The 136213-nt window shown below is 48.9% G+C and overlaps 1 protein-coding gene, 1 long non-coding RNA gene and 1 pseudogene across 4 annotated transcripts; 2 read left to right on the forward strand and 1 right to left on the reverse strand.

The window, feature by feature from the left end:
- The first annotated feature begins 23575 nt into the window (after positions 1-23575).
- LOC106596063 (uncharacterized protein C11orf98) lies at positions 23576-27875 on the forward strand. 3 transcript variants are annotated; one of them, XM_045711891.1, is made up of 5 exons: positions 23576-23703; positions 24157-24281; positions 25585-25682; positions 27367-27392; positions 27426-27875. In XM_045711891.1, exons 1-5 carry the CDS (start codon positions 23656-23658, stop codon positions 27510-27512), a joined length of 384 nt encoding a protein of 127 aa, XP_045567847.1. In that variant the 5' UTR covers positions 23576-23655; the 3' UTR covers positions 27513-27875. The 3 variants fall into 3 exon arrangements, with proteins under 3 accessions (XP_045567847.1, XP_045567848.1, XP_045567846.1); XM_045711892.1 differs by having other exon boundaries at positions 27441-27875; XM_045711890.1 differs by having other exon boundaries at positions 27367-27386; positions 27420-27875.
- A 35108-nt stretch (positions 27876-62983) lies between these two features.
- LOC106598402 (low-density lipoprotein receptor-related protein 6-like) lies at positions 62984-121684 on the forward strand (annotated as a pseudogene).
- On the reverse strand, positions 88893-89337 carry LOC123732631 (uncharacterized). Its single transcript, XR_006763313.1, has 3 exons — positions 89229-89337; positions 89080-89124; positions 88893-89014 (listed from the first exon to the last, which is right to left on the reverse strand). It is a non-coding gene; the product is annotated as an uncharacterized lncRNA (long non-coding RNA).
- Positions 121685-136213: the final 14529 nt, after the last annotated feature.

Genomic DNA, 136213 nt, shown 5'->3' on the forward strand with positions numbered 1-136213 from the left:
CCTTATCTTCCCTTATATTACCTCATTTGCACACATTGTATATAGACTTATTTTTCTACTGTATTATTGACTGTATGTTTGTTTTACTCCATGTGTAACTCTGTGTTGTTGTTTGTGTCGCGCTGCTTTGCTTTATCTTGGCCAGGTCGCAGTTGTAAATGAGAACTTGTTCTCTACTAGCCTACCTGGTTAAATAAAGGTGAAATAAAACACAGGCTGCAAAGGCAGATTATTTATTTGAGTAACGTAACATTTCATAAATTATGTTTCTCTTCTTGATGTGGACCTACAGGATTCCTGCTGCCACCGCAGCCCTCAGCATAACACATTCTATAGAACTCACACCATTCTGTAGAACTCACACCATTCTGTAGAACTCACACCATTCTGTAGAACTCACACCATTCTATAGAACTCACACCATTCTATAGAACTCACACTATTCTGTAGAACTCACACCATTCTGTAGAACTCACACCATTCTATAGAACTCACACTATTCTGTAGAACTCACACCATTCTGTAGAACTCACACCATTCTATAGAACTCACACTATTCTGTAGAACTCACACCATTCTGTAGAACTCACAACATTCTATAGAACTCACACCATTCTGTAGAACTCACACTATTCTGTAGAACTCACACCATTCTATAAAACTCACACCATTCTATAGAACTCACACTATTCTGTAGAACTCACACCATTCTATAGAACTCACACCATTCTATAGAACTCACACCATTCTATAGAACTCACACCATTCTGTAGAACTCACACTATTCTGTAGAACTAACACCATTCTGTAGAACTCACAACATTCTATAGAACTCACAATATTCTGTAGAACTCACACCATTCTGTAGAACTCACACCATTCTATAGAACTCACACCATTCTATAGAACTCACACCATTCTGTAGAACTCACACCATTCTATAGAACTCACACCATTCTGTAGAACTCACACAATTCTGTAGAACTCACACCATTCTATAGAACTCACACCATTCTATAGAACTCACACCATTCTATAGAACTCACACCATTCTGTAGAACTCACACCATTCTGTAGAACTCACACCATTCTATAGAACTCACACTATTTTGTAGAACTCACACCATTCTATAAAACTCACACCATTCTATAGAACTCACACTATTCTGTAGAACTCACACTATTCTGTAGAACTCACACTATTCTGTAGAACTCACACCATTCTATAGAACTCACACCATTCTGTAGAACTCATACCATTCTGTAGAACTCACACCATTCTATAGAACTCACACTATTCTGTAGAACTCACACCATTCTGTAGAACTCACAACATTCTATAGAACTCACACCATTCTGTAGAACTCACACCATTCTATAGAACTCACACCATTTTGTAGAACTCACACCATTCTATAGAACTCACACCATTCTGTAGAACTCACACAATTCTGTAGAACTCACACCATTCTATAGAACTCACACCATTCTATAGAACTCACACCATTCTATAGAACTCACACCATTCTATAGAACTCACACCATTCTGTAGAACTCACACCATTCTGTAGAACTCACACCATTCTATAGAACTCACACCATTCTATAGAACTCACACTATTTTGTAGAACTCACACCATTCTATAAAACTCACACCATTCTATAGAACTCACACTATTCTGTAGAACTCACACTATTCTGTAGAACTCACACTATTCTGTAGAACTCACACCATTCTATAGAACTCACACCATTCTATAGAACTCACACTATTATGTAGAACTCACACCATTCTGTAGAACTCACAACATTCTATAGAACTCACACTATTCTGTAGAACTCACACCATTCTGTAGAACTCACACTATTCTGTAGAACTCACACCATTCTATAGAACTCACACTATTCTGTAGAACTCACACTATTCTGTAGAACTCACACCATTCTATAGAACTCACACCATTCTGTAGAACTCACACCATTCTGTAGAACTCACAACATTCTATAGAACTCACACCATTCTGTAGAACTCACACTATTCTGTAGAACTCACACCATTCTGTAGAACTCACACCATTCTATAGAACTCACACCATAACGTAGAACTCACACCATTCTGTAGAACTCACACAATTCTGTAGAACTCACACCATTCTATAGAACTCACACCATTCTGTAGAACTCAAACCATTCTGTAGAACTCACACCATTCTATAGAACTCACACCATTCTATAGAACTCACACTATTTTGTAGAACTCACACCATTCTATAAAACTCACACCATTCTATAGAACTCACACTATTCTGTAGAACTCACACTATTCTGTAGAACTCACACTATTCTGTAGAACTCACACCATTCTATAGAACTCACACCATTCTATAGAACTCACACTATTCTGTAGAACTCACACCATTCTGTAGAACTCACACCATTCTATAGAACTCACACTATTCTGTAGAACTCACACCATTCTGTAGAACTCACAACATTCTATAGAACTCACACCATTCTGTAGAACTCACACTATTCTGTAGAACTCACACCATTCTATAAAACTCACACCATTCTATAGAACTCACACTATTCTGTAGAACTCACACCATTCTATAGAACTCACACTATTATGTAGAACTCACACCATTCTGTAGAACTCACAACATTCTATAGAACTCACACCATTCTGTAGAACTCACACCATTCTGTAGAACTCACACCATTCTATAGAACTCACACCATTCTATAGAACTCACACTATTTTGTAGAACTCACACCATTCTATAAAACTCACACCATTCTATAGAACTCACACTATTCTGTAGAACTCACACTATTCTGTAGAACTCACACTATTCTGTAGAACTCACACCATTCTATAGAACTCACACCATTCTATAGAACTCACACTATTCTGTAGAACTCACACCATTCTGTAGAACTCACACCATTCTATAGAACTCACACTATTCTGTAGAACTCACACCATTCTGTAGAACTCACAACATTCTATAGAACTCACACCATTCTGTAGAACTCACACTATTCTGTAGAACTCACACCATTCTATAAAACTCACACCATTCTATAGAACTCACACTATTCTGTAGAACTCACACCATTCTATAGAACTCACACTATTATGTAGAACTCACACCATTCTGTAGAACTCACACCATTCTATAGAACTCACACCATTCTATAGAACTTACACCATTCTGTAGAACTCACACTATTCTGTAGAACTAACACCATTCTGTAGAACTCACAACATTCTATAGAACTCACACTATTCTGTAGAACTCACACCATTCTGTAGAACTCACACCATTCTATAGAACTCACACCATTCTATAGAACTCACACCATTTTGTAGAACTCACACCATTCTATATAACTCACACCATTCTGTAGAACTCACACAATTCTGTAGAACTCACACCATTCTATAGAACTCACACCATTCTATAGAACTCACACCATTCTATAAAACTCACACCATTCTATAGAACTCACACTATTCTGTGGAACTCACACTATTCTGTAGAACTCACACTATTCTGTAGAACTCACACCATTCTATAGAACTCACACCATTCTGTAGAACTCATACCATTCTGTAGAACTCACACCATTCTATAGAACTCACACTATTCTGTAGAACTCACACCATTCTGTAGAACTCACAACATTCTATAGAACTCACACCATTCTGTAGAACTCACACCATTCTATAGAACTCACACCATTTTGTAGAACTCACACCATTCTATAGAACTCACACCATTCTGTAGAACTCACACAATTCTGTAGAACTCACACCATTCTATAGAACTCACACCATTCTATAGAACTCACACCATTCTATAGAACTCACACCATTCTATAGAACTCACACCATTCTGTAGAACTCACACCATTCTGTAGAACTCACACCATTCTATAGAACTCACACCATTCTATAGAACTCACACTATTTTGTAGAACTCACACCATTCTATAAAACTCACACCATTCTATAGAACTCACACTATTCTGTAGAACTCACACTATTCTGTAGAACTCACACTATTCTGTAGAACTCACACCATTCTATAGAACTCACACCATTCTATAGAACTCACACTATTATGTAGAACTCACACCATTCTGTAGAACTCACAACATTCTATAGAACTCACACTATTCTGTAGAACTCACACCATTCTGTAGAACTCACACTATTCTGTAGAACTCACACCATTCTATAGAACTCACACTATTCTGTAGAACTCACACTATTCTGTAGAACTCACACCATTCTATAGAACTCACACCATTCTGTAGAACTCACACCATTCTGTAGAACTCACAACATTCTATAGAACTCACACCATTCTGTAGAACTCACACTATTCTGTAGAACTCACACCATTCTGTAGAACTCACACCATTCTATAGAACTCACACCATAACGTAGAACTCACACCATTCTGTAGAACTCACACAATTCTGTAGAACTCACACCATTCTATAGAACTCACACCATTCTGTAGAACTCAAACCATTCTGTAGAACTCACACCATTCTATAGAACTCACACCATTCTATAGAACTCACACTATTTTGTAGAACTCACACCATTCTATAAAACTCACACCATTCTATAGAACTCACACTATTCTGTAGAACTCACACTATTCTGTAGAACTCACACTATTCTGTAGAACTCACACCATTCTATAGAACTCACACCATTCTATAGAACTCACACTATTCTGTAGAACTCACACCATTCTGTAGAACTCACACCATTCTATAGAACTCACACTATTCTGTAGAACTCACACCATTCTGTAGAACTCACAACATTCTATAGAACTCACACCATTCTGTAGAACTCACACCATTCTGTAGAACTCACACCATTCTGTAGAACTCAAACCATTCTGTAGAACTCACACCATTCTATAGAACTCACACCATTCTATAGAACTCACACTATTTTGTAGAACTCACACCATTCTATAAAACTCACACCATTCTATAGAACTCACACTATTCTGTAGAACTCACACTATTCTGTAGAACTCACACTATTCTGTAGAACTCACACCATTCTATAGAACTCACACCATTCTATAGAACTCACACTATTCTGTAGAACTCACACCATTCTGTAGAACTCACACCATTCTATAGAACTCACACTATTCTGTAGAACTCACACCATTCTGTAGAACTCACAACATTCTATAGAACTCACACCATTCTGTAGAACTCACACTATTCTGTAGAACTCACACCATTCTATAAAACTCACACCATTCTATAGAACTCACACTATTCTGTAGAACTCACACCATTCTATAGAACTCACACTATTATGTAGAACTCACACCATTCTGTAGAACTCACAACATTCTATAGAACTCACACCATTCTGTAGAACTCACACCATTCTGTAGAACTCACACCATTCTATAGAACTCACACCATTCTATAGAACTCACACTATTTTGTAGAACTCACACCATTCTATAAAACTCACACCATTCTATAGAACTCACACTATTCTGTAGAACTCACACTATTCTGTAGAACTCACACTATTCTGTAGAACTCACACCATTCTATAGAACTCACACCATTCTATAGAACTCACACTATTCTGTAGAACTCACACCATTCTGTAGAACTCACACCATTCTATAGAACTCACACTATTCTGTAGAACTCACACCATTCTGTAGAACTCACAACATTCTATAGAACTCACACCATTCTGTAGAACTCACACTATTCTGTAGAACTCACACCATTCTATAAAACTCACACCATTCTATAGAACTCACACTATTCTGTAGAACTCACACCATTCTATAGAACTCACACTATTATGTAGAACTCACACCATTCTGTAGAACTCACACCATTCTATAGAACTCACACCATTCTATAGAACTTACACCATTCTGTAGAACTCACACTATTCTGTAGAACTAACACCATTCTGTAGAACTCACAACATTCTATAGAACTCACACTATTCTGTAGAACTCACACCATTCTATAGAACTCACACCATTCTATAGAACTCACACCATTCTATAAAACTCACACCATTCTATAGAACTCACACTATTCTGTAGAACTCACACTATTCTGTAGAACTCACACTATTCTGTAGAACTCACACCATTCTATAGAACTCACACCATTCTGTAGAACTCATACCATTCTGTAGAACTCACACCATTCTATAGAACTCACACTATTCTGTAGAACTCACACCATTCTGTAGAACTCACAACATTCTATAGAACTCACACCATTCTGTAGAACTCACACCATTCTATAGAACTCACACCATTTTGTAGAACTCACACCATTCTATAGAACTCACACCATTCTGTAGAACTCACACAATTCTGTAGAACTCACACCATTCTATAGAACTCACACCATTCTATAGAACTCACACCATTCTATAGAACTCACACCATTCTATAGAACTCACACCATTCTGTAGAACTCACACCATTCTGTAGAACTCACACCATTCTATAGAACTCACACCATTCTATAGAACTCACACTATTTTGTAGAACTCACACCATTCTATAAAACTCACACCATTCTATAGAACTCACACTATTCTGTAGAACTCACACTATTCTGTAGAACTCACACTATTCTGTAGAACTCACACCATTCTATAGAACTCACACCATTCTATAGAACTCACACTATTATGTAGAACTCACACCATTCTGTAGAACTCACAACATTCTATAGAACTCACACTATTCTGTAGAACTCACACCATTCTGTAGAACTCACACTATTCTGTAGAACTCACACCATTCTATAGAACTCACACTATTCTGTAGAACTCACACTATTCTGTAGAACTCACACCATTCTATAGAACTCACACCATTCTGTAGAACTCACACCATTCTGTAGAACTCACAACATTCTATAGAACTCACACCATTCTGTAGAACTCACACTATTCTGTAGAACTCACACCATTCTGTAGAACTCACACCATTCTATAGAACTCACACCATAACGTAGAACTCACACCATTCTGTAGAACTCACACAATTCTGTAGAACTCACACCATTCTATAGAACTCACACCATTCTGTAGAACTCAAACCATTCTGTAGAACTCACACCATTCTATAGAACTCACACCATTCTATAGAACTCACACTATTTTGTAGAACTCACACCATTCTATAAAACTCACACCATTCTATAGAACTCACACTATTCTGTAGAACTCACACTATTCTGTAGAACTCACACTATTCTGTAGAACTCACACCATTCTATAGAACTCACACCATTCTATAGAACTCACACTATTCTGTAGAACTCACACCATTCTGTAGAACTCACACCATTCTATAGAACTCACACTATTCTGTAGAACTCACACCATTCTGTAGAACTCACAACATTCTATAGAACTCACACCATTCTGTAGAACTCACACTATTCTGTAGAACTCACACCATTCTATAAAACTCACACCATTCTATAGAACTCACACTATTCTGTAGAACTCACACCATTCTATAGAACTCACACTATTATGTAGAACTCACACCATTCTGTAGAACTCACAACATTCTATAGAACTCACACCATTCTGTAGAACTCACACCATTCTGTAGAACTCACACCATTCTATAGAACTCACACCATTCTATAGAACTCACACTATTTTGTAGAACTCACACCATTCTATAAAACTCACACCGTTCTATAGAACTCACACTATTCTGTAGAACTCACACTATTCTGTAGAACTCACACTATTCTGTAGAACTCACACCATTCTATAGAACTCACACCATTCTATAGAACTCACACTATTCTGTAGAACTCACACCATTCTGTAGAACTCACACCATTCTATAGAACTCACACTATTCTGTAGAACTCACACCATTCTGTAGAACTCACAACATTCTATAGAACTCACACCATTCTGTAGAACTCACACTATTCTGTAGAACTCACACCATTCTATAAAACTCACACCATTCTATAGAACTCACACTATTCTGTAGAACTCACACCATTCTATAGAACTCACACTATTATGTAGAACTCACACCATTCTGTAGAACTCACACCATTCTATAGAACTCACACCATTCTATAGAACTTACACCATTCTTTAGAACTCACACTATTCTGTAGAACTAACACCATTCTGTAGAACTCACAACATTCTATAGAACTCACACTATTCTGTAGAACTCACACCATTCTGTAGAACTCACACCATTCTATAGAACTCACACCATTCTATAGAACTCACACCATTTTGTAGAACTCACACCATTCTATATAACTCACACCATTCTGTAGAACTCACACAATTCTGTAGAACTCACACCATTCTATAGAACTCACACCATTCTATAGAACTCACACCATTCTATAGAACTCACACCATTCTATAGAACTCACACCATTCTGTAGAACTCACACCATTCTGTAGAACTCACACCATTCTATAGAACTCACACCAATCTATAGAACTCACACTATTTTGTAGAACTCACACCATTCTATAAAACTCACACCATTCTATAGAACTCACACTATTCTGTAGAACTCACACTATTCTGTAGAACTCACACTATTCTGTAGAACTCACACCATTCTATAGAACTCACACCATTCTATAGAACTCACACTATTATGTAGAACTCACACCATTCTGTAGAACTCACAACATTCTATAGAACTCACACTATTCTGTAGAACTCACACCATTCTGTAGAACTCACACTATTCTGTAGAACTCACACCATTCTATAGAACTCACACTATTCTGTAGAACTCACACTATTCTGTAGAACTCACACCATTCTATAGAACTCACACCATTCTGTAGAACTCACACCATTCTGTAGAACTCACAACATTCTATAGAACTCACACCATTCTGTAGAACTCACACTATTCTGTAGAACTCACACCATTCTGTAGAACTCACACCATTCTATAGAACTCACACCATAACGTAGAACTCACACCATTCTGTAGAACTCACACAATTCTGTAGAACTCACACCATTCTATAGAACTCACACCATTCTGTAGAACTCACACCATTCTGTAGAACTCACACCATTCTATAGAACTCACACCATTCTATAGAACTCACACTATTTTGTAGAACTCACACCATTCTATAAAACTCACACCATTCTATAGAACTCACACTATTCTGTAGAACTCACACTATTCTGTAGAACTCACACTATTCTGTAGAACTCACACCATTCTATAGAACTCACACCATTCTATAGAACTCACACTATTCTGTAGAACTCACACCATTCTGTAGAACTCACACTATTCTGTAGAACTCACACCATTCTGTAGAACTCACAACATTCTATAGAACTCACACCATTCTGTAGAACTCACACTATTCTGTAGAACTCACACCATTCTATAAAACTCACACCATTCTATAGAACTCACACTATTCTGTAGAACTCACACCATTCTATAGAACTCACACTATTATGTAGAACTCACACCATTCTGTAGAACTCACACCATTCTATAGAACTCACACCATTCTATAGAACTTACACCATTCTGTAGAACTCACACTATTCTGTAGAACTAACACCATTCTGTAGAACTCACAACATTCTATAGAACTCACACTATTCTGTAGAACTCACACCATTCTGTAGAACTCACACCATTCTATAGAACTCACACCATTCTATAGAACTCACACCATTTTGTAGAACTCACACCATTCTATAGAACTCACACCATTCTGTAGAACTCACACAATTCTGTAGAACTCACACCATTCTATAGAACTCACACCATTCTATAGAACTCACACCATTCTATAGAACTCACACCATTCTATAGAACTCACACCATTCTGTAGAACTCACACCATTCTGTAGAACTCACACCATTCTATAGAACTCACACCATTCTATAGAACTCACACTATTTTGTAGAACTCACACCATTCTATAAAACTCACACCATTCTATAGAACTCACACTATTCTGTAGAACTCACACTATTCTGTAGAACTCACACTATTCTGTAGAACTCACACCATTCTATAGAACTCACACCATTCTATAGAACTCACACTATTATGTAGAACTCACACCATTCTGTAGAACTCACAACATTCTATAGAACTCACACCATTCTGTAGAACTCACACTATTCTGTAGAACTCACACCATTCTGTAGAACTCACACCATTCTATAGAACTCACACCATAACGTAGAACTCACACCATTCTATAGAACTCACACCATTCTGTAGAACTCACACCATTCTGTAGAACTAACACCATTCTGTAGAACTCACACCATTCTATAGAACTCACACCATCCTATAGAACTCACACCATTCTATAGAACTCACACCATTCTGTAGAACTCATACCATTCTGTAGAACTCATACCATTCTGTAGAACTCACACCATTCTATAGAACTCACACCATTCTATAGAACTCACACCATTCTGTAGAACTCACACCATTCTGTAGAACTCACACCATTCTGTAGAACTCACACCATTCTATAGAACTCACACCATTCTATAGAACTCACACCATTCTGTAGAACTCACACCATTCTGTAGAATTCACACCATTCTATAGAACTCACACCATTCTGTAGAACTCACACCATTCTGTAGAACTCACACCATTCTATAGAACTCACACCATTCTGTAGAACTCACACCATTCTGTAGAACTCATACCATTCTGTAGAACTCACACCATTCTGTAGAACTCACACCATTCTGTAGAACTCACACCATTCTGTAGAACTCACACCATTCTATAGAACTCACACCATTCTGTTTGGTCTTTCATTAGAATATGTTCCGCTACATTCTATATGACTGAAATTGGGAGTCTATAAATTGTGCATTAAAAGTAATACATGTATGTTAATTTAATACTGACAATTTCAGTAAAAATTGAAATCAATTTTTTTTAATGTTATTGAGGTCTTAATCAGTACATTTTTAGTTAATAAAACAACTATTAAACCACCATCCCAAAAAATAGGGCTTTTGTTAGGAAACACTGCCATCATGTGGTGGGTATTGTGAATTACTACATGTATATCAGAGGAGAGGAGCACAGACAAGAGCTCTGGACGTTAGCGGTGAAACCAATGACTGTATGAGAGGGACTGGCTGTTGGCCGATAAAATCCGACGCGCACACGTCCAGCAGGCAAGAAACAGACGGGGTTGGCTTACAACCAAAGGATTATTCACAACATGTTCGCTATATTTCCTATTCAAAATGTTAAACCTGGAAACATGAATACAATTTGCACAATAAAGCATTTTGCTTGTCTTTCAAATACATTTTACAATTATTGGTTAGCTAGCTATAGATATAAAATCTAATCAAATTGTATTGTCTCATACACATATTTTGCAGATGTTATTACAGATGCAGATAAACGCATAAGTTTCTAGTTTCAACCGTTTCCGGCTCTCTTCCTGCCCCTGCGTCATCCCACTCCCTCGTCTGATTGGTCGTTTCCACACAGACCGTAAACCGGCGTACTGCGTCATCCCACTCCCTCGTCTGATTGGTCGTTTCCACACAGACCGTAAACCGGCGTACTGCGTCATCCCACTCCCTCGTCTGATTGGTCGTTTCCACACAGACCGTAAACCGGCGTACTGCGTCATCACACTCCCTCATCTGATTGGTCGAGTAGGCGGGACTTCTGACTTTGTGGATGTGGTAACTAGAGACAATCCTAGTTTAGCTCAGGAACAGGATATAGCTGGGTGCACATGCGCACTAGGCTAATTCAGGAGACAAATAAATAGTTTTTATGCCCTGATATGACTGAAACAAATACATTAGATTAAGAGAGCGAATCAATATACAATCTCAAAATCAGCTGTAACAGTCAATATTAAAACAAAGCTTAAAACGATGTTTGAGTGAACTTGAACTTTAAGGTGCATTACCACCACCAACTGGATTGGAGTGTCGACCAGACAACAGGGAAGGTCTGAATCCTACCCATCAGTCTGTTATATATGGTGTAATTCTCCTGTCTTATCTGGTGTCCTGTGTGAATTTATGCTCCCTCTAATTCTCTCTCTCTCTCTCTCCCCTCCCGGAGGACCTGAGCCCTAGGACCATGCCTCAGGACTACCTGGCATGATGACTCCTGGCTGTCCCCAGTCCACCTGGTCGTGCTGCTGCTCCAGTTTCAACTGTTCTGCCTGCGGCTAGGGAACCCTGATCTGTTCACACTTCCTGGGGGGAGGGTACCATTATCTACCTCATTATCTACCTCATATCTACCTCATTATCTACCTCATTATCTACCTCATATCTACCTCATATCAACCTCATTATCTACCTCATATCTACCTCATTATCTACCTCATATCTACCTCATATCTACCTCATATCTACCTCATATCTACCTCATCATCTACCTCATATCTACCTCATTATCTACCTCATATCTTCCTCATATTTACCTCATTTTCTACCATATTATCTACCTCAGTATCTACCTCAGTATCTACCTCATTATCTACCTCATTATCTACCTCATATTTACCTCATTTTCTACCATATTATCTACCTCAGTATCTACCTCAGTATCTACCTCAGTATCTACCTCATTATCTACCTCATTATCTACCTCATATTTACCTCATTTTCTACCATATTATCTACCTCAGTATCTACCTCATTATCTACCTCATATCTACCTCATATCTACCTCATATCTACCTCATATCTACCTCATTATCTACCTCATATCTACCTCATTATCTACCTCATATCTTCCTCATATTTACCTCATTTTCTACCATATTATCTACCTCAGTATCTACCTCAGTATCTACCTCATTATCTACCTCAGTATCTACCTCATATCTACCTCATATCTTCCTCATTATCTACCTCTTTCTGACATAGTGCTCCCCACCCTCACTTGTATTGATCCCCCAAAAAGAAAGTCCTTTATCCAGTTAAAAAGCCCTACCACGGGAGACCAGTACGGAGAACAAAATGTATGAAATGTATGCATTCACTACTGTAAGTCGCTCTGGATAAAGAGCGTCTGCTAAAACGACTAAAATGTAAAGGCCATAGGCCTTCTCTACATCGAAGAAAGCTGCTACCACTACTTCCTCATGTCAACGCTATCTGCCTATAGGCTGAGGGATTAGGAGCGTCTTTCTCTAGTCTCCTTATCGGCACCGCTACTTCCTGCTTCCAACTGTCAGGCAGCTTCCCTTCCTGCCGCAACTCCTTCTCACCACTCTATCTATATCCTGTTCCTGTTCACCCATCTATATCCTGTTCCTGTGCACCCATCTATATCCTGTTCCTGTTCACCCAGCTATATCCTGTTCCTGTGCACCCAGCTATATCCTGTTCCTGTTCACCCAGCTATATCCTGTTCCTGTGCACCCAGCTATATCCTGTTCCTGTTCACCCAGCTATATCCTGTTCCTGTTCACCCAGCTATATCCTGTTCCTGTTCACCCAGCTATATCCTGTTCCTGTTCACCCAGCTATATCCTGTTCCTGTTCACCCAGCTATATCCTGTTCCTGTTCACCCAGCTATATCCTGTTCCTGTTCACCCAGCTATATCCTGTTCCTGTTCACCCAGCTATATCCTGTTCCTGTTCACCCAGCTATATCCTGTTCCTGTTCACCCAGCTATATCCTGTTCCTGTTCACCCAGCTATATCCTGTTCCTGTTCACCCAGCTATATCCTGTTCCTGTTCACCCAGCTATATCCTGTTCCTGTTCACCCAGCTATATCCTGTTCCTGTTCACCCAGCTATATCCTGTTCCTGTTCACCCAGCTATATCCTGTTCCTGTTCACCCAGCTATATCCTGTTCCTGTTCACCCAGCTATATCCTGTTCCTGTTCACCCAGCTATATCCTGTTCCTGTTCACCCAGCTATATCCTGTTCCTGTGCACCCATCTATATCCTGTTCCTGTGCACCCATCTATATCCTGTTCCTGTTCACCCAGCTATATCCTGTTCCTGTGCACCCAGCTATATCCTGTTCCTGTTCACCCAGCTATATCCTGTTCCTGTTCACCCAGCTATATCCTGTTCCTGTTCACCCAGCTATATCCTGTTCCTGTGCACCCAGCTATATCCTGTTCCTGTTCACCCAGCTATATCCTGTTCCTGTTCACCCAGCTATATCCTGTTCCTGTTCACCCAGCTATATCCTGTTCCTGTTCACCCAGCTATATCCTGTTCCTGTTCACCCAGCTATATCCTGTTCCTGTTCACCCAGCTATATCCTGTTCCTGTTCACCCAGCTATATCCTGTTCCTGTTCACCCAGCTATATCCTGTTCCTGTTCACCCAGCTATATCCTGTTCCTGTTCACCCAGCTATATCCTGTTCCTGTTCACCCAGCTATATCCTGTTCCTGTGCACCCAGCTATATCCTGTTCCTGTGCACCCATCTATATCCTGTTCCTGTTCACCCAGCTATATCCTGTTCCTGTGCACCCAGCTATATCCTGTTCCTGTTCACCCAGCTATATCCTGTTCCTGTTCACCCAGCTATATCCTGTTCCTGTTCACCCAGCTATATCCTGTTCCTGTTCACCCAGCTATATCCTGTTCCTGTTCACCCAGCTATATCCTGTTCCTGTTCACCCAGCTATATCCTGTTCCTGTGCACCCAGCGCATTGATAAGGCAAATTAAGTCTTCTTCTTCTGTGGTGTTTTAGGGGGCGGACTACACCAGAAACGGTGTATTGGTCCTACGGAGACTGTGCCAGCAGGTTAAATGGCGTCCCTTCACAAGGCAAAGAACCAAGATGTACGTCAGGATGAGTCTGTGACAGTAGGAGGGGAAGTTTTGGGGGAAAAAGTGGACCTTTTGCCCATTTTTGGCTGATCCATTTGAGGTTTCATGGTGGGTGAAAACAGAGTCGGGGGTGCTGTGGAATCGGTGAGGGGAACCAGAAGTGGTCTTGTGATAATTGTTTGGGTTTTTCTGCTGGTCAGAGGGAGAAGGCGTTAAACGAATGGGGGACAAGAGATGGGAATTGTTTTGCTCTCAAGAAAAGGGCTCCACTGAAAGGAGTGATTACTGGGGGTAGAGGAGTGATTACTGGGGGTAGAGGAGGGAATACTGGGGGTAGAGGAGTGATTACTGGGGGTAGAGGAGTGATTACTGGGGGTAGAGGAGTGATTACTGGGGGTAGAGGAGGGATTACTGGGGGTAGAGGAGGGATTACTGGGGGTAGAGGAGGGATTACTGGGGGTAGAGGAGGGAATACTGGGGGTAGAGGAGTGATTACTGGGGGTAGAGGAGGGAATACTGGGGGTAGAGGAGTGATTACTGGGGGTAGAGGAGGGAATACTGGGGGTAGAGGAGTGATTACTGGGGGTAGAGGAGGGATTACTGGGGTAGAGGAGTGATTACTGGGGGTAGAGGAGGGAATACTGGGGGTAGAGGAGGGATTACTGGGGGTAGAGGAGGGATTACTGGGGGTAGAGGAGGGATTACTGGGGGTAGAGGAGTGATTACTGGGGGTAGAGGAGGGATTACTGGGGGTAGAGGAGGGATTACTGGGGGTAGAGGAGTGATTACTGGGGGTAGAGGAGTGATTACTGGGGGTAGAGGAGGGATTACTGGGGGTAGAGGAGGGATTACTGGGGGTAGAGGAGGGATTACTGGGGGTAGAGGAGTGATTACTGGGGGTAGAGGAGGGAATACTGGGGGTAGAGGAGTGATTACTGGGGGTAGAGGAGGGATTACTGGGGGTAGAGGAGTGATTACTGGGGGTAGAGGAGGGATTACTGGGGGTAGAGGAGTGATTACTGGGGGTAGAGGAGGGAATACTGGGGGTAGAGGAGGGATTACTGGGGGTAGAGGAGGGAATACTGGGGGTAGAGGAGGGATTACTGGGGGTAGAGGAGGGATTACTGGGGGTAGAGGAGGGATTACTGGGGGTAGAGGAGTGATTACTGGGGGTAGAGGAGGGATTACTGGGGGTAGAGGAGTGATTACTGGGGGTAGAGGAGGGATTACTGGGGGTAGAGGAGGGATTACTGGGGGTAGAGGAGTGATTACTGGGGGTAGAGGAGGGAATACTGGGGGTAGAGGAGGGATTACTGGGGGTAGAGGAGGGATTACTGGGGGTAGAGGAGGGATTACTGGGGGTAGAGGAGTGATTACTGGGGGTAGAGGAGGGATTACTGGGGGTAGAGGAGGGATTACTGGGGGTAGAGGAGTGATTACTGGGGGTAGAGGAGTGATTACTGGGGGTAGAGGAGGGATTACTGGGGGTAGAGGAGGGATTACTGGGGGTAGAGGAGTGATTACTGGGGGTAGAGGAGGGAATACTGGGGGTAGAGGAGTGATTACTGGGGGTAGAGGAGGGATTACTGGGGGTAGAGGAGTGATTACTGGGGGTAGAGGAGGGATTACTGGGGGTAGAGGAGTGATTACTGGGGGTAGAGGAGGGAATACTGGGGGTAGAGGAGGGATTACTGGGGGTAGAGGAGGGAATACTGGGGGTAGAGGAGGGATTACTGGGGGTAGAGGAGGGATTACTGGGGGTAGAGGAGGGATTACTGGGGGTAGAGGAGGGATTACTGGGGGTAGAGGAGTGATTACTGGGGGTAGAGGAGGGATTACTGGGGGTAGAGGAGTGATTACTGGGGGTAGAGGAGGGATTACTGGGGGTAGAGGAGTGATTACTGGGGGTAGAGGAGGGATTACTGGGGGTAGAGGAGGGATTACTGGGGGTAGAGGAGTGATTACTGGGGGTAGAGGAGTGATTACTGGGGGTAGAGGCGTGATTACTGGGGGTAGAGGAGTGATTACTGGGGGTAGAGGAGTGATTACTGGGGGTAGAGGAGGGATTACTGGGGGTAGAGGAGTGATTACTGATGGTAGAGGAGGGATTACTGGGGGTAGAGGAGGGATTACTGGGGGTAGAGGAGGGATTACTGGGGGTAGAGGAGTGATTACTGGGGGTAGAGGAGGGATTACTGGGGGTAGAGGAGTGATTACTGGGGGTAGAGGAGGGATTACTGGGGGTAGAGGAGGGATTACTGGGGGTAGAGGAGTGATTACTGGGGGTAGAGGAGGGAATACTGGGGGTAGAGGAGTGATTACTGGGGGTAGAGGAGGGATTACTGGGGGTAGAGGTAAATGTGAAAGGAGTGGATACTGGGGGTAGAGGTAAATGTGAAAGGAGTGATTACTGGGGGTAGAGGTAAATGTGAAAGGAGTGGATACTGAGGGTAGAGGTAAATGTGAAAGGAGTGGATACTGGGGGTAGAGGTAAATGTGAAAGGAGTGGATACTGGGGGTAGAGGTAAATGTGAAAGGAGTGGATACTGGGGGTAGAGGTAAATGTGAAAGGAGTGGATACTGAGGGTAGAGGTAAATGTGAAAGGAGTGGATACTGGGGGTAGAGGTAAATGTGAAAGGAGTGGATACTGGGGGTAGAGGTAAATGTTAAAGGAGTGGATACTGGGGGTAGAGGTAAATGTGAAAGGAGTGGATACTGGGGTAGAGGTAAATGTGAAAGGAGTGGATACTGGGGGTAGAGGTAAATGTGAAAGGAGTGGATACTGAGGGTAGAGGTAAATGTGAAAGGAGTGAATACTGGGGGTAGAGGTAAATGTGAAAGGAGTGGATACTGGGGGTAGAGGTAAATGTGAAAGGAGTGGATACTGGGGGTAGAGGTAAATGTGAAAGGAGTGGATACTGGGGGTAGAGGTAAATGTGAAAGGAGTGGATACTGGGGGTAGAGGTAAATGTGAAAGGAGTGGATACTGGGGGTAGAGGTAAATGTGAAAGCTGATCAACTGAAGGGGAAGATTCCCTGGTGTTTGTGATGCTCGTCGTTTGGTGCGACGCGGACACGGTGGCGTGACGCAGACACGGTGGCGAGACTCAGACACGGTGGCGTGACTCAGAGACGGTGGCGTGACTCAGACACGGTGACGTGACTCAGACACGGTGGCGTGACTCAGACACGGTGGCGTGACTCAGACACGGTGGCGTGACTCAGACACGGTGGCGTGATTGGAGAAACAGAAGGGTCATTGTCTGTGATGTTAGGATATAGGAGTTATCCTGTACGAGCTTTTGTGCCGAATACATTACATTGTTCCAGGTGTCAAGCTGATGGGCAGCAGTGAGGAGGAGGAAGGTACCTATGTAGCGGCAGTGAGGATGAAGAAGGTTCCTATGTAGCAGCAGTGAGGAGGAGGAGGAAGGTTCCTATGTAGCAGCAGTGAGGAGGAGGAAGGTTCCTATGTAGCAGCAGTGAGGAGGAGGAGGAAGGTCCCTATGTAGCAGCAGTGAGGAGGAGGAAGGTCCCTATGTAACAGCAGTGTGGAGGAGGAGGAAGGTTCCTATGTAGCAGCAGTGAGGAGGAGGAAGGTCCCTATGTAGCAGCAGTGAGGAGGAGGAAGGTTCCTATGTAGCAGCAGTGTGGAGGAGGAGGAAGGTCCCTATGTAGCAGCAGTGAGGAGGAGGAAGGTCCCTATGTAGCAGCAGTGAGGAGGAGGAAGGTTCCTATGTAACAGCAGTGAGGAGGAGGAAGGTTCCTATGTAGCAGCAGTGAGGAGGAGGAAGGTTCCTATGTAGCAGCAGTGAGGAGGAGGAAGGTTCCTATGTAGCAGCAGTGTGGAGGAGGAAGGTTCCTATGTAGCAGCAGTGAGGAGGAGGAAGGTTCCTATGTAGCAGCAGTGAGGAGGAGGAGGAAGGTTCCTATGTAGCAGCAGTGAGGAGGAGGAAGGTTCCTATGTAGCAGCAGTGAGGAGGAGGAGGAAGGTCCCTATGTAGCAGCAGTGAGGAGGAGGAGGAAGGTTCCTATGTAACAGCAGTGAGGAGGAGGAGGAAGGTCCCTATGTAGCAGCAGTGAGGAGGAGGAAGGTTCCTATGTAGCAGCAGTGAGGAGGAGGAAGGTCCCTATGTAGCAGCAGTGAGGAGGAGGAAGGTTCCTATGTAGCAGCAGTGAGGAGGAGGAGGAAGGTTCCTATGTAGCAGCAGTGAGGAGGAGGAGGAAGGTCCCTATGTAGCAGCAGTGAGGAGGAGGAAGGTTCCTATGTAGCAGCAGTGTGTAAGAGGAAGGTCCCTAGATGTGAGAAGTGTGCAGAGAAGGGAACGAGATAAAGGAAAGTGTAGCATTGGGGAAAGTAGTGGTATGTGTTAATTATAGGGGTTCCCATGGGGCCTGGAGATATGAAATGTCCCGTGGGAGAGAGAGGCAGGTTGAGGTTTCCAGGGTTAGACTGGTGCAGAAGATGTTTATATGCAGAGGCAGTGAAGAAAGTAGAGGGAGATGGGTTAATATGGAGGGGGATCCTGAGAGGACTGGTGTAGTAGTAGATCTGGACCAGAACAGAGAGGAGTGGTGTAGTAGTAGATCTGGACCAGAACAGAGAGGAGTGGTGTAGTAGTAGATCTGGACCAGAACAGAGAGGAGTGGTGTAGTAGTAGATCTGGACCAGAACAGAGAGGAGTGGTGTAGTAGTAGATCTGGACCAGAACAGAGAGGAGTGGTGTAGTAGTAGATCTGGACCAGAACAGAGAGGAGTGGTGTAGTAGTAGATCTGGACCAGAACAGAGAGGAGTGGTGTAGTAGTAGATCTGGACCAGAACAGAGAGGAGTGGTGTAGTAGTAGATCTGGACCAGAACAGAGAGGAGTGGTGTAGTAGTAGATCTGGACCAGAACAGAGAGGAGTGGTGTAGTAGTAGATCTGGACCAGAACAGAGAGGAGTGGTGTAGTAGTAGATCTGGACCAGAACAGAGAGGAGTGGTGTAGTAGTAGATCTGGACCAGAACAGAGAGGAGTGGTGTAGTAGTAGATCTGGACCAGAACAGAGAGGAGTGGTGTAGTAGTAGATCTGGACCAGAACAGAGAGGAGTGGTGTAGTAGTAGATCTGGACCAGAACAGAGAGGAGTGGTGTAGTAGTAGATCTGGACCAGAACAGAGAGGAGTGGTGTAGTAGTAGATCTGTACCAGAACAGAGAGGAGTGGTGTAGTAGTAGATCTGGACCAGAACAGAGAGGAGTGGTGTAGTAGTAGATCTGGACCAGAACAGAGAGGAGTGGTGTAGTAGTAGATCTGGACCAGAACAGAGAGGAGCGGTGTAGTAGTAGATCTGTACCAGAACAGAGAGGAGTGGTGTAGTAGTAGATCTGGACCAGAACAGAGAGGAGTGGTGTAGTAGTAGATCTGGACCAGAACAGAGAGGAGTGGTGTAGTAGTAGATCTGGACCAGAACAGAGAGGAGTGGTGTAGTAGTAGATCTGGACCAGAACAGAGAGGAGTGGTGTAGTAGTAGATCTGTACCAGAACAGAGAGGAGTGGTGTAGTAGTAGATCTGGACCAGAACAGAGAGGAGTGGTGTAGTAGTAGATCTGGACCAGAACAGAGAGGAGTGGTGTAGTAGTAGATCTGGACCAGAACAGAGAGGAGTGGTGTAGTAGTAGATCTGGACCAGAACAGAGAGGAGTGGTGTAGTAGTAGATCTGGACCAGAACAGAGAGGAGTGGTGTAGTAGTAGATCTGGACCAGAACAGAGAGGAGTGGTGTAGTAGTAGATCTGGACCAGAACAGAGAGGAGTGGTGTAGTAGTAGATCTGGACCAGAACAGAGAGGAGTGGTGTAGTAGTAGATCTGGACCAGAACAGAGAGGAGTGGTGTAGTAGTAGATCTGGACCAGAACAGAGAGGAGTGATCCTGAGAGGAGTGGTGTAGTAGTAGATCTGGACCAGAACAGAGAGGAGTTGTGTAGTAGTAGATCTGGACCAGAACAGAGAGGAGTGGTGTAGTAGTAGATCTGGACCAGAACAGAGAGGAGTGGTGTAGTAGTAGATCTGGACCAGAACAGAGAGGAGTGGTGTAGTAGTAGATCTGGACCAGAACAGAGAGGAGTGGTGTAGTAGTAGATCTGTACCAGAACAGAGAGGAGTGGTGTAGTAGTAGATCTGGACCAGAACAGAGAGGAGTGGTGTAGTAGTAGATCTGGACCAGAACAGAGAGGAGTGGTGTAGTAGTAGATCTGTACCAGAACTGAGAGGAGTGGTGTAGTAGTAGATCTGTACCAGAACAGAGAGGAGTGGTGTAGTAGTAGATCTGGACCAGAACAGAGAGGAGTGGTGTAGTAGTAGATCTGTACCAGAACAGAGAGGAGTGGTGTAGTAGTAGATCTGGACCAGAACAGAGAGGAGTGGTGTAGTAGTAGATCTGGACCAGAACAGAGAGGAGTGATCCTGAGAGGAGTGGTGTAGTAGTAGATCTGGACCAGAACAGAGAGGAGTGGTGTAGTAGTAGATCTGGACCAGAACAGAGAGGAGTGGTGTAGTAGTAGATCTGGACCAGAACAGAGAGGAGTGGTGTAGTAGTAGATCTGGACCAGAACAGAGAGGAGTGGTGTAGTAGTAGATCTGGACCAGAACAGAGAGGAGTGGTGTAGTAGTAGATCTGGACCAGAACAGAGAGGAGTGGTGTAGTAGTAGATCTGGACCAGAACAGAGAGGAGTGGTGTAGTAGTAGATCTGGACCAGAACAGAGAGGAGTGGTGTAGTAGTAGATCTGGACCAGAACAGAGAGGAGTGGTGTAGTAGTAGATCTGGACCAGAACAGAGAGGAGTGGTGTAGTAGTAGATCTGTACCAGAACAGAGAGGAGTGGTGTAGTAGTAGATCTGGACCAGAACAGAGAGGAGTGGTGTAGTAGTAGATCTGGACCAGAACAGAGAGGAGTGGTGTAGTAGTAGATCTGGACCAGAACAGAGAGGAGTGGTGTAGTAGTAGATCTGGACCAGAACAGAGAGGAGTGGTGTAGTAGTAGATCTGGACCAGAACAGAGAGGAGTGATCCTGAGAGGAGTGGTGTAGTAGTACATCTGGACCAGAACAGAGAGGAGTGGTGTAGTAGTAGATCTGGACCAGAACAGAGAGGAGTGGTGTAGTAGTAGATCTGGACCAGAACAGAGAGGAGTGATCCTGAGAGGAGTGGTGTAGTAGTAGATCTGGACCAGAACAGAGAGGAGTGGTGTAGTAGTAGATCTGGACCAGAACAGAGAGGAGTGGTGTAGTAGTAGATCTGTACCAGAACAGAGAGGAGTGGTGTAGTAGTAGATCTGGACCAGAACAGAGAGGATTGGTGTAGTAGTAGATCTGGACCAGAAAAGAGAGGAGTGGTGTAGTAGTAGATCTGGACCAGAACAGAGAGGAGTGGTGTAGTAGTAGATCTGGACCAGAACAGAGAGGAGTGGTGTAGTAGTAGATCTGGACCAGAACAGAGAGGAGTGGTGTAGTAGTAGATCTGGACCAGAACAGAGAGGAGTGGTGTAGTAGTAGATCTGGACCAGAACAGAGAGGAGTGGTGTAGTAGTAGATCTGGACCAGAACAGAGAGGAGTGGTGTAGTAGTAGATCTGGACCAGAACAGAGAGGAGTGGTGTAGTAGTAGATCTGGACCAGAACAGAGAGGAGTGGTGTAGTAGTAGATCTGGACCAGAACAGAGAGGAGTGGTGTAGTAGTAGATCTGGACCAGAACAGAGAGGAGTGGTGTAGTAGTAGATCTGGACCAGAACAGAGAGGAGTGGTGTAGTAGTAGATCTGGACCAGAACAGAGAGGAGTGGTGTAGTAGTAGATCTGGACCAGAACAGAGAGGAGTGGTGTAGTAGTAGATCTGGACCAGAACAGAGAGGAGTGGTGTAGTAGTAGATCTGGACCAGAACAGAGAGGAGTGGTGTAGTAGTAGATCTGGACCAGAACAGAGAGGAGTGGTGTAGTAGTAGATCTGGACCAGAACAGAGAGGAGTGGTGTAGTAGTAGATCTGGACCAGAACAGAGAGGAGTGGTGTAGTAGTAGATCTGGACCAGAACAGAGAGGAGTGGTGTAGTAGTAGATCTGGACCAGAACAGAGAGGAGTGGTGTAGTAGTAGATCTGTACCAGAACTGAGAGGAGTGGTGTAGTAGTAGATCTGGACCAGATCTAAAACCAACAAATGACATATGTTTCAGTGAGATAGGATTTTTTCTTTTTACATTAATAGTAATCCAATCATACCATAACAACTGTACTGCAGGGATGGAAGGTAAAGTCTCAGAATGTAGAGGCGGCGTCGGCAGCTGCAGAGAGGTATTTGATGTGTGTGTGTGTGTGTGTGAGACTTGACGTCTGAAGAGTTACAAGGTGTGTTAAAGTGGTGGCGTCCCGTCCTTTCAGGTCGTTGGCCTGAGGTAAGACTAGATAGGTTTAATTAAATAGTATAGTATTTATTCCTACTTGTTGTGAGTGTAGTGTTAGATGGTAGGGTATTTACTGTATTCTTTGTTGTTAATGTTGATTTTTTTGATTTTACAAATATACAAAAATATATTAAGCAAAGTATAAGGGAGTTATACTCCAGCCTAGTACGTGGCAGTAATGAGACGTTTATTGGATGCCAACCCGCCGTTAAACCTCATCGAAGAAGAAGAACTGTTCCAGCCAATGAAAATGGGAGAAAGCGGTCCCTTCCAGCCAATGAGAAGGTAACCCGGAAGTCTCCCAACGCCTCACATGTTACAGCATCAGCAGCAGCCGCAGCAGAAGCAGCAAGCATGGTGAAGAGTGGTACACCAGGTGGTAAGATCAACAGACCCAAAACAGTAAGTTACACATATGAAACTCAACTTTATTTTCACATTTACACCAGTATTACTTCATCAGAAACTAGAAAGACGGCTCGTTTTAATAATGCTGAAGGTAAAAAATGACAAGAAGGTCGCGTTTAGCAAAAACGGCTAACTAGCTAAGCTGCAGTTAGATTACACGGTATTATTACATTATGACACATTTCAATGGAAGCTGTTATTTCTAGTAACTACCAGTATGTTACAATGTTGTTACAACGTTTGTTACGACGTTTGTTAGTTTTATCTATCAACACTGCCACCAAAATGTAACATTTTAATTAAAGATGTTCATCAATACTGTCAAGGGTTATGTGTTTTACTAGTCAGCTAAAAGCCCCAGAAAGCCTTGCTGCCTCTTCATGTTGCTGCCTCTTCATGTTGTGGTGTGTGTGTGTGTGTGTGTGTGTGTGTTCGTTCGTTCAATAGGAGCTGGGCAAGAAGCTCTACAAGCGGAGGAGGAATCTGACCCGTGAGAAGAGGAAGAGACACATCAAGGTGGGAGCTGTGGTGGACGAAGGACTCACCACCATCCACCATCTCAGGAAGAGAAAGTAGGTCCCTTTTAATCTCCATACTGTTTGTACCTTCATACTTTAAGCCAGTGGTTGTTAATCAGGGATACCTCTAGAGGATACTTGAAAAGACTCATGAGACCAGGCAGAGACAAATGTACTTGGTGGTACAGTCATAGATATATAGATATATATATATATATAATAAAACAGTGGTATATTTATGGGTAGATTTAACCAACGAAAGATGGAGAACAACAAGCATGGGCAAACTGCCAAACCAATGGGCCTGTATTCTGACTGGTTGTCCAGGATCCAGACCAGGTGAAGGGTTGTTGTTGTCCAGGATCCAGACCAGGTGAAGGGTTGTTGTTGTCCAGGATCCTGACCAGGTGAAGTGTTGTGGTTGTCCCGGGATCCTGACCAGGTGAAGGGTTATTGTTGTCCAGGATCCTGACCAGGTGAAGGGTTATTGTTGTCCAGGATCCTGACCAGGTGAAGGGTTGTGGTTGTCCAGGATCCAGACCAGGTGAAGGGTTGTGGTTGTCCAGGATCCTGACCAGGTGAAGGGTTGTGGTTGTCCGGGATCCTGACCAGGTGAAGGGTTGTGGTTGTCCAGGATCCTGACCAGGTGAAGGGTTGTGGTTGTCCGGGATCCTGACCAGGTGAAGGGTTGTGGTTGTCCGGGATCCTGACCAGGTGAAGTGTTATGGTTGTCCGGGATCCTGACCAGGTGAAGGGTTGTGGTTGTCCAGGATCCTGACCAGGTGAAGTGTTGTGGTTGTCCGGGATCCTAACCAGGTGAAGTATTGTGGTTGTCCGGGATCCTGACCAGGTGAAGTGGTATTGTTGTCCAGGATCCTGACCAGGTGAAGTGTTGTGGTTGTTCAGGATCCTGACCAGGTGAAGTGTTCTTGTTGTCCAGGATCCTGACCAGGTGAAGTGTTATTGTTGTCCAGGATCCTGACCAGGTGAAGGGTTGTTGTTGTCCAGGGTCCTGACCAGGTGAAGGGTTGTAGTTGTCCAGGATCCTGACCAGGTGAAGGGTTGTTGTTGTCCAGGGTCCTGACCAGGTGAAGTGTTGTAGTTGTCCAGGATCCTGACCAGGAAGTGTTATAGTTGTCCAGGATCCTGACCAGGTGAAGTGGTATTGTTATCCAGGATCCTGACCAGGTGAAGTGGTAATAGTTCTGAGTCCTAGGCTGTATGGTAGTAGTACCCAGGTCGTTGTTGCTGTGGTCTGATTGGCTTGTTGACCTGCTTGTGTTTGTTCCTCCGCTCCATCATCCATCATCGCCGTGTTGCAGTCTGAAAGCGTTGTTGTTTTGTCGTCCCTGCTCAGCTCCAGCCCCAGAGCAAACATCACTCTGTCTGGGAAGAAAAAACGCAAGCTGCTCAAACAACTTCAACACATGAAAGCAGAGAAGGCCGCTGTGGAAGGTAAGAAGTGTTCTCGTATCCACTTCCTGAAAGGTTCAACTCTCCATCCGTCAATCACAATGCGGAGAGGCTGAGTTTAGTCGCTCCTCTCGCGATGCGGAGAGGCTGAGTTTAGTCGCTCCTCTCGCGATGCGGAGAGGCTGAGTTTAGTCGCTCCTCTCGCGATTGCGGAGAGGCTGAGTTTAGTCGCTCCTCTCGCGATTGCGGAGAGGCTGAGTTTAGTCGCTCCTCTCGCGATTGCGGAGAGGCTGAGTTTAGTCGCTCCTCTCGCGATTGCGGAGAGGCTGAGTTTAGTCGCTCCTCTCGCGATTGCGGAGAGGCTGAGTTTAGTCGCTCCTCTCGCGATTGCGGAGAGGCTGAGTTTAGTCGCTCCTCTCGCGATTGCGGAGAGGCTGAGTTTAGTCGCTCCTCTCGCGATTGCGGAGAGGCTGAGTTTAGTCGCTCCTCTCGCGATGCGGAGCGGCTGAGTTTAGTCGCTCCTCTCGCGATTGCGGAGAGGCTGAGTTTAGTCGCTCCTCTCGCGATTGCGGAGAGGCTGAGTTTAGTCGCCCCTCTCGCGATGCGGAGCGGCTGAGATTAGTCGCCCCTCTCGCGATGCGGAGCGGCTGAGATTAGTCGCCCCTCTCGCGATGCGGAGAGGCTGAGTTTAGTCGCCCCTCTCGCGATTGCGGAGAGGCTGAGTTTAGTCGCTCCTCTCGCGATGCGGAGAGGCTGAGTTTAGTCGCTCCTCTCGCGATGCGGAGAGGCTGAGTTTAGTCGCTCCTCTCGCGATTGCGGAGAGGCTGAGTTTAGTCGCTCCTCTCGCGATTGCGGAGAGGCTGAGTTTAGTCGCTCCTCTCGCGATTGCGGAGAGGCTGAGTTTAGTCGCTCCTCTCGCGATTGCGGAGAGGCTGAGTTTAGTCGCTCCTCTCGCGATTGCGGAGAGGCTGAGTTTAGTCGCTCCTCTCGCGATTGCGGAGAGGCTGAGTTTAGTCGCTCCTCTCGCGATGCGGAGAGGCTGAGTTTAGTCGCTCCTCTCGCGATGCGGAGAGGCTGAGTTTAGTCGCTCCTCTCGCGATTGCGGAGAGGCTGAGTTTAGTCGCTCCTCTCGCGATTGCGGAGAGGCTGAGTTTAGTCGCTCCTCTCGCGATTGCGGAGAGGCTGAGTTTAGTCGCTCCTCTCGCGATTGCGGAGAGGCTGAGTTTAGTCGCTCCTCTCGCGATTGCGGAGAGGCTGAGTTTAGTCGCTCCTCTCGCGATTGCGGAGAGGCTGAGTTTAGTCGCTCCTCTCGCGATTGCGGAGAGGCTGAGTTTAGTCGCTCCTCTCGCGATTGCGGAGAGGCTGAGTTTAGTCGCTCCTCTCGCGATTGCGGAGAGGCTGAGTTTAGTCGCTCCTCTCGCGATTGCGGAGAGGCTGAGTTTAGTCGCTCCTCTCGCGATTGCGGAGAGGCTGAGTTTAGTCGCTCCTCTCGCGATTGCGGAGAGGCTGAGTTTAGTCGCTCCTCTCGCGATTGCGGAGAGGCTGAGTTTAGTCGCTCCTCTCGCGATTGCGGAGAGGCTGAGTTTAGTCGCCCCTCTCGCGATGCGGAGAGGCTGAGTTTAGTCGCTCCTCTCGCGATTGCGGAGAGGCTGAGTTTAGTCGCTCCTCTCGCGATGCGGAGCGGCTGAGTTTAGTCGGTACATCTGAGATTTCTCTCTCTCCTTAGTTGAGGCAGCCCCGACGAAGGCGAAGGTGGCGGCAGCCCCGACGAAGGCGAAGGCGAAGGCAGCCCCGACGAAGGCGAAGGCGGCAGCTAGTGACGAGAAAGGGGCTGTGTCCCAGGTGGATGTGGACATGGCAGATATGGAATGAGAAGAGGACTAGTGGAAGATGAGAGACTGTTCTGTTGGCTCCATGTCAAGACCATAAGACCAGGCCGGGCCCCATATTCAGACCAGGCCGGGCCCCATATTCAGACCAGGCCGGGCCCCATATTCAGACCAGGCCGGGCCCCATATTCAGACCAGGCCGGGCCCCATATTCAGACCAGGCCGGGCCCCATATTCAGACCAGGCCGGGCCCCATATTCAGACCGGACCGGGCCCCATATTCAGACCGGGCCGGGCCCCATATTCAGAAAGCGTGTTTGTGTATCTGAATGCCGTCATTGTAAATAAGAATTTGTTCTTAACTGACTTGGCTCGTTTTTAAATAAAAACAAATGTTAAAAACAGACAGAATTGTGGGGATTGTTTTTCTTTCTCCCCACAACAAAGGAGGCATGAATGTGGAATCTGATCTGGAATCAGTGGCCTCGTTCAAACATGGTGGAAGTTATATTCTGCGTCCAAAATGGCTCTCTGTTCCCTAAGGTCCAAAGTAGTGAATTGTATTGGGGATAGATACCATGTGGGATCGAACCGAATGACTGCAGTCTCACCTCACGCCTGAAGGCAAACCAAGGTGACCTCTTCATGCCTGTAGGTAAACCAAGGTGACCTCTTCATGCCTGTAGGTAAACCAAGGTGACCTCTTCATGCCTGAAGGTAAACCAAGGTGACCTCTTCATGCCTGAAGGTAAACCAAGGTGACCTCTTCATGCCTGTAGGTAAACCAAGGTGACCTCTTCATGCCTGAAGGTAAACCAAGGTGACCTCTTCATGCCTGTAGGTAAACCAAGGTGACCTCTTCATGCCTGAAGGTAAACCAAGGTGACCTCTTCATGCCTGAAGGTAAACCAAGGTGACCTCTTCATGCCTGAAGGTAAACCAAGGTGACCTCTTCATGCCTGAAGGTAAACCAAGGTGACCTCTTCATGCCTGAAGGTAAACCAAGGTGACCTCTTCATGCCTGAAGGTAAACCAAGGTGACCTCTTCATGCCTGTAGGTAAACCAAGGTGACCTCTTCATGCCTGAAGGTAAACCAAGGTGACCTCTTCATGCCTGTAGGTAAACCAAGGTGACCTCTTCATGCCTGAAGGTAAACCAAGGTGATCTCTTCATGCCTGTAGGTAAACCAAGGTGATCTCTTCATGCCTGAAGGTAAACCAAGGTGACCTCTTCATGCCTGTAGGTAAACCAAGGTGACCTCTTCATGCCTGTAGGTAAACCAAGGTGACCTCTTCATGCCTGAAGGTAAACCAAGGTGACCTCTTCATGCCTGAAGGTAAACCAAGGTGACCTCTTCATGCCTGTAGGTAAACCAAGGTGTTCTCTTCATGCCTGAAGGTAAACCAAGGTGACCTCTTCATGCCTGTAGGTAAACCAAGGTGACCTCTTCATGCCTGAAGGTAAACCAAGGTGATCTCTTCATGCCTGAAGGTAAACCAAGGTGACCTGTTAACATGCCTGAAGGTAAACCAAGGTGACCTCTTCATGCCTGAAGGTAAACCAAGGTGACCTCTTCATGCCTGAAGGTAAACCAAGGTGACCTCTTCATGCCTGAAGGTAAACCAAGGTGACCTCTTCATGCCTGTAGGTAAACCAAGGTGACCTGTTAACATGCCTGAAGGTAAACCAAGGTGATCTCTTCATGCCTGAAGGTAAACCAAGGTGACCTCTTCATGCCTGTAGGTAAACCAAGGTGACCTGTTAACATGCCTGAAGGTAAACCAAGGTGACCTCTTCATGCCTGAAGGTAAACCAAGGTGATCTCTTCATGCCTGACGGTAAACCAAGGTGACCTCTTCATGCCTGTAGGTAAACCAAGGTGACCTCTTCATGCCTGAAGGTAAACCAAGGTGACCTCTTCATGCCTGAAGGTAAACCAAGGTGACCTCTTCATGCCTGTAGGTAAACCAAGGTGACCTCTTCATGCCTGAAGGCAAACCAAGGTGACCTCTAATATAGTAGTAGTAGTGCACTAATATAGTAGTAGTAGTGCACTATATAGTAGTAGTAGTACAATATATAGTAGTAGTAGTGCAATATATAGTAGTAGTAGTACAATATATAGTAGTAGTAGTACACTATATAGTAGTAGTAGTGCACTATTTAGTAGTAGTAGTACACTATATAGTATTAGTACTACACTCTATAGTAGAAGTAGTGCACTAATATAGTAGTAGTAGTACACTATATAGTATTAGTACTACACTCTATAGTAGTAGTAGTGCACTATATAGTAGTAGTAGTGCACTATATAGTAGTAGTATTGCACTATATAGTAGTAGTATTGCACTATATAGTAGTAGTAGTGCACTCTATAGTAGTAGTACTACACTCTATAGTAGTAGTAGTGCACTATATAGTAGTAGTAGTGCAATATATAGTAGTAGTAGTGCACTAATATAGTAGTAGTAGTGCACTAATGTAGTAGTAGTGCACTCTATAGTAGTAGTACTACACTCTATAGTAGTAGTAGTGCACTATATAGTAGTAGTAGTGCAATATATAGTAGTAGTAGTGCACTAATATAGTAGTAGTAGTGCACTCTATAGTAGTAGTACTACACTCTATAGTAGTAGTAGTGCACTATATAGTAGTAGTAGTGCAATATATAGTAGTAGTAGTGCACTAATATAGTAGTAGTAGTGCACTAATATAGTAGTAGTAGTGCACTCTATAGTAGTAGTAGTGCACTCTATAGTAGTAGTAGTGCACTAATATAGTAGTAGTAGTGCACTCTATAGTAGTAGTAGTGCACTATATAGTAGTAGTAGTGTACTAATATAGTAGTAGTAGTGCACTATATAGTAGTAGTAGTGCACTATATACTATTAGTAGTGCACTATATACTATTAGTACTACACTCTATAGTAGTAGTAGTACACTAATATAGTAGTAGTAGTGCACTAATGTAGTAGTAGTAGTGCACTAATATAGTAGTAGTAGTGCACTCTATAGTAGTAGTAGTGCACTATATAGTAGTAGTAGTAGTGCACTATATAGTAGTAGTAGTAGTGTACTAATATAGTAGTAGTAAATAATTAATAAACATTCACCTGTGGAACGGTCGTTAAGACACAATTGCCTACAGTCTGTAAGCTGTTAAAGGTCACAGTTATGAAAACTTAGGACACAAAAGAGGCCTTTCAACTGACTCTGAAAAACACCCAAAAGAAAGATGCCCAGGGTCCCTGCTCATCTGCGTGAACGTGCCTTAGGCATGTTGCAAGGAGGCATGAGGACTGCAGATGTGGCCAGGGCAATAAATTGCAATGTCCGTACTGTGAGACGCCTAAGACAGCGCTACAGGGAGACAGGAAGGACAGCTGATCATCCTCGCAGTGGCAGACCACGTGTAACAACACCTGCACAGGATCGGTGCATCCGAACATTACACCTGCGGGACAGGTACAGGATGGCAACAACAACTGCCCGAGTTACACCAGGAACGCACAATCCCTCCATCAGTGCTCAGACTGTCCGCAATAGGCTGAGAGAGGCTGGACTGAGGGCTTGTAGGCCTGTTGTAAGGCAGGTCCTCACCAGACATCACCAGCAACGTCGCCTATGGGCACAAACCCACCGTCGCTGGACCAGACAGGACTGGCAAAAAGTGCTCTTCACTGACGAGTCGCGGTTTTGTCTCACCAAGGGGTGATGGTCGGATTCGCGTTTATCGTCGAAGGAATGAGCGTTACACCGAGGCCTGTACTCTGGAGCGGGATCGATTTGGAGGTGGAGGGTCCGTCATGGTCTGGGGGCGGTGTGTCACAGCATCATCGGACTGAGCTTGTTGTCATTGCAGGCAATCTCAACGCTGTGCGTTACAGGGAAGACATCCTCCTCCCTCATGTGGTATCCTTCCTGCAGGCTCATCCTGACATGACCCTCCAGCATGACAATGCCACCAGCCATTCTGCTCGTTCTGTGCGTGATTTCCTGCAAGACAGGAATGGGGTAACGTGGGGTAACATCTCACAGCAAGAACTGGCAAATCTGGTGCAGTCCACGAGGAGGAGATGCACTGCAGTACTTAATGCAGCTGGTGGCCACACCAGATACTGACTGTTACTTTTGATTTTGACCCCCCCCCTTTGTTCAGGGACACATTATTCCATTTCTGTTAGTCACATGTCTGTGGAACTTGCTCAGTTTATGTCTCAGTTGTTAAATATAAAAACAGGCTGGTTTATAGGACTCTACCTTAGTCTCTGTCTGGTTCAACGCTACAGCCCCACAGGCTGGTTTATAGGACTCTACCTTAGTCTCTGGTTCAACGCTACAGCCCCACAGGCTGGTTTATAGGACTCTACCTTAGTCTCTGTCTGGTTCAACGCTACAGCCCCACAGGCTGGTTTATAGGACTCTACCTTAGTCTCTGTCTGTCTGGTTCAACGCTACAGCCCCACAGGCTGGTTTATAGGACTCTACCTTAGTCTCTGTCTGTCTGGTTCAACGCTACAGCCCCACAGGCTGGTTTATAGGACTCTACCTTAGTCTCTGTCTGGTTCAACGCTACAGCCCCACAGGCTGGTTTATAGGACTCTACCTTAGTCTGTCTGGTTCAACGCTACAGCCCCACAGGCTGGTTTATAGGACTCTACCTTAGTCTCTGGTTCAACGCTACAGCCCCACAGGCTGGTTTATAGGACTCTACCTTAGTCTCTGTCTGGTTCAACGCTACAGCCCCACAGGCTGGTTTATAGGACTCTACCTTAGTCTCTGGTTCAACGCTACAGCCCCACAGGCTGGTTTATTGGACTCTACCTTAGTCTCTGGTTCAACGCTACAGCCCCACAGGCTGGTTTATTGGACTCTACCTTAGTCTCTGGTTCAACGCTACAGCCCCAGGCGGGTTTATAGGACTCTACCTTAGTCTCTGGTTCAACGCTACAGCCCCACAGGCTGGTTTATAGGACTCTACCTTAGTCTCTGGTTCAATGCTACAGCCCCACAGGCTGGTTTATGGACTCTACCTTAGTCTCTGTCTGGTTCAACGCTACAGCCCCACAGGCTGGTTTATAGGACTCTACCTTAGTCTCTGGTTCAACGCTACAGCCCCACAGGCTGGTTTATAGGACTCTACCTTAGTCTCTGTCTGGTTCAACGCTACAGCCCCACAGGCTGGTTTATAGGACTCTACCTTAGTCTCTGGTTCAACGCTACAGCCCCACAGGCTGGTTTATAGGACTCTACCTTAGTCTCTGGTTCAACGCTACAGCCCCAAAGGCTGGTTTATAGGACTCTACCTTAGTCTCTGTCTGGTTCAACGCTACAGCCCCACAGGCTGGTTTATAGGACTCTACCTTAGTCTCTGGTTCAACGCTACAGCCCCACAGGCTGGTTTATAGGACTCTACCTTAGTCTCTGTCTGGTTCAACGCTACAGCCCCACAGGCTGGTTTATAGGACTCTACCTTAGTCTCTGTCTGGTTCAACGCTACAGCCCCACAGCCTGGTTTATAGGACTCTACCTTAGTCTCTGTCTGGTTCAACGCTACAGCCCCACAGGCTGGTTTATAGGACTCTACCTTAGTCTCTGTCTGGTTCAGCGCTACAGCCCCACAGGCTGGTTTATAGGACTCTACCTTAGTCTCTGTCTGGTTCAACGCTACAGCCCCACAGGCTGGTTTATAGGACTCTACCTTAGTCTCTGTCTCAGCGCTACAGCCCCACAGGCTGGTTTATAGGACTCTACCTTAGTCTCTGTCTGGTTCAACGCTACAGCCCCACAGGCTGGTTTATAGGACTCTACCTTAGTCTCTGTCTCAGCGCTACAGCCCCACAGGCTGGTTTATAGGACTCTACCTTAGTCTCTGTCTGGTTCAACGCTACAGCCCCACAGGCTGGTTTATAGGACTCTACCTTAGTCTCTGGTTCAACGCTACAGCCCCACAGGCTGGTTTATAGGACTCTACCTTAGTCTCTGTCTGGTTCAACGCTACAGCCCCACAGGCTGGTTTATAGGACTCTACCTTAGTCTCTGTCTGGTTCAACGCTACAGCCCCACAGGCTGGTTTATAGGACTCTACCTTAGTCTCTGTCTCAACGCTACAGCCCCACAGGCTGGTTTATAGGACTCTACCTTAGTCTCTGGTTCAACGCTACAGCCCCACAGGCTGGTTTATAGGACTCTACCTTAGTCTCTGGTTCAACGCTACAGCCCCACAGGCTGGTTTATAGGACTCTACCTTAGTCTCTGTCTGGTTCAACGCTACAGCCCCACAGGCTGGTTTATAGGACTCTACCTTAGTCCCTGTCTGTCTGGTTCAACGCTACAGCCCCACAGGCTGGTTTATAGGACTCTACCTTAGTCTCTGGTTCAACGCTACAGCCCCACAGGCTGGTTTATAGGACTCTACCTTAGTCTCTGGTTCAACGCTACAGCCCCACAGGCTGGTTTATAGGACTCTACCTTAGTCTCTGTCTGGTTCAACGCTACAGCCCCACAGGCTGGTTTATTGGACTCTACCTTAGTCTCTGGTTCAACGCTACAGCCCCACAGGCTGGTTTATTGGACTCTACCTTAGTCTCTGGTTCAACGCTACAGCCCCAGGCGGGTTTATAGGACTCTACCTTAGTCTCTGGTTCAACGCTACAGCCCCACAGGCTGGTTTATAGGACTCTACCTTAGTCTCTGGTTCAATGCTACAGCCCCACAGGCTGGTTTATAGGACTCTACCTTAGTCTCTGCCTGGTTCAACGCTACAGCCCCACAGGCTGGTTTATAGGACTCTACCTTAGTCTCTGGTTCAACGCTACAGCCCCACAGGCAGGTTTATAGGACTCTACCTTAGTCTCTGTCTGGTTCAACGCTACAGCCCCACAGGCTGGTTTATAGGACTCTACCTTAGTCTCTGGTTCAACGCTACAGCCCCACAGGCTGGTTTATAGGACTCTACCTTAGTCTCTGGTTCAACGCTACAGCCCCAAAGGCTGGTTTATAGGACTCTACCTTAGTCTCTGTCTGGTTCAACGCTACAGCCCCACAGGCTGGTTTATAGGACTCTACCTTAGTCTCTGGTTCAACGCTACAGCCCCACAGGCTGGTTTATAGGACTCTACCTTAGTCTCTGTCTCAACGCTACAGCCCCACAGGCTGGTTTATAGGACTCTACCTTAGTCTCTGTCTGGTTCAACGCTACAGCCCCACAGGCTGGTTTATAGGACTCTACCTTAGTCTCTGTCTGGTTCAACGCTACAGCCCCACAGGCTGGTTTATAGGACTCTACCTTAGTCTCTGTCTGGTTCAACGCTACAGCCCCACAGGCTGGTTTATAGGACTCTACCTTAGTCTCTGGTTCAACGCTACAGCCCCACAGGCTGGTTTATAGGACTCTACCTTAGTCTCTGTCTGGTTCAACGCTACAGCCCCACAGGCTGGTTTATAGGACTCTACCTTAGTCTCTGTCTCAGCGCTACAGCCCCACAGGCTGGTTTATAGGACTCTACCTTAGTCTCTGTCTGGTTCAACGCTACAGCCCCACAGGCTGGTTTATAGGACTCTACCTTAGTCTCTGTCTGGTTCAACGCTACAGCCCCACAGGCTGGTTTATAGGACTCTACCTTAGTCTCTGTCTCAACGCTACAGCCCCACAGGCTGGTTTATAGGACTCTACCTTAGTCTCTGGTTCAACGCTACAGCCCCACAGGCTGGTTTATAGGACTCTACCTTAGTCTCTGGTTCAACGCTACAGCCCCACAGGCTGGTTTATAGGACTCTACCTTAGTCTCTGTCTGGTTCAACGCTACAGCCCCACAGGCTGGTTTATAGGACTCTACCTTAGTCCCTGTCTGTCTGGTTCAACGCTACAGCCCCACAGGCTGGTTTATAGGACTCTACCTTAGTCTCTGGTTCAACGCTACAGCCCCACAGGCTGGTTTATAGGACTCTACCTTAGTCTCTGGTTCAACGCTACAGCCCCACAGGCTGGTTTATAGGACTCTACCTTAGTCTCTGTCTGGTTCAACGCTACAGCCCCACAGGCTGGTTTATAGGACTCTACCTTAGTCCCTGTCTGTCTGGTTCAACGCTACAGCCCCACAGGCTGGTTTATAGGACTCTACCTTAGTCTCTGTCTCAGCGCTACAGCCCCACAGGCTGGTTTATAGGACTCTACCTTAGTCTCTGGTTCAACGCTACAGCCCCACAGGCTGGTTTATAGGACTCTACCTTAGTCTCTGGTTCAACGCTACAGCCCCACAGGCTGGTTTATTGGACTCTACCTTAGTCTCTGGTTCAACGCTACAGCCCCACAGGCTGGTTTATAGGACTCTACCTTAGTCTCTGGTTCAACGCTACAGCCCCACAGGCTGGTTTATAGGACTCTACCTTAGTCTCTGTCTGTCTGGTTCAACGCTACAGCCCCACAGGCTGGTTTATGTTGGGTCTGACAGTGTGACACATAATCAATGCCATCTATAAACTCCATAAACGGATGGTTTAATCTGTATTGTCTTCACTGATAGAAACACAATGTGACATGAAAACAACTTGCTGTTATTGTCATTACGGATGGGACCAGCGGGGTTCTGATGGGACCAGCATGGTTCTGATGGGACCAGCATGGTTCTGATGGGACCAGCGGGGTTCTGATGGGACCAGCGGGGTTCTGATGGGACCAGCGGGGTTCTGATGGGACCAGCGGGGTTCTGATGTGACCAGCGTGGTTCTGATGGGACCAGCGTGGTTCTGATGGGACCAGCATGGTTCTGATGGGACCAGCGGGGTTCTGATGGGACCAGCGTGGTTCTGATGGGACCAGCATGGTTCTGATGAGACCAGCGGGGTTCTGATGGGACCAGCGGGGTTCTGATGGGACCAGCATGGTTCTGATGAGACCAGCAGGGTTCTGATGTGTCCAGCGTGGTTCTGATGGGACCAGCAGGGTTCTGATGGGACCAGCGTGGTTCTGATGGGACCAGCGTGGTTCTGATGTGACCAGCGGGGTTCTGATGGGACCAGCGTGGTTCTGATGGGACCAGCAGGGTTCTGATGGGACCAGCGGGGTTCTGATGGGACCAGCGGGGTTCTGATGGGACCAGCGTGGTTCTGATGTGTCCAGCGTGGTTCTGATGGGACCAGCGTGGTTCTGATGGGACCAGCGGGGTTCTGATGGGACCAGCATGGTTCTGATGGGACCAGCGGGGTTCTGATGTGTCCAGCGTGGTTCTGATGGGACCAGCAGGGTTCTGATGGGACCAGCGTGGTTCTGATGGGACCAGCAGGGTTCTGATGGGACCAGCAGGGTTCTGATGTGTCCAGCGTGGTTCTGATGGGACCAGCAGGGTTCTGATGGGACCAGCGTGGTTCTGATGGGACCAGCGTGGTTCTGATGTGACCAGCGTGGTTCTGATGGGACCAGCAGGGTTCTGATGGGACCAGCGTGGTTCTGATGGGACCAGCAGGGTTCTGATGTGACCAGCAGGGTTCTGATGGGACCAGCAGGGTTCTGATGTGTCCAGCGTGGTTCTGATGGGACCAGCAGGGTTCTGATGGGACCAGCAGGGTTCTGATGTGTCCAGCGTGGTTCTGATGGGACCAGCAGGGTTCTGATGGGACCAGCAGGGTTCTGATGGGACCAGCAGGGTTCTGATGGGACCAGCGTGGTTCTGATGTGTCCAGCATGGTTCTGATGGGACCAGCATGGTTCTGATGTGTCCAGCGTAGTTCTGATGTCACCAGCGTGGTTCTGATGTCACCAGCGTGGTTCTGATGGGACCAGCGTGGTTCTGATGGGACCAGCGTGGTTCTGATGGGACCAGCGTGGTTCTGATGGGACCAGCAGGGTTCTGATATTTTTTAGTGAGCCATTTTTATGCTTCTTTGCTGTGGAATCAGATGTTTTAATGAAATGTAATTTTTTGGACAGTATTTTATCATATGTGTCAATAGGATTTGAAGTGTATCGCATCGTTGAGATGTGTTTTAATGCATCACTGTTGATAACTGAAACGCTTAATAAATACAGATATCTACATTTATTCTACGAGTTATTTCAGAGTTTTGATTAGTGCTGCTACATCGACTGTATTGTTTACCCAATTATTAATAAACCCGTTCCTTATGAATTGTGAAATAAAAAAAAAAAAAAAATGTTTTGATTTACTACTATGTAACTACGAGTTACTGAGCGGAGATATTTTTTATTTGCTGGGTGAAAAGTCAAGGTAATCTGTGAGTAAGATAGTGGTTTGGTTGGTGTTGATGTGGGAAGTCTTTCCTCCCACTTACTGCCGCTAGTCGCTCTGAGGACAAAGAACCAAATGGGTCAGACTGGAGAAACCAGGATCTCTGGCTGCCTGGAAACATTACAGCTCCTGCTATACAAACGTTACCGTAGGCCACAGACATATCTAGAGCTCATCCGACGTCCCGTTTATTGTTGACGGGTTTTTTTGTTGTGTGTGTGTGTGGATACAATTGTAGTTTTTTTTTCTCCCTCTTCCCGAGAATGATGATCGTTATTTCACATCGTCGACCGTTTGCGCCGCAGTTTTAAAAGGACGGAGGGAAAGCAAGGTGCTTTCTTCCTCCTCCTTCCTTCCTCCTCCTCCTCCTCCTCGGACAGACGAGAAAGAGCCTGGAAACAGCTTGGGAATGTAAAAAAAAAATGTTGTCAACATGTCTGTGTGGAGTCGTTGAACGGATGTCGTACCTTCTGGACCTCGTTTCAATGGTCCACTTGTCTGGTGCGGATGTTATTGCTTCCTGAACCCAACCACCTATAACAGCATCGCTTACAGACACCGGGACACCGTTTTAATCAATCCGTCTATTCTCGTCTAGAGACAACAAATACTACTTGGTTGAAATGAATGGGCCATAAACACAAACTCCCAGACTTCCTTAGACTGCGTATGTGTCTAATCAACAGAAAACCCTTGTCGGATCTCAGTCTATTTTCCGACCACCAGTTATTGGGTCATTTTGAACCAGCACACAGATAAAAGGTATGTGGGAAATAACGTCACATATGACCTGTATATTACAACACTGATGGGATGTTTTTATTTTATAGGTATTACGTGTTGTTATCTGAGATGGGGGATGATATCTCAACAGATAATAATCTTATGTTGTTTGTTGTTTGTTATCAAATCGAAAGAAAAAAAAAGACGTATTTTCATAAAGATTGCATCACAAAGGTGGTCGTACTTCGGATACGGTTGATGGTAGGTAGCGTGACGCTGATCTGGCCGGTGGACCCGTTATTTATGTTATGTCCGGGAGGAAACGGACCAGGTAACGGCGACGTTCAACTGCAAGAAATAAAAAATTATCCACGAGTCAACCCGGTCTCAAAGCATTTCGTATTATTCTTTACAACAACAAACAAACAAACGAACAAAAAAATCCGATAAACTCAATTTAGTATGATACGTTACGTTTCGTATGCTAGGCTATGTATTCATTTATGGATATCCATCATCTATTTCGTATATTAATAATGTTACGAATTACGAATTTATATGATTTTTTTTTTTTTATGTCCAGTATGAAGGAAGTTAATAAGAGGTTGTTTCGCTAGCCAATGCTAACTAGTGTTAGCGCTAATGACAGGAAGTCTATGGGTATCTGTGCTTTGCCCCCCTATCCTGACCTAAGTGTGTGTATAATATAGCAGTGGAAAGCGTATAGAACAGAGCAGAATACAAAATATCTTTATTAATAATGTCCCTGAAAAGGGGGAAAGGTAGTTCTTTTGCAGGAAAAATTCGATACAGACTGGCCACGTGAAAACCTAAGGTATGGAAACCCAGTACTGTCGAGGAGATTGTTATCCCCCGTCCCCATCTACCGTCCCATCTCTGAAGACCGTACAGAACCTGAATAAGACGGACCCAAAATGGCACCCTAATTCCATTTATAGTACACACCCTTCACCAGAGACTTTTGGTCAGAAGCAGTGCACTGTAAATGGTAAAGGGTATCATTTGGGATTCAAGCCCTAAGATGTTACATAAACAGTGTCATAACAGATCTCCTGGCTCTTACCGGGACCCAGCTCTGGCTGCACGGTGTCATGTCCCGTATAACAGATCTCCTGGCTCTTACCGGGACCCAGCTCTGGCTGCACGGCGTCATGTCCCGTATAACAGATCTCCTGGCTCTAACCGGGACCCAGCTCTGGCTGCACGGTGTCATGTCCCGTATAACAGATCTCCTGGCTCTTACCGGGACCCAGCTCTGGCTGCACGGTGTCATGTCCCGTATAACAGATCTCCTGGCTCTAACCGGTGTCATGTCCCGTATAACAGATCTCCTGGCTCTAACCGGGACCCAGCTCTGGCTGCACGGTGTCATGTCCCGTATAACAGATCTCCTGGCTCTTACCGGTGTCATGTCCCGTATAACAGATCTCCTGGCTCTAACCGGGACCCAGCTCTGGCTGCACGGTGTCATGTCCCGTATAACAGATCTCCTGGCTCTTACCGGTGTCATGTCCCGTATAACAGATCTCCTGGCTCTTACCGGGACACAGCTCTGGCTGCACGGCGTCATGTCCCGTATAACAGATCTCCTGGCTCTTACCGGGACCCAGCTCTGGCTGCACGGTGTCATGTCCCGTATAACAGATCTCCTGGCTCTAACCGGTGTCATGTCCCGTATAACAGATCTCCTGGCTCTAACCGGGACCCAGCTCTGGCTGCACGGTGTCATGTCCCGTATAACAGATCTCCTGGCTCTTACCGGTGTCATGTCCCGTATAACAGATCTCCTGGCTCTAACCGGGACCCAGCTCTGGCTGCACGGTGTCATGTCCCGTATAACAGATCTCCTGGCTCTTACCGGTGTCATGTCCCGTATAACAGGTCTCTTGGCTCTTACCGGGACCCAGCTCTGGCTGCACGGCGTCATGTCCCGTATAACAGATCTCCTGGCTCTTACCGGGACCCAGCTCTGGCTGCACGGTGTCATGTCCCGTATAACAGATCTCCTGGCTCTAACCGGTGTCATGTCCCGTATAACAGATCTCCTGGCTCTAACCGGGACCCAGCTCTGGCTACACGGTGTCATGTCCCGTATAACAGATCTCCTGGCTCTTACCGGTGTCATGTCCCGTATAACAGATCTCCTGGCTCTTACCGGGACACAGCTCTGGCTGCACGGCGTCATGTCCCGTATAACAGATCTCCTGGCTCTTACCGGGACCCAGCTCTGGCTGCACGGTGTCATGTCCCGTATAACAGATCTCCTGGCTCTAACCGGTGTCATGTCCCGTATAACAGATCTCCTGGCTCTAACCGGGACCCAGCTCTGGCTACACGGTGTCATGTCCCGTATAACAGATCTCCTGGCTCTTACCGGGACCCAGCTCTGGCTGCACGGTGTCATGTCCCGTATAACAGATCTCCTGGCTCTAACCGGTGTCATGTCCCGTATAACAGATCTCCTGGCTCTTACCGGTGTCATGTCCCATATAACAGATCTCCTGACTCTAACCGGGACCCAGCTCTGGCTGCACGGTGTCATGTCCCGTATAACAGATCTCCTGGCTCTTACCGGGACCCAGCTCTGGCTGCACGGTGTCATGTCCCGTATAACAGATCTCCTGGCTCTAACCGGTGTCATGTCCCGTATAACAGATCTCCTGGCTCTAACCGGTGTCATGTCCCGTATAACAGATCTCCTGGCTCTTACCGGTGTCATGTCCCATATAACAGATCTCCTGACTCTAACCGGGACCCAGCTCTGGCTGCACGGTGTCATGTCCCGTATAACAGATCTCCTGGCTCTAACCGGGACCCAGCTCTGGCTGCACGGCGTCATGTCCCGTATAACAGATCTCCTGGCTCTAACCGGGACCCAGCTCTGGCTGCACGGTGTCATGTCCCGTATAACAGATCTCCTGGCTCTTACCGGTGTCATGTCCCGTATAACAGATATCCTGGCTCTTACCGGGACCCAGCTCTGGCTGCACGGTGTCATGTCCCGTATAACAGATCTCCTGGCTCTAACCGGTGTCATGTCCCGTATAACAGATATCCTGGCTCTTACCGGGACCCAGCTCTGGCTGCACGGTGTCATGTCCCGTATAACAGATCTCCTGGCTCTAACCGGTGTCATGTCCCGTATAACAGATCTCCTGGCTCTAACCGGGACCCAGCTCTGGCTGCAGAACAGTTATAACTATGTAACACACACACACACACACACACACACACACACACACACACACACACACACCCTTTCTCTCTTTCTTTCCCTCTCTCCCTCCCCCCTCTCTCTCTCCCCTTCCCCCTCTCTCTCACTCCCCCCCTCCCACTCTGTCTCTCTCTCTCATGTATGTCTTCCAGACCTCCTTAACAGCTCCTGTAGTAGAACGGTAATCCCAGACTTCCTTAACAGCTCCTGTAGTAGAACGGTAATCCCAGACTTCCTTAACAGCTCCTGCAGTAGAACGGTAATCCCAGACTTCCTTAACAGCCCCTGCAGTAGAACGGTAATCCCAGACTTCCTTAACAGCTCCTGCAGTAGAGCGGTAATCCCAGACTTCCTTAACAGCTCCTGTAGTAGAACGGTAATCCCAGACCTCCTTAACAGCTCCTGTAGTAGAATGGTAATCCCAGACCTCCTTAACAGCTCCTGCAGTAGAACGGTAATAGACTAACAGCTCCTGTAGTAGAACGGTAATCCCAGACTTCCTTAACAGCTCCTGCAGTAGAACGGTAATCCCAGACTTCCTTAACAGCTCCTGTAGTAGAACGGTAATCCCAGGAGATCAGATAGCAGCAGAGCTGGAGGAGATTACATCAGGAGGACTGATACTGTTCCTTCTTCAGGAAACAAGGAGGGAGCAAAGTTCTGCTGGGAGGAGAGACGTGGACTGAGAGAAGAGAGAGAGAGAGAGAGAGACCTGGGCTGCGACGAGAGAGAGAGAGAGAGACCTGGACTGAGAGAAGAGAGAGAGAGACGTGGACTGTGACGAGAGAGAGAAGGAGAGAGACGTGGACTGAGAGAAGAGAGAGAGAGAGAGAGACCTGGGCTGCGACGAGAGAGAGAGAGAGAGACCTGGACTGAGAGAAGAGAGAGAGAGACGTGGACTGTGACGAGAGAGAGAAGGAGAGAGACGTGGACTGAGAGAAGAGAGAGAGAGACCTGGACTGCGACGAGAGAGAGAGAGAGAGAAGGAGAGAGACGTGGACTGAGAGAAGAGAGAGAGACCTGGGCTGAGAGAGGAGAGAGAGAGACGTGGACTGTGACGAGAGAGAGAGAGAGAGAGAGAGGAGAGAGACGTGGACTGAGAGAAGAGAGAGAGACCTGGGCTGAGAGAGGAGAGAGAGAGACGTGGACTGTGACGAGAGAGAGAGACCTGGGCTGAGAGAGGAGAGAGAGAGAGAGACCTGGGCTGAGAGAAGAGAGAGAGAGAGAGACCTGGGCTGAGAGAAGAGAGAGAGAGACCTGGGCTGCGACGAGAGAGAGAGAGAGGAGAGAGACGTGGACTAAGAGAAGAGAAGGAAGGAGAGAGAGAGAAGGAGAGACAGAGCTGAACTGTGGACCTGTAGACGTATTAATGCAGACCTGTTCCCAGGCTGTTGGTGAGTAATGAGCTACACACCAAGTACATACAGTCGGAAGTTTACATACACCTTCGCCAAATATATTTCAACTCACTTTTTCACAATTCCTGACATTTAATCCTAGTAAAAATTCCCTGTTTTAGGTCAGTTAGGATCACCACTTTATTTTAAGAATGTGAAATGTCAGAATAATAGTAGAGAGAATGATTTATTTCAGCTTTTATTTATTTATTCCATCACATTTCCAGTGGGTCAGAAGTTTACATATAAACTCAATTAGTATTTGGAAGTATTGCCTTTAAATTGTTTAACTTGGGTCAAACATTTCGGGAAGCCTGCTGCCACCCCCGTGCTTCACGGTTGGGATGGTGTTCTTCGGCTTGCAAGCCTCCCCCTTTTTCCCTCCAAACATAACGATGGTCATTATGGCCAAACAGTTCTATTTTTGTTTCATCAGACCAGAGGATATTTCTCCAAAAAGTACGATCTTTGTCCCCATGTGCAGTTGCAAACCGTAGTCTGGCTTTTTTATGGCGGTTTTGGAGCAGTGGCTTCTTCCTTGCTGAGCGGCCTTTCAGGTTATGTCGATTATAGGACTCGTTTTACTGTGGATATAGATACTTTTGTACCTGTTTCCTCCAGCATCTTCACAAGGTCCTTTGCTGTGGTTCTGGGATTGATTTGCACTTTTCACACCAAAGTACGTTCATCTCTAGGAGACAGAACGCGTCTCCTTCCTGAGCGGTATGACGGCTGCTTGGTCCCATGGTGTTTATACATGCGTACTACTGTTTGTTCAGATGAATGTGGTACCTTCAGGCATTTGGAAATTGCTCCCAAGGATGAACCAGACTTGTGGAGTCTACAATTTGTTTTCTGAGGTCTTGGCTGATTTCTTTTGATTTTCCCATGATGTCAAGCAAAGAGGCACTGAGTTTGAAGGTAGGCCTTGAAATACATCCACAGGTACACCTCCAATTGACTAAAATCATGTCAATTAGCCTATCAGAAGCTTCTAAATCCATTATATAATTTTCTGGAATTTTCCAAGCTGTTTAAAGGCACAGTCAACTTAGTGTATGTAAACTTCTGACCCACTGGAATTGTGATACAGTGAATTATAAGTGAAATAATCTGTCTGTAAACAATTTTAAAAAAAATTGACTTGTGTCCTGCACAAAGTAAATGTCCTAACCGACTTGCCAAAACTATAGTTTGTTAACAAGAAATTTGTGAAAAATGAGTTTTAATGACTCCAAACTAACTGTATGTAAACTTCCGGCTTCAACTGTACCATCAACCCGTTGGTATAGGGGTTATATTGCGATATATAGGGGTTATATTGTGATATATAGGGGTTATATTGTGATATAGAGGGGTTATATTGTGATATATAGGGGTTATATTGCGATATATAGGGGTTATATTGTGATATATATAGGGGTTATATTGTGATATATAGGGGTTATATTGTGATATATAGGGGTTATATTGTGATATAGAGGGGTTATATTGTGATATATATATGGGGTTATATTGCGATATATGGGGTTATATTGTGATATATAGGGGTTATATTGTGATATATAGGGTTATATTACGATATATAGGGGTTATATTGTGATATATATATATATGGGGTTATATTGCGATATATAGGGGTTATATTGTGATATATAGGGGTTATATTGCGATATATAGGGGTTATATTGTGATATATAGGGGTTATATTGTGATATATAGGGGTTATATTGCGATATATAGGGGTTATATTGCGATATATAGGGGTTATATTGTGATATATATAGGGGTTATATTGTGATATATAGGGGTTATATTGTGATATATAGGGGTTATATTGTGATATATAGGGGTTATATTGTGATATATAGGGGTTATATTGTGATATATAGGGGTTATATTGTGATATATAGGTGTTATATTGCGATATATAGGGGTTATATTGTGATATATAGGGGTTATATTGTGATATATAGGCCTATCAACCCGTTGGTATAGGGGTTATATTGTGATATATAGGGGTTATATTGTGATATATAGGGGTTATATTGTGATATATAGCGGTTATATTGTGATATATAGGGGTTATATTGTGATATATAGGGGTTATATTGTGATATATGGGGGTTATATTGTGATATATAGGCCTATCAACCCATTGGTATAGGGGTTATATTGTGATATATAGGGGTTATATTGTGATATATAGGGGTTATATTGTGATATATAGGGGTTATATTGTGATATATAGGCCTATCAACCCGTTGGTATAGGGGTTATATTGTGATATATAGGGGTTATATTGTGATATATAGAGGTTATATTGTGATATATAGGCCTATCAACCCGTTGGTATAGGGGTTATATTGTGATATATAGGGGTTATATTGTGATATATAGGGGTTATATTGCGATATATAGGGGTTATATTGTGATATATAGGGGTTATATTGTGATATATAGGCCTATCAACCCGTTGGTATAGGGGTTATATTGTGATATATAGGGGTTATATTGTGATATATAGGCCTATCAACCCGTTGGTATAGGGGTTATATTGTGATATATAGGGGTTATATTGTGATATATAGGGGTTATATTGTGATATATAGGGGTTATATTGTGATATATTGTGATATATAGGGGTTATATTGTGATATATAGGGGTTATATTGTGATATATAGGGGTTATATTGTGATATATAGGGGTTATATTGTGATATATAGTGGTTATATTGTGATATATATAGGGGTTATATTGCGATATATATAGGGGTTATATTGTGATATATAGGCCTATCAACCCGTTGGTATAGGGGTTATATTGTGATATATAGGGGTTATATTGTGATATATAGGGGTTATATTGTGATATATAGGCCTATCAACCCGTTGGTATAGGGGTTATATTGTGATATAGAGGGGTTATATTGTGATATATATATGGGGTTATATTGCGATATATGGGGTTATATTGTGATATATAGGGGTTATATTGTGATATATAGGGGTTATATTGCGATATATAGGGGTTATATTGTGATATATATATATAGGGGTTATATTGTGATATATATATATGGGGTTATATTGCGATATATAGGGGTTATATTGTGATATATAGGGGTTATATTGTGATATATAGGGGTTATATTGTGATATATATATATGGGGTTATATTGCGATATATAGGGGTTATATTGTGATATATATATGGGGTTATATTGCGATATATAGGGGTTATATTGTGATATATAGGCCTATAGTCCTGACATGCCTATTGGAGCCACAGTCAGAGTCCACACCGGATGGTGGAAGAGTTTGGTTTCAGTTGGTTGTAGTTTTAGTCACAAACAGAACATTCTGTTCGCATTGTTGTACCTCTGTTCTATTATGTTCTTAAACCGACAGAGACAACAGAAGCGTCGTCTCCTCCCTCAGTAGAGACTCGTAGACAGATTGGGGGCTGCTGGACTATTTTTAGGGGACGTTATCTTTTAGCTACAGGACCTACAGCTTGGTTCTTTCTCTCTGTCACATTTCCCTCTTCAAGGCTTGCGGTAAAACAATTACTTATTTTTTATTTATTTTTTTTAAAGCTAGTAGTGACGAAACAAGGCCGTTGTTGAGAGAGAGAGAAGTTGGAGACGTTTCTTTTTGTTTTTCTGGGTTAGCGTTATGTCGTTGTTTTGTAATCCGTTTCGTAACCCTTAGTCTGGTTGGTTTAGCGGCAGGCAGAGCCGGGGTCGTGGGGGCTACAGAACAACATGGGTTATGGGGTTTACATAGAAATAGGCTGGACTCTTGAGTCATCCTGATAACAGTGTTCTTTGAACCCTTTAAATGAAATAGAAAGCAACAGAGAGAGAGGAAGAGGAGGGGGGGAGGTAGCAGAGAGAGAGGTAGCAGAGAGAGGAAGAGGAGGGGGGTAGCAGAGAGAGAGGAAGAGGAGGGGGAGGTAGCAGAGAGAGAGGAAGCAGAGAGAGAGGTAGCAGAGAGAGAGGAAGAGGAGGGGGAGGTAGCAGAGAGAGAGAGGTAGAGGAGGGGGGAGGTAGCAGAGAGAGAGAGGTAGAGGAGGGGGAGGTAGCAGAGAGAGAGAGGAAGAGGAGGGGGGGTAGCAGAGAGAGAGGAAGAGGAGGGGGGAGGTAGCAGAGAGAGAGGTAGCAGAGAGAGAGGAAGCAGAGAGAGAGGGGGGGAGGTAGCAGAGAGAGGAGGGGGGGTAGCAGAGAGAGAGGTAGCAGAGAGAGAGGTAGCAGAGAGAGAGGAAGCAGAGAGAGAGGGGGGGAGGTAGCAGAGAGAGAGGTAGCTGAGAGAGAGGAAGAGGAGGGGGGGTGAGGTAGCAGAGAGAGAGGAAGAGGAGGGGGAGGTAGAAGAGAGAGAGGTAGCAGAGAGAGGTAGAAGAGAGAGAGGAAGAGGAGGTGGGTAGCAGAGAGAGAGGTAGAGGAGGGGGGAGGTAGCAGAGAGAGAGGAAGAGGAGGGGGGGTAGCAGAGAGAGAGGTAGCAGAGGGGGGAGGTAGTAGAGAGAGAGGAAGAGGAGGGGGGTAGCAGAGAGAGAGGAAGAGGAGGGGGTGAGGTAGCAGAGAGAGAGGAAGAGGAGGGGGGTGAGGTAGCAGAGAGAGTGGTAGCAGAAAGAGAGAGGTAGCAGAGAGAGAGGAGGGGGGGTGACGTAGCAGAGAGAGAGGTAGCAGAGAGAGAGGAAGAGGAGGGGGGGAGGTAGCAGAAAGAGAGAGGTAGCAGAGAGAGAGGAAGAGGAGGGGGTGACGTAGCAGAGAGAGAGGAAGAGGAGGGGGGAGGTAGCAGAAAGAGAGAGGTAGCAGAGAGAGAGGAAGAGGAGGGGGTGAGGTAGCAGAGAGAGAGAGAGAGAGAGATTAGTTTAGTGCTGTGTGAAAGGCTGGCAGACTGTCTAATTGAGCCACTGCCAGCCAGGATCTTTTCAGAGCAGGATCTTCACCAAGTCTGAAACCAAAATGGTACTACTTTTGACCAAGACCAATAGGGAACACGGGATGCTATTTGAGATGCAGACCATTTCCTGTCTCTGTATCTCATGATGTAAACTATCGTGTCGGGGGGGTTGAATTAACAAGTCTCGAGTCGCCACTTTCTACTTCAACGATTCGACAGCTCTGGACATGCTTGCTTACTCCGGACCAGGCCCTGATCCCAACGGGACTGAAAGAGGAAGTGGCGTGTCCCTTGGGAAGCGGCGTCCTCGACGAGACTACGTCGACGAGCAAATAGACCGCCATTTACCCCCCCTCCATCTCTAATGTTACAGGAAGTCTCAAGTTTTAAGTTAGAATGAGAAGCTGTAATCCACACTATTTACCAGGAGAGCTCATCTATATGTTTTCACAGCTGTCTATTTCCCGCCATAAACCCACGCTTGGCGTTAAGACTGCACTCAAAGAGAATAGGGCCATAAGTAAACAAGACAATGTACATTCAGAGGCTGCCTTTTTTTTTTTAATCCTTGGCCAGTGATTTTAAATGCAAGGGAAACTGAAATGTATTTGACCTCATTTTTACGAGTATGTCCCCCTTTTGCCGCTAGAGGCAACAAAACTCTAAATCAACTTTTACTCCACACGCAGAAACACACATACAAATCTCTCACTCGCCTTCCCTTCGTCTGATCAGAACTCTTATGTTTTCTTACAAGCAGAAACTCAAGTGGTTCCTGATGAAGCGGATGAAGCTAAGCTACAGGACTGTTTGGCTAGCACCAGACTGGGATATGTTCCCGGGAAAAATCATCATCCGATAACATTTAGGAGTTTACCACGTCAGTCACCTGCTTCATTAATAACTGCATTCGATGACGTCGTCCCACACAGTGACCGTACGTACGTACATATCCCAACCAGAAGCCATGGATTACAGGCAACGTGTCAATATAGGACTAAGATCGAATCCTACTACACCGGCTCTGACGTTTGTGGCAGGGCTTGCAAACTATGACGGATTACGAAGGTGAAACCCAGCCGTGAACTGCCCTGTGACGTGAGCCTACCAGACGAGCTAAATGCCTTATATGCTCTCTTCGAGGCAAGCAACACTGAACCAAGCATGAGAACACCAGCCGTTCCGGACGACTGTTTGATCTCGCTCTCCGTAGCAAGATGTCAGTAAGACTTTTAAAAAGGTTAACATTCGCAAGGTCTCTGGGCCAGACAGACTACCGGGACGCGTACTCAGAGCATGCGTTGATCAGCGGGCAAGTGTCTTCACTGACATTTTCAAAACTCTCCCTGAACCAGTCTGTATTTTTTGATTTTTTTCTCCTTTATTTAACCAGGTAGGCCAGTTGAGAACAAGTTCTCATTTACAACTGCGACCTGGCCAGCAGACCACCATCTTCACTGACCCCTGCCCTCTACAGGAGTGTCTGTCCCCTGTCCTCTACCCTCTACAGGAGTGTCTGTCCCCTGTCCTCTACAGGAGTGTCTGTCCCCTGTCCTCTACAGGAGTGTCTCTTCCCTGTCCCCTGTCCCCTACCCTCTACAGGAGTGTCTGTCCCCTGTCCTCTACCCTCTACAGGAGTGTCTGACCCCTGACCCCTGTCCTCTACAGGAGTGTCTGAATCTGCCCGCCCCTGCCGTCGACCCTGAGGGCGTGGCGTGTGTTCGACCAACCAGAGCCCCGTGGACCCGTGACGTCACTGTGACATCATCATCATGTTCCCCTCGTCGTCGCCGCTCCTCCTGGCCGCCGTGTTGACGCTGGCGGCCGCTGGCGGCCCCGTCCCGGGGTCGGACGCGGAGACGTGTTTCTCCAGACAGCATCAGAACGCTGTAGTGAATGTCCGCCAGGCGCTGGCCAGACCGACCACCGTCATGGACTCCAGAATCAGCCAATCAGAGAGAGACTGTGTTCTGGCCTGCTGCTCAGAGGACGTCAAGCCAGGTACACACGCACGCACGCACGCACACACACACACACACACACACACACACACACACACGCACACACTATACACACACACACTATACACACACACACTATACACACACACACGCACGCGCGCACGCACACGCACACACACACACACACACACACACACACACACACACTATACACACGCACGCACGCACGCACGCACGCACGCACGCACGCACACACACACACACAATAACACACACACACACACAATAACACCCACACACACACAATAACACACACACAATAACACACACACACACAATAACACACAATAACACACACACACACAATAACTCCCACACACACACAATAACACACAATAACACACAATAACACACAATAACATACACACAATAACAATTACACGGGGGAACGTTCAAACAGAAGGATTGTTAGTCGTGATACTTGGTATTGTTAGCCTCTTTGGGAAAGGCTTACCGCTAGCGCCCGGCGTCGACAACATCCGGTGAAATTGCAGAGCGCGAAATTCAAAATACAAAGTTCGTAATATTAAACATTTGTAACAGTTGTCGTCGGGAATGGAGGACCAAAACGCAGCAGGAATGTGGATGCTCATCTTGTATTTATTTCCAAACAAAGTGAAACACCAAAATAACAAACGAAGAACTCACGAACAACAAAACAGTCCTGTCATGCTCACACACGGCAAAACAAGAAACAATCTCCCACAAAACCTACACCAAACAATTACCCATAAATAGGACTCTCAATCGGAGGCAACGAGAAATCACCTGCCTCCAATTGAGAGTCCAGCACCCAAACCTAAATATAGAAAACCTAAACTAGACAGAATGCAGAAATACAACCTAGAACATACTAACCTAGAACGTACACCCAAAACCCAGGAACACATAAATCAAACACCCCTCTACAACACACACAAAGCCCCCACCATACAAAACAAACATCCCTCTGCCACGTCCTGACCAAACTACTAAACAACTACTCCCTCTGCTGGTCAGGACGTGACAACATTCCTGAAAATACAAGTTTTATACATCGGTTAAAAGCTTAACTTCTTGTTAATCCAGCCGCTTTGTCAGATTTCAAAAAGGCTTTACGGCGAAAGCATACCATGCAATTATCTGAGGACAGTGCCCGCGTACAAAAGCATTAAAAACATTTTCCAACCGAGCAGAGGCATCACGAAAGTCAGAAATAGCGATAAAATAAATCCCTTACCTTTGAAGATCTTCCTCTGTTTGCAATCCAAAGGGTCCCAGCTACATCACAAATGGTCGTTTTGTTCGATAAAGTCCTTCTTTATATCCCAAAAAAGTCAGTTTATTTGGCGCGCTTCATTCAATATTCCACCGGTTTCTCCTCGTTCAAAATGCATACAAAATGAATCCCAAACGTTACCAATAAACTTCGTCCAAACAAGTCAAACAACGTTTATAATCAATCCTCAGGTACCCTAATATGTAAATAAATGATCAAATTTAAGACGGAGAATAGTCTGTTCATAACCGGAGATAAATAACCAAGTGCGCTCTTATTCACGCGGGTCATAAAACTACAGCCAAAATGGGAGCCACTTAGAAAAACTACAAATTCTAGTTCATTTCTCAAAAAACCAGCCTGAAACTCTTTATAAAGACTGTTGACATCTAGTGGAAGCCCTAGGAACTGCAATCTGGGAGGTCTTCCTTTTATATTCCCATAGACAGCCATTATAATGAGAGGTGAGCCCCAAAAAAATTCCGGATGGATTCTCCTCGGGTTTTTGCCTGCCATATCAGTTCTGTTATACTCACATACATTATTTTAACAGTTTTGGACACTTTAGAGTGTTTTCTATCCAATACTACCAATTATATACATATCCTTGCTTCTGGGCCTGAGTAACAGGCAGTTTACATTGGGCACCTCATTCATCCAAACTTCCGAATACTGCCCCCTATCCATAAGAAGGATTGTTAGTCGTGATACTTGGTATTGGTAGAGGGAGAGACAACACGGTGGAACGTTCAAACAGAAGGATCGTTCGTCGTGATACTTGGTATTGGTAGAGGGAGAGACAACACGGTGGAACGTTCAAACAGAAGGATCGTTCGTCGTGATACTTGGTATTACTCTCCATGTCTGATTGCTCTCTCTCCCCTCAGGTATAAAGTGTACTCTGGCTGTGTTCAACCCTCACAAGCCCTCTGAGCCTCCCAACAACCACAACTGTCATCTGTTCCACTGCCAGAGTGAGCGGGACTGTCCCCTCCTGGCTGCGGAACAGGGCATCAACACATACGACATCTTCAAAGGTGAGCGCATCTTCCTTCAGCTAAACGTCTGGGCCGTGGTCCACAGCTCCAGTTGGAGAATAAGGGGCTCCATGTCAGACCTACTAGTTGTGCTCTTGTCTCGTCGTCGTTGTCTTACAGAGTCTTTCATCTCTGCCTCGTCCAGTCATGTTCTGATGTCGTGTTCTCCATAGGTTTGATTCATCCCTCCACGGTGATACCTACTCCACCTTCTACAATCCAACCAACTACTACTACTACTGCTGCTGCTGCTACTACTACTACTACAACTCCAGCAACTACCATCAGACCACAACCCACTACTACTACCACCACCACTACACCTACCACCACAACCACACCACAACCCACTACTACCACCACCACTACACCTACCACCACAACCACACCACAACCCACTACTACTACTACTACCACCACTACACCTACCACCACAACCAGACCACAACCCACTACTACTACCACCACTACACCTACCACCACAACCAGACCACAACCCACTACTACTACTACCACCACAACCACACCACAACCCACTACACCTACCACCACTACACCTATCACCACAACCACACCACAACCCACTACTACTACTACTACCACTACACCTACCACCACAATCACACCACAACCCACTACTACTACCACCACCACAACCACACCACAACCCACTACTACTACCACCACAACCAGACCACAACCCACTACACCTACCACCACAACCAGACCACAACCCACTACACCTACCACCACAACCAGACCACAACCCACTACACCTACCACCACAACCAGACCACAACCCACTACACCTACCACCACAATCAGACCACAACCCACTACTACTACTACTACCACCACAACAGCGACACTACAACCTACTACTACTACTACCACTACTACACAACCTACTACCACAACGACACAGCTGACAACCACAACAAAACAACCCTCTTTAATCATAGTAACAATGGCTGTTATGACACGACCAACTCCAACCGCTACTACAACAACATCCTGGCCACTAACAGAGGCCCACACTACTCCTACTACAACAACATCCTGGCCACTAACAGAGGCCCACACTACTCCTACAACAACCACTACCGCACAGATGAACAGAAAGCCCGATAAACCTCCCAAAAAAACGAACAAATTGTCTAAAAAACCCAAACCACATCCTGCCACTACAAGAACGACGTCTTTACCTGTCTCAACGACACACCGCAGAGATCCAGACCCCATCAGAACTACTGAAAAACTCCAGCCAGCCACTGAGCCAGCTACCACCACCACCACCACCACCACCACTAAGAGCCCAGCGGCCATTGAGCCCCTGATCCCAAGGACAACACCGGAAAAAGAGCCGGCGCTGGTGGCCAAGGGGGTCCAGTCAGCCCCAGCCTCCCCAGGGACAGAGGGTCGGGGCGGAGGGAAGGAGGTGGCAGGGCCGGGGGCTCTGAAGAGCTCCCTGGTGGCTGTGGTGGTGGTAGGCCTGGCCATCCTGACTCTGGTCCTGGCTGTGGTGGGACGTAAGGCCATGGAGTCGTTTGACCGGCGACACTACACCAGGCTGGAGCTTAACGACCTACACTACGAGGTGTGACTGAACCCTTACACACACTGACACACACACACACACACTGACACACACACACACACACACAGACACACACAGACACACACACACACACACACACACAGCACACACACACACACACACACACACACAGACACACACAGACACACACACACACACACACACACACACACACAGACACACACACACACACACACACACACACACACACACGTCCTGGTTCGCAAAGGGAGATAATAAACAAGAAAAGTCCACCTGCAAAAATAATATTTTTCTCTGTTTTAATTAAATAGTTTCTTTAACCACATTTCTATTAGATAAGAAACACGTTCAGTTTCGTTTTAAGAGCATATCAATGTACTGTCATTCATTACAACACAATAACAATAGTGTCGTTGAACAGACCCCTGTTCTACTATTCTAGAACAGTAGAGAGATATCACGGGGCTCTAGAACAGTAGAGAGATATCACAGGGCTCTAGAACAGTAGAGAGATATCACGGGGCTCTAGAACAGTAGAGAGATATCACAGGGCTCTAGAACAGTAGAGAGATATCACAGGGCTCTAGAACAGTAGAGAGAGATCAGAGGGCTATAGAACAGTAGAGAGATATCACAGGGCTCTAGAACAGTAGAGAGATATCAGAGGGCTCTAGAACAGTAGAGAGATATCACAGGGCTCTAGAACAGTAGAGAGATATCACAGGGCTCTAGAACAGTAGAGAGATATCACAGGGCTCTAGAACAGTAGAGAGATATCACAGGGCTCTAGAACAGTAGAGAGATATCACAGGGCTCTAGAACAGTAGAGAGATATCACAGGGCTCTAGAACAGTAGAGAGATATCAGAGGGCTCTAGAACAGTAGAGAGATATCACAGGGCTCTAGAACAGTAGAGAGATATCACAGGGCTCTAGAACAGTAGAGAGATATCACAGGGCTCTACAACAGTAGAGAGATATCAGAGGGCTCTAGAACAGTAGAGAGATATCACGGGGCTCTAGAACAGTAGAGAGATATCAGAGGGCTCTAGAACAGTAGAGAGATATCACAGGGCTCTAGAACAGTAGAGAGATATCACAGGGCTCTAGAACAGTAGAGAGATATCACAGGGCTCTAGAACAGTAGAGAGATATCACAGGGCTCTAGAACAGTAGAGAGATATCACAGGGCTCTAGGACAGTAGAGAGATCACAGGGCTCTAGAACAGTAGAGAGATATCACAGGGCTCTAGAACAGTAGAGAGATATCACAGGGCTCTAGAACAGTAGAGAGATATCACAGGGCTCTAGAACAGTAGAGAGATATCACAGGGCTCTAGAAGAGTAGAGAGATATCAGAGGGCTCTAGAACAGTAGAGAGATATCACAGGGCTCTAGAACAGTAGAGAGATATCACAGGGCTCTAGAACAGTAGAGAGATATCACAGGGCTCTAGAACAGTAGAGAGATATCACAGGGCTCTAGAACAGTAGAGATATCACAGGGCTCTAGAACAGTAGAGATATCACAGGGCTCTAGAACAGTAGAGAGATATCACAGGGCTCTAGAACAGTAAAGATATCACAGGGCTCTAGAACAGTAGAGAGATATCACAGGGCTCTACAACAGTAGAGAGATATCAGAGGGCTCTAGAACAGTGGAGAGATATCAGAGGGCTATAGAACAGTAGAGATATAATGGGCTCTAGAACAGTAGAGAGAGATCAGAGGGCTCTGGAACAGTAGAGAGATATCAGAGGGCTCTAGAACTGTAGAGAGAGATCAGAGGGCTCTAGAACAGTAGAGAGATATCAGAGGGCTCTAGAACAGTAGAGAGATATCACAGGGCTCTAGAACAGTAGAGAGATATCACAGGGCTCTAGAACAGTAGAGAGATATCACAGGGCTCTAGAACAGTAGAGAGATATCACAGGGCTCTAGAACAGTAGAGAGATATCAGAGGGCTCTAGAACAGTAGAGAGATATCAGAGGGCTCTAGAACAGTAGAGAGATATCACAGGGCTCTAGAACAGTAGAGAGATATCACAGGGCTCTAGAGCAGTAGAGAGATATCACAGGGCTCTAGAGCAGTAGAGAGATATCACAGGGCTCTAGAACAGTAGAGAGATATCACGGGGCTCTAGAACAGTAGAGAGATATCAGAGGGCTCTAGAACAGTAGAGAGATATCACGGGGCTCTAGAACAGTAGAGATATCACAGGGCTCTAGAACAGTAGAGAGATATCACAGGGCTCTAGAACAGTAGAGAGATATCACAGGACTCTAGAACAGTAGAGAGATATCACGGGGCTCTAGAACAGTAGAGAGATATCACAGGGCTCTAGAACAGTAGAGAGATATCACAGGGCTCTAGAACAGTAGAGAGATATCACAGGGCTCTAGAACAGTAGAGAGATATCACAGGGCTCTAGAACAGTAGAGAGATATCAGAGGGCTAAGGAATAAAGAACCGTAAGCAGCAATATCTCTATTCCAACAACTCAGGAACCCTCTGAATTTAAAGGTCATAGTGTAATTTGGGTGAACTATCCCTTTAAGCAAACAGATAGGGGCACAAAGTGATAGCCTCCCCGATGTACAAGAGAGTCATTGGAGGCTGGTGAAGGGAGGACGGCTCATAATAGATGGAACGGCGTCAAACACTGTGAAGAAACCAAGTCTAGATGTGTTTGATGCCTGTCTATTCATTCCAGCCATCACTATGAGTCCCTCCTCAGATTCAAGGGGGCACCAGCCACCACTGAAAAGTGTACTGACCGGGACCTGTTAAAGAGGAATAACTGACTGGGACCTGTTAAAGAGGAACAACTGACTGGGACCTGTTAAAGAGGAACAACTGACTGGGACCTGTTAAAGAGGAACAACTATGGACCTGTTAAAGAGGAACAACTGACTGGGACCTGTTAAAGAGGAACAACTGACTGGGACCTGTTAAAGAGGAACAACTGACTGGGACCTGTTAAAGAGGAACAACTGACCTGTTAAAGAGGAACAACTGACTGGGACCTGTTAAAGAGGAACAACTGACCTGTTAAAGAGGAACAACTGACTGGGACCTGTTAAAGAGGAACAACTGACTGGGACCTGTTAAAGAGGAACAACTGACTGAGACCTGTTAAAGAGGAACAACTGACTGGGACCTGTTAAAGAGGAACAACTGACTGGGACCTGTTAAAGAGGAACAACTGACTGGGACCTGTTAAAGAGGAACAACTGACCTGTTAAAGAGGAACAACTGACTGAGACCTGTTAAAGAGGAACAACTGACTGGGACCTGTTAAAGAGGAACAACTGACTGGGACCTGTTAAAGAGGAACAACTGACTGGGACCTGTTAAAGAGGAACAACTGACTGGGACCTGTTAAAGAGGAACAACTGACTGGGACCTGTTAAAGAGGAACAACTGACCTGTTAAAGAGGAACAACTGACTGGGACCTGTTAAAGAGGAACAACTGACTGAGACCTGTTAAAGAGGAACAACTGACTGGGACCTGTTAAAGAGGAACAACTGACTGGGACCTGTTAAAGAGGAACAACTGACTGGGACCTGTTAAAGAGGAACAACTGACCTGTTAAAGAGGAACAACTGACTGGGACCTGTTAAAGAGGAACAACTGACTGGGACCTGTTAAAGAGGAATAAGGTACAATAAGAGTTTCCTATCTCTTCTGCATGTTAACCATTTATAGCCATATCAAGATGTCTGTGGACACCAACTCCAATCTAAATGTCTGATTGACTTTAACACGTGTTTTTTCACTGTGCTGTATACTGTGGGTTAATTCCTTTGCTTCTGGCAGAGTTCTGGACGAACACAATGATGGATGCAAATCTGTACAATCTGATGCACTATGTTTTTTTTTATATAATACATTTCTTTTTAAATGGTAGGATTTGTTTTCATAGGTAGATGACACTGGCTGCACATTATTTTTCATACGTCGATTTGTATTGTATACTATGCGAGTATGCACTTATACAGAGAAGAATGTGTGAGATTACTGACTGACTGAGTGAGTGGAATGGAGAAATGCCCACTGGAAGGTTAGATGTAATACAACGATGTACCACAAGGTGGCGCGGCGTTCATGTAATACCACGATGTACCACAGGGTGGCGCAGCGTTCATGTAGTACCACGATGTACCACAGGGTGGCGCGGCGTTCATGTAATACCACGATGTACCACAGGGTGGCGCGGCGTTCATGTAGTACCACGATGTACCACAAGGTGGCGCGGCGTTCATGTAGTACCACGATGTACCACAGGGTGGCGCAGCTATCTTACTTCATAATGGCATGCAGCGCAGTCACTTTAAAAACACGTCACACCACTCGGGAGCATGGAGCCAAATTTTAATATAATTGCACAGAATTATAACCTTGTTTATTACTGGTATTGCTTTGATAATTTATAAAGTGTAGTTTGGTCTTGTTTTTGTGAAGTGTTGCTTTCCAATCACTTTGGGATTAGATGTTTTATTAACCTGAATTCTTGTAAGGAAATAAAATGTGATTTTTGAATAATGTTTCTTGTGTACTTTTATCTACACGGTGAAGTGGTTTTGGAATAAACAATATAACAGTTTGTTGTTCGTTCTAGAAACTATGAAAAGGTTTCTCTCTGTGTCTTACACACACACCACACACACACACACACTACACACACACACACACACACACTACACACACACACACACACACACCACACACACACTACACACACACACACACACTACACTACACTACACTACACACACACACCACACTACACACACACACTACACACACACAATACACACACACACACACACTACACTACACTACACACACTACACACACACACACACTACACACACACACACACACACACACACACACACTACACACACACACACACACACACTACACTACACTACACTACACACACACACTACACACACACACACTACACACACACACTACACACACACACTACACACACACACCACACACACACTACACACACACACATTCACACACTACACACACACACACCACACACACACTACACACACACACACACACACACACACACACACACTACACACACACACACTAACACACACACTACACACACACACACACACACACACACACTACACACACACACACACACTACACACACACACACACACACACACACACACACACTACACACACACTACACACACACACACACACACACACACTACACACACTACACACACACACACACCCTTTCGCTGCAGTTCCAACTTTTTAGTTTTAGTCATTTCGCAGACGCTCTTCTTATCCGGAGCAAATTAAAATTAAATTCAATTAATTCAAATTAAAAGGTAATTTAGGGTTAAATTCCTCTAGACCACATCCCCAGATATTCCACTTAGTCGGCTCAGGGATTCAAACCAGCAGCTTTTCTGGTTAATGCCTCAACGCTCTTAACCACTAGGCTACCTACCACCCATGGACTGGACTGTCCTTTAGTTAGCCTGTAGCTCTATTGGACTGTCATTTAGTTAGCCTGTAGCTCTATTGGACTGTCCTTTAGTTAGCCTGTAGCTCTATTGGACTGTCGCCCTTTAGTTAGCCTGTAGCTCTATTGGACTGGATCGTCCTTTAGTTAGCCTGTAGATCTATTGGACTGGATCGTCCTTTAGTTAGCCTGTAGCTCTATTGGACTGTCATTTAGTTAGCCTGTAGCTCTATTGGACTGGATCGCCCTTTAGTTAGCCTGTAGCTCTATTGAACTGTCCTTTAGTTAGCCTGTAGCTCTATTGAACTGTCCTTTAGTTAGCCTGTAGCTCTATTGAACTGTCCTTTAGTTAGCCTGTAGCTCTATTGGACTGTCCTTTAGTTAGCCTGTAGCTCTATTGGACTGTCCTGTAGCTCTATTGGACTGTCCTTTAGTTAGCCTGTAGCTCTATTGAACTGGATCGTCCTTTAGTTAGCCTGTAGCTCTATTGAACTGTCCTTTAGTTAGCCTGTAGCTCTATTGAACTGTCCTTTAGTTAGCCTGTAGCTCTATTGAACTGTCCTTTAGTTAGCCTGTAGCTCTATTGAACTGTCCTTTAGTTAGCCTGTAGCTCTATTGAACTGTCCTTTAGTTAGCCTGTAGCTCTATTGAACTGTCCTTTAGTTAGCCTGTAGCTCTATTGAACTGTCCTTTAGTTAGCCTGTAGCTCTATTGAACTGGATCCCTTTAGTTAGCCTGTAGCTCTATTGAACTGTCCTTTAGTTAGCCTGTAGCTCTATTGGACTGTCCTTTAGTTAGCCTGTAGCTCTATTGAACTGTCCTTTAGTTAGCCTGTAGCTCTATTGAACTGTCCTTTAGTTAGCCTGTAGCTCTATTGAACTGTCCTTTAGTTAGCCTGTAGCTCTATTGAACTGTCCTTTAGTTAGCCTGTAGCTCTATTGAACTGTCCTTTAGTTAGCCTGTAGCTCTATTGAACTGTCCTTTAGTTAGCCTGTAGCTCTATTGGACTGTCCTTTAGTTAGCCTGTAGCTCTATTGGACTGTCCTTTAGTTAGCCTGTAGCTCTATTGGACTGTCCTTTAGTTAGCCTGTAGCTCTATTGAACTGTCCTTTAGTTAGCCTGTAGCTCTATTGAACTGTCCTTTAGTTAGCCTGTAGCTCTATTGAACTGTCCTTTAGTTAGCCTGTAGCTCTATTGGACTGTCCTTTAGTTAGCCTGTAGCTCTATTGGACTGTCCTGTAGCTCTATTGGACTGTCCTTTAGTTAGCCTGTAGCTCTATTGAACTGTCCTTTAGTTAGCCTGTAGCTCTATTGGACTGTCCTTTAGTTAGCCTGTAGCTCTATTGGACTGTCCTTTAGTTAGCCTGTAGCTCTATTGGACTGTCCTTTAGTTAGCCTGTAGCTCTATTGAACTGTCCTTTAGTTAACCTGTAGCTCTATTGAACTGTCCTTTAGTTAGCCTGTAGCTCTATTGAACCGTCCTTTAGTTAGCCTGTAGCTCTATTGAACTGTCCTTTAGTTAGCCTGTAGCTCTATTGAACCGTCCTTTAGTTAACCTGTAGCTCTATTGGACTGTCCTTTAGTTAGCCTGTAGCTCTATTGGACTGTCCTTTAGTTAGCCTGTAGCTCTATTGAACTGTCCTTCAGTTAGCCTGTAGCTCTATTGGACTGTCCTTTAGTTAGCCTGTAGCTCTATTGAACTGTCCTTTAGTTAGCCTGTAGCTCTATTGAACTGGATCGCCCTTTAGTTAGCCTGTAGCTCTATTGAACTGTCCTTTAGTTAGCCTGTAGCTCTATTGAACTGTCCTTTAGTTAGCCTGTAGCTCTATTGAACTGGATCGTCTGTTCCACACAAGATGCTGATTATCCAGAATTATTTTTCTTAATATTTCAACTCAGATGTTGAGCAGAGAAAGTTCCCTCTTGGTGTACATTTTTGAATTAGCCGTAATAATAATAATAATAATAATAATAATTAATGAGAAGAATATATGAATGTCATGTTGAATGTGTTTTTATATTAATACATTCCTCTGCTGAAGGAGATGGTGCCTCTACCAATCACAAAAGAGAACCATCCAATGCACATAACCAATCATAACAAATCTAACAATGATTGCATCTTTTAGTCAGATTTGTGCAAAATTAACGGTCAATTACATTTAGTCTTGTGGCAACAAGACCCAGGCAAAATTAGGGATTGCCTTGCAGACCTATACGGAACAAATATAAACAACATGCAACAATTTCAAAGATTTAAGTGAGTTACAGTTCATTGAAGGAAATCAGGTCAATTTAAATGAATTCATTAGGTCCTAATCTATGGATTTCACATGACTGGGAATACAGATATGCATCTGTTGGTCACAGATACTTTACAATAAAACGTAGAGGAGTGGGTCAGAAAACCAGTCAGTTTCTGTGAATGTGACCATCTGCCTCATGCAGCGCGACACGTCTCCTTCACATCGAGTCGATCAGGCTGTTGATTGTGGGGCATGGAGGTGATGGTGGCGGATGAACGACACGACAACGAGCATCAGGATCTCGTCACGAGATCTCGTGACATCAGCAAACCGCTTGCCCCACACAATGACATAAGTCTACCATCTGCCCGGTAACAGTCGAAACCCGGGATTAATCTGTGAAGAGCACGCTTCTCCAGTCAAGACCCTGGTGAGGATGACGAGCAGATGAGCTTCCCTGAGACGGTTTCTGACCAGTTTGTGCAGACATTTTTCAGTTGTACAAAACCCAGAGTTTTATCAGCTGTCTGGGTGGCTGGTCTCAGGTAATCTCGCAGGTGAAGAAGCCGGATGTGGAGGTCCTGGGCTGGCAAATTCTTCTAAAATGACATTGGAGGCGGCTTATGGTAGAGAAATTAACATTTGATTCTCTGGCAACATCTCTGGTGGACATTCGGCATGCCAATTGCACGCTCCCTCAAAACTTGAGACATCTGCGGCCATTGTGTTGTTGTGACAAAACGGAACATTTTAGTGGCTTTTTATTGTCCCCAGCACAAGGTGCACCTGTGTAATGATCACGCTGTTTAATCAACTTCTTGATATGCCACACCTGTCAGGTGGATGGATTATCTTGGCAAAGGAGAAATACTCACTAACAGCGACGTAAACACATTTGTGGCCAAAAAATTTGAGAGAAATAAAGATGATTTTTTTTTTGCATATGGAAAATTTCTGGAGATCTTTTATTTTAGTTCCTGAAACATGAGAGCAACACTTTACATGTTGTGTTTTCTATGTTGGTTCAGTATATAATGCATGATAATACCATTCCCCCTCTCTCTTCTCCTTCCTCTATTCTCTTCCGAGGAGTAAAAGGAGATCCGGCCAGCAGCGGAGGCAGGGTCATAGGGGTATGTTATTCTAAAAACCGAAGCACCGAGTACTCCGGCAGAAAAAAATATAGTCCCTTTCGGAATGTGGATCTTTCACACTCAAACAATTGTTACATTAGATCAGGTTTTCTGTCTTCGACCAGGTAACAAGTATCTTGACCCTATCGGTTGCGTGATTTTTTAAAATGTATTCCCCCCCAGCCACCGTAGTGATTTTGAATGTGTTGTAAATCCAGCTGGACGAGAGGGGGCTGCAATGTAATCAAGTCCAACAATAGACAGCAGAGAAAGAGACGGGAGGGGAAGGTAAAGGAGAAGGGGGGAGGGTTGGCATGTTGCTCTCAGGCAGGAGAATGAATCGCAGCGCCACCGAGCCTGAAACAGACCTAGTAGAAATGGAACTGAGAATAAGCACAGTTACATTGTAGCCCCAACAACAACAACAACAAACAAACAAACAACAAGCCCCAAATATATTGTTACAATCTAACAGTTCCGTCGGAGGAATTAGGACACAGCAATGCGAAGCCTGCGCTGAACAGGAGCGGCCGGGGTGAGAACAAGGCAGAAAGATGGGCGCCGTGCTACGGACTGTGTTGTTCTCTAGTTTTTGTTTGCTAATACGAGGTGAGTTTTGATCTTTTTTTGCTTGTTTTATTTTGTATTTATTTTTTTCCTTCCGTGGAAAGTTGGAGGAGGAGGAGGAGGAGAGGGGGGGATATGGTGTCCAGAGGTGGGGATCCTAGTGTCTAGATTTGGGGCTCTTTTCTTTGCAATGGCCTCGTTTGCTCATTAGTGGGGCCCAGTGAAGGGGATGTGATTTGTTCATCATCAGGAGTAGTTAGCTAACGTTAGCAGGATGGCTAACTACAACAATGTTTTCCCATAGCGCCTTGCTACCTGTATCTACTGTAACTAGCTAACGTTAGCAGGATGGCTAACTACAACAGTGTTTTCCCATAGCGCCTTGCTACCTGTATCTACTGTAACTAGCTAACGTTAGCAGGATGGCTAACTACAACAGTGTTTTCCCATAGCGCCTTGCTACCTGTATCTACTGTAACTAGCTAACGTTAGCAGGATGGCTAACTACAACAGTGTTTTCCCATAGCGCCTTGCTACCTGTATCTACTGTAACTAGCTAACGTTAGCAGGATGGCTAACTACAACAGTGTTTTCCCATAGCGCCTTGCTACCTGTATCTACTCTAACTAGCTAACGTTAGCAGGATGGCTAACTACAACAGTGTTTTCCATAGCGCCTTGCTACCTGTATCTACTGTAACTAGCTAACGTTAGCAGGATGGCTAACTACAACAGTGTTTTTCCATAGCGCCTTGCTACCTGTATCTACTGTAACTAGCTAACGTTAGCAGGATGGCTAACTACAACAGTGTTTTCCCATAGCGCCTTTCTACCTGTATCTGTAACTAGCTAACGTTAGCAGGATGGCTAACTACAACAGTGTTTTCCATAGCGCCTTGCTACCTGTATCTACTGTAACTAGCTAACGTTAGCAGGATGGCTAACTACAACAGTGTTTTCCCATAGCGCCTTGCTACCTGTAGCTAACTAGTTGGCTATCCGATGATTGTTAACTAACTAGTCATTTTTAATTTCCACTGTTTTGTTGGTTTGTAACATTTTGAGTTAAGTTAGCAGTGATTTTTACTAGTTGTTTGTAGTATTTCACACCTGTTTACGCTACAGGCAGATGTTTTCTGCAGTTACTGTTGTGATTTAGCTAACTATCTTTAGCCAACCAGAGAGAGACTCTGATACCTAGCTAAGTCTGCTAGCTACACTGGCTAACAATAATGTTGACTGTATATGTTACATTTTAAACGTTTTAAAAAAAGGTGCCTCCACAGATAAGACACATTTGTTGCGTACTTTCATTTTGGAAAGAGTAACTAACTAACTTATTGCAAGTCAATTATAATAAAAGTATCTAACTAGTTACAATATAAAACTGGATAGTGCATGAACCACGTTAGAACAGAGGATGTTCATTGGCATGGCTTTCATTAACTTTTTGGACACATACTACAAAGTCTTGTTGCAAGTCACTAGGCTAATGTGGATTGTAGTTCTCTAACCAGCTATAGAACCTTGACGTATTGGTATATCTGTATTTAATATTAGTTTTCCGCTGCAAGGTGACCGTGTAAACATCTGTTCAAATAATCATGGACAATCTGGATTACATCTTATTCTCACATAAACCTAATTCAATCTGGATTACATCTCATTCTCACATAAACCTCATTCAATCTGGACTACATCTCATTCTCACATAAACCTAATTCAATCTGGACTACATCTCATTCTCACACAAACCTAATTCAATCTGGACTACATCTCATTCTCACATAAACCTAATTCAATCTGGACTACATCACACAAACCTCATTAAATCTGGACTACATCTCATTCTCACATAAACCTAATTCAATTTGGGCTACATCTCATTCTCACATAAACCTAATTCAATCTGGACTACATCTCATTCTCACACAAACCTAATTCAATCTGGACTACATCTCATTCTCACATAAACCTAATTCAATCTGGACTACATCTCATTCTCACATAAACCTAATTCAATCTGGACTACATCACACAAACCTCATTAAATCTGGACTTCATCTCATTCTCACACAAACCTAATTCAATCTGGACTACATCTCATTCTCACGGTTCTCTTTCTAGTAGGGAAGGCACGTTGAGGTCACTGTGTTGAACTACGGAAGGGAAGTCTCTCTCCCAGGAGTCATACCCATCATGTCTTTGCCTAGGCGTTGCCCAGTTTTTGATATAAAAGGTTTAAATTCACCTACGAGATGGCAAAGTAGACGACAGTTTATTCAAGCCTTTGGTAGAATCAGAGGGGATCCGGTGTGAAGGCGATTTATTTTGCTACTGCCGTTCAGTGAAGTAAGTGCACTTCATATTTTATATTTATTTATTTTATTTCACCTTTATTTAACCAGGTAGGCTAGTTGAGAACAAGTCCTTTATTTAACCAGGTAGGTTAGTTGAGAGCAAGTTCTCATTTGCAACTGCGACCTGGCCAAGATAAAGCAAAGCAGTTCGACAACATACAACAACACAGAGTTACACATGGAGTAAAACAAACAGTCAATAATACAGTAGAAAAATAAGTCTATATACAGTGTGAGCAAATGAGGTAGGATAAGGGAGGTAAAGGCAATAAATAGGCCATAATGGCGAAGTAATTACAATATAGCAATTAAACACTGGGATGGTAGATGTGCTGAAGATGAATGTGCAAGTAGAGATACTGGGGTGCAAAGGAGCAAAATAAATAAATACAGTATGGGGATGAGGTAGTTGGATGGGCTGTTTACAGATGGGCTGTGTACAGGTGCAGTGATCTGTGAGCTGCTCTGACAGCTGGTGCTGAAAGCTAGTGAGGGAGATATGAGTCTCCAGCTTCAGTGATTTTTGCAGTTCGTTCCAGTCATTGGCAGCAGAGAACTGGAAGGAAAGGCGGCCAAAGGAGGTGTTGGCTTTGGGGGGATGACCAGAGAGATATACCTGCTGGAGCGCGTGCTACGAGTGGGTGCTGCTATGGTGACCAGTGAGCTGAGATAAGGCGGAGCTTTACCTAGCAGAGACTTATAGATGACCTGGAGCCAGTGGGTCTGGCGACGAATATGTAGCGAGGGCCAGAGCGTACAGGTCGCAGTGGTGGGTAGTATATGGGGCTTTGGTGACAAAACGGATGGCACTGTGATAGACTGTATCCAGTTTGTTGAGTAGGGTATTGGAGGCTATTTTATAGATGACATCACCGAAGTCGAGGATCAGTAGGATGGTCAGTTTTACGAGGGTATGTTTGGCAGCATGAGTGAAGGAGGCTTTGTTGCGAAATAGGAAGCCGATTCTAGATTTAATTTTGGATAGGAGATGCTTAATGTGAGTCTGGAAGGAGAGTTTACAGTCTAACCAGACACCTAGGTATTTGTAGTTGTCCACATATTCTAAGTCAGAACCGTCCAGAGTAGTGATGCTGGACGGGCCGAGCAGGTGCAGGCAGCGATCGATTGAAGAGCATGCATTTAGTTTTACCTGCGTTTTAAGAGCAGTTGGAGGCCACGGAAGTAGAGTTGTATAGCATTGAAGCTCGTCTGGAGGTTAGTTAACACAGTGTCCAAAGAGGGGCCAGATGTATACAGAATTTAGTTGGCATAGATAGATAGACCTATTTACAATGAATAGGTCTATCACCATGTACTTTGAAACTAGTGTTCATATACTATGGGATGTGAATGTTTTCAGTCTAGTCTGGGTTGTATTGAATTCAGTGGTTCCCAAATGGATCCCTATACCTTAAAATAGTCCACTACCTTGGACCAGGGCCCATAGGCTGGAATCCCAAATGACACACTATTCCCTATGTGAATTTGATAGTGGTAGTCACGTCTGAGTAGTATTGAGCAGTAATACTGTCCTACAGTAGGCTAGGCCCTCTCGCTCGCCATCTGGCAGCCATATTGGATGACGTGGAGGTAAAGAAAAAGCAGACTGAAAGTGGTTCAACTTTCATTCAACTGTTCTCAGAAATCACTGGTGTGTATTTTGGGGATCAGAAATCACTGGTGTGTTTTTTGGATCAGAAATCACTGGTGTGTGTTTGGATCAGAAATCACTGGTGTGTTTTTTGGATCAGAAATCACTGGTGTGTTTTTTGGATCAGAAATCACTGGTGTGTTTTTGGATCAGAAATCACTGGTGTGTTTTTTGGGGATCAGAAATCACTGGTGTGTTTTTTGGGGATCAGAAATCACTGGTGTGTTTTTTTGGATCAGAAATCACTGGTGTGTTTTTGGATCAGAAATCACTGGTGTGTTTTTGGATCAGAAATCACTGGTGTGTGTTTTTGGGGGATCAGAAATCACTGGTGTGTGTTTTTGGGGGATCAGAAATCACTGGTGTGTGTTTTTGGGGGATCAGAAATCACTGGTGTGTTTTTTTGGGGGATCAGAAATCACTGGTGTGTTTTTCTGGGGGATCAGAAATCACTGGTGTGGTTTTTTGGATCAGAAATCACTGGTGTGTTTTTTTGGGGGATCAGAAATCACTGGTGTGTTTTTTTGGGGGATCAGAAATCACTGGTGTGTTTTTTGGGGATCAGAAATCACTGGTGTGTGTTTTTGGGGGATCAGAAATCACTGGTGTGTTTTTTTGGGGATCAGAAATCACTGGTGTGTGTTTTTTGGATCAGAAATCACTGGTGTGTTTTTTGGATCAGAAATCACTGGTGTGTTTTTTTTGGATCAGAAATCACTGGTGTGTGTTTTGGATCAGAAATCACTGGTGTGTTTTTTTTTGGATCAGAAATCACTGGTGTGTTTTTTTTTGGATCAGAAATCACTGGTGTGTTTTTTTTTGGATCAGAAATCACTGGTGTGTTTTTTGGGGATCAGAAATCACTGGTGTGTTTTTTTGGATCAGAAATCACTGGTGTGTTTTTTGGGGGGGATCAGAAATCACTGGTGTGTGTTTTTTTGGGGGGATCAGAAATCACTGGTGTGTTTTTTGGGGATCAGAAATCACTGGTGTGTGTTTTTGGGGGATCAGAAATCACTGGTGTGTGTTTTTGGATCAGAAATCACTGGTGTGTTTTTGGATCAGAAATCACTGGTCTCAAGACAACATGGAGGAGGATAACTCAAGTTTGGACCTTGTTTTGTTGTTCAGAGACGTTTCAGTCTGTGAACAACAAGCTGCCTAAAGCAAGTTGTTGAATATGTTTATAGTGTTCTGGTTAGAGGTCACTACAGAGAGGAATAGATCCAGCTCTCAACCAAATGAAGGTAACATTTCTTCTCAGTTGGTTGATGTTGAAACAGACAGCGGTTGTTGCGTCTGACTTGGTTATCTGCCCCCCCCCGGCCGACTGTAAGGGTGTCGTAGTGCTGTAAGGGTGTCGTAGTGCTGTAAGGGTGTCGTAGTGCTGTAGGGGCGTCGTAGTACTGTAGGGGCGTCGTAGTACTGTAGGGGCGTCGTAGTACTGTAGGGGGGTTGTAGGGGGGTTGTAGTACTGTAGGGGGGTTGTAGTACTGTAGGGGGGTTGTAGGGGTGTTGTAGTTCTGTAGGGGTGTTGTGGTGTTGTAGGAGTGTTGTAGTACTGTAGGGGCGTTGTAGTGGTGTTGTAGGGGCGTTGTAGTGCTGTAAGGGTGTCGTAGTGCTGTAAGGGTGTCGTAGTGCTGTAAGGGTGTCGTAGTGCTGTAAGGGTGTCGTAGTGCTGTAAGGGTGTCGTAGTGCTGTAAGGGTGTCGTAGTGCTGTAAGGGTGTCGTAGTGCTGTAGGGGCATCGTAGTGCTGTAGGGGCGTCGTGAGTACTGTAGGGGCGCCGTAGTACTGTAGGGGCGCCGTAGTACTGTAGGGGCGCCGTGAGTACTGTAGGGGCGTCGTAGTACTGTAGGGGCGTCGTAGTACTGTAGGGGCGTCGTAGTACTGTAGGGGGGTTGTAGTACTGTAGGGGGGTTGTAGTACTGTAGGGGGGTTGTAGGGGTGTTGTAGTTCTGTAGGGGTGTTGTGGTGTTGTAGGGGTGTTGTAGTACTGTAGGGGCGTTGTAGTGGTGTTGTAGGGGCGTTGTAGTGCTGTTGTAGGGTGTTGTAGTACTCTAGGGGTGTTGTAGTACTGTAGGGGCGTTGTAGTTCTGTAGGGAGGTTGTAGTACTGTAGGGGGGTTGTAGTTCTGTAGGGGGGGTTGTAGTACTGTAGGGGGGTTGTAGTACTGTAGGGGTGTCGTAGTGCTGTAAGGGTGTCGTAGTGCTGTAAGGGCGTCGTAGTGCTGTAGGGGCGTCGTAGTGCTGTAGGGGCGTCGTAGTGCTGTAGGGGCGTCGTAGTACTGTAGGGGCGTCGTAGTACTGTAGGGGGTTGTAGTACTGTAGGGGGGTTGTAGTACTGTAGGGGGGTTGTAGGGGTGTTGTAGTTCTGTAGGGGTGTTGTGGTGTTGTAGGAGTGTTGTAGTACTGTAGGGCGTTGTAGTGGTGTTGTAGGGGCGTTGTAGTGCTGTAAGGGTGTCGTAGTGCTGTAAGGGTGTCGTAGTGCTGTAAGGGTGTCGTAGTGCTGTAAGGGTGTCGTAGTGCTGTAAGGGTGTCGTAGTGCTGTAAGGGTGTCGTAGTGCTGTAGGGGCGTCGTAGTGCTGTAGGGGCGTCGTAGTACTGTAGGGGCGTCGTAGTACTGTAGGGGCGTCGTAGTACTGTAGGGGCGTCGTAGTACTGTAGGGGCGTCGTAGTACTGTAGGGGGGTTGTAGGGGGGTTGTAGTACTGTAGGGGGGTTGTAGTACTGTAGGGGGGTTGTAGGGGTGTTGTAGTTCTGTAGGGGTGTTGTGGTGTTGTAGGGGTGTTGTAGTACTGTAGGGGCGTTGTAGTGGTGTTGTAGGGGCGTTGTAGTGCTGTTGTAGGGTGTTGTAGTACTCTAGGGGTGTTGTAGTACTGTAGGGGCGTTGTAGTACTGTAGGGGGGTTGTAGTACTGTAGGGGCGTTGTAGTACTGTAGGGGCGTTGTAGTACTGTAGGGGGTTGTAGTTCTGTAGGGGGTTGTAGTACTGTAGGGGGTTGTAGTAGTGTAGGGGCGTTGTAGTACTGTAGGGGCGTTGTAGTACTGTAGGGGGGTTGTAGTACTGTAGGGGTCCCGCCCCACCAGGTGTACCCCTCCTGACCCTATCCCCGCCCCACCAGGTGTACCCCTCCTGTATTTCTGTCTGTCCCTATCCCCGCCCCCACCAGGTGTACCCCTCCTGTATTTCTGTCTGACCCTATCCCCGCCCCCACCAGGTGTACCCCTCCTGTATTTCTGTCTGACCCTATCCCCGCCCCCCACCAGGTGTACCCCTCCTGTCCCTATCCCCGCCCCCCACCAGGTGTACCTCTCCTGTCCCTATCCCCGCCCCCCACCAGGTGTACCCCTCCTGTATTTCTGTCTGACCCTATCCCCGCCCCACCAGGTGTACCCCTCCTGTATTTCTGTCTGACCCTATCCCCGCCCCACCAGGTGTACCTCTCCTGTCCCTATCCCCGCCCCCACCAGGTGTACCCCTCCTGTATTTCTGTCTGACCCTATCCCCGCCCCCACCAGGTGTACCCCTCCTGCTGTATGCCAACCGGCGGGACCTGCGGCTGGTGGATGCGGCTCACGGCAGGGCCAACGCCACGGTGGTGGTCGGCGGTCTGGAGGACGCCGCCGCCGTGGATTACGTATACGCCCAGGGATTGGTCTACTGGAGTGACGTCAGCGAGGAAGCCATCAAACGCACCACCTTCAACCAATCGGGGTCCGCCCGGCGGCAGCGGCGGCATCCCAGACGGTGGTCGTATCGGGGTTGGCGTCCCCGGACGGCCTGGCCTGCGACTGGTTAGGCAGGAAGCTGTACTGGACGGACTCCGAGACCAATCGGATCGAGGTGGCCGAGTTGGACGGATCGTTACGGAGAGTTCTTTTCTGGCAGGATCTGGACCAGCCCCGAGCCATCTCTCTGGACCCGGGTAGAGGGTGAGTAGTACCTGACAACCTGTAGTAAAGTAGAGTTCAGTAGAACTACCTGGACCAGCCCCGAGCCATCTCTCTGGACCCGGTTTGGTCTGGGAGGAGGAGGAGGAGGAGGAGGAGGAGGAAAGGAGGAGGAGTGTGTTACTGAGGGCGTGTCTCACCTTTGACCCTTACCTGGATTGGGTTGCAAGGTTCCTTAAACCAAGAGCTTCTCCCCCAGTACAGGCCGGAGGACACTAGAACGTTAGGGAACAGTACAGGCTGGAGGACACTAGAACGTTAGGGGACAGTACAGGCCGGAGGACACTAGAACGTTAGGGGACAGTACAGGCTGGAGGACACTAGAACGTTAGGGGACAGTACAGGCTGGAGGACACTAGAACGTTAGGGGACAGTACAGGCCGGAGGACACTAGAACGTTAGGGGACAGTACAGGCCGGAGGACACTAGAACGTTAGGGGACAGTACAGGCCGGAGGACACTAGAACGTTAGGGGACAGTACAGGCCGGAGGACACTAGAACGTTAGGGGACAGTACAGGCCGGAGGACACTAGAACGTTAGGGGACAGTACAGGCCGGAGGACACTAGAACGTTAGGGGACAGTACAGGCTGGAGGACACTAGAACGTTAGGGGACAGTACAGGCTGGAGGACACTAGAACGTTAGGGGACAGTACAGGCTGGAGGACACTAGAACGTTAGGGGACAGTACAGGCTGGAGGACACTAGAACGTTAGGGGACAGTACAGGCTGGAGGACACTAGAAACGTTAGGGGACAGTACAGGCTGGAGGACACTAGAACGTTAGGGGACAGTACAGGCTGGAGGACACTAGAACGTTAGGGGACAGTACAGGCTGGAGGATACTAGAACGTTAGGGGACAGTACAGGCTGGAGGACACTAGAACGTTAGGGGACAGTACAGGCTGGAGGACACTAGAATGTTAGGGGACAGTACAGGCTGGAGGACACTAGAACGTTAGGGGACAGTACAGGCTGGAGGACACTAGAACGTTAGGGGACAGTACAGGCTGGAGGACACTAGAACGTTAGGGGACAGTACAGGCCGGAGGACACTAGAACGTTAGGGGACAGTACAGGCCGGAGGACACTAGAACGTTAGGGGACAGTACAGGCCGGAGGACACTAGAACGTTAGGGGACAGTACAGGCCGGAGGACATTAGGGGACAGTACAGGCTGGAGGACACTAGAACGTTAGGGGACAGTACAGGCCGGAGGACACTAGAACGTTAGGGGACAGTCCATCTGGAGGACACTAGAACGTTAGGGGACAGTACAGGCTGGAGGACACTAGAACGTTAGGGGACAGTACAGGCCGGAGGACACTAGAACGTTAGGGGACAGTACAGGCTGGAGGACACTAGAACGTTAGGGGACAGTACAGGCTGGAGGACACTAGAACGTTAGGGGACAGTACAGGCTGGAGGACACTAGAACGTTAGGGGACAGTACAGGCCGGAGGACACTAGAACGTTAGGGGACAGTACAGGCCGGAGGACACTAGAACGTTAAGGGGACAGTACAGGCTGGAGGACACTAGAACGTTAGGGGACAGTACAGGCTGGAGGACACTAGAACGTTAGGGGACAGTACAGGCTGGAGGACACTAGAACGTTAGGGGACAGTACAGGCCGGAGGACACTAGAACGTTAGGGGACAGTACAGGCTGGAGGACACTAGAACGTTAGGGGACAGTACAGGCTGGAGGACACTAGAACGTTAGGGGACAGTACAGGCTGGAGGACACTAGAACGTTAGGGGACAGTACAGGCCGGAGGACACTAGAACGTTAGGGGACAGTACAGGCCGGAGGACACTAGAACGTTAGGGGACAGTACAGGCCGGAGGACACTAGAACGTTAGGGGACAGTACAGGCCGGAGGACACTAGAACGTTAGGGGACAGTACAGGCCGGAGGACACTAGAACGTTAGGGGACAGTACAGGCCGGAGGACACTAGAACGTTAGGGGACAGTACAGGCCGGAGGACACTAGAACGTTAGGGGACAGTACAGGCCGGAGGACACTAGAACGTTAGGGGACAGTACAGGCCGGAGGACACTAGAACGTTAGGGGACAGTACAGGCTGGAGGACACTAGAACGTTAGGGGACAGTACAGGCTGGAGGACACTAGAACGTTAGGGGACAGTACAGGCTGGAGGACACTAGAACGTTAGGGGACAGTACAGGCCGGAGGACACTAGAACGTTAGGGGACAGTACAGGCCGGAGGACACTAGAACGTTAAGGGGACAGTACAGGCTGGAGGACACTAGAACGTTAGGGGACAGTACAGGCTGGAGGACACTAGAACGTTAGGGGACAGTACAGGCTGGAGGACACTAGAACGTTAGGGGACAGTACAGGCCGGAGGACACTAGAACGTTAGGGGACAGTACAGGCTGGAGGACACTAGAACGTTAGGGGACAGTACAGGCCGGAGGACACTAGAACGTTAGGGGACAGTACAGGCTGGAGGACACTAGAACGTTAGGGGACAGTACAGGCCGGAGGACACTAGAACGTTAGGGGACAGTACAGGCCGGAGGACACTAGAACGTTAGGGGACAGTACAGGCCGGAGGACACTAGAACGTTAGGGGACAGTACAGGCCGGAGGACACTAGAACGTTAGGGGACAGTACAGGCCGGAGGACACTAGAACGTTAGGGGACAGTACAGGCCGGAGGACACTAGAACGTTAGGGGACAGTACAGGCCGGAGGACACTAGAACGTTAGGGGACAGTACAGGCTGGAGGACACTAGAACGTTAGGGGACAGTACAGGCTGGAGGACACTAGAACGTTAGGGGACAGTACAGGCTGGAGGACACTAGAACGTTAGGGGACAGTACAGGCCGGAGGACACTAGAACGTTAGGGGACAGTACAGGCCGGAGGACACTAGAACGTTAAGGGGACAGTACAGGCCGGAGGACACTAGAACGTTAGGGGACAGTACAGGCCGGAGGACACTAGAACGTTAGGGGACAGTACAGGCTGGAGGACACTAGAACGTTAGGGGACAGTACAGGCCGGAGGACACTAGAACGTTAGGGGACAGTACAGGCTGGAGGACACTAGAACGTTAGGGGACAGTACAGGCTGGAGGACACTAGAACGTTAGGGGACAGTACAGGCTGGAGGACACTAGAACGTTAGGGGACAGTACAGGCCGGAGGACACTAGAACGTTAGGGGACAGTACAGGCCGGAGGACACTAGAACGTTAGGGGACAGTACAGGCCGGAGGACACTAGAAACGTTAGGGGACAGTACAGGCCGGAGGACACTAGAACGTTAGGGGACAGTACAGGCCGGAGGACACTAGAACGTTAGGGGACAGTACAGGCCGGAGGACACTAGAACGTTAGGGGACAGTACAGGCCGGAGGACACTAGAACGTTAGGGGACAGTACAGGCCGGAGGACACTAGAACGTTAGGGGACAGTACAGGCCGGAGGACACTAGAACGTTAGGGGACAGTACAGGCCGGAGGACACTAGAACGTTAGGGGACAGTACAGGCCGGAGGACACTAGAACGTTAGGGGACAGTACAGGCCGGAGGACACTAGAACGTTAGGGGACAGTACAGGCCGGAGGACACTAGAACGTTAGGGGACAGTACAGGCTGGAGGACACTAGAACGTTAGGGGACAGTACAGGCCGGAGGACACTAGAACGTTAGGGGACAGTACAGGCTGGAGGACACTAGAACGTTAGGGGACAGTACAGGCCGGAGGACACTAGAACGTTAGGGGACAGTACAGGCCGGAGGACACTAGAACGTTAGGGGACAGTACAGGCCGGAGGACACTAGAACGTTAGGGGACAGTACAGGCCGGAGGACACTAGAACGTTAGGGGACAGTACAGGCTGGAGGACACTAGAACGTTAGGGGACAGTACAGGCCGGAGGACACTAGAACGTTAGGGGACAGTACAGGCTGGAGGACACTAGAACGTTAAGGGGACAGTACAGGCTGGAGGACACTAGAACGTTAGGGGACAGTACAGGCCGGAGGACACTAGAACGTTAGGGGACAGTACAGGCCGGAGGACACTAGAACGTTAGGGGACAGTACAGGCTGGAGGATGCTGTGTTAATGGGGTCGTGAGGACTGATACAGCAGAACTACCAGGACCCACAGCTAGATGCTGTGTTAATGGGGTCGTGAGGACTGATACAGCAGAACTACCAGGACCCACAGCTAGATGCTGTGTTAATGGGGTCGTGAGGACTGATACGGCAGAACTACCAGGACCCACAGCTAGATGCTGTGTTAATGGGGTCGTGAGGACTGATACAGCACAACTACCAGGACCCACAGCTAGATGCTGTGTTAATGGGGTCGTGAGGACTGATACGGCAGAACTACCAGGACCCACAGCTAGATGCTGTGTTAATGGGGTCGTGAGGACTGATACAGCAGAACTACCAGGACCCACAGCTAGATGCTGTGTTAATGGGGTCGTGAGGACTGATACAGCAGAACTACCAGGACCCACAGCTAGATGCTGTGTTAATGGGGTCGTGAGGACTGATACAGCAGAACTACCAGGACCCACAGCTAGATGCTGTGTTAATGGGGTCGTGAGGACTGATACAGCAGAACTACCAGGACCCACAGCTAGATGCTGTGTTAATGGGGTCGTGAGGACTGATACAGCAGAACTACCAGGACCCACAGCTAGATGCTGTGTTAATGGGGTCGTGAGGACTGATACGGCAGAACTACCAGGACCCACAGCTAGATGCTGTGTTAATGGGGTCGTGAGGACTGATACGGCAGAACTACCAGGACCCACAGCTAGATGCTGTGTTAATGGGGTCGTGAGGACTGATACGGCAGAACTACCAGGACCCACAGCTAGATGCTGTGTTAATGGGGTCGTGAGGACTGATACGGCAGAACTACCAGGACCCACAGCTAGATGCTGTGTTAATGGGGTCGTGAGGACTGATACGGCAGAACTACCAGGACCCACAGCTAGATGCTGTGTTAATGGGGTCGTGAGGACTGATACAGCAGAACTACCGGGACCCACAGCTAGATGCTGTGTTAATGGGGTCGTGAGGACTGATACGGCAGAACTACCAGGACCCACAGCTAGATGCTGTGTTAATGGGGTCGTGAGGACTGATACGGCAGAACTACCAGGACCCACAGCTAGATGCTGTGTTAATGGGGTCGTGAGGACATGTGTGCATTATCTGTTTGCTCCTGGGGGTGAAGGAGTTAAACCCTGGTATGAACTGTGATTGGACGACTTGAATTAATAACAACGTGACCAGGTAGGAAGGGGGAGGAGTCTTCTCTGACATGGCGGAAGGGGGAGGAGTCTTCTCTGACATGGCGGACGGGGGAGGAGTCTTCTCTGACATGGACGGAAGGGGGAGGGGTTAGTGACACGGTAGAGCGTCAGCGAATCGTCTGTGTCGTATGCGTTTCTGCTCTGAGGTCCAGATCTCGGGTCGAGAATCCTCTCTCTCGCTCTATTGGACGGAATGGAATCCTTCTTCCTGGTTGCTCTTAGTAACCTAAACATCACGATGGTAGTGTTGCTGTTGATCCCCTCGTCCGGATTTACACGGATATGTCTGTTCCTTGTCTAGATTTACACGGATATGTCTGTTCCTCGTCTAGATTTACACGGATATGTCTGTTCCTCGTCCGGATTTACACGGATATGTCTGTTCCTTGTCTAGATTTACACGGATATGTCTGTTCCTCGTCTAGATTTACACGGATATGTCTGTTCCTTGTCTAGATTTACACGGATATGTCTGTTCCTCGTCTAGATTTACACGGATATGTCTGTTCCTCGTCCGGATTTACACGGATATGTCTGTTCCTCGTCTAGATTTACACGGATATGTCTGTTCCTCGTCCGGATTTACACGGATATGTCTGTTCCTCGTCTGGATTTACACGGATATGTCTGTTCCTCGTCTGGATTTACACGGATATGTCTGTTCCTCGTCTGGATTTACACGGATATGTCTGTTCCTCGTCCGGATTTACACGGATATGTCTGTTCCTCGTCCGGATTTACACGGATATGTCTGTTCCTCGTCTAGATTTACACGGATATGTCTGTTCCTCGTCTAGATTTACACGGATATGTCTGTTCCTCGTCTAGATTTACACGGATATGTCTGTTCCTCGTCTAGATTTACACGGATATGTCTGTTCCTCGTCTGGATTTACACGGATATGTCTGTTCCTCGTCTGGATTTACACGGATATGTCTGTTCCTCGTCCGGATTTACACGGATATGTCTGTTCCTCGTCTAGATTTACACGGATATGTCTGTTCCTCGTCTAGATTTACACGGATATGTCTGTTCCTCGTCCGGATTTACACGGATATGTCTGTACCTCGTCTAGATTTACACGGGGCTAATATGTTGCTTAGAGATTTACTGTCTACTGGACAGTTTACTCTGTTCTGGTCAGTGGACACGGCTGTAAACACTTTGTTTACTCTGTTCTGGTCCAGTGGACACGGCTGTAAACACTTTGTTTACTCTGTTCTGGTCCAGTGGACACGGCTGTAAACACTTTGTTTACTCTGTTCTGGTCAGTGGACACGGCTGTTTACACTGTTTGTTTACATTTCACCAGTCTGTGCTCTGTGGTGAGTGGATGAAATAGGTTTGTCTCTTTCCGTCGTTCGGCGAGCCATCTGGGACAGACACTAATCTCTGTCACATACATTTAGGTGGGTCACATAGTTTCCATTTTGAATCAGCTGCTTGTCAAATCTCCAACTCAAATAAGTCTTTGTTCAGCTGAGATGAGCTGCAGTCGAAGTCGGAAGTTTACATCCACTCAGGTTGGAGTCATTAAAACTGGTTTTTCAACCACTCCACAAATTTCTTGTTAAACAAACTATAGTTTTGGCAAGTCGGTTAGGACATCTACTTTGTGTGTGACACAAGTCATTTTTCCAACAATTGTTTACAGACAGATTATTTCACTTATAATTCACTGTATCACAATTCCAGTGGGTCAGAAGTTTACATACACTAAGTTTGACTGTGCCTTTAAACAGCTTGGAAAATTCCAGAAAATGATGTCATGGCTTTAGAAGCTTCTGATAGGCTAATTTTATATCCACTGTAAAACGAGTCCTATATCGACATAACCTGAAAGGCCGCTCTGCAAGGAAGAAGCCACTGCTCCAAAACCGCCATAAAAAAAGCCAGACTACGGTTTGCAACTGCACATGGGGACAAAGATCGTACTTTTTGGAGAAATGTCCTCTGGTCTGATGAAACAAAAATAGAACTGTTTGGCCATAATGACCATCGTTATGTTTGGAGGAAAAAGGGGGAGGCTTGCAAGCCGAAGAACACCATCCCAACCGTGAAGCACGGGGGTGGCAGCATCATGTTGTGGGGGTGCTTTGGTAGGATCTGGACCATCCTGTATTGTCCAGGCTGTATTTAGGGCGTTATATTGGTAGGAGCTGGGCCATCCTGTATTGTCCAGGCTGTATTTAGGGCGTTATATTGGTAGGATCTGGACCAGCCTGTATTGTCCAGGCTGTATTTAGGGCGTTATATTGGTAGGATCTGGACCAGCCTGTATTGTCCAGGCTGTATTTAGGGCGTTATATTGGTAGGATCTGGACCAGCCTGTATTGTCCAGGCTGTATTTAGGGCTTAAAATTGAACAGGGTGCGAGGGCCAGTCCCCCCTGAACAGGGTGCGAGGTCCCCCTGAACAGGGTGCGAGGTCCAGTCCCCCTGAACAGGGTGGTAGGGCTTCAGTCCCCCTGAACAGGGTGCGAGGTCCAGTCCCCCTGAACAGGGTGAGAGGTCCAGTCCCCCCTGAACAGGGTGGTAGGGCTTCAGTCCCCCTGAACAGGGTGCGAGGTCCAGTCCCCCTGAACAGGGTGGTAGGGCTTCAGTCCCCCCTGAACAGGGTGCGAGGTCCAGTCCCCCCTGAACAGGGTGGTAGGGCTTCAGTCCCCCCTGAACAGGGTGCGAGGTCCCCGGTCCCCCCTGAACAGGGTGGTAGGGCTTCAGTCCCCCCTGAACAGGGTGCGAGGGCTCCGGTCCCCCCTGAACAGGGTGCGAGGGCTCCAGTCCCCCTGAACAGGGTGCGAGGTCCCCGGTCCCCCCTGAACAGGGTGCGAGGGCTCCAGTCCCCCCTGAACAGGGTGTGAGGGCTCCAGTCCCCCCTGAACAGGGTGAGAGGTCCAGTCCCCCCTGAACAGGGTGGTAGGGCTCCGGTCCCCCCTGAACAGGGTGGTAGGGCTCCGGTCCCCCCTGAACAGGGTGGGAGGGCTTCAGTCCCCCCCTGAACAGGGTGGTGGGACTTCAGTCCCCCCTGAACAGGGTGGTAGGGCTCCAGTCCCCCCTGAACAGGGTGGTAGGGCTCCAGTCCCCCCTGAACAGGGTGGTAGGGCTCCAGCCCCCCCTGAACAGGGTGGTAGGGCTCCGGTCCCCCCTGAACAGGGTGGGAGGGCTTCAGTCCCCCTGAACGGGGTGGGAGGGCTCCGGTCCCCCCGGCCCCTGGTTTAGCAGGATGGTTAAGGTGGAAACGTAGCGCTGTGATGGGTTTAGCAGGAGGGTTAAGGTGGAAACGTAGCGCTGGGATGGGTTTAGCAGGAGGGTTAAGGTGGAAACGTAGCGCTGTGATGGGTTTAGCAGGAGGGTTAAGGTGGAAACGTAGCGCTGGGATGGGTTTAGCAGGAGGGTTAAGGAGGAAACGTAGCGCTGGGATGGGTTTAGCAGGAGGGTTAAGGTGGAAACGTAGCGCTGTGATGGGTTTAGCAGGAGGGTTAAGGAGGAAACGTAGCGCTGGGATGGGTTTAGCAGGAGGGTTAAGGTGGAAACGTAGCGCTGTGATGGGTTTAGCAGGAGGGTTAAGGTGGAAACGTAGCGCTGGGATGGGTTTAGCAGGAGGGTTAAGGTGGAAACGTAGCGCTGGGATGGGTTTAGCAGGAGGGTTAAGGTGGAAACGTAGCGCTGTGATGGGTTTAGCAGGAGGGTTAAGGTGGAAACGTAGCGCTGGGATGGGTTTAGCAGGAGGGTTAAGGAGGAAACGTAGCGCTGGGATGGGTTTAGCAGGAGGGTTAAGGTGGAAACGTAGCGCTGTGATGGGTTTAGCAGGAGGGTTAAGGTGGAAACGTAGCGCTGTGATGGGTTTAGCAGGAGGGTTAAGGAGGAAACGTAGCGCTGGGATGGGTTTAGCAGGAGGGTTAAGGTGGAAACGTAGCGCTGGGATGGGTTTAGCAGGAGGGTTAAGGTGGAAACGTAGCGCTGTGATGGGTTTAGCAGGAGGGTTAAGGTGGAAACGTAGCGCTGTGATGGGTTTAGCAGGAGGGTTAAGGTGGAAACGTAGCGCTGGGATGGGTTTAGCAGGAGGGTTAAGGTGGAAACGTAGCGCTGGGATGGGTTTAGCAGGAGGGTTAAGGTGGAAACGTAGCGCTGTGATGGGTTTAGCAGGAGGGTTAAGGTGGAAACGTAGCGCTGGGATGGGTTTAGCAGGAGGGTTAAGGAGGAAACGTAGCGCTGGGATGGGTTTAGCAGGAGGGTTAAGGTGGAAACGTAGCGCTGTGATGGGTTTAGCAGGAGGGTTAAGGTGGAAACGTAGCGCTGTGATGGGTTTAGCAGGAGGGTTAAGGAGGAAACGTAGCGCTGGGATGGGTTTAGCAGGAGGGTTAAGGTGGAAACGTAGCGCTGGGATGGGTTTAGCAGGAGGGTTAAGGTGGAAACGTAGCGCTGTGATGGGTTTAGCAGGAGGGTTAAGGTGGAAACGTAGCGCTGGGATGGGTTTAGCAGGAGGGTTAAGGTGGAAACGTAGCGCTGTGATGGGTTTAGCAGGAGGGTTAAGGAGGAAACGTAGCGCTGGGATGGGTTTAGCAGGAGGGTTAAGGTGGAAACGTAGCGCTGGGATGGGTTTAGCAGGAGGGTTAAGGTGGAAACGTAGCGCTGTGATGGGTTTAGCAGGAGGGTTAAGGTGGAAACGTAGCGCTGGGATGGGTTTAGCAGGAGGGTTAAGGTGGAAACGTAGCGCTGTGATGGGTTTAGCAGGAGGGTTAAGGTGGAAACGTAGCGCTGTGATGGGTTTAGCAGGAGGGTTAAGGTGGAAACGTAGCGCTGGGATGGGTTTAGCAGGAGGGTTAAGGTGGAAACGTAGCGCTGGGATGGGTTTAGCAGGAGGGTTAAGGTGGAAACGTAGCGCTGGGATGGGTTTAGCAGGAGGGTTAAGGTGGAAACGTAGCGCTGGGATGGGTTTAGCAGGAGGGTTAAGGTGGAAACGTAGCGCTGGGATGGGTTTAGCAGGAGGGTTAAGGTGGAAACGTAGCGCTGGGATGGGTTTAGCAGGAGGGTTAAGGAGGAAACGTAGCGCTGTGATGGGTTTAGCAGGAGGGTTAAGGTGGAAACGTAGCAGGATGGTTAAGGAGGAAACGTAGCGCTGGGATGGGTTTAGCAGGAGGGTTAAGGTGGAAACGTAGCGCTGTGATGGGTTTAGCAGGAGGGTTAAGGAGGAAACGTAGCGCTGGGATGGGTTTAGCAGGAGGGTTAAGGAGGAAACGTAGCGCTGGGATGGGTTTAGCAGGAGGGTTAAGGAGGAAACGTAGCGCTGTGATGGGTTTAGCAGGAGGGTTAAGGTGGAAACGTAGCGCTGTGATGGGTTTAGCAGGAGGGTTAAGGTGGAAACGTAGCGCTGGGATGGGTTTAGCAGGAGGGTTAAGGTGGAAACGTAGCGCTGGGATGGGTTTAGCAGGAGGGTTAAGGTGGAAACGTAGCGCTGTGATGGGTTTAGCAGGAGGGTTAAGGTGGAAACGTAGCGCTGGGATGGGTTTAGCAGGAGGGTTAAGGTGGAAACGTAGCGCTGGGATGGGTTTAGCAGGAGGGTTAAGGTGGAAACGTAGCGCTGTGATGGGTTTAGCAGGAGGGTTAAGGTGTCCCCCCTCCTCCTCTCTGTGTCCCCCTCCTCCTCCTCCTCCTCCTCCTCCTCCTCCTCTCTGTGTCCCCCCTCCTCCTCCTCCTCCTCTCTGTGTCCCCCCTACCAGAGGGAGGTATAGGAGTCCTTTATCTTCTAAGTTACTGGCAGCTATTAACACAGGGTAACAGCCAAGCCATGTTGGCATGCAGTGTGTTGGGGGGGTCTGGCCCTGCGTGTGGCGGCCCGGCCCTGCGTGTGGCGGCCCGGCCCTGCGTGTAAAAACAGCTCCCAGCCAGGCGGTGTTGCTGCCTGACGGTAAAAACAGCTCCCAGCCAGGCGGTGTTGCTGCCTGACGGTAAAAACAGCTCCCAGCCAGGCGGTGTTGCTGCCTGACGGTAAAAACAGCTCCCAGCCAGGCGGTGTTGCTGCCTGACGGTAAAAACAGCTCCCAGCCAGGCGGTGTTGCTGCCTGACGGTAAAAACAGCTCCCAGCCAGGCGGTGTTGCTGCCTGGACGGTAAAAACAGCTCCCAGCCAGGCGGTGTTGCTGCCTGACGGTAAAAACAGCTCCCAGCCAGGCGGTGTTGCTGCCTGACGGTAAAAACAGCTCCCAGCCAGGCGGTGTTGCTGCCTGACGGTAAAACAGCTCCCAGCCAGGCGGTGTTGCTGCCTGGCTCAGTCCGAGACACGGACCGAGTTACGGGTCAGAGTTGGTGGGAACTTTTTACTAACACGTTCTCCTCTGCAGGTACATGTACTGGACGGACTGGGGCGAGGTCCCTAAGATTGAGCGAGCGGGGATGGACGGTACAAGCAGAGCCATGATCATTGATAAGGAGATCTACTGGCCCAACGGGCTCACGCTGGACTACAGCCGGGAGAAACTGTACTGGGCGGACGCCAAGTTCAACTTCATACATCGCTCCAATCTGGATGGCACTGGGAGGTACAGTAACCAGCCAACCAATCACTATGGAGCCTCTAACCCCCCCTTCCTGTCTCTATGGAGCCTCTAACCCCCTCCCTTCCTCTAACCCCCTCCCTGTCTCTATGGAGCCTCTAACCCCCCTTTCTGTCTCTATGGAGCCTCTAACCCCCCTTTCCTGTCTCTATGGAGCCTCTAACCCCCCTTTCCTGACTCTATGGAGCCTCTAACCCCCCTTCCTGTCTCTATGGAGCCTCTAACCCCCCTTCCTGTCTCTATGGAGCCTCTAACCCCCCCTTTCCTGACTCTATGGAGCCTCTAACCCCCCTTCCTGTCTCTATGGAGCCTCTAACCCCCCTTCCTGTCTCTATGGGGCCTCTAACCCCCCTTTCCTGACTCTATGGAGCCTCTAACCCCCCTTCCTGTCTCTATGGAGCCTCTAACCCCCCTTTCCTGACTCTATGGAGCCTCTAACCCCCTTCCTGTCTCTATGGAGCCTCTAACCCCCCTTCCTGTCTCTATGGAGCCTCTAACCCCCCCTTTCCTGACTCTATGGAGCCTCTAACTCCCCTTCCTGTCTCTATGGAGCCTCTAACCCCCTCCCTTCCTCTAACCCCCCTTTCCTGTCTCTATGGAGCCTCTAACCCCCCTTTCCTGACTCTATGGAGCCTCTAAACCCCCTTCCTGTCTCTATGGAGCCTCTAACCCCTCCCTTCCTCTAACCCCCTTTCCTGTCTCTATGGAGCCTCTAACCCCCCTTTCCTGTCTCTATGGAGCCTCTAACCCCCCCTTTCCTGACTCTATGGAGCCTCTAACCCCCCTTCCTGTCTCTATGGAGCCTCTAACCCCCTCCCTTCCTCTAACCCCCTTTCATGTCTCTATGGAGCCTCTAACCCCCCTTTCCTGACTCTATGGAGCCTCTAACCCCCCTTCCTGTCTCTATGGAGCCTCTAACCCCTCCCTTCCTCTAACCCCCCTTTCCTGTCTCTATGGAGCCTCTAACCCCCCTTTCCTGACTCTATGGAGCCTCTAACCCCCCTTCCTGTCTCTATGGAGCCTCTAACCCCCTCCCCTTCCTCTAACCCCCCTTTCCTGTCTCTATGGAGCCTCTAACCCCCCTTTCCTGTCTCTATGGAGCCTCTAACCCCCTCCCTTCCTCTAACCCCTCCCTTCCTCTAACCCCCTCCCTTCCTCTATGGAGCCTCTAATCCCCCTTCCTGTCTGTATGGAGCCTCTAACCCCCCTTCCTGCCTCTATGGAGCCTCTAATCCCCTCCCTGTCTCTATGGAGCCTCTAACCCCCTTCCCTTCCTCTAACCCCCCTCCCTGTCTCTATGGAGCCTCTAACCCCCTCCCTGTCTCTATGGAGCCTCTAACCCCCCCTTTCCTGTCTCTATGGAGCCTCTAACCCCCCTCCCTTCCTCTAACCCCCCTTTCCTGTCTCTATGGAGCCTCTAACCCCCCTCCCTTCCTCTAACCCCCTCCCTGTCTCTATGGAGCCTCTAACCCCCCTCCCTGTCTCTATGGAGCCTCTAACCCCCCTCCCTTCCTCTAACCCCCTCCCTTCCTCTAACCCCTCCCTGACTCTATGGAGCCTCTAATCCCCCCTTCCTGTCTCTATGGAGCCTCTAACCCCCCTTCCTGCCTCTATGGAGCCTCTAATCCCCTCCCTGTCTCTATGGAGCCTCTAACCCCCTTCCCTTCCTCTAACCCCCCTCCCCTGTCTCTATGGAGCCTCTAACCCCCTCCCTGTCTCTATGGAGCCTCTAACCCCCCTCCCTGTCTCTATGGAGCCTCTAACCCCCTTTCCTGTCTCTATGGAGCCTCTAACCCCCTCCCTTCCTCTAACCCCCCTTTCCTGTCTCTATGGAGCCTCTAACCCCCCCTCCCTTCCTCTAACCCCCTCCCTGTCTCTATGGAGCCTCTAACCCCCCCCTTCCTCTAACCCCCCTCCCTGTCTCTATGGAGCCTCTAACCCCCCTCCCTGTCTCTATGGAGCCTCTAACCCCCTCCCTTCCTCTAACCCCCTCCCTGTCTCTATGGAGCCTCTACATGCTGTCTGTTTGCTCTGTCTCTCCAGGGAGGACTACTCCTACCACAGTACTAAACTAGTGTCTCTGTCTCTCCAGGGAGGACTACTCCTACCACAGTACTAAACTAGTGTCTCTGTCTCTCTGTATCTCCAGGGAGGACTACTCCTACCACAGTACTAAACTAGTGTCTCTGTCTCTCCAGGGAGGACTACTCCTACCACAGTACTAAACTAGTGTCTCTGTCTCTCTGTATCTCCAGGGAGGACTACTCCTACCACAGTACTAAACTAGTGTCTCTGTCTCTCCAGGGAGGACTACTCCTACCACAGTACTAAACTAGTGTCTCTGTCTCTCTGTATCTCCAGGGAGGACTACTCCTACCACAGTACTAAACTAGTGTCTCTGTCTCTCCAGGGAGGACTACTCCTACCACAGTACTAAACTAGTGTCTCTGTCTCTCCAGGGAGGACTACTCCTACCACAGTACTAAACTAGTGTCTCTGTCTCTCTGTCTCTCCAGGGAGGACTACTCCTACCACAGTACTAAACTAGTGTCTCTGTCTGTCCAGGGAGGACTACTCCTACCACAGTACTAAACTAGTGTCTCTGTCTCTCCAGGGAGGACTACTCCTACCACAGTACTAAACTAGTGTCTCTGTCTCTCCAGGGAGGACTACTCCTACCACAGTACTAAACTAGTGTCTCTGTCTCTCCAGGGAGGACTACTCCTACCACAGTACTAAACTAGTGTCTCTGTCTCTCCAGGGAGGACTACTCCTACCACAGTACTAAACTAGTGTCTCTGTCTCTCCAGGGAGGACTACTCCTACCACAGTACTAAACTAGTGTCTCTGTCTCTCCAGGGAGGACTACTCCTACCACAGTACTAAACTAGTGTCTCTGTCTCTCTGTCTCTCCAGGGAGGACTACTCCTACCACAGTACTAAACTAGTGTCTCTGTCTCTCTGTCTCTCCAGGGAGGACTACTCCTACCACAGTACTAAACTAGTGTCTCTGTCTCTCTGTCTCTCCAGGGAGGTGGTGGTGAAGGGAGACCTCCCTCACCCCTTCGCTCTGACGCTGTACGAGGAGACTCTGTTCTGGACCGACTGGAACACTCATTCCATCCACTCGTGTCAGAAGGAGACCGGAGAAGATCGGAGGAAGGTCCACTCGGACATCTTCTCTCCCATGGACATACACGTCTACAGCCAGACGAGACAACCTCTACGTGAGAACACACAGCCAATCGCTGGTCCCCACTGAATGACCTGGCTCCTCTCCCAATCAGAATATAGAATGATCAGGGCCCCTCCTCTCTGTGATCGGCTAGCTATGTCTAAGGACAGTAGATCTATGATCTGTTAGGTCTAGGACAATAGATCTATTATCTGTTAGGTCTAAGGACAATAGATCTATGATCTGTTAGGTCTAGGACAATAGATATGTTAGCTAGGTCTAGGACAGTAGATCTATGATCGGCTAGCTATGTCTAAGGACAATAGATCTATGATCGGCTAGCTAGGTCTAGGACAATAGATCTGTTAGCTAGGTCTAGGACAATAGATATATGATCTGTTAGCTAGGTCTAGGACAATAGATCTATGATCTGTTAGGTCTAGGACAATAGATCTATGATCTGTTAGCTAGGTCTAGGACAGTAGATCTATGATCGGCTAGCTATGTCTAAGGACAATAGATCTATGATCTGTTAGGTCTAGGGCAATAGATCTATGATCTGTTAACTCGGTTTAGGACAGTAGATCTATGATCGGCTAACTAGGTCTAGGACAATAGATCTGTTAGCTATGTCTAAGGACAATAGATCTATGATCTGTTAGGTCTAGGACAATAGATCTATGATCTGTTAGCTAGGTCTAGGACAGTAGATCTATGATCGGCTAGCTATGTCTAAGGACAATAGATCTATGATCTGTTAGGTCTAGGACAATAGATCTATGATCTGTTAGCTAGGTCTAGGACAGTAGATCTATGATCGGCTAGCTAGGTCTAGGACAATAGATCTGTTAGCTAGGTCTAGGACAATAGATATATGATCTGTTAGCTAGGTCTAGGACAATAGATCTATGATCTGTTAGCTAGGTCTAGGACAATAGATCTATGATCGGCTAGCTAGGTCTAGGACAATAGATCTATGATCGGCTAGCTAGGTCTAGGACAATAGATCTATGATTGGCTATCTAGGTCTAGGACAATAGATCTATGATCTGTTAGCTAGGTCTAGGACAATAGATCTATGATCGACTAGCTAGGTCTATGATCGACTAGCTAGGTTTAGGGCAATAGATCTATGATCTGTTAGCTAGGTCTAGGACAATAGATCTATGATCTGTTAGCAAGGTCTAGGACAATAGATCTATGATCTGTTAGCTAGGTCTAGGACAATAGATCTGTTAGCTAGGTCTAGGACAATAGATCTATGATCTGTTAGCTAGGTCTATGATCGACTAGCTAGGTTTAGGGCAATAGATCTATGATCTGTTAGCTAGGTCTAGGACAATAGATCTGTTAGCTCGGTCTAGGACAGTAGATCTATGATCGGCTAGCTAGGTCTAGGACAATAGATATATGATCTGTTAGCTTGGTCTAGGACAATAGATCTATGATCAGCTAGCTAGGTCTAGGACAATAGATCTATGATCGGCTAGCTAGGTCTAGGACAATTGATCTATGATCTGCTTGCTAGGTCTAGGACAAAGATCTATGATCGGCTAGCTAGGTCTAGGGTAATATATCTATGATCGGCTAGCTAGGTCTAGGGTAATATTTTTATGATCGGCTAGCTAGGTCTAAGGACAATAGATGTATGATCGACTAGCTAGGTCTAGGACAATAGATCTATGATCTGTTAGTTAGGTCTAGGACAATAGATCTGTTAGCTAGGTCTAGGACAATAAATCTATGATCGGCTAGCTAGGTCTAGGGTAATAGATCTATGATCGGCTAGCTAGGTCTAGGGTAATAGATCTATGATCGGCTAGCTAGGTCTAAGGACAATAGATCTATGATCTGTTAGCTAGGTCTAGGACAATAGATCTATGATCTGTTAGCTAGGTCTAGGGTAATAGATCTATGATCGGCTAGCTAGGTCTAAGGACAATAGATCTATGATCTGTTAGCTAGGTCTAGGACAATAGATCTATGATCTGTTAGCTAGGTCTAGGACAATAGATCTATGATCGGCTAGCTAGGTCTAGGACAATAGAATCCCTGTAGTCTGAGGTTTAATTCAGATAATTTGTCACAGTGCAGATGGACCTCACAGTGACCTCACAGTGACCTTAGCGACACATGGACCTCACAGTGACCTCACAGTGACCTCACAGTGACCTTAGCGACACATGGACCTCACAGTGACCTCACAGTGACCTCACAGTGACCTTAGCGACACATCGACCTCACAGTGACCTCACAGTGACCTCACAGTGACCTTAGCGACACATGGACCTCACAGTGACCTCACAGTGACCTCACAGTGACCTTAGCGACACATGGACCTCACAGTGACCTCACAGTGACCTTAGCGACACATGGACCTCACAGTGACCTTAGCGACACATGGACCTCACAATGACCTCACAGTGACCTTAGCAACACATGGACCTCACAGTGACCTTAGCGACACATGGACCTCACAGTGACCTTAGCGACACATGGACCTCACAGTGACCTTAGCGACACATGGACCTCACAGTGACCTTAGCGACACATGGACCTCACAGTGACCTTAGCGACACATGGACCTCACAGTGACCTTAGCGACACATGGACCTCACAGTGACCTTAGCGACACATGGACCTCACAGTGACCTTAGCGACACATGGACCTCACAGTGACCTCACAGTGACCTTAGCGACACATGGACCTCACAGTGACCTGACCGACACATGGACCTCAGTGACCTTAGCGACACATGGACCTCACAGTGACCTTAGCGACACATGGACCTCAGTGACCTTAGCGACACAGTGACCTTAGCGACACAGTGACCTCACAGTGACCTCACAGTGATCTCACAGTGACCTTAGCGACACATGGACCTCACAGTGACCTCACAGTGACCTTAGCGACACATGGACCTCACAGTGACCTTAGCGACACATGGACCTCACAGTGACCTTACAGTGACCTTAGCGACACAGTGACCTCACAGTGACCTCAGCGACACATGGACCTCACAGTGGTCAGATCACTGGCTAACATATTGTGTGTGTGTGTATATATACAAAGGTATGTGGACACCGATTCTTAGTGGATTCGGCTGTTTCAGCCACACCCGTCGCTGACAGGTGTATAAAATCCACCACACAGCCATGCAATCTCCATAGACAAACAGTGGCAGTAGAATGACCCCGTACCGAAGAGCTCAGTGACTTTCAACGTGGCACCGTCATAGGAATGCCACCTTTCCAAACAATTCAGTCAAGTTTGTGCCCCGCCGCAGCTGCCAAGGTCAACTGAAAGGTAAAGCAAGTAAAAAATCCGTCCGCGGTTACAACGCTCGCTACCGAGTTACAAACCGCCTCTGGAAGCGACGTCAGCACAGGAACTGTTCGTCGGGAGCTTCATGAAATGGGTTTCCGCGGCCGAGCAGCCGCACACACACAAGCCTAAAGATCAACACGGGTAATGCCAAGCGTCGTCTGGACTGGTGTAAAGCTCTTGGGCAGCGGAAACGCTTTCTCTGGAGTGATGAATCACGCTTCACCGTCTGGCAGTCTGATCGGATTAATCTGGGTTTGGCGGATGCCAGGGAGATGGCTATCTGCCAGAATGCATAGTGCCAACTGTAAAGTTTGGTGGAGGAGGAATAATGGTTTGGGGCTGGTTTTCATGGTTTGGGCTAGGCCCCTTAATCTTAACGCTACAGTATACAATGACATTCTAGACGATTCTGTGCTTCCAACTTTGTGGCAACAGTTTTGGGCGAGGCCCTTTCCTGTTTCAGCATGACAATGCCCCCCGTGCACAAAGCGAAGTCCATACAGAAATCGTTTGGAAGAACTTGACTGGCCTGCATAGAGCCCTGACCTCAACCCCATCGAACACCGTTGGGATGAATTGGAACACCGACTGCGAGCCAGGCCTAATCGCCCAACATCAGTGCCCGTCCTCACTAACGCTCTTGTGGTTGAATGGAAGCAAGTCCCAACATCTAGTGGAAAGCCTTCCCAGAAGAGTGGAGGCTGTTATAGCAGCAATGTCCCAACATCTAGTGGAAAGCCTTCCTAGAAGAGTGGAGGCTGTTATAGCAGCAATGTTCCAACATCTAGTGGAAAGCCTTCCTAGAAGAGTGGAGGCTGTTATAGCAGCAATGTACCAACATCTAGTGGAAAGCCTTCCCAGAAGAGAGGAGGCTGTTATAGCAGCAATGTCCCAACATCTAGTGGAAAGCCTTCCCAGAAGAGAGGAGGCTGTTATAGCAGCAATGTACCAACATCTAGTGGAAAGCCTTCCCAGAAGAGTGGAGGCTGTTATAGCAGCAAGGGACCAACTCCATATTTTAATACCCATGATTTATGGAATGAGATGATGGACCAGCAAATTGTTCCACATACTTTTAGTCATATGGTATAGTGTTCTACTCCAGATGTGTGGGGAAAGCTTCCTAGAAGAGTGGAGGTGTTAAGTAGCAGCAATGTACCGAACATCTAGTGGAAAGCCTTCCAGAAGAGAGGAGGCTGTTATAGTGGCAATGTGCCAACATCTAGTGGAAAGCTTCCCCAGAAGAGAGAGGAGGCTGTTGCAGCAGCAATGTACCAACATCTAGTGGAAAGCCTTCCTGAGAAGAGGGAGGCTGAAAAAGAGGGGGACCGACTCCATATTAATGCCCATGATTTATGGAATGAGATGATGGACCAGCAGGTGTCCACATACTTTTGGTCATGTAGTGTAGTGTTCTCTCCAGAGATAATGACTGGTCATGTAGTGTTCTCTCCAGAGGAAAATGTCTGGTCATGTAGTGTATTCTCCAGAGATAATGTCTGGTCATGTAGTGTTCTCTCCAGAGATAATGTCTGGTCATGTAGTGTTCTCTCCAGAGATAATGTCTGGTCATGTAGTGTTCTCTCCAGAGATAATGTCTGGTCATGTAGTGTTCTCTCCAGAGATAATGTCTGGTCATGTAGTGTTCTCTCCAGAGGATAATGTCTGGTCATGTAGTGTTCTCTCCAGAGGATAATGTCTGGTCATGTAGTGTTCTCTCCAGAGGATAATGTCTGGTCATGTAGTGTTCTCTCCAGAGGATAATGTCTGGTCATGTAGTGTTCTCTCCAGAGGATAATGTCTGGTCATGTAGTGTTCTCTCCAGAGATAATGTCTGGTCATGTAGTGTTCTCTCCAGAGATAATGTCTGGTCATGTAGTGTTCTCTCCAGAGATAATGTCTGGTCATGTAGTGTTCTCTCCAGAGATAATGTCTGGTCATGTAGTGTTCTCTCCAGAGATAATGTCTGGTCATGTAGTGTTCTCTCCAGAGATAATGTCTGGTCATGTAGTGTTCTCTCCAGAGATAATGACTGGTCATGTAGTGTTCTCTCCAGAGATAATGACTGGTCATGTAGTGTTCTCTCCAGAGATAATGTCTGGTCATGTAGTGTTCTCTCCAGAGATAATGTCTGGTCATGTAGTGTTCTCTCCAGAGATAATGTCTGGTCATGTAGTGTTCTCTCCAGAGATAATGTCTGGTCATGTAGTGTTCTCTCCAGAGATAATGTCTGGTCATGTAGTGTTCTCTCCAGAGATAATGTCTGGTCATGTAGTGTTCTCTCCAGAGATAATGTCTGGTCATGTAGTGTTCTCTCCAGAGATAATGTCTGGTCATGTAGTGTTCTCTCCAGAGATAATGTCTGGTCATGTAGTGTTCTCTCCAGAGATAATGTCTGGTCATGTAGTGTTCTCTCCAGAGATAATGTCTGGTCATGTAGTGTTTTCTCCAGAGATAATGTCTGGTCATGTAGTGTTCTCTCCAGAGGATAATGTCTGGTCATGTAGTGTTCTCTCCAGAGATAATGTCTGGTCATGTAGTGTTCTCTCCAGAGATAATGTCTGGTCATGTAGTGTACTCTCCAGAGGATAATGTCTACTCTGGTCATGTAGTGTTCTCTCCAGAGATAATGTCTGGTCATGTAGTGTACTAAATGGGGAATAGGGTGCCATTTGGGACGCGAGTGATAATGAATGAATGGTGTGTTTTATAATGTAGAACGGTTTCCTCTGACAGCGTGTTGTCTCCTTCCTGGACAGTGTCTTCTCCGTGCTCCGTGAGGAACGGAGACTGCTCCCATCTCTGTCTCCTGTCTCCCATCACACCCCTACTACCAGTGTGCCTGTCCCACCGGGTCCAGCTGCTAGAGGACGGAAAGACCTGCAGAGATGGTGAGACCTGCACCCACAGACACTCTCCTCTCTCTCTCTCTCCTCCACCCCTCCTGTATTCCTCTGACCCTCTCCTCTCTCTCTCTCCTCCACCCCTCCTGTATTCCCCTCTCCTCTCTCTCTCCTCCACCCCTCCTGTATTCCCCTCTCCTCTCTCTCTCTCTCTCCTCCACCCCTCCTGTATTCCCCCTCTCTCTCTCTCTCTCCTCCACCCCTCCTGTATTTCCCTCTCTCTCTCTCTCTCCTCCACCCCTCCTGTATTCCCCCTCTCCTCTCTCTCTCCTCCACCCCTCCTGTATTCCCCTGACCCTCTCCTCTCTCTCTCCTCCACCCCTCCTGTATTCCCCTGACCCTCTCCTCTCTCTCTCCTCCACCCCTCCTGTATTCCCCCTCTCCTCTCTCTCTCTCCTCCACCCCTCCTGTATTCCCCTGACCCTCTCCTCTCTCTCTCCTCCACCCCTCCTGTATTCCCCTCTCCTCTCTCTCTCTCCTCCACCCCTCCTGTATTCCCCCTCTCCTCTCTCTCTCTCCTCCACCCCTCCTGTATTCCCCTGACCCTCTCCTCTCTCTCTCCTCCACCCCTCCTGTATTCCCCCTCTCTCTCTCTCTCTCCTCCACCCTCCTGTATTCCCCCTCTCCTCTCTCTCTCCTCCATCCCTCCTGTATTCCCCTGACCCTCTCCTCTCTCTCTCTCCTCCACCCCTCCTGTATTCCCCTGACCCTCTCCTCTCTCTCTCTCCTCCACCCTCCTGTATTCCCCCTCTCCTCTCTCTCTCCTCCACCCCTCCTGTATTCCCCCTCCTCTCTCTCTCCTCCACCCTCCTCTATTCCCCTGACCCTCTCCTCTCTCTCTCTCCTCCACCCCTCCTGTATTCCCCTGACCCTCTCCTCTCTCTCTCTCCTCCACCCCTCCTGTATTCCCCCTCTCCTCTCTCTCTCCTCCACCCCTCCTGTATTCCCCTGACCCTCTCCTCTCTCTCTCTCCTCCACCCCTCCTGTATTCCCCTGACCCTCTCCTCTCTCTCTCCTCCACCCTCCTGTATTCCCCCTCTCTCTCTCTCTCCTCCACCCCTCCTGTATTCCCCTCCTCTCTCTCTCCTCCACCCTCCTCTATTCCCCTCTCCTCTCTCTCTCCTCCACCCCTCCTGTATTCCCCTGACCCTCTCCTCTCTCTCTCTCCTCCACCCCTCCTGTATTCCCCCTCTCCTCTCTCTCTCCTCCACCCCTCCTGTATTCCTGACCCTCTCCCTCTCTCTCTCCTCCACCCCTCCTGTATTCCCCTGACCCTCTCCTCTCTCTCTCCTCCACCCCTCCTGTATTCCCTCCTCTCTCTCTCCTCCACCCCTCCTGTATCCTCCTCTCTCTCTCTCTCCTCCACCCCTCCTGTATTCCCTGACCCTCTCCCTCTCTCTCTCCTCCACCCCTCCTGTATTCCCCCCCTCCTCTCTCTCTCCTCCACCCCTCCTGTATTCCCGCCTCTCCCTCTCTCTCTCCTCCACCCCTCCTGTATTCCCCCCCTCTCCCTCTCTCTCCTCCACCCCTCCTGTATTCCCTCTCCTCTCTCTCTCCTCCACCCCTCCTGTATTCCCCTCTCTCTCTCTCTCTCTCTCCTCCACCCCTCCTGTATTCCCCGGCCCTCTCCTCTCTCTCTCCTCCACCCCTCCTGTATTCCCCTGACCCTCTCCTCTCTCTCTCCTCCACCCCTCCTGTATTCCCCTCTCTCTCTCTCTCCTCCACCCCTCCTGTATTCCCTGCCCTCTCCTCTCTCTCTCTCCTCCACCCCTCCTGTATTCCCCCGACCCTCTCTCTCTCTCTCTCCTCCACCCTCCTGTATTCCTGACCCTCTCCTCTCTCTCTCCTCCACCCCTCCTGTATTCCCCTCTCCCTCTCTCTCTCCTCCACCCCTCCTGTATTCCCCTGACCTCTCCTCTCTCTCTCTCCTCCACCCCTCCTGTATTCCCCTGACCCTCTCCTCTCTCTCTCCTCCACCCCTCCTGTATTCCCCCTCTCCTCTCTCTCTCTCCTCCACCCTCCTGTATTCCCCCTCTCCTCTCTCTCTCTCCTCCACACCCTCCTGTATTCCCCTGACCCTCTCTCTCTCTCTCCTCCACCCCTCCTGTATTCCCCCTCTCCTCTCTCTCTCCTCCACCCTCCTGTATTCCCCTTCTCTCCTCTCCTCCACCCTCCTGTATTCCCCCTCTCCTCTCTCTCTCCTCCACCCCTCCTGTATTCCCCGACCCTCTCTCTCTCTCTCTCCTCCACCCCTCCTGTATTCCCCCCCTCTCCTCTCTCTCTCCTCCACCCCTCCTGTATTCCCCCTCTCCTCTCTCTCTCCTCCACCCCTCCTGTATTCCCGCCCTCTCTCTCTCTCTCCTCCACCCCTCCTGTATTCCCCCTCTCCTCTCTCTCTCCTCCACCCTCCTGTATTCCCTCCTCCTCTCTCTCTCTCCTCCACCCCTCCTGTATTCCCCTCTCTCTCTCTCTCTCCTCCACCCCTCCTGTATTCCCCTCTCCTCTCTCTCTCCTCCACCCCTCCTGTATTCCCCTCCCTCTCCTCTCTCTCTCTCCTCCACCCCTCCTGTATTCCCTCCCTCTCTCTCTCTCTCTCCTCCACCCCTCCTGTATTCCCCCTCTCCTCTCTCTCTCCTCCACCCCTCCTGTATTCCCCTCTCTCTCTCTCTCTCCTCCACCCCTCCTGTATTCCCGCCCTCTCCTCTCTCTCTCTCCTCCACCCCTCCTGTATTCCCCTCCTCTCTCTCTCCTCCACCCTCCTGTATTCCGACCCTCTCCTCTCTCTCTCTCCTCCACCCCTCCTGTATTCCCCTGACCCTCTCTCTCTCTCTCCTCCACCCCTCCTGTATTCCCCCTCTCCTCTCTCTCTCCTCCACCTCCTGTATTCCCCTCTCCTCTCTCTCTCTCCTCCACCCCTCCTGTATTCCCCCTCTCTCTCTCTCTCTCCTCCACCCCTCCTGTATTCCCCCTCTCCTCTCTCTCTCTCCTCCACCCCTCCTGTATTCCCCGACTCTCTCTCTCTCTCTCCTCCACCCCTCCTGTATTACCTCCCTCCTCTCTCTCTCCTCCACCCCTCCTGTATTCCCCTGACCCTCTCCTCTCTCTCTCCTCCACCCTCCTGTATTCCCCCTCTCTCTCTCTCTCTCCTCCACCCCTCCTGTATTCCCCTGACCCTCTCCTCTCTCTCTCCTCCACCCCCTCCTGTATTCCCCTAACCCTCTCCTCTCTCTCTCCTCCACCCCTCCTGTATTCCCCCTCTTCTCTCTCTCTCCTCCACCCCTCCTGTATTCCCCTGACCCTCTCCTCTCTCTCTCCTCCACCCCTCCTGTATTCCCTGACCCTCTCCTCTCTCTCTCCTCCACCCCTCCTGTATTCCCCTGACCCTCTCCTCTCTCTCTCCTCCACCCTCCTGTATTCCCCTGACCCTCTCCTCTCTCTCTCCTCCACCCCTCCTGTATTCCCCTGACCCTCTCCTCTCTCTCTCTCCTCCACCCCTCCTGTATTCCCCCCTCTCTCTCTCTCTCCTCCACCCCTCCTGTATTCCCCCCCTCTCTCTCTCTCCTCCACCCCTCCTGTATTCCCTCTCTCTCTCTCTCTCCTCCACCCTCCTGTATTCCCTGACCCTCTCCTCTCTCTCTCCTCCACCCCTCCTGTATTCCCCTGACCCTCTCCTCTCTCTCTCCTCCACCCTCCTGTATTCCCCCTCTCTCTCTCTCTCTCCTCCACCCCTCCTGTATTCCCTGACCCTCTCCTCTCTCTCTCCTCCACCCCTCCTGTATTCCCCTGACCCTCTCTCTCTCTCCTCCACCCCTCCTGTATTCCCCCTCTCCTCTCTCTCTCCTCCACCCCTCCTGTATTCCCCCTCTCTCTCTCTCTCTCCTCCACCCTCCTGTATTCCCTGACCCTCTCCTCTCTCTCTCCTCCACCCCTCCTGTATTCCCCTCTCTCTCTCTCTCTCCTCCACCCCTCCTGTATTCCCCTGACCCTCTCCTCTCTCTCTCCTCCACCCCTCCTGTATTCCCCCTCTCCTCTCTCTCTCCTCCACCCTCCTGTATTCCCCCCTCTCCTCTCTCTCTCCTCCACCCCTCCTGTATTCCCCTGACTCTCTCTCTCCTCCACCCTCCTGTATTCCCCTGACCCTCTCCTCTCCTCCACCCCTCCTGTATTCCCCCTCTCCTTCTCTCTCTCCTCCACCCCTCCTGTATTCCCCCTCTCCTCTCTCTCTCCTCCACCCCTCCTGTATTCCCCCTCTCCTCTCTCTCTCCTCCACCCCTCCTGTATTCCCCCTCTCCTCTCTCTCTCCTCCACCCCTCCTGTATTCCTTCCTCTCTCTCTCCTCCACCCTCCTGTATTCCCTGACCCTCTCCTCTCTCTCTCCTCCACCCCTCCTGTATTCCCCCTGACCCTCTCCTCTCTCTCTCTCCTCCACCCCCTCCTGTATTCCCTTCCTCTCTCTCTCCTCCACCCCTCCTGTATTCCCCCTCTCCTCTCTCTCTCCTCCACCCCTCCTGTATTCCCCTGACCCTCTCTCTCTCCTCCACCCTCCTGTATTCCCCCTCTCCCTCTCTCTCTCCTCCACCCTCCTGTATTCCCCTGACCCTCTCCTCTCTCTCTCTCCTCCACCCTCCTGTATTCCCCTCTCTCTCTCTCTCTCCTCCACCCTCCTGTATTCCCCTGACCCTCTCCTCTCTCTCTCTCCTCCACCCCTCCTGTATTCCCCTCTCCTCTCTCTCTCCTCCACCCTCCTGTATTCCCCCTCTCCTCTCTCTCTCTCCTCCACCCCTCCTGTATTCCCCTGACCCTCTCCTCTCTCTCTCCTCCACCCCTCCTGTATTCCCCTGACCCTCTCTCTCTCTCTCCTCCACCCCTCCTGTATTCCCCCTCTCCTCTCTCTCTCCTCCACCCCTCCTGTATTCCCCCTCTCCTCTCTCTCTCCTCCACCCCTCCTGTGATTCCCCCTCTCCTCTCTCTCTCCTCCACCCCTCCTGTATTCCCCTCTCCTCTCTCTCTCCTCCACCCCTCCTGTATTCCCCCTCTCCTCTCTCTCTCCTCCACCCCTCCTGTATTCCCCCTCTCCTCTCTCTCTCCTCCACCCCTCCTGTATTCCCCTGACCCTCTCCTCTCTCTCTCCTCCACCCTCCTGTATTCCCCTGACCCTCTCCTCTCTCTCTCCTCCACCCCTCCTGTATTCCCGCCTATCCTCTCCTCTCTCTCTCCTCCACCCCTCCTGTATTCCCCTGACCCTCTCCTCTCTCTCTCTCCTCCACCCTCCTGTATTCCCATCTCTCTCTCTCTCTCCTCCACCCCTCCTGTATTCACTCTCCTCTCTCTCTCTCCTCCACCCCTCCTGTATTCCTCTCCTCTCTCTCTCTCCTCCACCCCTCCTGTATTCCCCTGACCCTCTCTCTCTCTCTCTCCTCCACCCCTCCTGTATTCCCCCTCTCCTCTCTCTCTCCTCCACCCCTCCTTATTCCCCTACCCTCTCTCTCTCCTCCACCCCTCCTGTATTCCCCCTCTCCCATCTCTCTCCCCCTCCAGGTGACTCACCTCTCCCATCTCTCTCCCCCTCCAGGTGACTCACCTCTCCCATCTCTCTCCCCCCCTCCAGGTGACTCACCTCTCCCATCTCTCTCCCCCCTCCAGGTGACTCACCTCTCCCATCTCTCTCCCCCCTCCAGTTGACTCACCTCTCCCATCTCTCTCCCCCTCCAGGTGACTCACCTCTCCCATCTCTCTCCCCCCTCCAGGTGACTCACCTCTCCCATCTCTCTCCCCCCCTCCAGGTGACTCACCTCTCCCATCTCTCTCCCCCTCCAGGTGACTCACCTCTCCCATCTCTCTCCCCCCCTCCAGGTGACTCATCTCCCATCTCCTCCCTCCAGGTGACTCATCTCTCCCATCTCTCTCCCCCTCCAGGTGACTCACCTCTCCCATCTCTCTCCCCTCCAGGTGACTCACCTCTCCCATCTCTCTCCCCCCCCAGGTGACTCACCTGTCCCATCTCTCTTCCCCCCTCCAGGTGACTCACCTCTCCCATCTCTCTCCCCCCCTCCAGGTGACTCCACCTCTCCCATCTCTCTCCCCCCTCCAGGTGACTCATCTCTCCCATCTCTCTCCCCCTCCAGGTGACTCACCTCTCCCATCTCTCTCCCCCTCCAGGTGACTCACCTCTCCCATCTCTCTCCCCCTCCAGGTGACTCACCTCTCCCATCTCTCTCCCCTCCAGGTGACTCACCTGTCCCATCTCTCTCCCCCTCCAGGTGACTCACCTCTCCCATCTCTCTCCCCCTCCAGATGACTCACCTCTCCCATCTCTCTCCCCCCTCCAGGTGACTCACCTCTCCCATCTCTCTCCCCCTCCAGGTGACTCACCTCTCCCATCTCTCTCCCCCCCTCCAGGTGACTCACCTCTCCCATCTCTCTCCCCCTCCAGGTGACTCACCTCTCCCATCTCTCTCCCCCCTCCAGGTGACTCACCTCTCCCATCTCTCTCCCCCCTCCAGGTGACTCACCTCTCCCATCTCTCTCCCCCTCCAGGTGACTCACCTCTCCCATCTCTCTCCCCCCTCCAGGTGACTCACCTCTCCCATCTCTCTCCCCCTCCAGGTGACTCACCTCTCCCATCTCTCTCCCCCTCCAGGTGACTCACCTCTCCCATCTCTCTCCCCCTCCAGGTGACTCACCTCTCCCATCTCTCTCCCCCTCCAGGTGCCACTCAGCTCCTCCTCCTGGCCCGGAGGACTGACCTGCGCCGCATTTCTCTGGACACGCCCGACTTCACCGACGTCATCCTCCAGACGGGACGACATCCGCCACGCCATCGCCATCGACTTCACGACCCGGTGGACGGACACGTCTATTGGACCGACGACGAGGTCCGGGCCATCAGGAGGTCCTACCTGGACGGCTCTGACGCTCAGTTCATCGTCACCTCACAGGTGCTGGGCCAGATAGTTACTACATTTGGTAACAGCAGCAGGAAGTGGCTGGGCCAGATAGTTACTACATTTGGCCAACAGCAGCAGGTCGCTAACAGCTGGGCCAGATAGTTCTACATTTGGTAACAGCAGCAGGTCACCTAACAGCTGGCCAGATAGTTACTACATTTGGTAACAGCAGCAGCAGGTCGCTAATAGCTGGGCCAGATAGTTACTACATTTGGTAACAGCAGCAGGAAGTGGCTGGGCCAGATAGTTACTACATTTGGTAACAGCAGCAGGTCGCTAACAGTGCTGGGCCAGATAGTTACTACATTTGGTAACAGCAGCAGGAAGTGGCTGGGCCAGATAGTTACTACATTTGGTAACAGCAGCAGGAAGTGGCTGGGCCAGATAGTTACTACATTTGGTAACAGCAGCAGGTCGCTAACAGCTGGGCCAGATAGTTACTACATTTGGTAACAGCAGCAGAGGTCGGCTGGGCCAGATAGTTACTACATTTGGTAACAGCAGCAGGTCGAACAGCTGGGCCAGATAGTTACTACATTTGGTAACAGCAGCAGGTCGCTAACAGCTGGGCCAGATAGTTACTACATTTGGTAACAGCAGCAGCAGGTCGCTAACAGCTGGGCCAGATAGTTACTACATTTGGTAACAGCAGCAGCAGGTCGCTAACAGCTGGGCCAGATAGTTACTACATTTGGTAACAGCAGCAGGTCGCTAACAGCTGGGCCAGATAGTTACTACATTTGGTAAAGCAGCAGCAGGTCGCTAACAGCTGGGCCAGATAGTTACTACATTTGGTAACAGCAGCAGGTCACTAATAGCTGGGCCAGAAGTTAATGACGCAGCGGGCTAACAGCTGGGCCAGATAGTTACTACATTTGGTAACAGCAGCAGGAAGTGGCTGGGCCAGAAGTTACTACATTTGGTAACAGCAGCAGGAAGTGGCTGGGCCAGATAGTTAATACATTTGGTAACAGCAGCAGGAAGTGCCAGTTAGTGACCAACTCTGCAGAGCTTCTTCCAGAACAACATTCATGTGGATCTACTCTAACCTGATCTCTTCTCTCTCAGGTGAACCACCCCGACGGCATCGCGGTGGACTGGATCGCCGGAACCTGTACTGGACGGACACGAGAACGGACCGCATCGAGGTCACGCGACTCAACGGAACCATGAGGAAGATCCTCATATCGGAGGACCTGGACGAACCGCGAGCCATCGTCCTGGATCCTGTCGCTGGGTAACTGCTGTCTCCTATACTAACCCTGAACCAGGGCTCGTCCTGGATCCTGTCGCTGGGTAACTGCTGTCTCCTATACTAACCCTGAACCAGGGCTCGTCCTGGATCCTGTCGCTGGGTAACTGCTGTCTCCTATACTAACCCCTGAACCAGGGCTCGTACTGGATCCTGTCGCTGGGTAACTGCTGTCTCCTATACTAACCCTGAACCAGGGCTCGTACTGGATCCTGTCGCTGGGTAACTGCTGTCTCCTATACTAACCCTGAACCAGGGCTAGTCCTGGATCCTGTCGCTGGGTAACTGCTGTCTCTATACTAACCCTGAACCAGGGCTCGTCCTGGATCCTGTCGCTGGGTAACTGCTGTCTCCTATACTAACCCTGAACCAGGGCTCGTACTGGGTCCTGTCGCTGGGTAACTGCTGTCTCCTATACTAACCCTGAACCAGGGCTCGTCCTGGATCCTGTCGCTGGGTAACTGCTGTCTCCTATACTAACCCTGAACCAGGGCTCGTCCTGGATCCTGTCGCTGGGTAACTGCTGTCTCCTATACTAACCCTGAACCAGGGCTCGTACTGGGTCCTGTCGCTGGGTAACTGCTGTCTCCTATACTAACCCTGAACCAGGGCTCGTACTGGGTAACTGCTGTCTCTATACTAACCCTGAACCAGGGCTCGTACTGGATCCTGTCGCTGGGTAACTGCTGTCTCCTATACTAACCCTGAACCAGGGCTCGTCCTGGGTCCTGTCGCTGGGTAACTACTGTCTCTATACTAACCCTGAACCAGGGCTCGTACTGGATCCTGTCGCTGGGTAACTGCTGTCTCCTATACTAACCCTGAACCAGGGCTCGTACTGGATCCTGTCGCTGGGTAACTGCTGTCTCCTATACTAACCCTGAACCAGGGCTCGTACTGGGTCCTGTCGCTGGGTAACTGCTGTCTCCTATACTAACCCTGAACCAGGGCTCGTCCTGGATCCTGTCGCTGGGTAACTGCTGTCTCCTATACTAACCCTGAACCAGGGGCTCGTACTGGGTCCTGTCGCTGGGTAACTGCTGACTCTATACTAACCCTGAACCAGGGCTCGTACTGGGTCCTGTCGCTGGGTAACTGCTGTCTCTATACTAACCCTGAACCAGGGCTCGTACTGGGTCCTGTCGCTGGGTAACTGCTGTCTCCTATACTAACCCTGAACCAGGGCTCGTACTGGGTCCTGTCGCTGGGTAACTGCTGTCTCTATACTAACCCTGAACCAGGGCTCGTACTGGGTCCTGTCGCTGGGTAACTGCTGTCTCCTATACTAACCCTGAACCAGGGCTCGTACTGGGTCCTGTCGCTGGGTAACTGCTGTCTCCTATACTAACCCTGAACCAGGGCTCGTACTGGGTCCTGTCGCTGGGTAACTGCTGTCTCCTATACTAACCCTGAACCAGGGCTCGTACTGGATCCTGTCGCTGGGTAACTGCTGTCTCCTATACTAACCCTGAACCAGGGCTCGTACTGGATCCTGTCGCTGGGTAACTGCTGTCTCCTATACTAACCCTGAACCAGGGCTCGTACTGGGTCCTGTCGCTGGGTAACTGCTGTCTCCTATACTAACCCTGAACCAGGGCTCGTACTGGGTCCTGTCGCTGGGTAACTGCTGTCTCCTATACTAACCCTGAACCAGGGCTCGTCCTGGATCCTGTCGCTGGGTAACTGCTGTCTCCTATACTAACCCTGAACCAGGGCTCGTACTGGGTCCTGTCGCTGGGTAACTGCTGTCTCTATACTAACCCTGAACCAGGGCTCGTACTGGGTCCTGTCGCTGGGTAACTGCTGTCTCCTATACTAACCCTGAACCAGGGCTCGTCCTGGGTCCTGTCGCTGGGTAACTGCTGTCTCCTATACTAACCCTGAACCAGGGCTCGTACTGGGTCCTGTCGCTGGGTAACTGCTGTCTCTATACTAACCCTGAACCAGGGCTCGTACTGGGTCCTGTCGCTGGGTAACTGCTGTCTCCTATACTAACCCTGAACCAGGGCTCGTACTGGGTCCTGTCGCTGGGTAACTGCTGTCTCCTATACTAACCCTGAACCAGGGCTCGTACTGGATCCTGTCGCTGGGTAACTGCTGTCTCCTATACTAACCCCTGAACCAGGGCTCGTACTGGGTCCTGTCGCTGGGTAACTGCTGTCTCCTATACTAACCCTGAACCAGGGCTCGTACTGGGTCCTGTCGCTGGGTAACTGCTGTCTCCTATACTAACCCTGAACCAGGGCTCGTACTGGGTCCTGTCGCTGGGTAACTGCTGTCTCCTATACTAACCCTGAACCAGGGCTCGTACTGGGTCCTGTCGCTGGGTAACTGCTGTCTCCTATACTAACCCTGAACCAGGGCTCGTCCTGGGTCCTGTCGCTGGGTAACTGCTGTCTCCTATACTAACCCTGAACCAGGGCTCGTACTGGGTCCTGTCGCTGGGTAACTGCTGTCTCTATACTAACCCTGAACCAGGGCTCGTACTGGGTCCTGTCGCTGGGTAACTGCTGTCTCCTATACTAACCCTGAACCAGGGCTCGTACTGGGTCCTGTCGCTGGGTAACTGCTGTCTCTATACTAACCCTGAACCAGGGCTCGTACTGGATCCTGTCGCTGGGTAACTGCTGTCTCCTATACTAACCCTGAACCAGGGCTCGTCCTGGATCCTGTCGCTGGGTAACTGCTGTCTCCTATACTAACCCTGAACCAGGGCTCGTACTGGGTCCTGTCGCTGGGTAACTGCTGTCTCTATACTAACCCTGAACCAGGGCTCGTACTGGGTCCTGTCGCTGGGTAACTGCTGTCTCCTATACTAACCCTGAACCAGGGCTCGTACTGGGTCCTGTCGCTGGGTAACTGCTGTCTCTATACTAACCCTGAACCAGGGCTCGTACTGGGTCCTGTCGCTGGGTAACTGCTGTCTCCTATACTAACCCTGAACCAGGGCTCGTACTGGGTCCTGTCGCTGGGTAACTGCTGTCTCTATACTAACCCTGAACCAGGGCTCGTACTGGGTCCTGTCGCTGGGTAACTGCTGTCTGAGCTGAAGACTCATATCTGTCCATCTGTCCTGAGCTCCATCATTAACCCCCAACCTGAAGACTCATATCTGTCCTGAGCTCCATCATTAACCCCCAACCTGAAGACTCATATCTGTCCTGAGCTCCATCATTAACCCCCAACCTGAAGACTCATATCTGTCCTGAGCTCCATCATTAACCCCCAACCTGAAGACTCATATCTGTCCTGAGCTCCATCATTAACCCCCAACCTGAAGACTCATATCTGTCCTGAGCTCCATCATTAACCCCCAACCTGAAGACTCATATCTGTCCTGAGCTCCATCATTAACCCCCAACCTGAAGTCTCATATCTGTCCTGAGCTCCATCATTAACCCCCAACCTGAAGACTCATATCTGTCCTGAGCTCCATCATTAACCCCCAACCTGAAGACTCATATCTGTCCTGAGCTCCATCATTAACCCCCAACCTGAAGACTCATATCTGTCCTGAGCTCCATCATTAACCCCCAACCTGAAGACTCATATCTGTCCATCTGTCCTGAGCTCCATCATTAACCCCCAACCTGAAGACTCATATCTGTCCTGAGCTCCATCATTAACCCCCAACCTGAAGACTCATATCTGTCCTGAGCTCCATCATTAACCCCCAACCTGAAGACTCATATCTGTCCTGAGCTCCATCATTAACCCCCCAACCTGAAGTCTCATATCTGTCCATCTGTCCTGTCGTCCCTCTGTCCCCTCTCTGGTTCGTTCCAGGTACATGTACTGGACGGACTGGGGCGAGGTTCCTAAGATCGAGCGGGCCGACCTGGACGGGACCGAGAGGCTAGTGATGGTCAACACCTCCCTGGGCTGGCCCAACGGACTGGCGCTGGACTACGCCGACCGGATGATCTATTGGGGCGATGCCAAGACGGACAAGATAGAGGTATTTCACGCTGTCTATTTCCCTACCGGATGGATGGATGGATGGATGGCTGAATGGAGGGAGGGATGAATGGATGGATGAATGGATTGATGGATGGATGGATGGAGGGAGGGAGGGAGGGGGTGGGTGGGTGGGAGGGAGGGAGGGAGGGATGGATGAGTGGATGAATGAATGGATGGATGAATGGATGGATGGATGGATGAATGGCTGGATGGCTGAATGGAGGGATGGATGGATGAGTGGATGGATGGATGGATGATGGATGGAGGGAGGGAGGGAGGGATGAATGGATGGATGAATGAGTGGATGGATGGATGAATGAGTGGATGAATGAGATGGATGGATGGATGGATGAATGGCTGGATGGCTGAATGGAGGGATGGATGGATGAGTGGATGAATGAATGGATGGATGGATGGATGGATGAATGAGTGGATGGATGAATGAATGGATGGATGATGGATGGAGGGAGGGAGGGAGGGATGAATGGATGGATGGATGGATGAATGAGTGGATGGATGGATGGATGGATGAATGAGTGGATGGATGGATGGCTGGATGGATGAATGGATGGATGGATGGATGGATGGATGAATGAATGGATGGATGGATGAATGGATGGCTGGATGGATGAATGGATGAGTGGATGGATGGATGAATGGATGAGTGGATGGATGAGTGGATGGATGGATGGATGGATGGATGAATGGATGGATGGATGGATGGATGAATGGATGAGTGGATGGATGAGTGGATGGATGAGTGGATGGATGGATGGATGAGTGTTTTCAGAACGTCTTCATGTGGGTCACGTTCAGCCCTCCGCTGGGTTGGCATGTTCCATCAGCTGGTGTGTTGTGGGGGGGGGCTGTGTGGAGGGGTGGGTAGCTAGCCATGTGTCTGTGGGGGGGGTAGCCGTGTGTCTGCGGGGGGCTGTAGTGGAGGGATGGGTAGCTAGCCGTGTGTCTGCAGGGGGGTAGCCGTGTGTCTGCGGGGGGGAGGGGGGGGCTGTAGTGGAGGGGTGGGTAGCTAGCCGTGTGGAGGGGTGGGTAGCTAGCCGTGTGTCTGCAGGGGGGAGGGGTAGCCGTGTCTCTGCGGGGGGAGGGGGGTAGCCGTGTGTCTGCGGGGGGAGGGGGGTAGCCGTGTGTCTGAAGGGGGGGAGTTTGCCGTGTGTCTGCGGGGGGAGGGGTGGGTAGCTAGCCGTGTGTCTGCAGGGGGGAGGGGTAGCCGTGTGTCTGCGGGGGGAGGGGGGGCTGTAGTGGAGGGGTGGGTAGCTAGCCGTGTGTCTGCAGGGGGGAGGGGTGGGTAGCTAGCTGTGGGTCTGCGGGGGGAGGGGGGCTGTAGTGGAGGGGTGGGTAGCTAGCCGTGTGTCTGCAGGGGGAGGGGTGGGTAGCTAGCTGTGTGTCTGCGGGGGGCTGCTCCAGGGACCCTGTTCGGCTGCACACCGTGTGGAGCGACCGCTCTCTCTACCGCTATGAACAGCCTGCGTCCGCACTCTATACCAGCAGCATCACAGGCACTCTACCACTATGAACAGCCTCACACACACACACACGTCCCCCAGCAGCGTCACAGGACCATTATCTCCTTCCAGAAGGGAAGTCATACGACCAGGGAGTTATTACCCGATCGATGGACACGTTTGAAGGGCATCGGAATGGTTCTGGCTCAACATAATCTCCGGTGGACAGATTCTGAATCTCTGTTTGCTGTGGCGCCGTAGATTCTCCTTAGAAGCTGCTACCAAGTTGGTAACATAGAAACGTTGCTGTGGCGCCGTAGATTCTCCTTAGAAGCTGCTACCAAGTTGGTAACATAGAAACGTTGCTGTGGCGCCCGTAGATTCTCCTTAGAAGCTGCAGTTGGTAACATAGAAACGTTGCTGTGGCGCCGTAGATTCTCCTTAATCAGTACATCAGCCCAGAGCCCAGAGCAGCAGTGAGGTCCTCCTATGAGGACTAGTCTACACCATGACCCAGCTGGATCAGTACCTCAGCCCAGAGCCCGGAGCAGCAGTGAGGTCCTCCTATGAGGACTAGTCTACACCATGACCCAGCTGGATCAGTACCTCATCAGCCCAGAGCCCAGAGCAGCAGTGAGGTCCTCCTATGAGGACTAGTCTACACCATGACCCAGCTGGATCAGTACCTCAGCCCAGAGCAGCAGTGAGGTCCTCCTATGAGGACTAGTCTACATCATGGCCCAGCTGGATCAGTACCTCATCAGCCCAGAGCCCAGAGCAGCAGTGAGATCCTCCTATGAGGACTAGTCTACACCATGACCCAGCTGGATCAGTACCTCAGCCCAGAGCAGCAGTGAGGTCCTCCTATGAGGACTAGTCTACATCATGGCCCAGCTGGATCAGTACCTCAGCCCAGAGCAGCAGTGAGGTCCTCCTATGAGGACTAGTCTACACTATGACCCAGCTGTAATCAGTACCTCAGCCCAGAGCAGCAGTGAGGTCCTCCTATGAGGACTAGTCTACATCATGACCCAGCTGGATCAGTACCTCAGCCCAGAGCAGCAGTGAGGTCCTCCTATGAGGACTAGTCTACACCATGACCCAGCTGGATCAGTACCTCAGCCCAGAGCAGCAGTGAGGTCCTCCTATGAGGACTAGTCTCCACCATGACCCAGCTGTGATCAGTACCTCAGCCCAGAGCAGCAGTGAGGTCCTCCTATGAGGACTAGTCTCCACCATGACCCAGCTGGATCAGTACCTCAGCCCAGAGCAGCAGTGAGGTCCTCCTATGAGGACTAGTCTCCACCATGACCCAGCTGGATCAGTACCTCAGCCCAGAGCCCAGAGCAGCAGTGAGGTCCTCCCATGAGGACTAGTCTACACCATGACCCAGCTGTGATCAGTACCTCAGCCCAGAGCAGCAGTGAGGTCCTCCCATGAGGACTAGTCTCCACCATGACCCAGCTGGATCAGTACCTCATCAGCCCAGCACAGCCCAGAGCCCAGAGCAGCAGTGAGGTCCTCCTATGAGGACTAGTCTACACCATGACCCAGCTGTAATCCCCCCCTGGTACCACGTTTTAAAGTTTGGGGTACCTCCAGAAACCCGATCGTAAAATTCCTTGACTTTTCGTGGTGCTGACAGTTGAGCCACTGTGGGAAGTTAGAGTCTTTCGCGCCATGTGGTGATGGGTACAGATGTAATGCAGGGAGGGGAGTGGGGGTCGATGTGAGTCCTACCCAATTTCCCCTCCATGGGGTCTCGAACTTCCATATGGAAATGACTAGTCTCAAAGCAACCCTTTGTTCTCTACAGTTGGCATCCTCACACAGCATATTATCATGGTGCGATATGTTCCAATACATAAGCTTAGGGTTTGTTGCTTTTAATCTGAACCCAATTGCCCCCCCCCCCGTAGCTCAGTGGGGCAGTGTGGGAAAGACTGGGTGAGGGGTGGGGGGCCCTACCAGAGAGGGGGGCCCTACCAGAGAGTTTGGTAGGGTCTGCTGGGTTGGTTGGTGGTGGTAGCCTGGGTTCTGGGTTCTGCTGGGTTGGTTGGTGGTGGTAGCCTGGGTTCTGCTGGGTTGGTTGGTGGTGGTAGCCTGGGTTCTGGGTTGGTTGGGTGGTGGTAGCCTGGGCTCTGGGTTCTGCTGGGTTGGTTGGTGGGTTATAGCCTGGGCTCTGGGTTCTGCTGGGTTGGTTGGTGGGATATAGCCTGGGTTCTGGGTTCTGCTGGGTTGGTTGGTGGGTTATAGCCTGGGCTCTGGGTTCTGCTGGGTTGGTTGGTTGGTGGTGGTAGCCTGGGTTCTGCTGGGTTCTGCTGGGTTGGTTGGTGGTGGTAGCCTGGGTTCTGGGTTGGTTGGGTGGTGGTAGCCTGGGCTCTGGGTTCTGCTGGGTTGGTTGGTGGGTTATAGCCTGGGCTCTGGGTTCTGCTGGGTTGGTTGGTGGGTTATAGCCTGGGTTCTGGGTTCTGCTGGGTTGGTTGGTGGGTTATAGCCTGGGTTCTGGGTTCTGCTGGGTTGGTTGGTTGGTGGTGGTAGCCTGGGTTCTGCTGGGTTCTGCTGGGTTGGTTGGTGGTGGTAGCCTGGGTTCTGCTGGGTTGGTTGGTGGTGGTAGCCTGGGTTCTGGGTTCTGCTGGGTTGGTTGGTGGGTTATAGCTTGGGTTCTGGGTCTCCTCCAGAACGATGTTTTGATCTAGAACAAGATTTTTGCGGGCCAGAGCCACATCTGGTTTCCGATTTTGCTGCTTCCACTCCAGCTGCGGTTCCCCCCCCTCTTTTTAGAATCGCCCCAGAATGTGAAACACACAACCCACCGTGGACACGCACACACACGTTTGTTTTACTATCCTTGTGGGGACCAATTTGATTCCCATTTTGAAAAATCACCGTCCCACCTCACTGAGAAAGGAGACTTGATTGGACAACACATCAGGAAACACCAATTAGAAAGCGTTGCCCACCAGGGAAACGCTGGCCCACGTCGACTCCGATGCTTCCCACGGTTGTCAAGTTGGCCCGTAGTGGATCTCTACTCCCGAACAAGCTCGTTCCATCTCATCCCACAGGTGATCGATTTGGGTTGAGATCAGGTGACTGGGCAGGTCACTGGCAGGTACGCTGAATTCACTGGCATGTTGGTGAAACCGTTCCTGGGGACAATCCAAGCCTTGTGGCATTATCCTGCTGGGGGGGGGAAGTATTCATTCCATTTTTTACATTTTAGTCATTTAGCCTGTTAGGGCTAGGGGGCATTATTGACACGGCTGGATAAAAAACGTACCCGATTTAATCTGGTTACTACTCCTGCCCAGTAACTAGAATATGCATATAATTATTGGCTTTGGATAGAAAACACCCTAAAGTTTCTAAAACTGTTTGAATGGTGTCTGTGAGTATAACAGAACTCCTATGGCAGGCCAAAACCTGAGAAGATTCTGTACAGGAAGTACCCTGTCTGACCATTTCTTGAACTTCTTTGCCATCTCTATCCATTACAAAGGATCTCTGCTATAACGTGACACTTCCTACGGCTCACATGGGCTCTCAGAAGGCGGCAAAAAGCTGAATCGTGGCTTTGCAGGCTCTGGCTGAAACAAAGTAACGCGTTTGGGTAGTGGCTGGTTACAGTACTGTGAGACTCAGGCGCGTGCCCGCGTCGACCGAACAATACTAGCGTTAAACATGATAAGGACTCCCTCACTGAACAATACTAGTGTTAAACATGATAAGGACTCCCTCACTGAACAATACTAGTGATAAACATGATAAGGACTCCCTCACTGAGCAATACTAGTGTTAAACATGATAAGGACTCACTGAACAATACTAGTGTTAAACATGATAAGGACTCACTGTGAACAATACTAGTGTTAAACATAAGGACTCCCTCACTGTGAACAATACTAGTGTTAAACATGATAAGGACTCCCTCACTGAACAATACTAGTGTTAAACATGATAAGGACTCACTGTGAACAATACTAGTGTTAAACATAAGGACTCCCTCACTGTGAACAATACTAGTGTTAAACATGATAAGGACTCACTGAACAATACTAGTGTTAAACATGATAAGGACTCACTGTGAACAATACTAGTGTTAAACATGATAAGGACTCCCTCACTGAACAATACTAGTGTTAAACATGATAAGGACTCACTGAACAATACTAGTGTTAAACATGATAAGGACTCACTGTGAACAATACTAGTGTTAAACATGATAAGGACTCACTGTGAACAATACTAGTGTTAAACATGATAAGGACTCACTGAACAATACTAGCGTTAAACATGATAAGGACTCCCTCACTGTGAACAATACTAGTGTTAAACATGATAAGGATCTCACTTGAACAATACTAGTGTTAAACATGATAAGGACTCACTCACTGTGAACAATACTAGTGTTAAACATGATAAGGACTCCCTCACTGTGAACAATACTAGTGTTAAACATGATAAGGACTCCCTCACTGTGAACAATACTAGTGTTAAACATGATAAGGACTCACTGAACAATACTAGTGTTAAACATGATAAGGACTCACTCACTGAACAATACTAGTGTTAAACATGATAAGGACCCTCACTGAACAATACTAGTGTTAAACATGATAAGGACTCACTCACTGAGCAATACTAGTGTTAAACATGATAAGGACTCACGTGAGCAATACTAGTGTTAAACATGATAAGGACTCACTCACTGAACAGTACTAGTGTTAAACATGATAAGGACTCACTGTGAACAATACTAGTGTTAAACATGATAAGGACTCCCTCACTGAACAATACTAGTGTTAAACATGATAAGGACTCACTGAACAATACTAGTGTTAAACATGATAAGGACTCACTCACTGAGCAATACTAGTGTTAAACATGATAAGGACTCACTGTGAACAATACTAGTGTTAAACATGATAAGGACTCCCTCACTGAGCAATACTAGTGTTAAACATGATAAGGACTCCTCACTGAGCAATACTAGTGTTAAACATGATAAGGACCACTCACTGAGCAATACTAGTGTTAAACATGATAAGGACTCACTCACTGAGCAATACTAGTGTTAAAACATGATAAGGACTCACTGAACAATACTAGTGTTAAACATGATAAGGACTCCCTCACTGAACAATACTAGTGTTAAACATGATAAGGACACTCACTGAGCAATACTAGTGTTAAACATGATAAGGACTCCCTCACTGAGCAATACTAGTGTTAAACATGATAAGGAACTCACTGAGCAATACTAGTGTTAAACATGATAAGGACTCACTCACTGAGCAATACTAGTGTTAAACATGATAAGGACTCACTGAACAATACTAGTGTTAAACATGATAAGGACTCCCTCACTGAACAATACTAGTGTTAAACATGATAAGGACTCCCTCACTGTGAGCAATACTAGTGTTAAACATGATAAGGACTCACTCACTGAGCAATACTAGTGTTAAACATGATAAGGACCACTCACTGAACAATACTAGTGTTAAACATGATAAGGACTCTCACTGAGCAATACTAGTGTTAAACATGATAAGGACTCCCTCACTGAGCAATACTAGTGTTAAACATGATAAGGACTCCTCACTGAGCAATACTAGTGTTAAACATGATAAGGACTCACTGAACAATACTAGTGTTAAACATGATAAGGACTCACTCACTGAGCAATACTAGTGTTAAACATGATAAGGCACTCACTGAACAATACTAGTGTTAAACATGATAAGGACTCCCTCACTGAACAATACTAGTGTTAAACATGATAAGGACTCCTCACTGAGCAATACTAGTGTTAAACATGATAAGGAACTCACTGAACTATACTAGTGTTAAACATGATAAGGACTCCCTCACTGAGCAATACTAGTGTTAAACATGATAAGGACTCAAAAGACTCACTGAACAATACTAGTGTTAAACATGATAAGGACTCCCTCACTGAACAATACTAGTGTTAAACATGATAAGGACTCCCTCACTGAACAATACTAGTGTTAAACATGATAAGGACTCCCTCACTGAGCAATACTAGTGTTAAACATGATAAGGACTCCTCACTGAGCAATACTAGTGTTAAACATGATAAGGACTCACTGAACAATACTAGTGTTAAACATGATAAGGACTCACTGAACAATACTAGTGTTAAACATGATAAGGACTCACTCACTGAGCAATACTAGTGTTAAACATGATAAGGACTCCCTCACTGAGCAATATGGCTGCATGCTGATGGACCCTTGTCAGAAGTGCTGCACTATGAAGGGAAATGGTGTCATTGGATGCTGCCTCACCGGGGCTGTATTTCTGAGGTCTGGACTTCTGTTCCTCCAGTCTGTCTGTCTGCATGAGGTCTGGACTTTCTGTCTGTCTGTCTGTCTGTCTGTCTGTCTGTCTGTCTGTCTGTCTGTCTGTCTGTCTGTCTGTCTGTCTGTCTGTCTGTGTCTGTCTGCATGAGACTCCACCTTCTGTTCCCCAGGGGGGTCTCTTCCTGGGGGTCTGGCTGGGGGTCTCTTCGGCCGGAGGCCTGGGGGATCTCTTCGGCTGGAGGCCTGGGGGTCTCTTCGGTCGGGGGCCTGGGGGGTCTCTTCGGTCGGGGCCTGGGGGCTCTTCGGTCGGGGCCTGGGGGGGGGTCTCTTCGGTCGGGGGCCTGGGGGGTCTCTGAGCTCCTACCTGAACTTATTGGCTTGGTCTTCAAGCTGTTCACTGGGTTTATCCTCTGATTCTCTCTCTCCCTCCCCTTCTCTCTCTCTCTCTCTCTCTCTCTCTCTCTCTCTCTCTCTTCTCTCCTTCTCTCCTTCTCTCCTTCTCTCCTTCTCTCTCTCTCTCTTCTCTTCTCTTCTCTTCTCTTCTCTTCTCTTCTCCTCTCCTCTCTCTTCTTCTCTTCTCTTCTCTTCTCTTCTCTTCTCTTCTCTTCTCTTCTCTTCTCTTCTCTTCTCTTCTCTTCTCTTCTCTTCTCTTCTCTTCTCTTCTCTTCTCTTCTCTTCTCTCCCCCAGGTGATGTGTATGGACGGTTCAGGCAGGAGGATCCTGGTAGAAGATATGCTTCCTCACATCTTTGGCTTCACTCTGCTGGGCGACTACGTCTATTGGACCGACTGGCAGAGACGCAGCATCGAGAGGGTTCACAAACACACGACAGAGAGAGAGTTCATCATAGACCAGCTACCGGACCTGATGGGGCTCAAAGCTACATATGTACACAAGACCTTCGGTAGGTGTAACAGCCTGAACCCTGACCCTCTGAACCCTGACCTCTGAACCCTGACCCTCTGAACCCTGACCTCACGGGACTCAAAGCTACATATGTACACAAGACCTTCGGTAGGTAACACAGCCTGACCCCTGACCCCTGACCTCACGGGGCTCAAAGCTACATATGTACACAAGACCTTTGGTAGGTAACACAGCCTGACCCCTGAACCCTGACCTCACGGGACTCAATGCTACATATGTACACAAGACCTTTGGTAGGTAACACAGCCTGACCCTCGAACTTAACCCTGACCCCCCTGAACCCTGACCTCTGAACCCTGACCTCACGGGGCTCAAAGCTACATATGTACACAAGACCTTTGGTAGGTAACACAGCCTGAACCCTGACCTACCACAACTGAACCCTGACCTCTGAACCCTGACCTCACGGGGTTCAAAGCTACATATGTACACAAGACCTTCGGTAGGTGTAACAGCCTGAACCCTGAACCCTGACCCTCTGAACCCTGACCTCACGGTGCTCAGCGCTACCTAAACTCCACTCTATGTATTTGGACAGTGAAGCTACAGTTTTACGTCGGGCTCTCTACTCCACCATTTTGTTTCATACATATCTGTTTTATCGTTTGGAAATGAAGGCACTACGTCCACACACACACACACACACACACACACACACACACACACACACACACACACACACACACACACACGGGAAGACGTCATAACTGTAAAGACAGATTAACCTGTCTGGGAAATACTGCCCCCTATTCCCCAACAGGTTAAGAACATTTCCCTTTGAGTCCTAAATGGCACCCTATCCCCTAACAGGTTAATTATTAGTAGTTAAACGTCAGGTTTCTGGTCCATATTGATAGCAGACAGTAACTACGTCCAGCTGGTCCCATATTGATAGCAGACAGTAACTACGTCCAGCTGGTCCCATATTGATAGCAGACAGTAACTACGTCCAGCTGGTCCCATATTGATAGCAGACAGTAACTACGTCCAGCTGGTCCCATATTGATAGCAGACAGTAACTACGTCCAGCTGGTCCCATATTGATAGCAGACAGTAACTACGCCCAGCTGGTCCCATGATTGATAGAGACAGAAACGCCAGCCGGTCCCCATATTGATAGCAGACAGAAACGCCCAGCTGGTCCCATATTGATAGCAGACAGTAATACGCCCAGCTGGTCCCATATTGATAGAGACAGAACTACGTCCAGCTGGCCCAATTGATAGCAGACAGTAACTACGTCCAGCTGGTCCCATATTGATAGCAGACAGTAACTACGTCCAGCTGGTCCCATATTGATAGCAGACAGTAACTACGTCCAGCTGGTCCCATATTGATAGCAGACAGTAACTACGTCCAGCTGGTCCCATATTGATAGCAGACAGTAACTACGTCCAGCTGGTCCCATATTGATAGCAGACAGTAACTACGTCCAGCTGGTCCCATATTGATAGCAGACAGTAACTACGTCCAGCTGGTCCCATATTGATAGCAGACAGTAACTACGTCCAGCTGGTCCCATATTGATAGCAGACAGTAACTACGTCCAGCTGGTCCCATATTGATAGCAGACAGTAACTACGTCCAGCTGGTCCCATATTGATAGCAGACAGTAACTACGTCCAGCTGGTCCCATATTGATAGCAGACAGTAACTACGTCCAGCTGGTCCCATATTGATAGCAGACAGTAACTACGTCCAGCTGGTCCCATATTGATAGCAGACAGTAACTACGTCCAGCTGGTCCCATATTGATAGCAGACAGTAACTACGTCCAGCTGGTCACTTTACAAACTTGATGGATGCATTTGCTGTTAGTTTTGGTCGTCGGGCAGACTGTCACGCCTGCTCCCCTCATCTCTGCTGCTCCTCTCATCTCATCCCTGCTGCTCCCCTCATCTCATCTCTGCTGCTCCCCTCATCTCATCTCTGCTGCTCCTCTCATCTCATCTCTGCTGCTCCTCTCATCTCATCTCTGCTGCTCCTCTCATCTCATCTCTGCTGCTCCTCTCATCTCATCTCTGCTGCTCCCCCCTCATCTCTGCTGCTCCCCTCATCTCCTCATCTCTGCTGCTCCCCTGCTGCTCCTCATCTCTGCTGCTCCCCTCATCTCTGCTGCTCCCCTCATCTCTGCTGCTCCCCTCATCTCTGCTGCTCCCCTCATCTCTGCTGCTCCCCTCATTTCTGCTGCTCCTCTCATCTCATCTCTGCTGCTCCCCTCATCTCATCTCTGCTGCTCCCCTCATCTCTGCTGCTCCCCTCCCCTCATCTCTGCTGCTCCCCTCATCTCATCTCTGCTGCTCCTGAGATGGTGATTATCTTCTCAGGGCTACGTGGGACGCTAGCGTCCCGCCTGCGGGACACAGCCAGTGAAATATCAGGGCGGCAAATTCAAAACAACAAAATGTCATAATTCAACTTTCTCAAACATACGACTATTTTACACCATTTTAAAGATACACGTCTCCTTGATGTAACCACATTGTCCGATTTCAAAAAGGCTTTACAGCGAAAGCAAAACATTAGATTATGTTAGGAGAGTACATAGACACAAATAATCACACAGCCATTTTCCAAGCGAGGACATGTGTCAATAAAACCCAAACCACAGCTAAATGCAGCACTAACCTTTGACGATCTTCATCAGATGACACTCCTAGGACATCATGTTACACAATACATGTATGTTTTGTTCGATAAAGTTAATATTTATATCCAGAAACAGCATTTTACATTGGCGCGTGATGTTCAGAAAATGTATTCCCACCAAAACCTCCGGTGAATGTGCACATCAATTTACAAAAATACTCATCATAAACGTTGACAAAATATATAACAATTATTTAAAGAATTATAGATGGACTACTCCTGGATGCAACCGCTGTGTCAGATTTTAAAATAGCTTTACGGAGAAAGCACATTTTGTAATATTCTGAGTACAGAGCTCAGCCATCACAGTGACCTATACAGACACCCGCCAAGTTCGGCGCAACCTAAACTCAGAATTAGTATTACAAATATTCTCTTACCTTTGCTGATCTTCGTCAGAATGCACTCCCAGGACTGCTACTTCCACAAGAAATGTTGTTTTTGTTCGAAATAATCTAATAATTTATGTCCAAATACCTCCGTTTTGTTCGTGCCTTCAGAGCACTATCAAAAGGCATAACGCGCGAGCACGGAACCAGAGACGAAAAGTCTAAATGTTCCATTACCGTTCTTAGAAGCATGTCAAACGCTGTTTAAAATCAATCTTTATGGTATTTTTAACGTAAAATTGCGATAATATTCCAACCCGGACAATAGCGTATTCATTTAAGAAGAAAAAGAAGGAACGGCGCGCTCTCGGGACCGCGCATATCCAATCCCTTTTGTCGCCAGGCAGTCCACTCAGTGACTGAGCTCCTATTCTCTGCCCAGTGACAGGAGAATGCTGATAGAACTTTCTGAAGGCTGTTGACAGCCAATGGAAGCCTTAGGAAGTGCAACGTGACCCCACAGAAACTGTAGTTTCGATAGAGAATCAAAAGAAGAACTACAATTCTGACTTTCCACTTCCTGGTTGGATTTTTCTCAGGGTTTTTGCCTGCCATATGAGTTCTGTTATACTCACAGACACCATTCAAACAGTTTTAGAAACGTCAGAGTGTTTTCTATCCAAATCTACTAATAATATGCATATTCTAGTAGTAACCAGTTTAATTTGGGTACGTTTTTCATTCGGCCGTGAAAACACTGCCCCCTACACCCCAACAAGAATTAACTTTTTATCCTCCCCTTCCCTGCTACTGCCTCCCCTCTCTCTCTCCTCCTGTTCCCTCCTACTGCCTCCCCTCCTACTACCTCTCCTCTCTCTCTCCTCCCTCCCCTCCTACTGCCTCCCCTTCTCTCTCTCCTCCCCTTCTCTCCCCCTCTCCTCCTGTTCCCTCCTACTTCCTCCCCTTCTCTCTCCTCTCCCCTCTACTGCCTCTCCTTCTCTCTCTCCTCTCTCTCCTCCTCTCTCCTCCCCTCTCTCTCCTCCTCCTCTCTCCTCTCCTCCCCTTCTCCCCTCCTACTGCCTCTCTCTCTCCTCCTCTCTCCCCCTCCCCAGGTACCAACCTGTGTGCGGAGTCTAATGGTGGGTGCAGCCACCTCTGCCTGTATAAGCCAGTGGGCGTCCAGTGCGCCTGTCCCATTGGGCTGGAGCTGATAGCCGACCTGTCCACCTGCATCGTCCCAGAAGCCTTTCTCCTGTTCTCCCGCCACACAGACATCAGACGCATCTCCTTGGAAACGAACAACAACAACGTGGCCATCCCGCTGACCGGGGTTAAAGAGGCGTCCGCACTCGACTTCGACATCACAGACAACCGCATCTACTGGACAGACATCACATTGAAGGTGAGGAGGTCTCTCTCTGTCTCTCTCTCTCTCTCTCTCTCTCTCTCTCTCTCTCTCTGTCTCTCTGTCTCTCTGTCTCTCTGTCTCTCTCTGTCTCTCTCTGTCTCTCTGTCTCTCTGTCTCTCTGTCTCTCTGTCTCTGTCTCTCTGTCTCTCTGTCTCTCTGTCTCTCTGTCTCTCTGTCTCTCTGTCTCTCTGTCTCTGTCTCTCTGTCTCTCTGTCTCTCTGTCTCTCTGTCTCTCTGTCTCTGTCTCTCTGTCTCTCTGTCTCTCTGTCTCTGTCTCTCTGTCTCTCTGCGCTTCTTCGCGCTCTCTCTCGCTCTCGTCGCTTCTCGCATCTCTCGCTCTCTCTTGGCTTCTCGCTCTCTATCGTCTCTTGTCTCTCTCTCTCTCTCTCTGTCTCTGTCTCTCTCTCTCTATCTCTCTCTGTCTCTCTCTCTCTCTCTCTCTCTGTCTCTGTCTCTCTCTCTCTCTCTCGGCTCTCTCTCTCTCTCTCTCTCTCTCTCTCTGTCTCTCTCTCGCTCTCTCTCGCTCTCTCTCGCTCTCTCTCGCTCTCTCGCTCTCTCTCGCTCTCTCTCGCTCTCTCTCTCTCTCTCTCTCTCTCTCTCTTCTCTCTGTCTCTCTCTCTCTCTCTCTCTCTCTCTCTCTCTCTCTGGCTCGGAGACGACAGCGTAGCTGAGTATGATGGCCTTTCAGAGGAGCAGAGTGGAAACCGTTCTGTTTTAGTGAAGAAAGTTACTAATGCTGTCTAGGAGGAGGTGGAGGGGTGAGGAGATGGAGGAGGTGGAGGGGGAGGGGAGGAGGGGGAGGAGGGGAGGAGATGGTGGAGGGGAGGAGATGGAGGGAGGGGGGAGGAGGGGGAGGGGTGAGGAGGTGGAGGAGGGGGTGGAGGGGTGAGGAGGTGGAGGAGGGGGAGGAGGGGTGAGGTGGAGGGGGAGGAGATGGAAGGGTGAGGAGGTGGATGAAATAAATTAACACACACACAGTAAAACACAAATGATAAAGCCCAGGTTACCTTCAGCCCATCAGTTGAGGGTAGGAGGCTGATAAAGCCCAGGTTACCTTCAGCCCATCAGTTGAGGGTAGCAGGCTGATAAAGCCCAGGTTACCTTCAGCCCATCAGTTGAGGGTAGCAGGCTGATAAAGCCCAGGTTACCTTCAGCCCATCAGTTGATGGTAGCAGGCTGATAAAGCCCAGGTTACCTTCAGCCCATCAGTTGAGGGTAGCAGGCTGATAAAGCCCAGGTTACCTTCAGCCCATCAGTTGATGTAGCAGGCTGATAAAGCCCAGGTTACCTTCAGCCCATCAGTTGAGGGTAGCAGGCTGATAGAGCCCAGGTTACCTTCAGCCCATCAGTTGAGGGTAGCAGGCTGATAAAGCCCAGGTTACCTTCAGCCCATCAGTTGAGGGTAGCAGGCTGATAAAGCCCAGGTTACCTTCAGCCCATCAGTTGATGCAGCAGGCTGATAAAGCCCAGGTTACCTTCAGCCCATCAGTTGAGGGTAGCAGGCTGATAAAGCCCAGGTTACCTTCAGCCCATCAGTTGAGGGTAGCAGGCTGATAAAGCCCAGGTTACCTTCAGCCCATCAGTTGAGGGTAGCAGGCTGATAAAGCCCAGGTTACCTTCAGCCCATCAGTTGAGGGTAGCAGGCTGATAAAGCCCAGGTTACCTTCAGCCCATCAGTTGAGGGTAGCAGGCTGATAAAGCCCAGGTTACCTTCAGCCCATCAGTTGATGTAGCAGGCTGATAAAGCCCAGGTTACCTTCAGCCCATCAGTTGATGCAGCAGGCTGATAAAGCCCAGGTTACCTTCAGCCCATCAGTTGAGGGTAGCAGGCTGATAAAGCCCAGGTTACCTTCAGCCCATCAGTTGATGCAGCAGGCTGATAAAGCCCAGGTTACCTTCAGCCCATCAGTTGAGGGTAGCAGGCTGATAAAGCCCAGGTTACCTTCAGCCCATCAGTTGAGGGTAGCAGGCTGATAAAGCCCAGGTTACCTTCAGCCCATCAGTTGAGGGTAGCAGGCTGATAAAGCCCAGGTTACCTTCAGCCCATCAGTTGAGGGTAGCAGGCTGATAAAGCCTAGGTTACCTTCAGCCCATCAGTTGAGGGTAGCAGGCTGATAAAGCCCAGGTTACCTTCAGCCCATCAGTTGATGGTAGCAGGCTGATAAAGCCCAGGTTACCTTCAGCCCATCAGTTGAGGGTAGCAGGCTGATAAAGCCCAGGTTACCTTCAGCCCATCAGTTGAGGGTAGCAGGCTGATAAAGCCCAGGTTACCTTCAGCCCATCAGTTGAGGGTAGCAGGCTGATAAAGCCCAGGTTACCTTCAGCCCATCAGTTGAGGGTAGCAGGCTGATAAAGCCCAGGTTACCTTCAGCCCATCAGTTGAGGGTAGCAGGCTGATAAAGCCCAGGTTACCTCCCGGTCACCAGCCTGATTGGCTGATGTACGTAATCTTCTGGAAGAGAGCTGATGATTGGTGGAGGGAGGGAGGAGTTTTTTGTATGGTCCAACAGATTGTTATGACGTTGTGTCTAATGATTGGTTGAGGGAGGGAGGGGGGAGGAGTTACATAATCAGGTGTAAATTATTAACAAACAGCATTTCTACCGTCCCAGACTCCCTCTCCTCTCCTCTCTGCCTCTCCTCTCTGCCTCTCCTCTCTGCCTCTCCTCTCTGCCTCTCCTCTCTGCCTCTCCTCTCCTCTCCTTTCTGCCTCTCCTCTCTGCCTCTCCTCTCTGCCTCTCCTCTCTGCCTCTCCTCTCCTCTCTGCCTCTCCTCTCTCCTCTCTGCCTGGCTGCTGTTTAAATGAGCTGTGAGTCTTCACCAGGCTCTGAGGTATAAGAGGTCTTCTTCGACCCACCTCCTCCCTCCCTCCTCCTCCCTCCTTCTCCCTTCTCCTCTCTCCCCACCTCCTCCCTCCTCCTCCTCTCTCTCCTTCCCACCTCCTCCCTCCCTCCTCCCCCTCTCTCCTCCTCCTCCAGTATAGGAATCATTTGAGTCTGGAGGTTGAGAACATCATATGTCTGTGACTGTTTCTTAGAGATGCTCTGTATCTCTCAGGGTTTGGTGTTGATAGCAGAGTAGTTGTGGATGTGACATATATAATGATTGTTAATGTTATGCCTGTTTTGTCCACTTCATCATTCCTCAAATGAAGCCAATAGTAACCCCTCTTCCTCTCTCTCCTCTCCTCTCCTCTCCTCTCCTCTCCTCTCCTCTCCTCTCTGGCTCTCCTCCTCCCTCTCCCTCTCTCCTCTCCTCTCCTCTCTCTCCTCTCCTCTCCTCTCCTCTCCTCTCCTCTCCTCTCCTCTCCTCTCCCTCTCCTCTCCTCTCCTCTCCTCTCCTCTCCTCTCCTCTCCTCTCCTCTCCTCTCCCTCCTCTTCCTCTCCTCTCTCCCTCTTCCTATCTCCCTCTCCATCTCCCCTCTTCCTATCTCCCCTCTTCCTCTCTCCTCTTCCTCTCTCCTCTCCCTCTCTCCTCTCCTCTCCCTCCTCTCCTCTCCTCTTCTCTCCTCTCCTCTTCCTCCCCACCTCTCCTCCTCTCCTCTCCAGACAATCAGTCGTGCGTTTATGAACGGCAGCGCTCTAGAACACGTGGTGGAGTTTGGCCTGGACTACCCAGAAGGCATGGCGGTGGACTGGCTGGGGAAGAATCTGTACTGGGCGGACACGGGGACCAATCGTATCGAGGTGGCCAAGCTGGATGGACAACACAGACAGGTCCTAGTCTGGAAAGATCTGACAGCCCTCGAGCCCTGGCACTGGACCCTGCTGAAGGGTAGGTACTGGACCCACCCTGCTGAAGTGTTCAGGCTAACAGGTAGCAAGCAAGCTAATGTAATGACTGGTTCAGGCTAACAGCTAGCTAGCAAGCTAATGTAATGGGAATATGAAGACTGGTACAGGCTAACAGCTAGCTAGCAAGCTAATGTAATGACTGGTTCAGGCTAACAGCTAGCTAGCAAGCTAATGTAATGACTGGTTCAGGCTAACAGCTAGCTAGCAAGCTAATGTAATGGGAATATGAAGACTGGTACAGGCTAACAGCTAGCTAGCAAGCTAATGTAATGGGAATGTAATGACTGGTTCAGGCTAACAGCTAGCTAGCAAGCTAATGGGAATATGAAGACTGGTACAGGCTAACAGCTAGCTAGCAAGCTAATGTAATGGGAATGTAATGACTGGTTCAGGCTAACAGCTAGCTAGCAAGCTAATGGGAATATGAAGACTGGTACAGGCTAACAGCTAGCTAGCAAGCTAATGTAATGGGAATGTAATGCCTGGTTCAGGCTAACAGCTAGCTAGCAAGCTAATGGGAATATGAAGACTGGTACAGGCTAACAGCTAGCTAGCAAGCTAATGTAATGGGAATGTAATGACTGGTTCAGGCTAACAGCTAGCTAGCAAGCTAATGGGAATATGAAGACTGGTACAGGCTAACAGCTAGCTAGCAAGCTAATGTAATGGGAATGTAATGACTGGTTCAGGCTAACAGCTAGCTAGCAAGCTAATGTAATAGGAATATGAAGAGACTGGTTCAGGCTAACAGCTAGCTAGCAAGCTAATGTAATGGGAATATGAAGACTGGTTCAGGCTAACAGCTAGCTAGCAAGCTAATGTAATGGGAATATGAAGAGACTAGTTCAGGCTAACAGCTAGCTAGCAAGCTAATGTAATGGGAATATGAAGACTGGTTCAGGCTAACAGCTAGCTAGCAAGCTAATGTAATGGGAATATGAAGAGACTAGTTCAGGCTAACAGCTAGCTAGCAAGCTAATGTAATGGGAATATGAAGACTGGTCCAGGCTAACAGCTAGCTAGTAAGCTAATGTAATCGGAATATGAAGAGACTGGTTCAGGCTAACAGCTAGCTAGCAAGCTAATGTAATAGGAATATGAAGAGACTGGTTCAGGCTAACAGTTAGCTAGGCTAATGTAATGGGAATATGAAGACTGGTTCAGGCTAACAGCTAGCTAGCAAGCTAATGTAATGGGAATATGAAGAGACTAGTTCAGGCTAACAGCTAGCTAGCAAGCTAATGTAATGGGAATATGAAGAGACTAGTTCAGGCTAACAGCTAGCTAGCAAGCTAATGTAATGGGAATATGAAGACTGGTTCAGGCTAACAGCTAGCTAGCAAGCTAATGTAATGGGAATATGAAGACTGGTTCAGGCTAACAGCTAGCTAGCAAGCTAATGTAATGGGAATATGAAGACTGGTCCAGGCTAACAGCTAGCTAGTAAGCTAATGTAATCGGAATATGAAGACTGGTTCAGGCTAACAACTAGCTAGCAAGCTAATGTAATGGGAATATGAAGACTGGTTCAGGCTAACAGCTAGCTAGCAAGCTAATGTAATGGGAATATGAAGACTGGTCCAGGCTAACAGCTAGCTAGGAAGCTAATGTAATGGGAATATGAAGACTGGTTCAGGCTAACAGCTAGCTAGCAAGCTAATGTAATGGGAATATGAAGACTGGTTCAGGCTAACAGCTAGCTAGCAAGCTAACGTAATGACTGGTTCAGGCTAACAGCTAGCTAGCAAGCTAATGTAATGACTGGTTCAGGCTAACAGCTAGCTAGTGATGGACAGGTTTCTGTGTACGTGATGAAAGGTCGGAGATACTGCTCCAAACTCCTCGGCCGGACGGCAAATTGTTTGACTAAGACCTCCTCTGCGAAACGTACAAATTTAATTACAGATTTCTCGACTAAATGTTGACTTAATCTGACCCAAGTTTTAGAGCGAAGAAGACTATATGACCTATACGGTTGCTAGGTAACGAGCTAAGATTCATGGGAAGAGTTAGACCCTACAGTAATGTATCGTTCTAGGTTTATGTACTGGACAGAGATTCAGTCTAATCTGTGTTTTAGTCCCTACAGTAATGTATCGTTCTAGGTTTATGTACTGGACAGAGATTCAGTCTAATCTGTGTTTTAGTCCCTACAGAATGTATCGTTCTAGGTTTATGTACTGGACAGAGATTCAGTCTAATCTGTGTTTTAGTCCCTACAGTAATGTATCGTTCTAGGTTTATGTACTGGACAGAGATTCAGTCTAATCTGTGTTTTAGTCCCTACAGTAAATGTATCGTTCTAGGTTTATGTACTGGACAGAGATTCAGTCTAATCTGTGTTTTAGTCCCTACAGTAATGTATCGTTCTAGGTTTATGTACTGGACAGAGATTCAGTCTAATCTGTGTTTTAGTCCCTACAGTAATGTATCGTTCTAGGTTTATGTACTGGACAGAGATTCAGTCTAATCTGTGTTTTAGTCCCTACAGTAATGTATCGTTTCTAGGTTTATGTACTGGACAGAGATTCAGTCTAATCTGTGTTTTAGTCCCTACAGTAAATGTATCGTTCTAGGTTTATGTACTGGACAGAGATTCAGTCTAATCTGTGTTTTAGTCCCTACAGTAAATGTATCGTTTCTAGGTTTATGTACTGGACAGAGATTCAGTCTAATCTGTGTTTTAGTCCTACAGTAAATGTATCGTTCTAGGTTTATGTACTGGACAGAGATTCGGTCTAATCTGTGTTTTAGTCCCTACAGTAAATGTATCGTTCTAGGTTTATGTACTGGACAGAGATTCAGTCTAATCTGTGTTTTAGTCCCTACAGTAAATGTATCGTTCTAGGTTTATGTACTGGACAGAGATTCAGTCTAATCTGTGTTTTAGTCCCTACAGTAATGTATCGTTCTAGGTTTATGTACTGGACAGAGATTCAGTCTAATCTGTGTTTTAGTCCCTACAGTAATGTATTGTTCTAGGTTTATGTACTGGACAGAGATTCAGTCTAATCTGTGTTTTAGTCCCTACAGTAAATGTATCGTTCTAGGTTTATGTACTGGACAGAGATTCAGTCTAATCTGTGTTTTAGTCCCTACAGTAATGTATCGTTCTAGGTTTATGTACTGGACAGAGATTCAGTCTAATCTGTGTTTTAGTCCCTACAGTAAATGTATCGTTTCTAGGTTTATGTACTGGACAGAGATTCAGTCTAATCTGTGTTTTAGTCCCTACAGTAATGTATCGTTCTAGGTTTATGTACTGGACAGAGATTCAGTCTAATCTGTGTTTTAGTCCCTACAGTAATGTATCGTTCTAGGTTTATGTACTGGACAGAGATTCAGTCTAATCTGTGTTTTAGTCCCTACAGTAAATGTATCGTTCCGGGTTTATGTACTGGACAGAGTGGGCGGGAAGCCTAAAATTGACCGGTCGGCGATGGACGGGACGGGCCGGATAACTCTGGTACCCAACGTGGGCCGAGCCAACGGGCTGACCATCGACTATGCTGAGAGGCGACTTTACTGGACAGACCTGGACACTACGCTCATAGAGTCATCCAACATGCTGGGTGAGTTATATCACACACACACACACACACACACACACACACACACACACACACAGACACAGACACAGACACAGACACACACACACACACACAGACACACACACACAGAGACACTCACACACAGAGACACACACACACAGAGACACTCACACACAGAGACACTCACACACAGAGCACACACACACACACACACACACAGAGACACTCACACACAGAGACACTCACACACAGAGACACTCACACACAGAGACACTCACACACAGAGACACTCACACTCACACACAGAGACACTCACACACAGAGACACTCACACACAGAGACACTCACACACAGAGACACTCTCACACAGAGACACTCACAGAGGCACTACACAGAGACACTTACACACAGAGACACTCAGCACACAGAGACACTCACACACAGAGACACTCACACACAGAGACACTCACACACAGAGACACTCACACACAGAGACACTCACACACAGAGACATCACACACACAGAGAGACACACACACAGACACACTCACACCAGAGAAGAGAACTCACACAGAGACACACAGAGAGACACACACACAGAGACACTCGCACACAGAGACACACACACAGTCAGTCAGCTCACTCTTTCATGCTCTCTCCTCTTCTGACTATGTCCACTTTTCCACACCTCTCCTCCTCCTCCTGTCTCCCCCAGGTCTAACTGTTCCCTCTCTCTCTCTCTCCTCCTCCTCCTGTCTCCCCCAGGTCTAACTGTTCCCTCTCTCTCCTCTCTCTCCTCCTCCTGTCTCCCCCAGGTCTAACTGTTCCCTCTCTCCTCTCCTCCTCCTCCTGTCTCCCCCAGGTCTAACTGTTCCCTCTCTCCTCCTCCTCCTCCTGTCTCCCCCAGGTCTAACTGTTCCCTCTCTCCTTCCTCCTCCTCCTCCTGTCTCCCCCAGGTCTAACTGTTCCCTCTCTCCTCCTCCTCCTCCTCCTGTCTCCCCCAGGTCTAACTGTTCCCCTCTCCTCCTCCTCCTCCTCCTGTCTCCCCCAGGTCTACTGTTCCCTCTCTCCTCTCCTCCTCCTCCTGTCTCCCCCAGGTCTAACTGTTCCCTCTCTCCTCCTCCTCCTCCTCCTGTCTCCCCCCAGGTCTAACTGTTCCCTCTCCTCTCCTCCCTCCTCCTGTCTCCCCCAGGTCTAACTGTTCCCTCTCTCTCCTCCTCCTCCTGTCTCCCCCCCCCAGGTCTAACTGTTCCCTCTCTCCTCTCCTCCTCCTCCTGTTCCCCAGGTCTAACTGTTTCCTCTCTCCTCTCCTCCTCCTCCTGTCTCCCCAGGTCTAACTGTTCCCTCTCTCCTCTCCTCCTCCTGTCTCCCCCAGGTCTAACTGTTCCCTCTCTCCTCTCTCCTCCTCCTCCTGTCTCCCCCAGGTCTAACTGTTCCCTCTCTCCTCTCCTCCTCCTCCTGTCTCCCCCAGGTCTCTGTTCCCTCTTTCTCCTCCTCCTCCTGTCTCCCCAGGTCTAACTGTTCCTCTCTCCTCTCCTCCTCCTCCTGTCTCCCCCCCAGGTCTAACTGTTCCCTCTCTCTCTCTCCTCCTCCTCCTGTCTCCCCCAGGTCTAACTGTTCCCTCTCTTCCTCCTCCTCCTCCTGTCTCCCCAGGTCTAACTGTTCCCTCTCTCTCCTCCTCCTCCTGTCTCCCCCCAGGTCTAACTGTTCCCCTCTCCTCCTCCTCCTCCTGTCTCCCCCAGGTCTAACTGTTCCCTCTTCCTCCTCTCCTCCTCCTCCTGTCTCCCCAGGTCTACTGTTCCCTCTCTCCTCTCCTCCTCCTCCTGTCTCCCCCAGGTCTAACTGTTCCCTCTCTCCTCTCCTCCTCCTCCTGCTCTCCCCCAGGTCTAACTGTTCCCTCTCTCCTCTCTCCTCCTCCTCCTGTCTCCCCCAGGTCTAACTGTTCCCTCTCTCCTCTCCTCCTCCTCCTGTCTCCCCCAGGTCTAACTGTTCCCTCTCTCCTCTCCTCCTCCTCCTGTCTCCCCAGGTCTAACTGTTCCCTCTCTCCCTCTCCTCCTCCTCCCTGTCTCCCCCAAGTCTAACTGTTCCCTCTCTCTTCTCTCCTCCTCCTCCTGTCTCCCCCAGGTCTAACTGTTTCTCTCCTCCTCCTCCTCCTGTCTCCCCAGGTCCAACTGTTTCCCCTCTTCCTCCTCCTGTCTCCCCAGGTCTAACTGTTTCCTCTCTCCTCCCTCCTCCTCCTCCTGTCTCCCCCCAGGTCTAACTGTTCCCTCTCTCTCTCCTCCTCCTCCTGTCTCCCCCAGGTCTAACTGTTTCCTCCCTCTCCTCCTCCTCCTGCTCTCCCCAGGTCTAACTGTTCCCTCTCTCCTCTCCTCCTCCTCCTGTCTCCCCCAGGTCTAACTGTTCCCTCTCTCCCTCCTCCTCCTCCTGTCTCCCCCAGGTCTAACTGTTCCCTCTCTCCTCTCCTCCTCCTCCTGTCTCCCCAGGTCTAACTGTTCCCTCTCTCCTCTCCTCCTCCTCCTGTCTCCCCCCCAGGTCTAACTGTTCCCTCTCTCCTCTCTCCTCCTCCTCCTGTCTCCCCCAGGTCTAACTGTTCCCTCTCTCCTCTCCTCCTCCTCCTGCTCTCCCCCAGGTCTAACTGTTCCCTCTCTCCTCTCCTCCTCCTCCCTGTCTCCCCCAGGTCTAACTGTTCCCTCTCTCCTCTCCTCCTCCTCCTGTCTCCCCCAGGTCTAACTGTTCCCTCTCTCCTCTCCTCCTCCTCCTGTTCTCCCCCAGGTCTAACTGTTCCCTCTCTCTCCCTCCTCCTCCTCCTGTCTCCCCCAGGTCTAACTGTTCCCTCTCTCTCTCCTCCTCCTCCTCCTGTCTCCCCCCCAGGTCTAACTGTTCCCTCTCTCCTCTCTCCTCCTCCTCCTGTCTCCCCCGGTCTAACTGTTCCCTCTCTCCTCTCCTCCTCCTCCTGTCTCCCCAGGTCTAACTGTTCCCTCTCTCCTCCTCCTCCTCCTGTCTCCCCAGGTCTAACTGTTTCCCTCTCTCCTCCTCCTCCTCCTCCTGCTCTCCCCCAGGTCTAACTGTTCCTCTCTCTCTCCTCCTCCTCCCTGTCTCCCCCAGGTCTAACTGTTCCCTCTCTCCTCTCCTCCTCCTCCTGTCTCCCCCAGGTCTAACTGTTCCCTCTCTCCTCCTCCTCCTCCTCCTGTCTCCCCGGTCTAACTGTTCCCTCTCTCCTCCTCCTCCTCCTCCTGTCTCCCCCAGGTCTAACTGTTCCCTCTCTCCTCTCCTCCTCCTCCTGCTCTCCCCCAGGTCTAACTGTTCCCTCTCTCCTCTCCTCCTCCTCCCTGCTCTCCCCCCAGGTCTAACTGTTCCCTCTCTCCTCCTCCTCCTCCTCCCCTCCTGTCTCCCCCAGGTCTAATCTTCCCTCTCCTCCTCCTCCTCCTCCTGTCTCCCCCAGGTCTAGCTGTTTCCCTCTCTCCTCCTCCTCCTCCTCCTGCTCTCCCCCAGGTCTAGCTGTTCCCCTCTCTCCTCTCCTCCTCCTCCTCTCCTGCTCTCCCCCAGTCTCGCTGTTCCCTCTCTCCTCCTCCCTCCTCCTCCTGTCTCCCCAGGTCTAACTGTTCCCTCTCTCTCCTCCTCCTCCTCCTCCTGTCTCCCCCAGGTCTACCTGTTTCCCTCTCTCCTCCCCCCCTCCTGTCTCCCCCAGGTCTAGCTGTTCCCTCTCTCCTCTCCTCCTCCTCCTGTCTCCCCCCCAGGTCTAACTGTTCCCTCTCTCCTCCTCCTCCTCCTCCTGCTCTCCCCCAGGTCTACGTTCCCTCTCCCTCCTCCTCCTCCTCCTGCTCCCCCAAGTCTAACTGTTCCCTCTCTCCTCTCCCTCCTCCTCCTCCTGTCTCCCCCAGGTCCTAACTGTTTCCTCTCTCTCCTCCTCCTCCCTCCTCCTGTCTCCCCCAGGTCTAACTGTTCCCTCTCTCCCTCCTCCTCACTCCTCCTGTCTCCCCCAGGTCTAGCTGTTCCCTCTCTCCTCTCCTCCTCCTCCTGTCCCCCCCAGGTCTAACTGTTCCCCCTCTCTCTCCTCCTCCTCCTGTCTCCCCCAGGTCTAGCTGTTCCCTCTCTCCTCTCCTCCCCCTCCTCCGTCTCCCCCAGTCCTAACTGTTCCTCTCCCTCTCCTCCTCCTCCTGTCTCCCCCAGGTCTAACTGTTTCCCTCTCTCTCCTCCTCTCCTCCTCCTGCTCTCCCCCAGGTCCTAGCTGTTCCCTCTCTCCTCCCCCTCCTCCTGTCTCCCCAGGTCCCTAACTGCTTGTTTCCCTCTCTCCTCTCCTCCTCCTCCTCTCTCCCCCCACGTCTACTGTTTCCCCTCTCTCTCCTCTCCTCCTCCTCCTGTCTCCCCCAGGTCTAACTGTTCCCTCTCTCCCTCTCCTCCCTCCTCCTGCTCTCCCCCAGGTCTAACTGTTCCCTCTCTCCTCCTCCTCCTCCTGTCTCCCCCAGGTCTAACTGTTCCTCTCTCTCCTCCTCCTCCTCCTGTCTCCCCAGGTCTAACTGTTCCCTCTCTCCTCTCCTCCTCCTCCTGTCTCCCCAGGTCTAACTGTTCCCTCTCTCTCCTCCTCCTCCTGTCTCCCCAGGTCTAACTGTTCCTCTTCCTCCTCCTCCTCCTCCTGTCTCCCCCCCAGGTCTAACTGTTCCCTCTCTCCTCTCCTCCTCCTCCTGTCTCCCCCAGGTCTAACTGTTCCCTCTCTCCTCCTCCTCCTCCTCCTGTCTCCCCCAGGTCTAACTGTTCCCTCTCTCCTCTCCTCCTCCTCCTGTCTCCCCAGGTCTAACTGTTTCCCTCTCTCCTCCTCCTCCTCCTCCTGTCTCCCCCAGGTCTAACTGTTCCCTCTCTCCTCTCCTCCTCCTCCTGTCTCCCCCAGGTCTAACTGTTCCCCTCTCTCCTCCTCCTCCTCCTCCCTGTCTCCCCCAGGTCTAACTGTTCCCTCTCTCCTCTCCTCCTCCTCCTGTCTCCCCCAGGTCTAACTGTTCCTCTCTCCTCTCCCCTCCTCCTCCTGTCTCCCCCAGGTCTAACTGTTCCCTCTCTCCTCTCCTCCTCCTCCTGTCTCCCCCCCAGGTCTAACTGTTCCCTCTCTCCTCCTCCTCCTCCTCCTGTCTCCCCAGGTCTAACTGTTCCTCTCCTCCTCCTCCTCCTCCTGTCTCCCCCCCAGGTCTAACTGTTCCCTCTCTCCTCCTCCTCCTCCTCCTGTCTCCCCAGGTCTAACTGTTCCCTCTCTCCTCTCCTCCTTCCTGTCTCCCCAGGTCTAACTGTTCCCTCTCTCCTCCTCCTCCTCCTGTCTCCCCAGGTCTAACTGTTTCCTCTCTCCTCCTCCTCCTCCTCCTGTCTCCCCAGGTCTAACTGTTCCCTCTCTCCTCCTCCTCCTCCTGTCTCCCCCAGGTCCTAACTGTTTCCCTCTCTCTCTCCTCCTCCTCCTGTCTCCCCCAGGTCTAACTGTTCCCTCTCTCCTCCTCCTCCTCCTCCTGCTCTCCCCAGGTCTAACTGTTCCTCTCTCCTCCTCCTCCTCCTCCTGTCTCCCCAGGTCTAACTGTTCCCTCTCTCCTCTCCTCCTCCTCCTGTCTCCCCCAGGTCTAACTGTTCCCTCTCTCCTCTCCTCCTCCTCCTGTCTCCCCAGGTCTAACTGTTCCCTCTCTCCTCTCCTCCTCCTCCTGTCTCCCCCAGGTCTAACTGTTCCCTCTCTCCCTCCTCCTCCTCCTGTCTCCCCAGGTCTAACTGTTCCTCTCTCCTCCTCCTCCTCCTGTCTCCCCCAGGTCTAACTGTTCCTCTCTCCTCTCCTCCCTCTCCTCCTGTCTCCCCCAGGTCTAACTGTTCCCTCTCTCCTCTCCTCCTCCTCCTGACTTTTTCTCCCCCAGGTCTAACTGTTCCCTCTCTCCTCTCCTCCTCCTCCTGTCTCCCCCAGGTCTAACTGTTCCCTCTCTCCTCCTCCTCCTCCTGTCTCCCCAGGTCTAACTGTTCCCTCTCTCCTCTCCTCCTCCTCCTGTCTCCCCAGGTCTAACTGTTCCCTCTCTCCTCTCCCTCCTCCTCCTGTCCCCCCCAGGTCTGGATCGTGAGGTTATAGCTGATGACCTCCCTCACCCTTTTGGTCTGACCCAGTACCAGGACTACATCTATTGACGGACTGGTCTCAGCGCAGCATCGAACGGCCAATAAGACATCGGGTCAGAACCGACGGTCATCCAGGGTCACCTAGACTCGTGATGGACATCTTGGTCTTCCACTCGTCTCGCCAGGGGGCTGGAACGCCTGCGCCTCCACCAATGGGCTAATGCTCACACCTCTGTCTGGCTGTACCAATCACGCAGCTTCGTCTGCGGATGCCCCGCCCACTTCTCCTCAACTATGACAACAAGACCTGCAGTGGTGAGCACACACACACACACACACACTGTACTAGGTCTGTAACCCACAGCATAGCCAAGAAAAACAGCCACAGGCCGTTATTCCTCTCCACCAAACTTTACAGTTGGCACTATGCATTGGGGCAGGTAGCGTTTCTCCTGGCATCCGCTTTAACCAGATTCATCCGTCAGACTGCCAGATTCGGTGAAGCGTGATTCATCCCTCCAGAGAAAGCGTTTCCGCTGCCCAAGAGCTTTACACCACTCCAGCCGACGCTTGGCATTACCGTGTTGTTCTTTAGGCTTGTAGTGCGGCTGCTGGCGCGGAAACCCATTTCATGAAGCTCACGACGAACGTTGCTTCGGATTGTTTTTACTTGCCACACGTTTCAGCACTCGGCTGTTTCTGTGAGCTTGTGTGTGTGGCCTACCACTTCACGGCTCAGCCGTTGTTGCTCCTAGACTTTTCCACTTCACAAAACAGCCCTTACAGTTGACCCCCGGTGCAGCTCTCTAGCAGGGGCAGCCATTAGACGAACTGACTTGTTGGCAAAGGTGGCATCCATGACGGTGCCTCGTTGAGAAGTCACTGAGCTTCTTCAGTAGGGGCCATTCTACTGACAGTGTTTGTCTGTGGAGATCGCATGGACGTGTGCTCGGTTTTATACACCTGGCAGCAACGGCTGTGGCTGAAATAGTCGATTCCACTAATTTGAAGGGGTTTTGACATACTGCTGGTCATGTACTGTAGATTACCCCCACAGCTGTACTGCAGATACCCCCACTGCTGTACTGCAGATACCCCCACTGCTGTACTGTAGATACCCCCACAGCTGTACTGACCAGGGGGATAGATACCCCCACAGCTGTACTGTAGATACCCCCACAGCTGTACTGCAGATACCCCCACAGCTGTACTGACCAGGGGATAGATACCCCCACAGCTGTACTGCAGATACCCCACAGCTGTACTGACCAGGGGGATAGATACCCCCACAGCTGTACTGCAGATACCCCACAGCTGTACTGACCAGGGGATAGATATCCCCACAGCTGTACTGCAGATACCCCCACAGCTGTACTGCAGATAGCCCCCACAGCTGTGCTGCAGATACCCCCACAGCTGTATTGTAGATTACCTACCAGCTGTGCTGACCGGGGGATAGATACCCCCACAGCTGTACTGCAGATACCCCCACAGCTGTACTGCAGATACCCCCACAGCTGTACTGGAATACAGCGTACGAGCCCCACATTACTGCAGATACCCACAGCCAGAACCCCACAGCTGTACTGCAGATACCCCCACAGCTGTATTGCAGATTACCCCCACAGCTGTGCTGACCAGGGGGATAGATACCGCACAGCTGTACTGCAGATACCCCCACAGCTGTACTGACCAGGGGAATCCCCACAGCTGTACTGTAGATAACCCCACAGCTGTACTGTAGATACCCCCACAGCTGTGCTGCAGATACCCCCACAGCTGTACTGGGATAGATACCCCCACAGCTGTATTGCAGATTCCCCCACAGCTGTGCTGACCAGGGGATAGATACCCCCACAGCTGTACTGTAGATACCCCCACAGCTGTACTGCAGATACCCCCACAGCTGTACTGACCAGGGGGATAGATACCCCCACAGCTGTACTGTAGATACCCCCACAGCTGTACTGACACGATACCCCACAGCTGTACTGCAGATACCCCAGCAGCTGTACTTTGAAGATACACTGGCTGTACTGCAGATTAACCCCACAGCTGTATTGCAATTACCCCACAGCTGTGCGGACCAGGATAGATACCCCATAGCTGCACTGTAGATACCCACAGCTGTACTAATAAACCCACAGCTGTACTGCAGATTAACCCCACAGCTGTATTGCAATTACCCCACAGTTGTGCTGGACCAGGATAGATACTCCACAGCTGTAGGTAGATAACCTCAAGCTGAAGATACCCCCACAGCTGTACTGACAGATACCCCACAGCTGTACTGCAGATACCCCCACAGCGTACTGCAGAAACCCCACAGGACGCAGATACCCCACAGCTGTACTGACAGATACCCCCACAGCGTACTCAGATAGATACCCCACAGCTGTACTGCAGATACCCCCACAGCTGTACTGACCAGGGGATACCCCCACAGCTGTACTGCAGATACCCCCACAGTTGATTCTCTCTTCCTGTCTCTTCCTTCATATCTCTCCTCTCTTTTCTCTCCGTTCATTTCTCATCCAAATGAATTGTTGTAACGGTGTTCTCCTCTCTCCTCCTCCTCCTCCTCCTCCTCTCCTCTCCTCTCTCTCCTCTCCTCTCTTCCATCCATTCTCTCCTCCTCCTCCTCATCCTCTCCTCATCCTCCTCCTTCCTCCTCCTCCTCTTCCTCCTCTCTCCTCCTCCCTCCTCCTCTCTTTCCCCCCCTCTCCTCCCCGTCTCTCTCCTCCTCCCGTCCTCCCGTCTCTCCTCCTCTGCTCCTCTCCCCTCCTCCCTCTCCTCCTCCTCCTCTCCTCCTCCCCCCTCTCCTCTCCTCCTCCCCTCTACTCCCAAATCTCTCCTTCCCGTCTCTCCTCCTCCTCCTCCTCCTCCTCCTCCCCCTCCTCCCCTCCTCCTCCTCCTCTCCTCCTCTCCCCTCCTCTCCCTCATCCTCCTCCTCCTCCCCCTGTGCTCCCTCTCCTCCTCCCTCCTTCCTCCCCTCCTCCTCCTCCTCCTCTCTCTCTCCCCCCCTGTCCTCCTCCGGTTCCCCCTCTCCTCGCCCTCTCTCCTCCTCTCTCCTCCTCCTCCTCCTCCCCTCTCCCTCCTCCTCCTCCTCTCCCCTCTCCCCTCTCCTCCTCCTCCCTCTCCTCCTCCTCTGCCCTCTCTCCTCCCTTCCAGCCCCGTTTCCTCCTGTTCAGTCTGAAGTCGGCCATTAACGCTTTATGGTGATCGACGAGCATCAGTCCCTGACATCATCCTTCCCATCCACAGTCTGAGGAACGTCAGGTCCATCGATTACATTCGCTGGATAAACAGCTGTACTGGATCGACGCCAAACAGAACTCCATCCGCAGAGCGCAGGAGAACGGAACATGGTGGGCCTTTAATATTAACACTGCGAGCAAGACCCTGTCGACGTTAACCACTGGGGCGAGGATCGCTGACCGGCCCGTTCTCCTATCAGAGAGGATTTGACTGACCCGACCCCGTTCCTCCTATCAGGTATGATTTGACTGACAGCCGTTCCTCTCCTATCAGAGTAGGATTTGACTGACAGCCCGTTCCTCCTATCAGAGTAGGATTTGACTGACAGCCCGTTCCTCCTATCAGAGTAGGATTTGACTGACAGCCCCGTTCCTCCAATCCTATCAGAGTAAGATTTGACTGACAGCCTGTTTCCTCAATCCTATAAGTATGGTTGACTGACAGCGTTTCCTCCTATCAAGTATGATTTGACTGACAGCCGTTCCTCCAATCCTATCCAGAGTGATTTGACTGACAGCGTTCCTCTGTCAGAGTATGATTTGACTGGCCCGTTCTTTCCATCTATCCAGAAAATTAACAATTTTGACTGGCGACCCCATTTCCTCCAATCCTATCAGAGTATGGACTCCTCAAATAGAGTATGACTGACAGCCTGTTCCTCCAATCCTATCAGAGTATGTGATTTGACTGACAGCCCAGACCAATCTCTAGTGAGTATGAACGATTAACAGCCCGCTCCTCCTATCAGAGTATGATTTGACTGACAAAGCCCTGCCTCCCTCCAATCCTATCAGAGTAGGATTTGACTGAGATGTTCCCTCCAATCCTATCAGAGTAGGATTTGACTGACAGCCCGTTTCCAATCCTCTATCAGAGTATGATTTGACTGACAGCCCGTGCCTCCAATATCAGAGTATGGATTTGACTTGAGTTTCAGCCCGCTTCAATTTATCAGAGAATGAATGACAGGTTATAGAAGATTTGATGAGGCCCTCTCATCATCAGAGTATGATTTGACTGATCGACCCCATTCCTCCAACATAGAGTATGACGGTGGGTGGAGGCCCAGTGGGCGGTCTGACGGTCCTGACTGAGGATATATCTAAGCGTTCATATGGATAGCGAGGTTACTAACGGATCAACGTGACCAGGACAGAACCGGGTGGGAGTGGTGTTGCGAGGAGAACACGAGAAGCCCAGGGCAGCGTGGTAACCCGGAGCGAGGGTTAGTGGTTAATCACGCCTCACCTCTGGGAAGGGGGGACCCTGTCCCAGAGAAGAGATCTGTCCCAGAGAAGGGGGTCACAGAGGATCCTGTCCAGAAGGAGGAGGGGGGGAAGGGGGGGAGGAGGGGTTGTTGCCTGTGGGGTTATGTTGGTTATAGGACGGGGATAAATGATTCGACCAGAGGAAATATGAACAGGTACAGTAACTATTGGCAGAAAGGAAAGGGAAGAGTTTGGAGAATATTACAGAAACGATTCGACCAGAGATGAGGAATGATAGGTTACTAACAGTAGACGAACTCCCGAACATCACACTGTTGATTTTGATTGGCCATTTTACATTTACTGTAACCACTCGTGTTGATAACCACGACATCCGGGGAAAATGTGAGGTTAGGACTTCCTGGGGGGGAAAGGAGGTGTGGACTTTCCTGGGGGAAAATGTGAGGATTGAAAATAGAGGACTCTTTTCTGGGGGAAAATGTGAG

This window comes from Salmo salar, unplaced genomic scaffold (assembly GCF_905237065.1).
Source record: "Salmo salar unplaced genomic scaffold, Ssal_v3.1, whole genome shotgun sequence".
NCBI classification, from domain to species: domain Eukaryota; kingdom Metazoa; phylum Chordata; class Actinopteri; order Salmoniformes; family Salmonidae; genus Salmo; species Salmo salar.

Bases quoted from the DNA above. Each gene is read 5' to 3' on its own strand.
- LOC106596063 (XM_045711891.1), top strand. From the start codon at position 23,656: ATGGTGAAGAGTGGTACACCAGGTGGTAAGATCAACAGACCCAAAACA. The intron at 24,282-25,584 runs GTAGGTCCCTTT...GTCCCTGCTCAG, and splicing joins CACCATCTCAGGAAGAGAAA to CTCCAGCCCCAGAGCAAACA. The intron at 27,393-27,425 runs GTGGCGGCAGCC...GCGAAGGCGAAG, and splicing joins CAGCCCCGACGAAGGCGAAG to GCAGCCCCGACGAAGGCGAA.